Source organism: Ambystoma mexicanum, chromosome 4q, assembly GCF_040938575.1.
Source record: "Ambystoma mexicanum isolate Mex_15411 chromosome 4q, UKY_AmexF1_1, whole genome shotgun sequence".
NCBI lineage: Eukaryota > Metazoa > Chordata > Amphibia > Caudata > Ambystomatidae > Ambystoma > Ambystoma mexicanum.
In genome coordinates, this window is record NC_090928.1 from 56,218,756 (window position 1) to 56,362,934 (window position 144,179).

Sequence of the window (144,179 nt, forward strand, 5' to 3'; positions counted from 1 at the left end):
TGAAAAGATGATGGAATCGCCAAAGCAGCCCCCCAAAGAAAAAAACTGCAATACCTTGGTCTTCCCTGTGCATGGCGTGGCTTAGATCAAAGGAAGGAGCAGTGTGCTGATTCTGGTGGAATTCAACGTTGCAACCCATTAAGGGCGGTCTGCAGAATGTAGCTTCATTTCATGAAATGCATTGGCAAAGTCAATAGGTTTGGCATTGGAAATAAGGAAAGGATTTTATTACAGTCCCCAATAGAGCAAAACGTCTTGCAATCACAAATGCAAATACAGGCCTACTGGTTTTGACAACGGGGTGTATATATTAGCCTGACAAGTCACATTGCTGTGCACCAGGAGCTGCTTCTAAGAAATATAGGCCAGCATGTCCCTTGCCATTTGGGAGAGGCTTATCCAGCCTATATTTTTGATTTGCATTCTGGATTGTGAAGTCTTGATTTTCCCATGATGTTTGTGGAATACAAGTCCATCATGAACAGTCGGTGCCTGTGAGCCTCTTTGGTATGTCATTGGACTTATTGGCATTAATGCTGACAGTAGCTCATGTAATGCAATTTGCACAAAAGTGTTTTGTCTGCACATTTACATGGTTGATTACATTGTGTGTTCATTAATTTGGCAATGTTAGGAAAATGTGCTTACAAAGTTCATGTCAGCTCTGGTGAAACCTCCAAGACCAGTTGTTAGCTAGAGGCTATGGGAAGGTGTGTATTTGTCAGAGCACACTTTCTGGCAGAACGTCATTATCATGTGTCTTCCTAAAATCAAAAATACCCAGGAGTGCACCTTTGTATAAGGCATTATGCCACAGGATTTTCTAAAAATGTTAGAGATGGATATTTTCTAATGACTCCATCATCCTCCAAGAGCATTGCATTTTAAGAGATGATTCCAGAATAGGGCGCAGATTAGGATACAAAAGTAGATTGTCTCATTTATCAGATTAAGGGGACATGTAGCAGCGGACTATATGCTAGGAACTCTCTGCAGCCCAAAATAAAGGCCAACGAATGACAAGAACTAAAGAGGCAACTAATGATTTCTGAAAACCAGCCCAGATGTAAACGGCCAAAGTAAATGTTTTTAAAAAAAAGCAAATTGTAAATCAGGCCTATTGTCTCTTTAGAACACCTGGGGCTCTTCTGTGTGATTCTGCTGAAATAAAGAAAGTAAGAATAGAGTTGTAATCCCCACAGCAGCCCCTCAAAGAAAAGATAAACATGGAAACTATCTTACCTCCCACGACCATTGCCTCCCCCTCTTGAATGGTGTGGTGTAAATCAAAGAAATCAGGCGTGTGAATATTAGACATTATAAAAAGGTCACAGTTTGGAACATTCCATTTACTCTGGGAGGGGGCAGAACTATGCTGCGCAAGACCCAAAACTGAACCAAAGGAAACCACCAATTGGTGAATCATTACGGAAAGAGATGCTGGAGGCTTGGGTGAAGGCGATCTTGGTGAGCTGTATTCACTCGTTTGCACTTAGATGCAAGCTGACGTCTTGCTCATGGAAAACCAGTGATAACTATAACAAAGGAAACATAAAACCCGGAGGCCGCTCTTGTGGGGCCATCTGTAAGTTCCCTTTACAGAAGTATTTTGTAATGTATTGGCTGTCGAACGCTGCTCCATTTAAAGATAAAATAAGACGTGCATCAATAGCCTGCATCTTGTATGTAAGATAACACAAAGGAATGTTTATATGGATCTTGTACAAAAAAGGAAAGAAACTTCACGGATCTCTCTCTCCTCTCTCCTCCTCTCTCCTCCTCTCTCCTCCTCTCTCTCTCTCTCTCTTCTGTCTTTCCCTCTCTTCAGGGTCCCTTAAAGGCTGCTTGATTGCAGTTTGCCTGGAAGGAATTGTTTTCCCTAAGAAGGAAGACAGAAAGAGTCCCAAACGAGGTGTTCGCTGCCTGTGGGGGCGGGGTGGGTGGGTGGCGTGGGGGAGTTTGGGGGGCAGGCCTGGTGCTTCTACCTCCATGCTCTGGTGCAGAGATAACTAAGAGGCATCTCACATCCAGGGAGTGACAGGCCACGCCAAGGAACAGTTATAAATGCAGACTGATTTACATGTATAATAAGTTATTAGTTAGTTTCATGACTTACCAGAAACCTGCCTCTGACCAAATCACAAGAGCCAAAGCAGAGTTTGCAATTTTGAAGTCAGGTTTAAATAGTTTGGGAACAAATTGAATTGCTCACACCGATAAGCCTGTAAGAGAACAAGACATCTTTCACTACAGTGAATTCCATGAGTATGCTTCACTATTGTAAAATAAAAGGATCATTTATGATAAATGGTGAAACACTATTTCTTTACTGGAGCCCACACACCTAACAACGGCTTCAGTGGGGTCAAACTGCCTCAGACTCCAAAGAAAGAGGATTGAACTAAAAGCTGTAGAAGCATATCCTTCTCAAGTATCCACCTAAACACACAGCATCTTAAACAGCAAAGTTAACACTTTAGAACCACTTGAAACCATGAACTGCCTTGGATGCAGCTTCCCTGGAAGAAACTGTTTCTCCAAAGAAGTAAAACAGAAAGAAGCCCAAAGGAGGTAATCTCTGCCTGGGGGGCAGGCTTGGTACTTCTATCTCCATGCACTGGGACAAGAAGCATCTCACATCCTGGGAGGGACAGGCGATGTCCGATAACGTTTATAAATACATACTAATCTACATGTATAATAAGTTATTAGTAAGTTAGTTTCATGACTTACCAGAAACCTGCGTCTGACCAAATGGCAACAGCCAAAGCAGGGTTTGCAATTTTGAAGTCAGGGTTAAAGTAGTCACATAAAGCCCCTTTATGACATCATCGCTTTAGTCCAACATCTGTGTCATGTAAGCCCCGGTTTCCTGATGCCCACGATAGCAAGTTAGCCATAAAGAAAACACTATTAACAGAATAACTTATTTCTGTTTTTCAGTGTTTATGTTTTGTTAATAGAGGTATTTTCACAAAATTGGAAAACCTGTGTATATCAGTGCTTGGCAGAAATTATTGGAGAGCAACAGTGTTTTTCAGTGTGCACGAAAAAAGTTGTTTATTAACATACTTTTTCGGGTAGAAATATGATGGGATATATCATGTTTTCAATGGACAGGATTTTGAGGGAACAATCTCTCAAAAGGGGTAGCCAGCACACTTCTGTGGAGAAAGCTGGCAACAGATGTCAGCAAAGTGCTGCCCCTGGCAAGGGTGTAGGCAATGTTTGTGATCAGAATGATGTCCTTTATCAATTTGCAGGACAGGTTCTATGATGTGTGAGGGCCTGTGTGACAAAGGAAGTGCAGGGTTTCCTAATTTGCATATGTATTGACATTTCTTTCTTTAGGTTTATAGTGCAAAATAACTTTTACATAGTTGAAATACAGCAAAAAAAACAAATATGCGAATACAAACAGAATAAACAAATATATATAAATATACATTTCAGAAATGTCGAATCTAAACATGTTTAAAATGAAACATATCATGTTTAAATGTAAATGTAATGTATACGATTTGTGACATCAGTTGAACATTCTGAGTTATTTAGGTTAATTCTGTATCACAAAGACACAATCTCAATTCAGTCTATCTACAGATTAAAACAACACAAAAGCCGTGATTAATTACAGTACTATTTTCCCCATAGCCAAAATAGCTTTTCCATATGTTGTAAAGTGAAATGTGCATAGATTTATCCAAAGTATTCAGACAAGATAACCAAAAACGATCACTCTTAATTGTATCGACATTATGTATGCATGAGCCCAGGAATCTCATATAAACTTCTCTGTATTCATGGCATTCTGTTAGACCGTGTTGAGCAGATTCCGCTACACCAGCCAATCCACATAGTCGGCATAGCCTATCAGCTTTGTCAATTCCCAATTCGGGGCCGATGGCTGCAAGTAAGGGTAGTTTATTCATACGAAGAAGTAGGAGAAATCTTCGTAGGAGAAATCTTCGTAAGTTCGGAGATAGGCATACCTTCAGATGGCTGATCTTATAGCTTCGTACAATATCTATAACTCCATAATGATGACATATGTGAGGAGTTAGAAATCTGTAGTATGGGGATTGACATATGAATGCTACAAGGGATAGGTTAATAAATAAACCGGATGTTTATTATAATTACATAAGTATACAAACAAGTATTAATGTATGGGAAAGAAAGGAGGGAGATAGCCCAGGTCACAAGAAGCTGTCAACTGTTGTTATTCAGACGGGGTTCCAAATTCCATGCCATACAAAGGCTCGTGTACTTCTCCACCAATAGGATGGTACTGCGGCAACCATGGTAGAGTCAGGTAAGTCTCACTGACGCCAGGCAGGGTGCCTTTGGCTTAGTTGAGATATTACACATCTCCCTTCCTTTAACTTGCTCATGGACAAAAGTCAGGAGAAAAAAACAGAACATTGTGTTGAATACCACACAAAAAATATAAACAAAAGTCGCACAAAAATCTCCATCCGGCGAAATTCACAAAAGCCACACATAGTCCTCCATCCGCTTGGGTAGTCGATATGATCTTCCCCATCTGGACTTGTAACCGGTATCTCTGGGAGGAACTGACAAGGAAACAACTTTTTTTGCTTATTTTCAACCCTACTCACTCTCTTACTCTTCCTCACGTCAGACTTATCACCAACACTCTGATCTCCTTCTCTCGCATCCATACAGATAATCTCTCTGCCATTTTTATTAAGTTTTCTGTCCTCACATACACAAATCCTCTCAACATTCCAAACCCTTCTATCTTCCATTCTAAGAGCATGTCTAAATGCCTCTATTACCCTGATTGGCCTAGACCACTTACATGGGCCCACTCTACGAGCGGAAGGAAGTAAAATTCTGACCAACTTGCCCACAATGGAGGCTTTATCATATTTAACACTACCACCTTTCTTGTCATAAACCATTTTGTTCTTTTCTTGTACTCCTCTGATCTTATTGCATACTGTACCAAGATCCTTCTCCACCCCATTACCTTTATTGTCTAACCACACAGGAGCCAATTTGGTGTTAGCCTTCCTTCCTCTACTGAGTTCAAAAGGTGAAAGACCTGTGCTTGAATGTGGAGTGAAGGGATGAGCAATCACCCTTTCTTTAACCGCTTCCTCCCAATTCATACCATTAGACCAGGACATTCTGATTGTCTCTTTCAATACCTTGTTGAAGCGTTCGACCATCCCATTTGTCTGGAGGTGATATATCGAACTCGTCTTTTGTTCGATGGAATACCTTTTGCAAAAATCTGCTACTTCTTTGGACTTAAATTGTGTACCATTATCAGAAAGAATGCTCCCTGGATATCCTTCCCTCTCACAAGTGGCAGATAGAAAATCAGTTACAGTTTTCCCCGTAATACTAGATGCAATCAACACTTCCACCCACCTAGTGAGGAGATCTATAATCACTAAACAGTATTTTTGCACACCATTGCTACTCACTGGACCTAAGATATCCATGCCCACATCCTTCCATACCTTGCTGGGAATATCAGTAATGACCATAGGTTGTTTCACACCCACACAATTTTTTTCACTATTGCAACAAAGGATACAGTCCCTGATGTAGTGTTCGATCTGTAAGTCACATCCCAGCCACCAGAAATCGTTCCTTATCATTTGCTTGGTCTTTATGATGCCCTGAAGGCCTTCATGTTCAAGTTCAATGACCCTCTGGCGTAGACTTGAAGGAGGAATTATCTTATCTCCTCTCATAATGAATTTGTCATGTACATGCAGCTCATCTACAACAGGCCAGAAGCGATCAAATTTGCATTTTCAAATTTTGGCTTGTTCCATGAACTTTGACACTTGAACAGTTCCTTCAAACGTTTGAAACTTTCATCATCTCGTTCAGCATCATCCCATTCAGACTTCGAACTAGATGCTGCCTCAATACTTAGAACAACCTCCATGTCGTCTTCTTCATCATCATTTTCTGAAACATTTGTTAACCGATACAGACAATCAGCCATGACATTCTTAGCTCCAGGCACATATACAACTGTATAGTTGAATTCTTGTAAGATCATCACCCATCTCCTGATCCTATTGGAAACTTTGTCCAGACCTTTCAACATAAACACATAAGTTAATGGTTTGTGATCTGCCCGGAATTCAACTTAATTTCCCCATATAAAACTCCTGAACTTTTCTGCTGACCACTTTATCGCCAAGGCTTCTTTTTCAATTGCAGCATGCCAGCTCTGCCCCTTTAAGTAACCTTGAAGCGAAAGCAATTAGAACTTCACGCCCTTTATCCTCTTGGGTAACAACAACTCCTAGCCCAACATTACTAGCATTAGTTGTTATGATTATTTTCTTGTTGGTGCAGAAATTCTTCAAAGCAGGAGCTGAACCTATAGCAGCTTTAATGAAATTAAATTCTTCCTCACACTCATTGTTCCACTCAAAATTCTTCCTCTTGAGTAATTCCCGTAATGGAACCGTGTGAATGGCAAAATCTTTGACGAATTTGGAATAGTACTCCACCATTCCAATAAAAGTACGACCTTCTTCCTTATTGCACGGCCTTGGCATTTTATTGATCGTATCAACTAATTGTGGTCTTGGAGAAATTCCTTCAGCAGAGATCTTGTGTCCCAAATACTCTATTTCAGAACAGTTAATTTTGCATTTGTCCTTTCTTAGAGTCATACCTGCTCTGTATAACTTCTCATATACATATTGCAGCCTACTTTCTGGAACACCGAAGCTGCAGACACCAACCCAAATGGCATCCTCTTGAACTGCTAGAGCCCATCAGGCGTAATAAATGCAGTAAGATTACGGGTATGTTTATGTAATTTAATCTGGTGGTATGCAGGCAATGCGATAACAGCGACTTCCTTTTTTTTGTGCTGCAATTAGGGCCACAAAAAACTCTGGCATAATGTTCAAATGACTTTATCCATCTCTTCCACGGAATACTAGGTTCATCAGTACTTGGCATAAAAAACGCAGGCGGGGGAACACTGCTGAAAGCCATGTTACACTACAGTGATTAATGATAGAAACACTGATACTATGTTGTAAGATGTTGTGAAAAGAGTCTCCTTTGATGCGTATTGAAGCTATCACTGTGACACTCAATATGTTCACCCTTGGGTTGGTATTGATATTTCCTTGCAATATTTGCAATTCACTATGAAAACTGCTGTGGCAGTACACTGTGGTTTGAGTGTCACGTATCCTTGTACACATAAAATTCATGAAATGTCTCCGTTTAATCTTGCCAGCTTGCAACACATAGTCAGCTTGATGAGGTCAATTGTGCATGTTGTTTTCACAAGTATTGTGTCAGTGAATAGGAAATGCGCGCTTGTGCCTTTAAATATAGTTCAGTATATGCTTCGATGCTGTGTAAAATCATCGGTTGGATGCTCACATTATATTATAGCATAATGCAGTCCATCATACCTTTTACACATCAAATGCAGGCAATCCAAAAATGTGCGTGTATCCTTTTAAATATCCACAACTTGCACACCGGAGCAGACGATCAGTGCGTATGCGCGCTGGGCAAGGCAGGAAGACAAAACCAAGTAAGCTGTGCAAAGCAAAGCGGCGATAGTGCTAAATGTTAATGGCACAAGCAGAGCATATAACAGCACGAAGCACAACGCGTTACCTTCAGGACACACTGGGGCCGTCGCAACGCTCGGGCATGAGCGGAGCAGCTCCGTATGAATTAGCTGATCGGCAATTACCAAGAAATCCTCGTCGCCAATTGTAGTATGGGGATTGACATATGAATGCTACAAGGGATAGGTTAATAAATAAACTGGATGTTTATTATAATTACATAAGTATACAAACAAGTATTAATGTATGGGAAAGAAAGGAGGGAGACAACCCAGGTCACAAGAAGCTGTCAACTGTTGTTATTCAGACCGGGTTCCACATTCCATGCCATAGAAAGGCTTGTGTACTTCTCCACCAATAGGATGGTACTGCGGCAACCATGGTAGAGTCAGGCAAGTCTCTCTGACGCCAGGCAGGGTGCCTTTGGCTTAGTTGAGATATTACACAATCCAATCACATTGATGCAGTTTGCATATCAGCTTTAATTTAATATTTGAGAAACTATCGTCCCACTCAGGCCACCACCCAATTGTGGTAAAGATGTTAATTACCAATTTAAACATAGTTTGGTCATAAGATGGGTCAGATTGTTTACCCACCAATTCGAGTAGTAGACAGATGGGAGACTTCTGGGATTTCAAGTACAACAGTTTCCTTTTTCGGGCCGTCGTAGCCAACACTACCAGGCCCAGTTCCAAACAAATGATTTCGACTGGGACACTGGGGCCCAAGCCTAGCATTTTGCGCCAGAATTTGTCCTCTAGTACATTCAACCAAGTGAAATCGTCTGTACAGAAACTCTGCTTATATAGGGCCATGATCCCACTAAAGCTATATCCAGAGGCCACCTTAACAGATTTATGCATCATGTTTTTCATAGCAGATGCTTTTCTTTGTGTCAATTAGTGTTTTATAACTTCCCTTAGATGTGATCTCAATGCCCAGATATTTAAAGCTCGTCACTCGTTCAATATGTCGTCCCTCTATGTAAATGCTGGGGGCACAGATGTATTTATGTGAAAGCTGCATTATTTTGGTTTTTAATAAATGAAGAACTAAATTGTGCTCACTAGCATATTTATATAGTTCCAACAATGCTTGTTCTAGCCCAGAAAAGGTATGGTCACAAAGGACCAAATCTATTCACATCAGTGTAAAATCACAGAAAATCATGTTACAGGAAGTGACATGAGGCTTTGATACTTGATGGTATCATGTAAAGCAACATTAGAAGAAATTGTCATGAGTAAATCAAAAAAGCAAAACAATTTAATGTGCAATACATTCTATGTTATGTTGATTTAGACAGTGTTCCGCTCCCATTTTTATAGTCTCCAGGCCCTTTATGAATGGTCCCTAGTATTATTAATGGCGCAAAAAAGTTAATGGGACATTTTGTTTCTGGAGTACAATGTGGACAAATCAGTTCTAAGGACTTCTACTTTTCAAAGAGATGTCATAGTGGGATAACATGATTTGCCTAAGATCACACACTTCAGATAAGTCATGATGCAGGGATTTGATCCCAATCTGAAATGTAGAATTTTGACCACATATATCTTCCGTGCTCTAGTTGGTAGAAAGATGTGTTTTTGTCTTTCATTAACCACTACCACAAGCATATACATCCTTGTAATAAGAGGTTAATTATAGCTTTGTTTCCCTCATGTTGAACAGAAGCCTGAATGGATCAGTGAAAGACCAAAATGAGGCTTACTACAAAGAAATGGAAATACTCCAGTCACAAGGTCAAAGAACAGCGTTTATTACAGTCACGTGAAAGGGGTCTCAGCACCCCACGATGCATGCGCACAGACACTGTTGAGGGAGAGAGCCCGGAGTCCCAGAAAACAGCAGCATATATACATTTAGGAATAACATTCGATGCGCTTGTCCTGCCCCTTCATGTGATAGGGACCATAGGGTTTGTGGCCTTCCCACATAAATGGTATTACCATGACAACATACTTGTATATTCCCCCGTCTTCCTGCAGAGAATTTACTGTCTGGAAGCCGGGCAAAGTGGTGCGTGGGGGCATATTGTGTTCTCTAGTACAAGGTAACATTCTCTGTGCAGCTTATCTATGTTGCTCCTAGAGCCTAAGGTCAGTCTGCTCCAAAGCCTGAAAATAAGGTTTCTCTTGAAGGAGCAAGTTTCAGATGCAGATTATTATAATTACCAGTTCAGAGGGAAAATGGCTGAGGCAGGAGGGCACCTAACTTGCAGATTAGCTAGGCTTCTGCAAGGACTTCAGGGTTCTTCAGTGTAAGACAAAACACGCTCAGCAGAATGTGCAATCCTGTCTTTAAGTGTCAGAAAGTTTGTGCTGCGTTCAGAGTATTCAGAGTGTAAATGCAGAATGAGCAAGGATTTAAATAATGCAGCCAAGATGGCAGATAAAACAAAATGGCAACGTAGCCATTGTTATTGCGGCAATTGTGATGTGATGTGAATGTGCTTAGGCCAACATGCATGCATTATGAGGCACCAAACTGAATATATTTTCACATCAGAATGCCAAAAGTAACATGAGTCTAAAAAATGACTTGAATTTTGTAAATGTACTTTCAAGAATTAGGTGCAACAAAATATGTTGATGAGGTCACCAGGTTTAGTCAAAGTTTCAAACAGGCATTCAAAGGGAGTCTACAGGGAGTTGGCAGGGCCTTAATGCACTGCAGTACGAAGGGCCTTAAAAGTGTAACACTGGGCAGCAATATTCTCAGTGGCATAACACAAAACGTGGTGGCCCCCCTGCAAGCCCTGCTGATTGGGGCCCCCTCCAAGCTTCTTAAAGAAGCACATGTTGTGCCACAAACCCTTGTGTCAGGCCTGGATCACAAAACATGCACAAAGCACAGATGACCATGCTATTAACAAGAGGCATTCAATACAGCACTGGTTGAAATTTGTAGGTGTTTTAAGCAAACTAGTAATCTTTTCCCTTGCGAAGAATCCAGGGGCAGTAGCAACTGTCCCCTGGCGCACAAACGTATGAACCACCACTGTGTGTGAACCAGTACAATTATTGTACACATCCTCATGGTAGAGACAGCTTTTTGATGCCAGGAGATTAATATCCCCGCAAAAATATCGCCATACAAAAATATTGTCACATTTTTGCGGTGATATTAATGCATGGAACCTACGTGGGACATCCCCGCATTATTTTTAAAGGAGCGGAGGACATCCCTGCAACCCCCGCTCCCAAAACCCCCACAAATTATCCCCCCCAAAAATATCACCTATGGCTGTTCCAGACAACCATATATACAGCGATATTTCTGGTGGGGATAATATGTAGTGATACCGAGGTTGGGCAGGTCTTGAGAGGGCACTGGTAATGTAAACTATTTAAGGTCATTGGTGGCAGGTGAACATTTTTAGTAAAGGGGCATTAACATCTCCCACAAATGAGTGAGCAATCGAGCATAGTGAGGGAGCCCAGTAATGTAAGCGGTATGGGTGAGGTTCTCGTCGAGAAAAGGTTTAAAATGGTGTTTTGAAATTGTCCATTTTATGGCAAAACCTTTTGAGAAAACTAGGGTAAAAAAAACCATGCAATTTACAATTGTTTCTCTAGGGTAACATGAAAAAAATCCAGTAGATGCTATTTCAATATAATTCAAGTTTATTTGGGAAAGTAGATGCTATTTCACCAACAGTAGATTGGAGTATTTTACAACATTTTCGTGATGACTGTGACCACAACATACACTAGCATTGTCACTGTAGGTCACGTATATGAAGCTGCAGCCACAATCTAGCTATGCCAGTAATTGCCACAGTAAATAACTTTCATAAAGCTGGAGACAAAATATATGCTAGTATTGGTTACTCTAACAAACATTAATGAAGATGTGGGCACAATCTATGCCAATATGGGGACTGCCAAATCACCTTTTTGAACAGGTGGACACAATATATGCCAGTATGGTGACTCTAAGTCTCTCAGGAAGCTGCAAACCCAATCTATGCTAGTAACAGTCAATAAATATCACTTATTATTTTCACCCTCCATCAAAAAACATAGGTTAATCTCTCCTATATACAGGGTGTCAGGAACTTTCAACCTTCATAGGTGAAACAAGCCCTGGGTTTCAGGTGGGCCACAAGCAGCATCCCCATGTTGGCAGTCTTCTGACAAAACAACATCCACCTTTAATTCAGGACATTAAATGTGCCCTTTACAGTGCACACACTACAGGCTGCCTTTGCTGGCCCCCTCAGGCAATTTCCTGCTTCGGGACTCTGGTAGTATCCGGCAGCCTTTGTTTCTCTCTAGATTCATCTACATTAGCATATTTCTGTCAAAGAACAATAGCTTTTCAGTGAACATTTAGTATGTCAGCTTGTTGCTAGCTGCCTGTCCTGTTATACTGTGCAGCTATTTTCCCCTGGCTGTATTATTTTGATTCCATTAAAACCTAAGCACCCCACTGGTGTTACCCATAGGCCACTAAAATTCCAACCAAGACAGAATGATAATTGGGCCAAACAAAGCTGTTTCCTGATTCGCGGACCTGACTGGGGAAAAAGAAGACACTTCAATATGAGCCCATCAAATCTTTCGCGAAGAGGCAACCCCACTGATCAATTATTCAAGGCTGGACAGTCTTAATTTAACACTGGGGCGCGTTCTAATGTATCAAGAAAAACCTTATAGCTCCAGACACATTTTGTTTTGCTCATGTTGATTTAGCTGCTAATTGATGACATACATTGTCAAATAGGTGGCAGCTAGAGACTGTAAGAGCTTCCAGCCAGGAAGGTGGGAACAGTCTCTGCACAATCAAGTGCTGCATTAAGAATTAATGGTAAATCCCTCCCGCCCTGTATTTATGACACACATTAAAAAGCTACGCAGACACACCAAGCAAAAAAAGGGAGGGGCCGGTATTTCAGATGTCCATTACTTTTTTTAATGTTATTATTTAGATATGGTGACTAGATTTTCTAAATACAAAACTGGGACCGGCCACAAACATAAAAGTAGGACTACCCAAAGAACCCCCTGCTCCCACATCCTCAGTAATTAATCTCCATTTCCAGCAATGCTCCTAGATTCACACACTGTAATTTGGCTGTGACTGTAAACCTGTTAACAACAAAGCTGCGTTTACAGTGATTCCTATGATAGGCCTTTCTAAAATTTTCTTGACTCGACCCGAAATAATGAACAATCAAAATGTGTGTGAAATAAAATGACTTCATTAGCTGAGCTAACCTACGTATCCGTATTTGTACCACATGTTTAGAATAGGACAATGATGTCGAGGGGATATTGGGAGGAGGTTTGTCTGGCATTGGATGGGATGGCAGATCAACCAGTGGAATGGACCCCACGGATGTGCCTGTTGGGGGTAGTCGAGAAAATGAACCTGATATGGGGGAAACTATTGAACTTAAGTCTGCTCCTAGCCAAGAGGGCGATTCTGCTCAAATGGAAAAGTGCAAATCCCCCAACCAAAGTGGACTGGGACAGAGACATGGTATAGGCAAACGACATGGAGGAACTATATATAGACTCGGTACACCCTGTTTCCCGGCCAAAGAATATATGGGAAAGATACAAACTGTACCTATTTGAAAAGACCGAGCAAGAACACTCTGACTCTGAACAGTAATTGAAATTGTACAATGTATGAACATATCAATATTACAGCTAAGTGTTTGTATTAACTGTGTGCAACAAAAATAAAGAATTAAAAAAAAAAGAATAGGACAATGAAAATGCATACTAAATGGAATCATGCATATTGTTACTCACGGTGTCCAGTTAAAGTTACGAAATCAAAAGGATTGAATGCAAAAGATCGAGTGCATTCGACCGAAAACAAAAGGATCGATTTTTTTTAAAAATGTATATATATTTTTTTTGAGTTAGTATAGGTAAAAAAAGGTGTTTTTACACCAAAAACAGGGGCCCCCCCCCAAAAAAACATTCAATCCTTTTTTCGGTCTAATTGACTCGACCCTTTTGTCATTTGAACCTTTTGAGTCGAAACTTTAACCTATAACCGTTACTCACACTAGCAAATCATGAAGAAGAAGTTGTATACATCTGCTGCTTTTTGCTTTCTGTAAATCTCAATATAAGCATGTACTCACACAACTACAAATTGAATGTGGATATTTCCCTGCCTAGGCAGTTTGCAATACATTTTGGATTTTTCTTGTATCCTGTGCATTGCATTTTATGGCTCTTGGAGTACCCTTATTGGCAGAAGAAGTCGCCTGCCTACATTTGCCTCGTCAGAGTACAGCGAATTCCAGTGCTCCCGGAACATCTGCTAGCACTTCTGCTGTACCTTGGGGACAAGTGAATTCTTCCTGTAGTGGACAGAAGATGGTACTGCACCTCAGAGGGAGACAGCAGACGCCCAGGGTTACCAGAAGGCCTACCTGGACCACTGCAGGTCCAAGGGACACCGCCCAGAGGGAAGGCTTTTGTGAGGAGAGCAGTCCGGGAGACTTCCGATGACCCCAGTAAGCTCCTGCTCCAGATACAAGAACTCCAGAGAGAGAGAGTATAAATGGGGAGAAGAGCGGACGCTGAGGTGTGTGATGTGATTTGTTTTGGCCAAGTTTTTCTTTCTTTTTATTTTAAGCAGAAGAATAAGAGGAGGGCTCCTGTAGCGAGTGAGCTGTGGCGCCATGATAAATAACTGGTAAGTGAGGTGTACACATCGCTTGGTAAAGAAAAGGGAGGGGAAGCACTGCTTTAGAAATAAGTGGGAGGTCCTGCATTAGTGAGCAAGGGCCATACCAGCCATCTAGAGTTAATGGGTGTGAGGCAGATAGTAACAAAAGTGAGAGGTCCTGCTGTAGCGCGCAAGGATAATACCCTCCACCTGTGGTAAAAAGTGTGAGATAGGCAGCAAGGGCCATACCAGCCATCTAGAGTTAATGGGTGTGAGGCAGATAGTAACAAAAGTGAGAGGTCCTGCTGTAGCGCGCAAGGATAATACCCTCCACCTGTGGTAAAAAGTGTGAGATAGGCAGCAGTAGAACATTTTTAGAACTAGGATTTTGTATTCATTCATTGTGCATTGTGTATTCTGTAAATAGTGTTGAAAACAGATTGACAATTGGTGTAGAAAACCTTTAATGTGGGATCAGATTGGGGTGGAGCTGAATTTTGTGAAGTGTGTGTGTGTCTTGGTAATTCTGTAGCCTTGCGCAAGAGTGCATTGTGGTTAAGAATCTTAATATTGGTTTTGCATTAGAGTTTGCATTTTGAGTTTTTTACAACGAGTCAAGAGTGTGCCATATTAAGTGTAAGATATGATTGTGTTTTATGAATTCTTATTGATTCTAAGATAAAAGACTTATGATGTTTGCACTGTGTTATAAAAGGAGCACTGTTTAGTGGGTTTATTTATTGCATTAAGAGACAAAAAGATGAGTACTCCCTTAGAACACCTGTGTAGACAATTACCCTTTAAAGCCAGCTGTAGGATTCGCAAATCTTAAATACAAGCCCCCTGCATATTCAGAAGCAAGCCCTATAAAAAGGGGCAATGCACACAGTCACAACCAAGCTTTTAGTCATAGTGAAACCAGAAAACAAAGCATGTAAAGATGCATAAAGCGAAGGAGGAATTGCGCTGGCCAACCCAGATAAAGGGGGTGGGGGGAGTGCTATGTCCAATCAGGAACGCTGAGACTTGGGCAGCATGATAAGTACTATTGCTGCAGGGTACAGATTATAGGACAGATGAAACAGGAAATGAGAAAGAGCCAGAGGGAAGTGAAGGTGATTTGGGAAACAGAAGAGGACTGGAAAGAAAGAACTCCCTGGGGGAGGCGACTGAAACCACATCCTGGAACAGTGGCAGTAGCTAGAGGGAAAAAAGAAGGGAAGAGCACATCATAGCCAAAATCAGGGAACGCTGTTCCCATTGATACAAATGGAAGTAGGTAGATCACAATATGTACCAATGCCACATATGGACAATAATATTTGATCAAGATGTTACCACCTCTTACTGGAGGTGCTGATAAATGGATTAGTGCAATAGAAAAGCATACAGCAGGGGCTACCTTAGCAATTGGGGACATGAAATACTTACTAGTTACTATCATAGGAAATTACACATGTACAATTTGGGAGCAAGCAGGTTACTGAGGTGTCGAGTTAAAGAGTAATGGCACATGATGGTGCTCTATTTAACACTTGTCAAGCCGTGTATGGGATGCATTGGGGAGGGCGTACTCTGACAGATCTGATGTAGGCGTTATAAAGGCATGGACAATGAAGCAAAATGAAGACCCTGCATTATACAGCCCATTCAGGAAATGTAGCGACAGGGAAACATAGGAACAGGATATATCATTCTTTTACCAAGTATTAAGGTAGGGTCTACCCACTGAAGTGCAAACAGATCTAGGCAGAATTGTGGGCATGGAAGCAAAGGCGTAGGGATAAACACAAGTGCGTATAATGCATTTTTGTAAGCAGAATTATGACAGTGAAAGCACAGTTGAAGAAAAGCACAGTAAATGGAAGATAAACTGGTAAAGAAGAAGCTAGCAACAGCTAGTATGGAGGGCGCAGTAGTTACAAATGCCACAGACACACAGCAGCAGTTAGGACCAGCACAAGACTGGGGACATTCACATGACAACAACAGACAATATAGGGGAGGGGAGGGTTTCAGGGAGCACAAAACAACTCATAGAACGGGCAGGATTTGGAGGATTAATAACACAATTTGGGGGCACATTTTGGACATGCAGCGAGATGGGACACCTGTCTAGAGATTGTCATATGCAATGTCATCCTGGAGCACCCCCAGCCGATATTGCATATAAGGAACATCACAGGGATTATATGCCCTGCGCCAGGCTCCAGAACCCTGCCAATGTATGTGCCTGGGTCTGCCCAACCCCAGAAGGTAGGACATATACACATGATTGCTCCCACACATGGACAATCCATACAGTACCACACACCTAATGCAATTCAGGACATTATACGGCCAACTCTGGGCCAGGCAACATCAGTACTAGAGAAACAGAATGTCCTACCACAAGGAACACTTGCACACTGCACTAGAGCCAATGTTGTAAGCAGCAATACTTTCCCTCCTTTAAGGAACAATACCTATACACAATAGGACAGCTCATGGCAAGCATTGATGTTTCTCAGTTCTGAGGAAATTGTAAGGGTTCCTTTCACAGAAGATGTACATCTCAGTATAAGAAATAAGGAACTAGCTGTACAATTATTGTACAGTACTGATAGACCAGTGAATATATTAAGGAGGCATCTCCTTAAAAAACTCAATTGATACCATTTTCATTTACTGACAAAGGAATTGTGCTTCAACACAAGGCATGCATTACAAGAGAGAAGCCAGAGTGCTTCAGGCAGTTTGCAGCACTAATACAATTAGAGCACTACCATTGCATGAGGCACTATTTGCATATGCGGTTACCATTTTGATTGGTTAGTTACCAGGAATGCAGAACGTGATATTTTGCTTGCCATTAGAATTGATATTTAGACCAGCAGTATCACATGAGGAAGCCCCAGGAACAATTTACACAATGAAGTAGTAATAAGTGGAAAGACACAACCATTGTAACAGGCACAGATGAGTAAGGGATGGAGTGGAGAGGTGTACTATGCACAGATCTTACACTACCACTGAAAGAAATTGCTGATGAACAGCTATGTGCAAATGTAGTTTTTGAAATTGGAATACCGTGTCATTTGGTAATACAAACCCAGGGGTAGTCCCACCAACAGGAATGCCAGAAACCATTATACCCTTCCATCACCACAAGCACATGAACACTTAGCACAAGTGCTTAGTAGACTGACAACAAGCAATCCACATGACATAGGGAAACTGACCAGCATAGGGGCATGACAATAAAAGCCTAATAACAGGTACCATACGCCCTAGAGTAAAGCAATACCCATTATACAAAAAAACAGATGATGGAATGTATGACACAATCAATGCAATACTTGACCAAGTCAGTGACTTCATATTAACCTTATAGCACAGTTATATACTGTAAGGAACTCATGGTGGCAACAGTAAAGACAGACACAAGTGATCACAGTTAAAGGGTGTTTATTGAACTTTATAATGGGTGAGATAAACACCTAATCTAAACCTAAATCTAAGATGGGAGCAAGCTACGACCATCAAATAATAATAAGGCAGTCCTAGTGGAGTCTTGTCAAATAAAAAGGGCCTATGCTAAAAAATGTATTGCCAATCCTTACCACTAAGTTACAAAAAGAGTGTGGAATAATGTTCACCAGAAAAGAAAGAAGTGTTAAAAAAAAGTCAGGGTGGTATGGCTGGGTCTTCCTTCCCCATGTTTTTAGCACGGGACAAGGCGGGACTTCTGAGCACAGCGCACTCCTCGGCCTCTCCAGCATGAGTTTCGCAATTCCAGTTCAATGTTACTGGAACCTTCTAATTTCTACAAAGTCTCTTGCCTTAGAAGGCCCGATAGATCAAAACAACAAGCAAACAAAAGTTCCTTTGGTAATCTTGCACCTTGGGTGATTGCCCTTCGCCCCTGGGATCTCCCTCCACCGGACTCGGATCCTCTTTGCAACTTGGGCCTTCCTCTGTCAGGTTCACTACTGCCTTTCAAATGCAGCTTGCAATATTCAAGAGTCTTAATGTCTTTTTAAACAACTCCCCACTGCAGACAAACCCTCGACCGGGTTCACTCTTGTCATCACAATTTTCACGGGTGTATTACTCTTCACCCCAACTCGCAGGCATCCCTCTGTCGGGTTCACATCTGCCGCTCTCACAGTTCATTTGACTTAATCACGATACAGGATTTACTTCCCTTGGCAACGGGTCAGAGACTTTCCAGTGTACAAGGGATTTGACGTGACTCCTGTAGGACCACTCCGACACTGCACGCTGCCCTTTTATAGGACCTTCTGGTACTTGCAGTTTCAATACACGAGGGCCAGCAAGAGTCCTTTGACTGAGCACTCCACCATTGCCTGACTGGGGGCTGAGACCTAGATTTAGGTAAAGGGAAGAACCTAAGGGGTCTATCATTACTTTTTGTTCAAATGTTAACTGTGGCAAATGTGAACACAGCGTAGGGATGCCAAGAGAAAGCTACGGGAAAGGAACCCCCATTTTCTGGTGAGATTTAGAAAGTGTGAACCCCAATTGAGGGAATTGGGAAACTGGCGATTGCGCCCGGCTGAGGGGAACGCTGTGTGAACTGGGATATTGTGAAGCACGCACATGCTATAGAATAACAGTGACCCAGCGAGACGTGATCGCCCTTCGAAAGCCTCTGTTTAAATTGGCAAGTGCTTTGAGAGGCTAACGCTGAAAGAAGGATCTGAGTCCGGCTGAGGGGAATCCTAGGGTGAAGAGTAATCACCCGACGTGAAGGTTACCAGAAGGAACTGTTTGTTTTGTTGTTTTTGGCATATAAGGCCATCTGAAGCAAGATACTTCGCATGAGAAGAGACTTGGGCACAAAAGGTCCTGATATAGAGAAAAGGAACTGTAAACTCATACTGGAGAAGCCCAGGTGTGTGCTGTGCTCAAGAGTGCAGCCTTGTCACATGCTAAAAATGTGGGTAAGGTAGACCCCGGCGATAACATCCTCACATATCATTTTGTGAACACTTCTTTCTTTTCTTGTGAAGATTAACATTACCCCACACTATCCTGTAGCATAGCGGTAAGGATTGGCAATAGGCATTTTTTAGTATAGGCCCTTTTTATTTGATACAACTCCACTTGGACTGAATTATTATTATTTGATGGTCGTAGCTTGCTCCCATCTTAGATTTAGGTTTAGATTAGGTGTTTATCTCAACTGTTTTTACAGTTTAATAAACACCCTTGAATTGTGATCACTTGTGTCTGTCTTGCTTTTATACCATGCCTTCCTTACAAAGGACACCTTCCAAGTGAACAAGCATTAACAGCTACAGCATTTACAGTACAGAAATCTGCCACAATTGTCATGTGATGTTCACTAATTTTTGTACATAAAGCATACAGTATTTCCCAACCTTAACAGAGACAAAGCCACACTCACCACACAGAGTAAAAGCCGACATGAAGTTCTATTACCAAATACAGCTATCACCATAGTGAGGTGCCACACAGGTAACCCAGCAACTTCTATTGTCAAGCCATTAGGACCAGATGACAAAGGTCAAGTATATGAGAGCAAACCAGATGAATTCAGCAGGATTAGTGAAGACAAACTTGATACAGGAGAAGCACTCTATATAAATGGGTCATCGAGCAAAAACAAGGAAAGTGGACAAAGAAACACAGGCGCAGTAGTAGGGAAATATGTGAACGACAAGGCGGAAGGAGTTCAGATACCCATACAGTTGAATTGCTCTCACATTATTCAGCACAAAGATAACTCATTTTACTCATTAAAGCATTAGAAATGTCAGCATATGAAGATGTTACCATGTATAGTGATTATTCATACATTAAATGTACACTACATTCAGGTTTATCCGGAGAGAAAGAGAAGGGGATATATAAGAGCAGATGGGTCCCAGGTTCGGAATGCAATTTTGTATTACCAAGATTAATCGAAGCACTAAAAGGGCCCTTCTCATGTAACAATCATAAAAATGCTCAGCTCACTCCAAAAGAAAATGCTTAGTGTCACACAGAAATGCAGCTGTATACACATGCCCTTTCTGAAAGAAAATCCCACAAGAATGACCTGGGACTTCCCTACCCAGGGGATCCTCCCGCACTTGTCCACCCCCAGGGTTGGGACCTAAAAACAACAGCCCTCTCCTGGTCACCCGAATAGAGTATTCTCGAGGTCCTATAGGGAGAATACCCCTAGGTTACTCACAAAGTCCACATTACCTTGCTCTCTGCGTTTCCGGTGGGGAATAGGAGTGAGAATACCCTCAGGTTTCTTACAGTATGTCAAGGGATTGTCAATCTGGGCAAACTTATTCTCTTTTCGGATAAAGAGTACTTGGAGGAAGGGCCCTGATGAATCAGCAAAGCAGGATGCATGCACCTCTTCAACTTCAACACAGCGACAAGGAAAAGACCAGCACAGCACCTCAACTTTGATGAACAACCGACCCCAACATCGAAATAAGCAACAAAAGTTGAGTACAGACAAAATATTACAGGATTAAAGTGAGACTCTTTGGACTTAACAGAGCAAGTGTTACTGTTAACTTGGAGAAAGCTCAAGGAAATAGTCGTAGAAATATGAAAAATATGTTGATAGGTATATGTTATTTATTATTCTCTCTTCAATCCTTTTAACAGATCTATTGAGATTAGGGCATAGAGGCACTAAGAAAACTGATACACAAGTAGAAAATGTATTTGCAGTTTGTAATAATGTTATTTTTAGACGTAGAAGACAAGTAAACACAGAACCAAGTGAAATGGTAGATGATCACCACTCAGATGGAGTAAATACATGGTATAATTAGATGAGAGTTTAGCAGAACTCAAGTAAATGAGTCATGTTATATTTGTGGATTAATCCCACATGCGGTTGGCATCCCTAGACTATTCTAATCACAGGAAGCGTCCCCTTCAGAAGCCCAGTGTTTAGCACATTTAGTAACCTGCAAAGATTCAGGGCAGTTTTAGGTACACGCAGTGTATTTAAGAATGGAGAAAAGATCGGAAAAGTGTGAAAGTTGAAAAAGCAAGAAAGCAACCAGTGTCCAGGAAAACCATTAGTAGTAATAGAAGGTTCTACATTGTGGAACAAAAAGTGGATTAAAGGGCACGCAGTATTGAATGTTGTGGGACCGACGGGATTTACATAAGCAGAAATAAAACTAACCGATGAACTTTGTAGAAACATATGGGCATCACATGTGAACAGATTGACAAGTTTACATCAACATGTGCAACCTGTTAAAGTACAGAAACTCCCTCGATCTTCATTCTGTTTAAGAGACAAAGGCCCTGTGTGCCTGTTGGCACCAAGAGTGAGAGTGACAGAAACTGCATGTCTGTGTAGCACACTTCCCAAGCGCCCGTAGAACACTAATAATTGGATATAGTAGGGACAGTTAGTAAGTCCCTGAAGGAGTTTAGCTAGAGAATACATGTCTGCCTTTAGAGTGCCATCTTTAGCACAAGACAGAAATTAGCAGGGTTCAACACTCTGTATATAATGACCTGTGTCAGGGACGCCTGGGTTAGGGAGAAAGAGCTAAATAGGATGAAAGTTAGGGACAGCTCTAGGGCCAACCAAACAATAAAGCCCTTCAGATGCCTCTGTGAGGGGGAGTGATTCTTGTGCCAACTGTGACAATGTCCAATGTCCTTTAAGAGAAAGGTGTAGAAGAGGGGCTATGGCAGCAAAAGCTGACCAGAGGGCAACAGCCTCTTCAAAGTACCTTACTTCTTTGTCATGGGTTCTCGACAGCATTGAGCTGGGCGTCTGTGCTCTTATCTATGAGAGAATGTATCGATATGGAGCAATTTGTGTTGATCCATTTTAGTTTTATAAGACCTTAGTGCAACTCTTCTACTCTGTCTTCTTTGGACCTTTCAGTACTGGATCGTCTGTGGTTTTATCCTCATCTTTCTTGTCATTCCTTTGTAGTGCCCGGGATACATTCTTCATCCAGTTCTATTCCTTTTTCTTAAGATGTACCCCATGGTGCTGTCCTTGGTTCCCTTCTTTTTACCATTCATACTTCTCCTCTGGCTTCTTTGATTTCTTCTAATGGGTTTTAGGCACACTTTTATGCTGAATGACACCAACATTTTTCTTTCCTTAACTATCCTCCAGCATTTATCTCATTGTCTTCTGGATGTGACAAAATGGATGACCTGGTGTTTTTTATGTTTTAAACCGAAGCAAACAGAGATTCTTTTTCTCCTGCTTCTTCCTCTATTATCTCAACTTCTTCTATAATAATTTGCCACCTCTAAGTCTTTCAGTCACTCTTTATGCCCATAACTTGGGTTTTATTTTTGATTCTGCCTTCCTCTTCAAAATCATATTTCTACCATTAGACAGTGTTCCCGGTTCTAGCTTTATAACATTAAGAAAATTCAACATTTTCTGACTTTTTTCTCCACTAAATTATTACTATATACAAATGTGCATTCTCTCTTCTCAACTACTGCATTCTTTGTAAATCGGTCTTCCAAACTATGATCTTTTTCTGCTCCGTTCCAATCTTCATTCAAAAGTTATACTATTATTTGGATTGCAGTATTCCTCAAATATATCTCCTTTTTTGATCCAACTTCGTTGGCTTCCTATTAGATCTAGATTTGAATTCCATTTTCTTTGTTTTGTTTTGAAATATGTTCATGCTTTGGCTCCTGACTACTTGTCTTCTTTAATGTCCTTATATCAGCCTCCAAGGTTTCTTCCTTCTTCAACTCAATTTCTTCTTGAATTCCTTGCCCTGCCTACGCTTCTTTTCATTTTCGTTCCTCCAACTGCTTGCTCCTAAACTATGGAATTCTCTTCCCCAAGATATTCGATCTTGTTCTATTTTTGTTCTTTTAAAAAAAAAAAAAACTTGAAATTCATCTTTTGCAAACTTCCTTTCCTTATCATTATCACTACTAATAGATAGTATTCTGGAGGAGTACTCATGTAGCTTCACAAACGCTGCATATCTACGGATTCCACTTGAAGAATAAGGTATGTCTCCCTCGAGTCACAAAAGAGACCAATGATTGGGCTCTTAGTGATCGGAGGGCGGCATCCACGGGAAACCCTCAGGGGAAGAAAACCCGCCGTTAGATGCCGCATCTGGTCTTCCTGGGTCCGCTCTACGTGAAGCTGAGGTAAAGATGGAAATCCTTCCGTGAGTAGATTCCTTGACGAGAGGTTGAAAACAGCTAAGAGGGAAAAGCGGCAGACTGAAGAGGAACAGGAAGGCACCGAACTTCAGGTCGAGACAGAGAGGCAGAAGACAAGGTAAGCCCAAGCAGGGGCTGGACTGCGAAGAGAAAGATAGGAAGAAAACTGCAAAGGAAAAGGTTGGAAAGGATTAGGAGGCAATAAAGGGAGCGTAGCGTAGTGGGACACAAGGAGCAAAGTAGCGACGCACCTACCCATGTTCAAGGAGTACTATATAGATTCGGGTAGGTGGTGGCCGCCATCTTGGAAAGAGCTAGAGCGATGCAATGGTACGTAACTGGAGGGACTGCTCAAAGAAAGTGGTAGGACTTTAGAGCTGTAAAGTTTTGAAACAAAGAGGTGGCGTCCTGCCACATATATTTATATCAATTACCCTTTACATTTTTATTTGCTGCAAAGATTATAACATTTTGCATGCTATAACTCCGGTTCACTAATTACAGTTTCACGTTATATGTGTTTCTTTGTACATAATTGCTGCAAAATTACTCTGCTTCTATGTACATATTTTTGCAAATTCATGACCATGTTTTGAGAATTTGAATTGTGGCTTCAGTTTGCTTTCTATTTGTTCTCTTTTCAATATGTCTGCCAACTTTTAGGCAAGTGTTGTTCAAAAAAACTATTAAACACTATGGGAAACTAAACCCATATCCTTTGTGACATCAGCTGAATAAATAAGCTAATAGTCACCTCTGATATTCCTTTTTGTATTCTTACACCTACTAACCATGAGTATACAGCTCCTTTGATACTTAGCATGCGAAATGTTATAATCTTTGCAGCAAATAAAAATGTAAAGAGCAATTGATATAAATATATGTGGCAGGACGCCACCTCTTTGTTTTAAAAGACTGATGCAATGGAACTGATAATACAGAACAAAAAAGCTGCCATCTTGGTTTGTTTCGAGTGTAGCTAGGATGGTGTCTTTTCCATTGCATCTATAAGTATCTTTGTGTGGCTCTGACAGTATGCCCTCCCCGTGGGGTATCAGGTCCCAGTTTCCATGGATGCGTGCGGTGGAATTTACAAAGGAGATCTGGAGCATGTACAGATGAGGCGCATTCCCAAGAGCGGTCGAATGGCGTATAACCTTTACAGTCTACAAGGTATTGCAAAGAGCCCCTGTAGTACCTCGAGTCACATATGGCTGCAACTTCATATTCCAGCCCTTCAGATGTTAATACAGGAGGAGGATGGGTATTTTGTCTTCTGTGAAATTTGTCTTTTATATCTTCATTAAGCTGAAAAATGTGTAATACGTTGTGTATCCGATGCCAGGTCTTAGGTAGTTGAATTTTATAGGCGACTGGTCCTATTGCCTTAATCACTAAAAAAGCACCAAAATACCTTGGTGAAAGTTTAGTAGGTACAAGGTGTTTGGGCAGGTATTTAGCAGAAAGCCAGACTTGATCCCCTGTTTTGAAGACGATTTCCTGGGAATGTTTCCTATCGGCTTGTTGCTTAACTTTAGCCCTTGTGTCTTTGAGCGTAGTGATAGCCTTCACATGGTTTTCTTGGATTTCCTTGACCAGGGAGTCCACAGAAGGGATCTTTGTTGAAGAAGGAGTGGTAGTGGGGAAGACTGAAGGCTGGAAGCAATAGGTACAATAGAATGGAGACATTCGAGTTGCTGAATGTAGTGCATTATTATATGCGAATTTGACGTATGGTAGTGGGGTGCGCCAATTGTCTTGGGAAGCCAAGATGAAACAGCAGAGGAATTGTTCCAGGGACTGGTTGAGTCTTTCTGTCTGTCCATTCGATTAGGGGTGCTATCCGGATGAAAGGTCTCACTGTATTCCTAAGGAACGACAGAGAAGATTCCAGAAGGCTGAGACGTATTGAGGTCCACGATCTGATATAATGCTCTTTGGTAATCCATGTAATCGAAAAAAGGTTTGTAGAAAGCAGAAAGCCATTTGAGCAGCGGAAGGTATTTTAGTTAAGGGAATGAAATGACCAACTTGGTAATGGAATCTATTGTCACCATTATGGTAGTGTATTGTGAAGAAGGAGGTAAGTCAGTTATGAAATCCGTAGGTATCTTCTCCCATGGTTGTGAAGGCAAGGAGGGTTGTATCAGTTTTCCCATAGGCAGTCTATGAGGATTTTTTGATTGAATACAGATAGTACAGGAAGCTACGTAGTCCTTGACATCTCTTTGCATATGAGGCCACCAAAAAAAGCGATGTATCAATTCATAAGTGGTGGCTTTACCACAATGTCCTGCTGTTTTGTGGTCATGACAGAGATGTAGTATCGATTTCCGTAAAATCTTTGAAGGTATGTACAATTGACCTGAGTGGTAACAGAGTTCTTTTTCTTGAACCAGTCGATACTGTTGTATTTCCTCAAGAGTGACGTTTCTACTGTGTTTCTTGACTTCTTGTAATAGGGAGGAAACAAAATATATGAAAGTGGTTTGAGGCAACATCTTTTCGTGTTTAACAGGAAATCGGTCTTCGTATGCACTACGTGATAATGCATCTGCAATCCGATTGTTGGTTCCTGGTATGAAAGTAATAATCATGTCATAAGAGGAAAAAAAATGTGCCCACCGAGCCTGACGTGAATTCTGGCATTCAAAGTTTTGGAGAGATTTTAAGTTCCGGTGGTCTGTTCTGACTAAAATGGGATGTTGTGCCCCTAACAGATGTCTCTACTCTAGACAAGCTCTTTTCATGGCCAAAAGCTCTTTCTCTTATACAGTGCAATTACATTCAGCTGGAGTGAGGGTTTTTGACATATAAGCGACAAGGTGTTCAGTAGTGTTGGAAGACGTCTGTTTAAGTACTACTCCTATCGCAGAAAATGAAGCATCTGTCTCCAGTATGAACGGTCGGTTTTGGTCTGGTAATCTCAGAATAGGAGCCGTTGAAAAGGCAATTTTGAGCGTCTCAAATGCCTGTTGTGTGGTTTGGTTCCAACAGAATTTCTGGCCTTTGTGTAGTAATGTTGTTAAAGGTTTGATCACTGAAGAAAATTTTGGAATGAATTTACGAAAACAATTCGAAATTCCCAGAAATCTTTGCATTTCTTTGATGTTATGAGGAGGTTTCCAATTAACGATAGCCTTAACTTTTCTGGGATCCATCGCGGCTCCTTCAGCAGACAGGATATAACCCAGGTAAGGTATAATGGGCTGATGGAAAGAGCACTTTTCAAATTTGGCAAAGAGATGGTTCTTTTGCAGTCTTCTCATGAACTCTGCCACATGTTTAACATGTTCTTGTGGATCTTTGGAAAATATGAGTATATCATCAAGATATACTATCAGGGAATGTAACAGAAAATCAGAGAATATATGGTCAACGAAGCGTTGAAAGACAGAAGGAGCATTTGCTTGTCCGAATGGCATTACACGATACTCGTAATGTCCAAATGGTGTACGAAAGGCGGTTTTCCATTCGTCTCCATGTTTGATTCTGATTTGGTGATATGCTCCTCTTAAGTCTAATTTGGTGAATATATTAGCACCCCGTACTGCTTCCAGAATGTCCTGGATTAAAGGAAGAGGGTAACGGTCTTTGCAAGTCACCTTATTCAGCCCCCTGTAATCGATACAAGGCCTTAATTCCTTGCTATCCTTCTTTGGGATAAAAAACAAGGACGCTCCTGTCGGGCTCTTGGATTCCGTGATAAGTCAAAGATTGGCTTGGAGGTGTTCCTTGAGTGCCTCCTTTTCTGGTCCTGAGAGGGTATACATCCTTCCAAAGGGCACTTGTGCCTCAGGGAGTAAGTCGATGGAACAATCCTCTTGTCGGTGGGGTGGTAGTTCTTTAAATTCTTTGTTGGAAAAGACATCTTGGAATTCCAGATAACATTCCGGTAGCAGGTTGAGGTTGGATACCAAGGACGTATTAGCTGGAGTACTTTCTTGTGAGGAGGAAGTGAACAGGCCAATGGCACCTTCGGAGAGGCAGTTTGTCAAACAATGTTCCGAACCCAGGAAAAGGGTACCTGCAGTCCAGTTTATCAAGGAATTATGTTTGACTAACCAGGGAAGCCCGAACCCAGGAAAAGGGTACCTGCAGTCCAGTTTATGAAGGAATTATGTTTGACTAACCAGGGAAGCCCCAGGATCAGTGGATAATGTGCTGCCTTGATCAGGTCAAAAATGATATTTTCTTGATGAGAATTGACTTTCAAGAGGATTTCCTCAGTGTTTTCTTTTATAGGGCTGATAGAAGTGGGGTTCCATCTACTCCTTCGACTGGGACTGCCACGTCTTTGGTTCTTCTGGGAATCAGATTGTGTGTAGCCCATTCAGAGTCCATAAAAACTCTGCAGCTCAGCAGTCTATAAGGGCTGAAATACCTGGAAGGCTCTGGCCAGGCAGAACTAAAGTGACAGGGAGTACCACCATGCTTTGTGATGTGGGAAGACAATCTAGGGAACTCCTAGCTCGGCACCCGTTCATGGTCCCTTTCATGGACAGGGATCAGCGTTTCCCGAACGTCTTGGGGGAACCAGCGTGCACTAAGTTAAGACATGCTTATCTGATCCGCATTACATGCAAAGACCTAGTGTCCTACGCCTAAGTCTTTCTTCAGGAGTCAGTGGTCCTCTCGTTGTTCCTAATTGCATGGGTTCTCCTTCGTTTAGACCTCGAGAAGGTCTGTCAGGACAGCTTGGAGGAGGTATTGGATGATTCCGTGATTTTCGTTTCTCATGTTTTCTCTCCTGTATGCGGTAATCCATCTGGAGTACAAGTGAAATCATTTCAGCAAGGTTAGGTGGTCGCGGAACGCGGGATATTTCATCTTTGAGCTCATCACATAAATTTCTCTGAAATATGGTAACATGGGCATCATCCGACCATGCAGTTTCTGCAGCTAATTGTTTGAATTGGATTATGTTAGAGAGGATCTCTGTTACCTTGATGTAGATCTAACAACTGTTCTTGAGCAGTGACCACTAACTCTCGTCTACAAAACATAGCTTGTACGCTATTGGTGAACCCAGCTACAGAATCCATCAACTGGTTGTTTGTGGTAACAATGGGCGTTGCCCAGGCTAAAGCATTGCCAGACATATCGGAGATCATGAAACTGACATTAGCCATGTCTGTAGGAAAGAAGGTGGGTTTTAGAGTAAACTGAACCGTACAAGAGTCTAAATATTCCTTAAGTTTCTTAGGAGTTCCATCAAATTTCCCCATGGGTAAGGGTCCAGGAGGTAATTCGGTTTGTGAGGTAACCAGTTGCCTTAACAGTTGGTTTTCATTTTTTAATGTCTGCATCTCGGTATTCAAGGTTTGGACAGTGGAAATCAACTGCTGTACTTGCTGTTCCATCTTTTTTCCGGCCGTCGCTATCTATCACCACTAATGGATAGTATTCTGGAGGAGTACTCATGTAGCTTCACAAACACTGGATGTCTACGGATTCCACTTGAAGAATAAGGTATGTCTCCCTCAAGTCACAAAGAGACCAATGATTGGGCTCTTAGTGACCGGAGGGCAGCATCCACGGGAAACCCTCAGGGGAAGAAAACCCACTGTTAGATGCCGCAGCTGTTCTTCCTGGGTCCGCTCTCCGTGAAGCTGAAGGTAAAGATGGAAATCCTTCTGTGAGAAGATTCCTTGACGAGAGGTTGAAAACAGCTAAGAGGGGAAAGCTCCAGACTGAATAGGAACAGGAAGCCACCAAACTTCAGGTCGAGTCAGGAGGCAGAAGACAAGGTAAGCCCAAGCGCGGGCAGGACCGCGTAGAGAAAGATAGGAAGAAAACTGAGAAAAGGTTGGAAAGAATTAGGGGGCAATAAAGGGAGCGTAGCTTAGTAGCACACAAGGAGCAAAGTAGCGACACACCTCCCCGTAGTTCGAGGACTACTATATTGTAGTGTCCTAACGTTAAGATATTGTATTGTCTGCATGCACCGCGTGAGCGAGAGAATTCACGAGTGTTCCTCGTGTCGGGAGAATGAGGAATGACAACAGAGCTCGAGAGAGAGGGAACGTGAGGAGATGACAGTTGGAGAGAAGATGGAGAAGGAGCAGCGTGCAATTTCATGTCCCCTATGATAGTTACTAGTTAATATATCACATTATAAGTTGTTATTTAGTCACATAAATAAACACACATTTATTTACTTCCTTTCGTGTCCACCCTCACTTCAATGGCGACGAGGATGTTCGAACCTTGCGGCCGTTGAGAAGGATCTCCGGCTGCTGAAAAGGTAGGAGCGGCACCGCCCTCATCCCGGCTCGCCTCGCTTCAATCACCCGAGGTCTGCATTACATTTCATTTCTTTCCGAAGCCCCGCTGTTACCGCGCTACCATTGGCCACGCGAGCTACGTAAGGGGTTGTGTCTATCTCGCTGGAGACGCCTATTGGCCTCCCGAAACAAGCAGGAAGAAGCTGGGGGCGTTACTGGAAGACTAGAGGGCACTCCCCTTTCACCACCCTTTCCCTGCCGTGTAGGCAGCACTGATGCTGTATGTGACGACGTCAGATAAATAAAACAGGGATACGAGCAACAGCTGTTGTTTGTGGGCGTGTCAACGCTCGAGGGGAGGAGGCAACACCTCACTACGAAGTATATGTATCTGCATTCCAACTGTGCAAGGAATGTAAACAATGATACGAACGGGCAGCCATTCCTCCATTGTGAACACTGTTTAGTCTACGAGAAGTTGTGAAACCGTTATCTGCAGCAAATCAGCACATTTACAGTCAGGCCGTGTATGCGCTGCAAATGAAAACACATCTCTACGTATTTCAGCTGCCCTCAATCATACATATATCAAGTTCATAAGTCTAGCACTCCGCATTTACGGTCCAACATTTAAACTTACCTGGCTCTCAAGTGCCATAGCTACAACAGTGTTTCAGTTTGAGAGCCAACAAAATAAAATACTACCTCTCCTCAACTAGCTGCGTTAATCAGGTCACCCAACTCTGTTTTCTTTAACATGGCAATGCAAGGGGTTCATTCCCCAAATATGTTCCTTCCAGAAGTGGGAGAGCCAATTCTGCCCTGGAAGCGTTGGCTCAAATCTTTTGAGCACTACGCGCATGTGGTGTGTGGAGCCACTTACAGTATTGAAAGGAAGAAGTCCTTACTTTTACATTGTCTGGGACCGGCGGGTCAAGAAAAATATGAGGATCTTCCAGACTTAACAGAAGATGAGATAGGGGACATGAATTAATATGACATTGCAATCTTCAAACTGAATAAGCATTATGAAAAGAAGATCAGTACCATATTGGAGAGGTACAAGTTTGGGAAGAGAGTCCAAGAAAAGGACGAGACAATAGAGGAGTACATCACTGCTTTGAGAAAATTGGCCCGGAATTGCAAGTTCAACCAACAATTAGAGGAGAGAATCAGAGACCAATTTATGCTCGAATGCAGAAGTAGTAAAGTCAGAGAAAAACTCTGGAGCGAGGATGATCCCTCACTTGATGTGGTCTTAAGACTAGCCAAAGAAGTTGAACACATGGAGACTTGTGTACTCGCTTTGGAAAACAGAGTGAGAGAAGTTACGATCAAACCCTCTATCAGCTCAATACAATCTGACCAAGATGAGGAAGTAGGTGAAATAAGCGGCAGTAACAAGGCAATGGCCCCCAGGTATAATAAACCTCAGCCGAAATCCTTGAAAGGAAGACCCACACAGAACTTTTGAAGATACAAATCAGACAGAGATGACGCCAGAATGTCTACCCAAGGGGGAGAGAACCAACATAAGGGGCAAAGTTCCCAATGAAGAAGGAGTAGAACCAAACAGAGGTCATTTTATAGATGTGGTAGTCCCTCCCACTGGGCGAACAGCAACACTTGCCCCGCCCTGAAGTTGATTTGTAGGAAGTGCGGTGGCAAAGGTCATTTGGCTAAGTGCTGCAGGAGCTCGTACCGTGAAAATCCAACACTCAATTGGATCGAGGATGGTGATGCAGAAGAAGAATGTGTATTTTTAGTCTCTGATGAAGGTGTACAGATTGAAAGCCCTAGGGCAGAGGTGAAGGTGAATAGTTGCCCTATTGAGATGATGATAGACTCGGGGGCCAAATATACTCTCATACCCGAGAATGTCTGGAGAGCCTGTGGCCCAGAATATTTGTGCGAAGTCGATGCAAAGCCCAAAGGCTATGGCGGAGCTAGAATAGACCTGATTAGTTGGTTCATGGCCACCATAGAGTTCAAGGACAGACGAGCAAATGGTTACATCTATGTTTCAAGAAATGGAGAAACTTCTTTACTCAGTTGGACCCATCAAAAGCTCCTGAGGGTGCGTCTGGATCCCGATGCTAATGATACGGTGTACCAAATTGATGGTGAAGCTGGGGATAACCTCCAGAAAATAAAAGACGAAGTATTCCGAGAAAATATAATAGGATGTCTAAAAGGGTTTTCACATCGTATCCTGCTTAAATCAGGTTCAAAGCCAATTGCTCAGAAGCTACGAAAAGTGTCTCTGACTCTCAGAGATGAAGTGAAGAAAGAATTGCAAAATCTGGAGAATCAAGGTGTGATCGAGAGGATCGATGCGGCCGAGTGGGTGTCACCTATGGTGATTGTAAGGAAAAGTTCTGGTAAGGTGAGGCTGTGTATTGACATGCGAGAACTTAATAAGTGTGTGATTCCGGATCGGCACCCGCTACCGAACATTCAAGAACTCATTTTGACTTTAGGCCTAGCAAAAGCTTTTTCTACATTGGATCTCACAGCCGCCCATCACCAAGTTTGACTGCATGATCACTCCAAACAATTTGACAGCTTTCATAACGCCGGAAGGTCTATACCAGTATTGTAGAATGCCTTTTGGCCTAATCTCGGCGGCATCAGCATTTCAGAAGGTGATGTACAAGATCTTAGGTGGAGAAGAAGGTGTTGCAGTCTTTCAAGATGATGTCCTGATTTATGGTACTGACCAAACTGAGCACGACATGTGGTTGAACAGAGTGCTCAAGAAATTGCACCAGGCGGACCTCGTGCTCAGTAAAGACAAGTCCAAACTGAATAGAAAGGAGATCGAATACTTGGGACATGTGATCTCAGGCGACGGCATTGCACCAAAGAAAGACCTAGCCGATTCCAATAAGCTAATGGTCACACCGTGTACCAAAGATCAGCTCAGAACATTTTTAGGCATGGCAGAGTACTATGCAAAATTTATTGAGAATTTCTACGATCATACAGTGGAATTAAGGAGTCTTCTGAAAATAAACAAGAAGTTCATCTGGAATGACAAGTGCGACAAGGAATTTCATTTCATCAAGGAAGCACTCTCCAAAGCTCCCTCCCTCAAAAGTTTTGTAAGGGGAAGAAATACAGTAATTACTACAGATGCAAGTGAGGTTGGTTTCGGAGCGTCTTTATGCCAGTTTCATGATGGGCGAGAATCTGTAATTGCTTTTGCTTCTAGACTTCTCAAAGGGGCAGAAAAAAATTATTCGACGATCGAAAAGGAGGCATAAAGTGGGCCACAGAGAAGTTTAGGAGTTTTGTATGGGGTTTATGATTTAGCATTCACACTGATCACAAGCCATTGGTGGAAACGTTCAACTCGAAAGGTCTTGATAAGGTTTCCAGTAGGATCAGGAAGTGGGTTTCCAGACTCCAGGAATTTGACTTCAAAGTGGTACACATCCCAGGGTCAAAGAATTATACAGCAGATTGTCTATCACGGTTGTCTGGGGTTGATGCGGAAGAGGATAATCCAGAAGAGGAGGAAGTTGTTTGTGAGGTGTCTGAGTGTTCAATATCTAAAGAAGAATGGGATGAGGAAATGAGAAAATATAGTATTTTAATGGAAGTAATGAAACATGTTGAAGAAGGAAGATGGAGCAAAAATAAAATGTGTCATGATGGGGCCGAGACTTTCTGGGAGGGCCGAGGTGAATTATACCTGCAAAGTGGATATCTGATGAGAAATGATAAACTGGTACCTCCGAGTGGCCTCAGAGAAAGAATATTGCAGATGGGTCACGAAAGCCACCAAGAGATTGTCAAAACTAAGAGGAGAGTCAGGAATACATACTGGTGGCCCGCAGTGGACCGTCAAGTTGAAGATCTAATCAAGAACTGTATCCTTTGCATGAGAAGTGAAAAAGTGTGTATGGGGGCAAAATATCCCATGGTGTTGGGAGATATTCCTGAAACACCTTGGAGTAAGATTGCCATGGATGTTATTGGTCCGATATGGAGTGGTGGTTGTGCTACGTTTTGTCTGGTCGTCATTGACATGCTGACAAGATGGGTAGAGATAGCTTTTATGCCACAGGTGACCACACAAAAGATTATTGAGTTCATGGAAGAGGTGTGTGAACGAGAGGGTTATCCTGAGGAAGTTCTGACAGACAATGGTTCTCAGTTTAAATCAAAAATGATGGAAGAATATTTCACGGAAAGATCCACTGAGCATCAATGTTGTGCAATATATCACCCTCAGTCCAATGGGATTGTTGAGCAGTATAATCGTGTAATCAAGGATGCTGTGAAATTAGCTTGGGCCAATGGGAAAGATTGGCAGACCTTTGTGAAACAAACATCGTTGGCGCACAGATTCACCCCTCACGTCACCACGGGGGTATCTCCCTTTGAATTGAGCAGAGGCAGACGTGCCAACACCAAGCTTTTCCCTGGGTTGATGAATGTGATGGTTGGAACAGCTGTGAATCTAGAAGGGGTGAGAGACAACATAAGGAAAACTCAAATGTCCAACAAGGTTTTACATGATATAAAGAAATTCAAGCGAGGGATTGCACCACAGGTGGGTTGTTCAGTGAGAGTCAAGCTTCCAGTACCTTTAAGGAAGAATGACTGTCACTGGTCTAAACCTGTTAGAGTGGTGGAAGTATACTCTCATGCTGTAAAAACCAATGATGGCAGAGTCTGGAACAACGAAAGAGTGATGGTTTTAGGTGAGAAAGATGTCGATGAATGGACTAGGTTGGAGAAGAGGAGAGGAGAAGAGAATGGAAAAACTAAGGTGTGTGGTGAACCCCACAGAGGAAATGGTGAATGTCACATGGGACACAGGGATTTGGTTCATGACTCTGCAAGCACTTTGTCCTTGGCAAACATTCCAGATGAGCGGTCGCCGATGGCCAGAAGAAAATCCAGAGCAGGAAGACGCTACAGACAACCAAACCATTTCTCGGACTATGTGAACTTTTAGTGTTTTTTTCCATAAGGAAAGGGGATGTGTAGTGTCCTAACATTAAGATATTGCATTGTCTGCATGCGCCGCGTGAGCGAGAGCATTCACGAGCGTTCCTCGTGTCGGGAGAACGAGAAATGACAACGGAGCTCGAGAGGGAAACAGCGTGAAGAGATGACGGTTGGAGAGAAGACGGAGAAGGAGCAGCATGCGATTTCATGTCCCCTATGATAGTTACTAGTTAATATATCACATTATAAGTTGTTAATTAGTCACATAAATAAACACACGTTTATTTACTTCCTTTTGTGTCCACCCTCACTTCATATATAGATTTGGGAAGGTGGCGGCTGCCATCTTGGAAAGAGCTAGACCGATGTAATGGAACTGATAATACAGAACAAAAAAGCCACCATCTTGGTTTGTTTCGAGTATAGCTAGGATGGTGTCTTTTCCATTGCATCCATAAGGATCTTTGGGTGGCTTCGACAATCATGAGTTGTCTTGATTTTGGCTGTCTCATGTTTTTTTCATTCCTCTTAATGCTTTAACTGTCACTTTATAGTTTTGTACTAATTGTGTATAGTGTCTTGAATAAAGGTGCTGTATTAATACTATAAATAAATAGGATCCAGTTGTGAGTCAGCGTTGAGAAGTATTTGAGATGGAGCTCAGTATGGAACGAGTTGGAGTTCAAGACAATGCAAGTCAATGGCGCACAGCCGAGTTGGGGCAAAACAATGGTTCCGCTGTGTCAAGCCGGCATGTGAAACAATGGCTTCCAGCAGGTCAAGCTGGTGGTTGAATCAGGTTGAGTTTATGTTCTGTTAGGTCAAGATTGCACTCAGAATGCGGCAATTTGGATACTTCCACTATGGCGATCCAGTGCTAAAGTCCCAACAGCGGTACTCTTCACTGGTGAAAGACAGCATGGTGACAGCTCGAAAAAGCAGGCAAGTAACTTGGTTGATAGAGTGCAAAAGGCAGCACTGTGAGTCCTGTGTCAGTTTGAAGGTGAAGATTCCAGCTGCTCATGGACTTTTAGATTTCTGGGAGTCCCAATCCAGTGGCTCTATGACAAAGTGAGTATTTCTGTTGCACTCCCACTCCATGGAGATTGGCTGGCACCTACAGGTAATCCTTCACCTCCAACAACAGTCTCCTAGCCTAGTTAAAATGCAGCCATCAGTGAGACCTTGGGCCAATAGCAGTCACCCCAACTGCTTCCTGAGGACGGTTTGGGGATAGCGCGCTCCTCTGCCTTGGATGCCTTGTGTCATCACCTCTATGGCAGAGTGCTTTGGAATGGACTACACTTCCAACAGAGATCCAAAAATGTAACCTGCCATGTTTCTTGGTGGTCCACAAATGAATCAAAGAATGTGGGGTGCCACTCTCCTTTTAAAGGCAAAATGCCTTCGGGGATTGGTCCAAAGAAAGCCTGCTGTGACGGGTGCAATCACTGTTTTTGCAACAAGTGCCTTTTGCCTTATGACAGCACACCCCGAGTATCTTGCTGTTAGGAATTCAGGTCATATCCATGCAAACAGGGGACATGCCCCACTCCTACTGGGCCAAAACCGAAGATATGATCTTACCACAGGATGCTGCTAGATGTAATCCTTGTCGGTTACAAGGGATGGCCACCAGGATTCCCAAAGAGCCCATTCCAAGATGTCCGATGTGCACGCCTTGACTCAATATGTCGGATGGAATTCATTGCTCTTCCGTTCTCTCTCTCAGCCTTCAAAGGGAGACCCGCGAGCATTGGGAACTCATCTCCGAACCTTCCTCATGGACCGTGAGAAGCAGCCTGTCGAAATCACTAAGCTCTAGGTATTTAGTTTACTATATAAGTTATTTTGGTTTTGTTATTGCCAGATCATTTAAGACTTTCCTGTTCTTGAACTAGGGGAATCGCTAATAATTCTTATTAAATAAACCTACCCTCAGAAATTACATCAGCCCCTGAGCAGCCAGGATTCAGAAGATACAGGCCCTCATTACGACCCTTGCGGAATACGAAAAACGATGGCGGAAATGTAATACCGCCATCGAATACCGCCCGTTGCGATCATGACCCGTCACCGTAAAGTACGATGCCATTAGCGACACCGTAGTGAACGCCAACGCTAACTGCACCAAGTACGCGCATGCGCGCCGTGCAAAACCGCAAAATCCGCCATGGCGCAACGGTACGCGAATGCTGACCCCAGCGGACATTCACTCAACGCCATCAAGCATGGCGGAAAGTACCATTCCGCCATGGCGAGAACTACGGCATCGCGAAACAACCGTAAATGGCCCCACTGAGTGCCTGTACTCCACTCCTTGGCCACATTGCACAACTCCCCGTAGGCGCAATGTAGTCACACCATGCAACCAGTGAAATGTACAAGTCACCCATGCATGCCAACGAACAAATGCATGCAGGGGCCCCAAGTGCCCTGTGAGTGGCCATCCACATTTGGCAACACACCATTGCCGTACTGATGCAGCACAGGCATCTGAAGGTGCAAGCACACCAAAATGAACTGAAAATCCCATGAGACAAAACAACAACAGTCCCCCATCGCTTGCCACCAGTGTAAATTACCATTCAAAGCAGTAACCTGAGGGAGACTGCACTAGCCCTGTACACTTGCCAGTAGTCAAACCAACCATCAGCACAAGCACGTACCACACAACTGTACCCAGAAGCCGGAACCCAATGCAGATCACCTCACAATACATCGCGCCACAAATCGGAATATGCCACATTACTAGCAAAGAATAACGCTACACGGTTAAAATCTGAATATAAACTTTATGCACATCAAAATCACCAAGCCCATACAGCCATTTGAACATAAACTCCCAAATGATCATCATTACTGTGGGCTGCATCCGCAATAAATGACCAGCTTCCCCTTGTGTGACGCCCTGTACCTTCATGGTACACAGGGGCTACATCAACGTCCAAAAAGGCAACATGGAAGCGCCTAGGACCGCAGGGCCGTCCCATGAAGTAGGCACTAGTCCAGCTGGAAGCTAGGTATGCTGCACCTAGCCACTAGTACTGCGTAAGGGCATGTGGGCCATTGGCGATCGTCCCATAAGATCGTAATGGTGCTCCACTGATTAACTCGAAGCTGCAGGTGTCGACTGTAGAAGCCATCTGCAGGAGTGGCGTACAGATGGCAGCGGCAGAAGGGGAGGAGATACCTGTCACACAAATGAAAAGAATAATAGTATGGGCATCCGAACTTCATATGTATTACTCACTTCATTCAACACACCAAACCTACAACCATATGCATGCTAGCCCACTCATAAGGATCAATTGCACCCAAAAATCACTTGCGAATCATAACGACACAAATCGAGGTGAATACACTATTACAAACGAGTGTCTGTGTGCATGCGCCTGTCAGAACAGGATCCATCAGATGGGATCATCAACGTGCATAGACACAAGTGATTGAAGGCGCGTCGAGACAGGGAGGGTTCAACAAGGGCAGACAGACGATGGTCCCACTATGGCAGCCGTGCATCACATAGCGCAGGGGAAGGGGATAGATTCCAAATAGCCATGTACATGGCAGACTCCCAATTAAATCATCTGTCCATGCATCCATTCATCATTCCCTCATCCCGGTATGAAAACGCCTGAATATTTACTCACATAACATTCGAAATTTCCATTGAGTCTGTGCGTAATGCAGTCTTCAAAATCCACTGTGCTCCTGCCCGGATCCCTTGTGTAGTGAAGTTACATGTATTTGGGAACGTCCTGCCTTATCGACCACTACGCTATAGCGCATCCCATTCAAATCATATCAATCATTGCATTCTCGTCATGGGCCCTGTCCCAAGGACATCCAACAATAGAACGTTACATTTCCAGTCAGACCTGTGGGCGTCTCCACGCCGCTAGTTGAAAACCGAAAGCGCTGTCCTTCGAATTCCTCATTTGCAACATCACGTCGAAAAGGCATCTGTGAACGCTTGTATTCACAAATACATCTATGTAGTGCGGCTGTGTGTGAAAATGGTAACTGGCCTCAATCACTGATGGGACTCCCCGCCCGTCGATGAACGTCGGTACAGTGCTGCATGAGGGTCCACCGTTGATCGAGCACTACAGTCCACTGACCCTTCACAAGTCTGCTCGCGAATGCAAATATAGTATGTGCAACAATGGGACCATAGCAGAATTAACATATAGACCAACATTTCACTGCCATCGGGATCAAGGACATGAATGCAAATGCAAGATGCCATGCGTCGAATTGCAGCGCCGTGTGCGGGACGTGTTCGCACGAAAGGCATTGCAGCTGACACAGGTGGAATGAATCACCACAGGTGAAGGCTATACAGCCTGAAAACACATAAATTGCACACCCAACCCCCTCCCCCAACCACACCCACTCCAGAATGCTACCGGCAGGACTAGCGATGTTGGGCCTGGGGGACCTGATTGCGCTGCAGGTACTCCAACTTCAAGAAGAAGATGAACGCCAACTACTACAACAACCGGCCGCACAGAGGAGACGCAGGAGGAGGAGGAGGAGGGCAAGGCATGGCCAGCAAGCCCCACCAGCACAGCCACTACCACCACGCAGGCAGCCCGCAATCCCACGCCTCCGAGCTAATCCGTTCAACCTCACAGCTGAGCAGATCCACACCCTCTACCGTTTGGACCGGGACACCATAACCGCCATTGTCGACATGACACACGCTGACCTTGTCAGCATGATAGATAGCCCAACCGCCATCCCACCCCTACTGAAGGTGGTGTCTGTACTCCACTTCCTGGCCACAGGCACCTACCAGCACACAGTCGGACAGTTGCATGGCATTTCACAGCCACTATTCTCACGGACACTATTCCAAGTGCTTGATGCCCTCCTGAAGCACTCAGACGACTACATCACTTTACCACGCTCGGAGCAGGAGATTACAAACACCAAAGTGGGATTCCATGCACTTGGCGGCATACCGGGTTGCATTGGTGCCATCGACTGCACCCATGTGGAATTGGTTGTCCCACATGCCATGGAGGCCCAGTACCGCAACCGGAAACAATATCATTCTATCAATGTACAAATGGTGTGTGACTCCAACAGGATCGTTACACATTGTTGTGCCCGGTTTCCAGGATCAACCCATGATTCTATGGTCTTGCGGAACTCTAGAATCCCACGCTACATGGAGCGACACGCAGGGCGCCGATCCTGGCTACTCGGTGAGTCTCATTTAATGCATGAGTATGTGGGGTAGGTGATGCGTGAATGACCTGGCAGGAAGGGGGGGGATGCGTACGTAGCAATGACATTCCACAAACATCCTTTGTTGTCCACATACAGGTGATGCCGGGTATCCACTGAAGAGATGGCTCCTTACACCAATCCGGAACCCACAGGACCAGCATGAGGAGGACTACAACCATGCCCACTCACGTACCCGTGTGGTCATAGAACAGGCATTCGGCCTACTGAAGGCTCGTTTCCGCTGCCTCAGCAGGTCTGGCGGGGCACTCCTGTACCGCCATGAGAAGGTTGCAAAGATGGTCATGGCATGTGTCATGCTACACAACATGTGCGTACGTAGGAATGTGGCCATGCCCCCCGACGCAGAACTGCAAGCACCTGAAGATGGTCATGATGAGGGTGGGGATGTGGCAGCACCTCAAGGGGTCCGCGAGGCACAGGAGGCCCGTGAATTACGTCAGAATATCATAGATGCATGCTTCTAGCACTCACGCCTGGTGGCTGTTACATGGACACGGGACTTGTGGCACTGTGTGTGTCTGGGACATGCACAATGTGGACTGTACGACAAGATAGGCCTCGTACGCAGAGATCAATGTCCACACATCTCATTGGATGAATATGAAGAATTGTATTGCAGATGTGAAATGACAATACACACCCAATCGACCCGCCACCCAATGAAGCACAACACACCCCCTCCACCCTCCTACCTCCCCCCGAACACCAGTGTCCAAAGACGCTCATTGTCAGTGGGCAGACGCTATTGCAAGCCCCCTCTCCGGGTATCAGGGGCACCCCTGCCTGTGGAGCGCCGGTTCCTCCCAGATCTACGTTGGGGGCTGCCCTGGACGGAACTTGCAACGGATGATGTCTCTGCCTGCTCACGTCCATGCATGTCCCTAAGGGTTTGTGAGAGCTCAGTGAGCACACGGCACACAGCGGCAAGTTCACCACATACGTCTTTGGACGTCGCATGCAGTTCCCCCCTCAGGCTCTCGGTACTTCGCTCCATTTCTGCCCTGAGTGTCTCGGTACTTCGCTCCATTTCTGCCCTGAGTGTCTCAGTAGATGTTTCAATGGCTGCCTTAGAACCCCCACATTCAGCAGCATGCTCCTTGAGGAGCGTGGCCAGTTGCTGCTGTTGCACAATCATCTGCTCGAGGGACTGTTGCCTCTGCTGGGCCATGCCCATTTGCGGTGGTGTCACAGAGGGGCTGGACGCCTCATGTTGCCTTGCCACAGGCCTTGTGGGGGTTGGCCAGTCGTCGTCTTGTGGGTGCCCCTGCGTGGTTTCCTCATGGTGTACGGGATGTTACAAACAGGGGGATTGAGACAGGTCATGGATGGGTCCTACTTCGACAGCACCGTTTTCTGTGTCGGAGCATGCTGGCATGAATGCAGTGTCACCTAGGGTGCTGCTGCCACCAGAAGCAGTGCCTTCTGTGGCATCCATTGGGGGGACCTGTGGTGCTGCTGTTGTGGACATGCTGGCTGCTGGGGTGCCTGTTGGAGTCCGCTCCAGTGTGCTGCCACTCGATTTGTGCTGCTGCCGTGTCTTGATCCGTGCAGCTGAGGTGGAGGGTCTTTGGCCGTTGGTCTTGGCCCTCTTTGCAGGTGTGCTGGTAGGGGTGTCCTGAAGCTCGTCGTTGGAATCGGACCCTGTGGTGGAGTAAAGGAGGGCGAGCGTTATTTATGGGTCTGTGTTAATTGTAATGGCAATTGTATCACATGCATTGGGGTGGTACCTGGGGGTGATTTGGGTCAGGGCCTTGGAGGTGGTCTCATTTTTGTGTGGATTGGGGATGCAGTTATTTTGCAGTCTGCAGTTAGGGTGTGCATGCTGCACATGTAGAGTGTGTTTTTGGGATTTTCAAATATTAATTTATTTAATCTGACTTTTAAGGGGCGCTGTCATGGAAATGTATGTGGTCGTTCTCCTGGACATGTGTTTCTATTGCACTATGGGGACACATGGTACTTCACATGGTTGGTAATTGTGGATTTGGCATAGTTTTATTTGGGCCACCTACCTGATTCTTCGGATGTCTGCACTCCTTTCTCCATCCCTCCGACTCCCTCTATGCTCTCCATTCCAATGGTGGAGGCACAGATTTCTTCCCAAGGGGTCAACTTGATGGGTGATTCCGATCCTCCCCCGGTAGCTGTGGCAATGTTCCGGTTGGCAGAGAGTATGCTCCGGACGCGTATCCGTAGGTCGTCCCATCGCTTTCTGCATTGCTGTGGGTTGCGGGGTGCGGTCCCCACCGCACTTACCCGCTGTGCCACCAGGGCCCATATGGCCTTCTTGTTCGCAAGTGCCGTCCTCGTCATTTGCGTCGAGAAGACGACGGCAGCATTCTCCTGGAGGGTCTCTGTGAGCACGGTGAGTTCCTCATGGGAGAAGTGGACCTGCCGCTTGCGATCGCACGCTTTTTTGCGACTTTTCCCATATTTATTTTTTTAATTGGGGTGGCTGGCGGGTTGGGATGTGTCTCAGGGTCGGATTTGTAATGATTGTGTTGGGATTCTGATTTTATAGGTGTACGGCGTGCTGTTTCCCGTTCCGGCCCCATGTTTTTACTTCCGTTTCCGTATATTTACGGTGGCCGTAATTTGCGCTGACCGCTCATTACGGTGACCGCTAAGATGGGTGGCGGAATTGCACCTAGGGCGGCGTACGACGGCGGTAAGGGGCGTTTTGGGGTCATTTCCGCCATCGCGGACTTTGCACTTCCGCCATGGCGTAATGCTCGTGCCCGATGGGTCGGAATTAGCCGCACTTTACTCCATCGTGCAGTGGCGGAAACGCTATTTACGCTATGGCGGTCATGTCAGTTACTTTCCGCAAGGGTCGTAATGAGGGCCAAAGTGTTTTAGCGACAGCCATAGGATTCCAATGTAGGGCGTATGTTCCTTATTTTTTAAACTCAGGAAAGAAGTGGGTCTCAAGTATCTACTCTCCCCTAATCTCTCAGACTTGCTCACCCAATATAGCTCCTGAACCTCGTCTTCTGATTAGCTGAGGGGGTGCATCAAATAGGTTGTTCCTGAATTAAGAAAGAGGACTGTTCCTTCCTCTGAATAGCCAAAATACAGGGAAGGCAACACGCTTCCTTTTGTAGTTGTCCGAATTCCTGGGAGACACCTTTCGTAGTCCCTCAAGGTCTGACACTTGCCTGCAGGAAATAGCAGGGATGAAAAAGTAAGAGGGGCCTTACAGAAACCAAGATGGTGAGACCCTCCTTCAGGCCTACCTCTGCTCTCTGGATACTCTAACTCGGCCCTCTTCCTATGCCTCCTGACTTCAAAGAGATTGCTGTGGAGAGCACCTTGGAGTGAGTGTGGCTTTGTTATTTCAGTGCTGTCTTTGATGTACTGGTTCCCAGGAGACATCATTGGGGGACTTTCTATGGCCTAAAGAAAGGTGTTATACTTTCTGTAGAAGAGTGAAAGGGACAAGAGCCTGGCTGTAGTGGAGAAAGCCAGACCAGACATTAACTCACATCAGTCGTCTCATAGCAGCAGTCCTGCTCCTACAGCTAATACTATTGTGAAATCAAATTGCTGTGGCTGTACAACTGTGTGCTCTTACTAGTCACCCTGCCACGGCTTACATTTAAAGATTTGCATGCCACCAGACGACTAAGGGAAACCAATATTACCATTTAGATTGGAGGTGCAGAAAATTAAAAAGTGACCTCTTCCTGCAGGGACTCTGTGTCCTATCATCTTTCAGGGATGCACAGGTGTCCTTTGAATCTGCTCTGTGCCATTGCAGATCTGGGGCTATAGATGTCAGAAGACTGGTTACAGCGAAGGCACATGTGTTCGCTATACTTTTGGCATGGAGCATTTATTAAAGAGGCAATTATTAGATGACCTCCCTTTCAGAAACAGAATTACATGCATAATTTTATGTTACTACAAATCCCAAATGTTCAGGCTATTCCACCCTCACCAGATGGCAATCTGCCACAATGTGATAGCATGCACATGAATATTTCCTCAAGTTTCTGTATACATATAATATAAATTAGGCTGTTCTAACTCATCCTTGCAAAGATTATGTCATTTGGCCTGCAAGTGTGAAAAATCTCTTCAACTAACCTTAAACAATTTGGATCGATAAAACGTTTTAATACTATGAATTTCTTTGTGCAGCCAGGTTGAAACAGGTACTTTACCTCCACAATCTCCATGACAGTCGCAAGGCCTGCTGATTCCTCTGTCAACAGGAAGATTAGCCCACCACGAAGCCTTTCTTATTTTCTCTCATTAGCCAAACACAGAAACACAAGAAAGCAAGAGATGCAGAGCAAACTTGCAGCCGCTTATTGCAACTAACCATATGGAACTACAGGGTTGTATAAGGAACCTGGATGGACCAAGTACCACTAACCCAAGAGAAAAATACTACAATATAGACGTATGGAAATCATAGCATAACTATAGTAGAATTAAATGAAGCCACAGGCCTCTGAATATGGGACGAAGGAAAACAGTGTGTTTTGCTGCACACTGTCCAGTGCTGGTGCTCACAGCCAAGGTCAGAGATGAGCAGCACATTCTCGGCTTCAGGGACATGGAGCCAACTGCAAAATAGCAGAATAAATCCTCACTAATTGCAGACCAGAAAGCTCCGTTTTGCGGTCCTAACCCACGTAGTGCGGCCGAGCTGAATAGCCATTTACCCGTGGTGGGAAGAGGAGCAGATACATGTGTTGTTTTACAATGTTGCAACCCTGCAGGCACTCTGAGACAAAGTGGTTATACCAGAAGCAACAATGGGGACACATAACCTTTCTCATTACCTTGAGAAGGTACACAGAGCACTGAGAACAGAGCTGGGTCCCAGGCCTGAGGAGGCCACTCTAGCCAATCAAGAAACAAGAATCCAGGGGTGGATGGCAAAGGGCAAGGGCCAATGGTAATCCTCTGACCCTGCAGACCACCACATGAGAGGACCAGTCAGCTAACCTCTATAAGTGCAGTCTATAGGTACTACCACCCCAGCCACCCAATCGAGTAAGCTCGTTGGTTTTTGTGACGCCACATCCCAACAAAAGACCCTGACATGGGCTCAGGAGCTGTGATTGTTTGAGATGTTCTTATTTCCTGTATGATCCCTGTCTGTTATGGAAAATAAAGGACAGTTATAACTTGCCCTTGGCTGAGTCCTCCGCCTGTATACAGGGGGAGGGTTTGTTGGGCCCTGGGTGCTCCGAACACTGATTTGTAGCATGAACCCAATTCCTCTGGTATACCTAAACACCTTCAATTTCTGCTCCATCCAACAGCACTGTCTGAAGTTCCCCAAAAAACCGAAATGTACTTCATTTTGACATATCAGTTAAAATCATACCGTTGTACAAATTAGTGTACAGAATTTAATTTACAGTGTTGTCTAATCTGATATGAAGCCCATTTTTTTGGTTTGGTATACAAAGTGCAATTTCAATCAGCAAATGGCTTTACCTGAACTCAAGCTTTTGAGTGAAGAGCAAGCAGAAATTGTCTCTCCCTTCCCTTTCAGAAGCCCTACAGCACCAAAAAAGCTGGGCCAGCGGGCTCCCAGAAGATGCAACCAACAGACCAAAACCCTTCCTGGGAAGAAAAAGCCTCTTGGACTTAGAGAAAGCTGGATGTTCGTTTGAGCACATTATGTTCAGACTGGATATGCAGAGAAATAAAGGCAGGAAAACAGGTAGTATAGAGCATGACTACCAGGGAACAAGACCAAGGTGAGTGGAGCAAGCTGATGAAAGAGAAGTGGAAGACAAGGTTCAAAAGTTAGGGAGAACTGGAAAGTCCAAAGGACATAGGATTGTGAACAGAAAACCAGTAAAAACACCAAGAAACATCACGCAGAGATGGCAGAATACTTGCAGTTGCGGTGCACGTCTCCTCTCCTCCGGTTGTAGACATTGTGGGCAGATGGAGGTGATGTAACTAAGATGCAGGAACCATCTTGGTGAAGGGACTGCAATCGCATGTTCCACAGGCATCATCTGTGGAATCAGTGTTAGCGGTCCAGTCTTTCCACACACCAGCTTTTCCAAACGGGCCAGGAACACCAGGTCTTTGTTGTCGTGTAGGTGTCATAATTTCGTGCCAGTTTATTGGCACTCCTGATGTTGAAACCTACATAGAAATGTGGCTAGTGTCACTAACTACAGTATATATCCTTGAATGAGAAAATCACTACTATTATTAGACTCATGTCTTATACAATATCACTATGTTTTCAATAAAATACAAATTCTGAAGACTATCAGTCTTTGTTCAGATTCCAAGACATCAGTTTCTCATTATATTGGCTAATATTATCACCTATTCCCATAAGGTGTGTACTAATTTCAAACAGCACCTCAAAATCTATTTACAACAGTCTGTGGGGGGTACACTTCTGACTATGGTTTGCCAAACCGACAATAAAAACTTACCATTCAGCTACACCTGCCCAAGCAAACAAACGGGAGAGAGACAAAAGAGAAATAGAGCAACTGTCACAAATAGTGTCAATACCTCCCAGAGGCTCAGGGATGATAAGGGTTTTTATTAAACAGACCAAATAATCAGATCTGCAGGGAATTGATTTGGATTATGAAACATTAGTAGCCATCCTTCTCCTGTTACCTATGGGCTCCTAACCCAGGAGTCCCAAAACCCAGAATGGTTAGCTGGTGATTGGTAACCCGTACTATCAAAAAGCTAGCTAGTGTGGGGACCCAAAGGCCGTAGCTTTATCTATGTTTCTCCCTCCAGGACTGCCTAAGAGTGCCCTAATTCTAAAGGGTATTTATTCCCCAAAGCTTCTTAATATGAATATCAAGGTTCTGATCTTTGCCATCAACAGATACCCTTGCTCATTGTACTTGCTCACTCGCTCCCTCTCGCTCCTATTCCTGATTTTACACTACCTTGTTCACTACTTTTCTCTCCATCTCCCCTGCCAGGTTCCCTCTATCCACTCTCTCCAGCTGTCTCCTCTCACTTGCTACTTCCATCTGCTTGCTTACCTCTCACACTTCTCTCCACCAGCCTTTCACTACTTGCACCTCTCCTCTCACCAATATCCCTTCTCTTTCTCTTTCTCTTTCTCCTTCTGTCTCTCAGATGTCCGCTCTTTCTCTTCTCCTCTCCAGCTTTCCTCTCTCCTCACCTCTTTCCACACCCTTCTCTACAACCCTCTCCTCACCCCTCTCCTGTATCTACACCCCTCTTCTTCTCTCCTCAACCCTCTTCTCTGTGTACAGTTCCTACACATAATCCCTTTGCTAAACCTCTGTGTCCTGATCTCAACACAATCTCTCTGCATATCTCTTCCAACTGCCTCACCCCTCCTGATTCACTTCACCCACTTCTACATTGTACTCTCTCCACACCCTCCCATCATACACTTGCTTTATCACTCACTCCAATTCCCCCTACACTTCTTCCCATTTGATTGATCCACCCAACTCTGCCACCAACTCTTCAGCACTCCATCTCTTTCCTCTGCCTGGTCTCTTGGACCACCACCACACCTCCTGACTTCACCCCTATAGCCCACACTCTATCTCTCAATCACTCTGTTTATACTGTACTCCTAGTAGCTTCTTTTTGTCTTTCTTGTCTCACATCTACAGCCACAGATAAACCTTCCAAGTGTGTCATTTTACACCCTTAGCAGGAATTATCAACTAATGTTATATGTATTTAGAACATATTCTGCCTGAGATTGTTTTTTGCTGTTTTTTACTGTAACCATTTAGATACAGTGACACTACTACTGAAGAAAGTTCCAAGAACTATCAGAGAACTGAAACATGTTGAGTCTTTCCTAACTAGTTCAACATCTTCTGGTTAGCAGAATATAATTACCCCCTAATAGGGTTATTAGATCAAAGCAAGGTAGCATAAGACTCCTGCAGAGATCATAAAATCCACGTTCAGCCTGCAAGATATTTGCTATCAGTTTGTATTATAATCTATGGGCCTCATTACACGGAAGGCGGTGGTCCAGGGTGCTATTAGCACCCTGGACCATGCCGGTAAATTACCGGCACCGCCTTGGCGGAAAGGGGATTTACCGCCCCATTCCAAGGTTGGTGGGGCGGTAAATCCCCCTTCCGCCATTGCCCTTCCCCATTCCCATTTCTGCCCCATAGGGCTCTATGGGAATGGGGAAGGCGCTAATTACGCCACCGCAATTTTGTGGTGCCGTAATTAGCTCCGAGGTCCCTTAGCGGGTTGGTTTTTAACGCCTGCAAAAAGCAGGCATTAAAACACCAACCCGCTAAGGGACCTCGTAGTAAGGCGGTAATGGTTAACGGCCACCGTTACCATTAACGGTGGCCGTTAACCATTACCGCCTTCCGTGTAATGAGGCCCTATGTGTCACAAACTAAATTGTCTGTTTTTAGATGTGTGTAACTGTTTCACTACGTGAACTGGATGGGTTTTTCCCATCAGAAATCTTTTATAAAATTTAACTTGTATTTTTCTAAGAATTTGAAAACTATTGAATATTAATAAATGAAGAATTTTGTACTAACTACAGCATTGATTTAATGTATATTGACTGTAACATGTGTGATATGAGCTAACTACCTCCAACGTCTATAATTCTAGCTAACCCAATAAAAGGTAGAGCTACTACTTTAGTAGTAACATTGGGGTTCCCCCCTTTTCTGTATATTGGTGGTAGTGGATATCGGCAAAGGTCCTACTGGACCTTTGCCAGGTCCCACATTTAGTCCTCAATGTAGTGAACCAGAGAAAATGAAGCTTGAATTGGAGTTTAAGAGACTTAATGCTCAAGCAGAACACAGGCACCAAGAACTAAACCAAGAACTAAGGCTCAGAGAAATAGAGCTCAAGCATGAGCTAGAGATGAAGAAATTGTCTGTTGAAAATGCTTCTCTCTCCGGATCCTCTAGTAGTTCCAGTCCCAAAAGACCCCGGATGCCTAAAGAGATTGTGGGCATGTATGAACCTAAGTTGGATGTGTTAGATTGGTTGGCTATGTTTGAGTATAATCATGGGCTCCGGGACATCTCAGGGAATGAGTTACTTCCTTGGTTGTTCTCTAGGCTCCCCCCTGTTGCATCTGATGTGGTAATGGGGTTGGGGGAGGTGGATAAGAAGGATTATGAATGTGTGAAGCTAGCTTTAATAGCTAGATTTGGGAAGACCCCTTCCCAGTACCTTAAGAGGTTTAGGACCCTCAAAAAGCATGATGGTACCCCTTGGGCTACCTGGGTGAGTGAAAGTTTGAAGAACTTAGAGGGATGGATTAAGGGTTAGAGGGTGAACACTTATGAGGGAATGAAGAATCTCGTGATGTTGGAGTCAATTTATGATGCCTGCTCTCCTGAGCTCAGACAGCACTTGGCTGATTCAAAGGAATTCGATTCCAGGAAGCTAGCTAAGGCTGCTGACTTGTGGGTTGCCAACAGGGCTACTCACAAGGACTCTGGGGCAACTCAGAAAAAGGATGAGGGGAAACAACCTAAAAAGGACTCCTAAAATAATTCTAATAATTCTTATCCCAAAGAGGGCCCCAAACAAAACAATAAGGGTAAGCCACAAGGGAGACCAAACCAGGCTAGTGTACCTTCTGGTGCCAAACCAGAAGAAGGTCAGAACAAGCCACCATTCCAAAAAGCATTTGGTAAATGCTATGTTTGTAGCTCTACTGACCATGTGAAAGGGGATCCCAGATGTAAGGGTAAACCTTCAGGGGTCCACACTGTCTCCTTAGCCTTCGCTCCAGAGGAGGAAGTACAAATGGCCAGTGGAAACTTTCTACTACTGGCTGATGATCCCATTGGAGTCTCAGCCAGTGTTTCTTTAGTGTCCCTGGGGCTGTGGGAACAACAGAATTTAGATGTGTATAATTCTATCCCAGATAATACTAAAGAGTATTATAAGGACAGTGTCCAGGTGAATGGTCAGGAGACTCCTGCCATTAGGGACACTCGGGCCAGCATAACTGTGGTGGATGAATCATTTTTCAAGGCAGAGGATGTTGCTAAGGTACCCAAACGCCTCACCAAGTTAGCTGGAGTGCCTGTGCAGATGCTTCCCCAATTTCCAGTTCTCATCCAGTGCAATGATATGACTGTGAAGATACCTGTCAGTGTACAATGTGAGGTACCAGGAAGGGTTCTGTTGGGAAATGACCTGAAAACTCTTGGAGTAGTGTCACACACCCCTAGACCTCCTAGTAAAAGGTTACAGGAGCTAACCAGACCTGCAAGAGAGAAAACCATGAGAGGTTCTTCTCTGGAGATGATGAAGAAAGATATCACTCCTTCTCCACTGGAGCTACTTACTGCAGTCTCTAAACAAACAGAAGCAAATGGGCAACCCAAGACTTCTAAGCAGAAGCCAGCAGCAAGCACTCCAGTGCTTCCAACAAGGACTTCCCCTAGGTTTTCCAAAGTTACACCTGTAACTCCACCTCCAGTTGAGGCTGAGAGGGCGGTACAACCCTGTGTGGTTGATGTCAGACGCGCTCTTGCCCTCGTAGTGTAGCCGAGGAATTCTTCTAGCCAATCTACCAAACTGGTTGATGAACTGAACAACCAGAACAGCGGATTGGCGAAAAGATGGAGTACCAATGACGAACCCGGAACAACAGGGAACAGGATACTGCAACAAGATGTATCCCAGGAGCACAGGTGAAGACCCCAGGCAACTGCAAGAAGAGCAATGATAAGAACAATGCAATTCGTAGAAGTACTTGATTAACAAGAACAAAACCAATCACTAACCTGTTCAGTATCGCGAAACACCGGAAGGCTGTAGAAACCGGATAAGTAACTTCGAGGCAGTCCAGACACAAACAGTGTACACCAGATGAATAAACAGGAAGAACAAGAGGAAATCCAAAAGGTTCTTAAAAGGTCCAAAATCCACAAACCTAACCCGCGGACGCCTAAATGGTACACCAAGGCAGTCTCTAGTCCGTGTACCGGAGTGTACAAGAACACTCTAGCAATCCAAAGTCATGAAGTATTCCAAAACAGGCAGCAAATTCCATAAAAGTATGCGTGCAACGGCAGAGCCGGAGGTTCGTGAGGGTTCCGCTGTAAACAGGGCAAGTGATTTAGCAATCCAAAAACGTTCCGTTGTCGAGCAGCAATGCGGGCAGCAAAAGTACAAGGGGCAAGGCGAGGCAATTCCAATAGCGGTCCATGGTCGAGCAGCAATGCGGGCAGCAAAAGTACAAGGGGCAAGGCGAGGCAAGTCCAATAGCGGTCCATGGTCGACAAGGCCAGAAAGATCAACAGAATGACGGGATTCCAAAAGCAAGCCGTAGAGCAGTCCAGGTCAACAATGGGAGAGCCAAAGAAACAGGGGAAACAAGGGACAGAAGCAAGAATACTAGGGACAAAGGCAACGACGTCAGAATACAAGATTCAGAAGCGCCGGTATGATGTAAAGGCGGGGCTTAAATAAGCGGTCACATGATGTGTGCAATGCTCCTCAGCGTGCTAGGCGAAACTAGGAAGTACCGGCAGGACGCCAACATTTCCATGCCAACCTCCAAGCTCCCGGAAGCCGAAGTCTTAAAGGAACAGTAACCACAAATCCTTTGCATACACGAGAGTCAGTACACACACGTTTAGTAACAGCTTTATCCTTATTGCGGCCCAACACGGTTGAATGTTGCCAATACCCGACAGTTGAACTAGACTCTGAAGAAGAGCTAGTAGAAGGCCAAGAAATTATTGGAGATCTGGATCCTGTTGACCATCCTGAGCTGCAGGCTTTACTGGCAGAAGGTGGACCCAACAGGGCAGACTTCAGTAAGGGACAAAGAGAATGTCCAACTCTGGAAGGTCTTTGCCACCAGGCAGCTTCTCAGGCTGATGGGAAAGAGCCTGGGAAGTATAGGTTGCTCTGGGAAGATGGCCTCTTCTACAGTGAACTGACTGAGTCTGCACCTGGAGACTACAAGCGACTTGTAATGCCTCAAGAAAACAGACAACAGTTCTTGCAACTAGCCCATGAGATTCCTTTGGCTGGTCACTTGAGTTTCAAGAAGACCAAGGAAAGGCTCTCACTCTACTTTTATTGGTCAAAAATGGGGGCTGAGGTAGATAAGTTTTGCAAGAGCTGCCACACCTGCCAAACTTCTGGTAAGGTTGCTTCCAAGAATGTGACACCTTTAGTGCCTCTCCCAGTAGTGGGAGTCCCATTTGAGAGGGTAGGGATTGACAATGTTGGTCCCCTTGATCCTCCAACCTCCTCAGGCAACAGGTTTATCCTTGTTGTAGTAGACAATGCTACTAGATACCCTGAGGCAATTCCTATGAGGACTATTACAGCTCAGGCTGTGGCTAAGGCCCTCCTTGGTATTTTTTACCAGGGTTGGGTTTCCTAAGGTAGTAATCTCTGACAGGGGGTCAAATTGTATGTCCCACTACATGAAAGCCATGTGGAAAACCTGTGGAGTTACTTACAAGTTCTCAACCGCATACCACCCTCAGACAAATGGATTGGTAGAAAGGTTCAACAGAACCATGAAGAGCATGATAGTTGCTTTAGAAGAACCTCTTAAGAAAAAGTGGGACCTTCTACTGCCGTGCCTTCTCTTTGCTTATAGAGAAGTCCCTCAGGAGGGAGTAGGTTATTCTCCCTTTGAACTTCTTTATGGCCATCCAGTCAGAGGTCCATTGGCCCTGATTAAGGAGGGGTTAGAGAGTGCTCCTTCCCCCAAGCCAGTCAGAGTGACTGACTATGTGATAGGTCTCCGGAGGAGAATGTCACACATGATGGCAGAAGCTAGTGATAACCTGAAAGCTGGACAAGCTTTGGTCAAGCATTGGTATGATCAAAAGGCTAACATGGTTGAGTTCACTCAAGACCAGCTAGTTCTAGTTATGATTCCAACAAGGCAGAGGGCCTTGCAAGACAAATGGATGGGACCCTTCAAGGTTGTGGGCAAACTTGGAGAGGTGAACTATCTAGTGGACTTGGGCAATCCCAAGGAGGCTCCCAGAGTCTTCCACACCAACAGTCTAAAAGCGTATGTCTCTAGGCCTGAAGTAGGAGCCTTGCTCCTAGCTTCATCAGAAGAGGAAGAAGAGAGTGAAGCTCTCCCTGATCTCCTCAGAGGCTTACCCTTGGATGAAAAGATTGAAGGAGTGAATCTCTCTTCAAATCTGACACCTGAGCAACAAGAGGAGTGCAAATCTATGTTAAATCAGTTTGCCTCCCTGTTCTCACTTTCACCAGGCTTGACCCCTTGGGGCCAGCATGATATACCCACTGGTGACTGTCTGCCAGTCAAAACCAGAAGATACAGAATGTCAGAGAATGTAAGGACCCACATCAAAGGGGAGGTCAGCAAGATGCTTGACCTCGAGGTAATAGAGCCCTCTACTAGTCGATGGTCTAACCCAGTTGTGTTAGTACCAAATGCAGGATCCAAAGAATTGAGATTCTGTGTGGACTATAGAGCTCTTAATGCAGTCACCAGGACTGATGCCCACCCTTTGCCAAGGACAGATGAGTTGGTGGATAGACTTGGTTCAGCCAAGTTCCTCAGCACATTTGATCTGACGTCAGGCTATTGGCAAATAGCCCTGACAGACCATGCCAAGGAGAAAACTGCATTTTCCACCCCAGTCGGCTTATACCAATTTAAGGTTATGCCTTTTGGACTGAAGCATGCACCTGCTACATTCCAAAGGATGGTAAATCAGGTTCTAGCTGGGATGGAGGACTTCTGCATGGCATACTTGGATGACATTGCAGTGTTCAGCCACTCCTGGGAAGAACATGTGAACCACCTAGGACATGTTTTGCAGGCTCTTGAGAAGGCCAATCTGACCATAAAGGCAAGTAAATGCCAGATTGGACAGAGTAAAGTGGTTGACCTTGGGCATGAGGTAGGAGGTGGAGAAATAAGGCCTTTGCTCAGTAAGATTGAAGCTGTGCCAAATTGGACAACACCTACTACTCAAACCCAGGTGAGAGCCTTCTTAGGCCTCACTGGGTACTACACGAATTTCATTGAGAACTATGGGACCATAGCTTCTCCACTGAATGTGATCTCCTCTCCAAAATTCCCTAAGAAGGTAAGATGGAATAAGGAGTGCAATCAGGCCTTTGAAAACCTGAAGAAAGCTCTTTGCCAAGGTCCAGTATTGAGAGCTTCTGACTACCACCAAACTTTCATTGTACAGACAGATGCTTCAAATGTAGGTATAGGTGCAGTCCTTGGCCAACTGGATGGGAAAGGTAGGGAGCACCCCATTTGCTTCATCAGTAGAAAGCTGAAGGAACTTGAGACAAGGTGGGCAACAATTGAAAGAGAGTGTTTTGCCATTGTGTGGGCTCTGAAGAAGTTTAGGCCATACTTGTATGGTTCTACTTTTGTCATTCAGACTGACCACCAACGCTTCAGATGGTTGATGCAAATGAAGGGGGAAAATCCAAAACTATTGAGATGGTCAATCTGCCTTCAAGGGTTTGATTTCACCATTTAGCACAGATCAGGGTGTCACCACCAAAATGCTGATGGTCTCTCTAGGATGTATGTCATCGACTAGAGGTATGAGATTCATCCAGGAGTGGATTAAATCCTCCTGTCCCTTAGTCTGGGGAGGGGGGCGAGTGCTAGGGAGAATTCTCTGTTAAGGCTAATTTCCCAAACCTAGTGAGTCCCCCAGCAGCTTTGCTGGATTTTTGGGTTTTATTTTTTTTCTCCTGCTAAGAGTGAGACTCTTTTTCTCCCACTCTTAGGCATGATTCGAGAATGTCCTTTGACTGTAAATTTAAATGTGTTTTATGGGCTATGGGGTCTTTTACTCCATAGGGCTTCATGTGTTTTTGGTATATGTGTTACACAGCACCCTCAGTGCAGTAACACAGGGGTGTCATAGTGACCCCCAAACATAGACTGACTACTGTCTCCCAGGGCATGTAAAGTCACCATTGGCTTTACTAGTCTCAAATTGTGAACAGAACCAGTACAAACCATCATATTGTGGAAGTACTGGTAGGGGTAATTCGATTGCCCCTGGGTCTGTTTTCCAAGGGGGCACTGTCCAGTCCCCCCTTGTCGAGTTTCTGGCTGGTGGCAGTGCATACCACGCGAAATATTCCACCGGAATATTTCCTATGGGATTTTCCCATTGATTTTAAACGCACCACTTTTTGGTGCAATGTTAAAGATACCGCTGGGATATTTATTTAATATTTATTCTCCGGTTGGGTCTTTTTGCCAGGACTCGGTTTTAAAATGGCGTTTGTGTTCGCCTCTGAAACTCTAACCCAAGTCGAGCCCTTTATTCCACTTTTTGGCGGCCTTCTGCACAGAAGCCCTCCAAATGGTGCCACTCTGTCTGGGGTCTACAGGATGTGTGGGAGGGGGATTAGGCACCCTGGACCGAGTTGCCTTGGCAACTCAAGTCGCACTCTTGTGTGATTGGCCCACCACTTAGCATGTTTGAGTGACAGCTAGGCTGTTGAATGGGGGTTTTTCTGCATAAAAGCAGGGCTTTGGGGACTGGAACTTCAGAGGTCGCCACAGGACCTAAAGAATCCGAAGAGGGGAGAAGCTGAGCCATCTACAATGACGACACCACCGGTGGAGCCCTGCTGTACGAACTCACCACTTCCCCGACGACAGAGGAGATCTTCTTCCAGGAGAGTCTTCTTCCCTTTGAGCTAGTGGGACCAACCAGTTCACCTTTTTCGCCTTCCTGGACGTCTCGTGGTCGAATCGCCCGTGCCAAGCACCCCGGCGGCCGGATAGCCCAGCTTCACCACTACCGCGAATAACACGGTCGTACCTTTTAATCGGGAACTCTGCGGCTGGTTTCTTCCCTGGCAGTGCAACGCCCTCCAGCTTTCTTCCTCATCGAGATCATCTCTTCCTCTGGTTGAAGCCACGACTTGCACCCGCTGCCAGGAACAACTGCCACCGCTGGAGCTTTCTCACCATTTCAGGTACTGTGTCCCGCCTGGTCTCCCTTGCAACAGATTGTCCAAGGTGTCCCGTAAATCCTTGACTTTCTAACTGGGTTGACCTCAGACCTGCTAACTTTGCCTTTCTGAACTGATCCAAACTCTTTCTGACTTTTCTGCAAAGACTTTGAGTGCATTTCCACTGTGTGATCTTGGGCACATTCCGCCTTGCTCTCTCTAAGGGTGGGCCTGGCCTATGAACGTTTGGCTCTACAGTAGACCCTGCCTTTCTTGACTTGCTGTGGTTTCTTAAAAGTGTTGGTACTGTGTTATTTCCATACTCTGGGCCTCATCACGACTTGGAAGAGTATAACTATCAAAGAAGCCAATAAAGGCGGCAATATTGTCATTCTAAATACACAGGACTACATTGCCATGGGGAAAGAACATCTGGCTACACCTAATTGTTATCGCAAGCTCAAATCGAATCCAACTAAGAGAATTGTAATGGATTTGGGTATTCTGATACAGGAATGGTATGCCAAAGGCTTTATAACTGATGATGAGAAAAAATGTCTGTATATTTCTCAACCTACCATGCCGACATTGTACTTTCTGCCGAAAGTGCATAAGGCTTTTGAGAAACCTCCGCAAATTAGACCCATAATGAGTGGCATTAATTGGGCGACTGAGGGTTTATCCAAATACCTAGATGAAGCACTTAAACCATTTGTACTCACTACTTTGTTTTACATCAGAGACAGTACTCATATTCTCCAGTCTCTGAAAAATGTCACATGGGAATCTGACTACTTATTAGCCACTATTGATGTGGTTTCACTGTATACGAGTATCGATCATGAGTCAGCAGTGAAAACTATTGACTATACTTTTCGGAAACTCATCTGCTTCATACTTACAACATGTCGAGCTTTTCGAGCTTTTGAAGAGTTTTTTGAGATTTGCTTTATGTAATAATGTTTTCATATTTGCCAATGAATACTATGCACAGCAAAAGGGGGTTGCTATGGGTGCAAAATTCGCTGCATCGCTTGCCAATCTTTTCATGGCACAATATGAAGAGCAACATGTTCTAAAGAATGCTGTATTTGGTCCAAATTTAATCTCGTGGCGACGCTTTATAGATGATGTTTTAATCATCTGGAAGGGAACATCTGAATCCTTCCAGTTTTTCCTTGATTACCTCAATAATAACTCATTTGGAATCAAACTCACAGGGAACTGTAGTCCTCTAGAAATTGACTTTTTTTTTGGATTTACACATTTTCATTGAGAACAGTGTAATTCATATTAAAACCTTTCGCAAACCCACTGAGGTCAATTCAGTGCTGCTGGCTCAGAGCAGCCATGAAAGGGCTACACTAGATAACATACCGAGTGGGGAATTTCATAGAGCGAGAAGGAATTGTAGCAAGACCTCTGACTATGTTAAGGAATGTGACATTTTAACTCAGAGATTTGTGAATAGGGGGTACAAAATACGAACTATCAACAAAGCGGTATCCAGATTTGCAAATACTAATCAAGTTGATCTTTTGGTGGAACGAGAATCTGCAAAAGTAACACCATTTCACATCTCCATTATAACCAGGTATTCAAAGGATTCTGCAACATTGTACAAATTGGTTGAAAAACATTGGCACATCCTTTGATTGGATAAGGATTTGTTGCCTTTTCTAACGGAGAAACCTAAATTCACGTTTACCAGGGCCGTTACAATCAAACAAAAGCTAAGCCTGTCCTTTTTGGACACTGCTGTTGAGGGTCCTGTAGGAGGCTGGCTTAAAGCAGTTAATGGTTTTTTTCAAATGTGGGAACTGCAACCAATGCTCCTATGCTTATGACAACTGTCAATCATTTACTGACATGTATGGAACAATGGTTAAAATCAACAGTTTCATTAATTGTAAGTCGTGCTATATTGTTTATGCAATTGTTTGCGTGTGTGGTAAATTGTACATAGGTAGCACCATTCGTCAACTGAGATATAGGATCAGGGAACACCTAGCCAGTCTCTGAGCTCCGGAGGCTAAATCACCTTTAGCCCTGCATTGGCAACAGGAACATCAAATGAGTGACAAAGCTAATCTCAGGTTTGTGGGATTAATGCAAGCAAATAGGAGCAAAAGAGGGGGTAATATTCAACTCCGACTCAGACAGATTGAGTCTAAACTTATTTGTTTTCTGAGATGTACTGAAAGGGGCCTCAACACTGATCATGAGATGCATGTGTTTCTCTAACTCATCTAGATCTTCAAATTGTCTAATATCTAATCTTATTTCCAAACTTATGTTATCAGTTATCAATTTGCAGTGAGAGGGGGGAATTGCACATTTGATCTGTAAATGGGACCTTGTGTGATATTTCTTCCAAAATGTATTATTTGAGATTAGTGATTTCCAGTATCATGGTCATAGATATATACTGATGAGTATTAGGGGACAAATGTGTATTTCGGGTAGGCAATCTACCTTGTATAAATCACGTTTTCACCATGAGCATAATGATTAATGGGGTATTTTTCCCATGGACATGACTGGGAGAAACACAACTCACATGATCATTGCCTGTGACCTTTGAGGCTTTAGCCTCATTCTTTGACTGTGAAATTAGCTACCAACATATATTTTTTTATATGGTTCATATTCTATCCGTGGGACACTGGGATTTGCCACCCGTTCCGTGCTCTTGGTGGACAATAGATGGGTCAGTGGACACACCAAGGGCCTCATTACGACCCTGGCGCTAAGTGAAAAACGATGGCGGTAAATGGTTATCGCCATCGTTTTCCGCCAGGTCCGATCATGACCTGTGACCGTTAACTACGATGCCATTAGCGGCATCGTAGTTAACGCTGCCGCTAACTGCGCTAAGGGTGCACGCACGCGACCGCCCACACCGTACTTAGCGCCATGGCGGAAAGGTACGCAAATGCCGACCCAAGCGGACATGCACCTAACGCCATCACCCAGCCCGTTATGTACCTTACCGCCATGGTGCTAATAACGCTATCGCGAACCAACCGTAAAGGGCCATGTAAAGTGAATGCAGCTGCCACAGGTGCACAGAAACAGCACAGGTGAAGGCAATACAGACTCAGGAAGTACAAAAAGAGCACACCCCACCCCTTCCCACACCCAGTCACACTCCACAATGATACCAATACGACTAGCAATGTTGGGGCTGGAGGACCTGATAGCAACGCATGTGCTACAACAGCAACAACAACAACAGGCAGCACAGAGGAGACGCAGGAGGAGAAGGAGGGCAAGGCAGGCCCAGCAAGCCCCACCAGCACAGCCAGTGCCACCACGCAGGCAGCCCCCAATCCCACGCATCAGAGCCAATCCATTCAACCTCACTGCTGAGCAGATCCACACCCTGTACCGTTTGGACCGGGACACCATCACCGCCATCGTAGACATGACACACAACGACATCGTCAGCATGATAGAAACTCCAACCGCCACCCCCCCCCTACTGAAGGTAGTGTCTGTACTCCACTTCCTGGCCACAGGCACCTACCAGCACACAGTGGGGCACTTGCATGGCATTTCACAACCATTATTCTCACGAACACTCATCCAAGTGCTCGATGCCCTCCTCAAGCACACAGACGACCACATCTCATTACCACGGACTGCCCAGGAGATTGCAAACACCAAAGTGGGTTTCCATGCACTAGCTGGCATACCCGGTTGCATTGGTGCCATCGACTGCACCCATGTGGAATTGGTGGTTCCACGTGCCATGGAGGTACCGTACCGCAACCGGAAACAGTTCCACTCAATCAACGTGCAAATGGTCTGTGACTCCAACAAGATCATCACACATTGTTGTGCCCGATTCCCCGGATCAACCCATGATTCTATGGTCCTGAGGAACTCCACAATACCATGCTACATGGAGCGACATGCAGGCCCAAGATCCTGGCTACTTGGTGAGTCCAATGTCATGGAAGTGGGCAGGTGAATGACGTACCGATGCATACTCCACCTGGCTGAAAGGGGGGGGGGAATGATGCATACGCCACCTGGCTGAAAGGGGGGGGAATGATGTATACACCACCTGGCTGAAAGGGGGGGGGGAATGATGCATATGCCACCTGGCTGTGAGTAACACAGAGAACGGAGACAGAGGATGGGCACTCACAATGCACTCAACCCCTCTGCATACATTGGGTGATGGCATGCAAAACAGGCTATGGGAGCCATGAGCACATACTGGTTGCATTGTGTGAATCAATTAGTGCATGTAGAAGTGAGCCAAAGTAACAGTTGGATGCAAGCCATGGTGGCACATCATGTTCTTGATCAGACGACATGACTGACACATACATTCTCGCCTACATACAGGTGATGCAGGCTATCCCCTGAAGAGATGGCTCCTTACACCAGTCCGGAACCCGCAGAACCAGCATGAGGAGGACTTCAACCGTGCACATACACGTACTCGTGTGGTCATAGAGCAGACATTCGGCCTATTGAAGGCACGGTTTCGAAGCCTCAGCAGGTCTGGTGGGCACTCCTGTACCACCATGAGAAGGTGGCAAAGATCGTCATGGCATGTGTCATGCTACACAATATGTGCGTCAGACGGAATGTGCCCCTGACGCAGAACTGCAACCACCTGACGATGAGGATGAGGAGGGTGCAGATGGGCGGCACCCCATGGAGGAGGCGATGCACAGGAGGGGCATGCAATGCGCCAAAGTATCATCGACCACTGCTTCTAGCACACACGGCTGGTGTGTATCACATGGAGACTGCACTTGGGGCACTGTGTGTCTCTGGGACATGCACACTGTGGACTGTACACCAATAAAGCACACATACGCAATGAAAATGTCCACACATTTCTTTTTGGGAAAGAAAAAAGTGTATTTAAACTATAAAACGTCGTGTCACACCCCCTCCCACCTCCCCCCTGCACACCCCAACACACCCCCTCCCACCTCCCCCCTGCACACCCCAACACACCCCCTCCCACCTCCCCCCTGCACACCCCAACACACCCCATGTAGGTGTCAACAGTTGCCTGTGACAGTGGCCACAGGCTGTTACAAGCCCCCTCTCCCGGCCCCCGGGGCACCCCTGGCTGTGGAGCGCAGGTTACGTCCGGAACGTCAGACGGGGCTGCTCTGTGCAGAACTGGCAGTGGAGGATGTCCCTGCCTGCCCCCGTGCATGCACGTCCTGTAGGGTGTGGGTGAGCTCAGTGAGCGCACAACGCAAGCCGGCAAGTTCAGCACAGATGTCCCTGGACATGGCCTGCATGGCATCCCTCAGGGTGGCAGTGCTCTGCACTACTTCGGCCCTTAGGGTCTCCGTGGCCTGTTCAATGGTTGCCCTAGCCCCCACACATTCCGTGGCATGCTCGGTCAGCATCGTGGACAGTTGTTGCTGCCGTTCTGTGATGTCCTCGAGGGACTGCTGCCCCTGCTGGCCCATGGCCAGTGCTGGTGGTGTGATGGAGGGGCTGCTCCCCTCCTGTGGACTGAGGACTGGGCATGGGGTAGAAGGCCACTCCTCTACCTCTGTGTGCCCCTGTGTGTGATCCTCATGGGGGCTGGCGTCTGACAAACAGGGGGAATGTAGTAGGTCAGTGGGGCTTCTGACTTCGTGCTCCTCAATGTCTGAGTCTGAACATGCAGCTATTGCAGCTGTCTCACCCATGTTGCTGCTGGCCGCTGACCCGGTGCCTTCTGTGGCAGGCAATGTTGGCAGAGGTGGAGCAGCTGCTGCTGGCCTGCTGCCTACAGGGGTGCTTGCCGGTGGGACGTCCGGTATGCTTGCAGTGGGTCCTGCTTGTTGTGGGGTCTGCCTCACTGCAGCTGAGGTTGAGGGTGCGGGGACGGTATTATTGGCCTTCTTGGCTCTCTTCGTCGCAGGGGTGTCCTGGTCCTCGGGGTGTGAATCTGTGCCTGTGGTGGAGCAAAGGAGGGAGGGCTTTATTGATGGGTCTGCGGACTTTGGAATGACAATGATTGACATTATTCTGGTCAGTAGATGAGGCAGATTTCAGGCAGGGCCATGCAGGTTGTCTCCTTTTAGTGTGGAATGTGGATGCAGGTATGCGGGTGCCAGCAGTGTATACAGGGTGGTGCTCGCATGTGGCTAAGGGCAGTGTGGAAATGTGTTGCATTTACACTCTAGGGCAACCCTGTGCTACACATGAATGGACTGCAGTGACTATGGCATGTCTTGTTTGAGGCACCTACCTTCATCGCCTGATGTCGGAGCTCCCCTTTCCATCCCTCCGACGCCTTCAATGGATTCCTTGCCAATCGTGGTTGCACAAATCTCCTCCCATGGTTGGAGTTTTAGTGGGGATTCCGACCCTCCACCGGGACCCAGGGCAAGGTTGCGGTTCGCAGAGATGACGGCTCTGACCCGTATGCGTAGGTCATCCCAGTGCTTCCTGCACTGCTGTGGGGTGCGGGGTACGGTCCCCACCGCGCTGACGCGCTCGGCCACCAGGGCCCAGATGGCCTTCTTTTTCACTATCGCTGTCCTGGTCATTTCCGGGGAGAAAACGACAGCTGCGTTGTCTTGCAGGGTCTCCGCAAGCATGCAGAGTTCCTCCCGGCTGAATCTTTCCTGGCGCTGGCGGTCACATGCCTTCTTAACAACTTTAGGCATTTTTGGGTAGTTGGATGGGTGGGTGATTGGTTGGGAGAGGTGTCAGGGTTGGATCTGGTGTTGTTCGGTAGGATGGCAATGGATTGTGTTTTTAAAGATGGCCGACGTGCTGTTTCCCATTCCGGCGCGATGACGATATTTCCGGTTCCGCTTTTTACGGCCACCGCAAATTACGGCCGCCGCTAATTACGGTGGCCGCTAATTACGGTGGCCGCTACTTACGGTGGCGGAAGTGCACCTTGCTCGCTTTACGATGCCGGTAGGGGCCTTTTCCGCCATGGCGTTAATTGCATTACCGCCATGGCGTAATGCTTGTGCGCGATGGGTCTTAATGTGGCGCTCTTTACGCCATCGGACCACGGCGTAAACGCTCATTACGCCATGGCGGTAATGAAGGAGGATTACCGCCTGGGTCGTAATGAGGCCCCAAGTCTCTTATTGTTTACATTTTTTCTACCTTTTCTACCTTTTTTGTTGTACCTTTTTATTGAACATTTCTGGGGAAGATAACTTTCTTCCTTTTTATTTTCAGTGTGCCAGACATGAGGAATGGCAAGAACGCTACAGTAATAATGTCGTGTGTACGGGAGTGCCAAAATATATATTCTCTTACGCTACATCTTTGTTTATTTTCATGACGTCAGATGCGGTTTGCGCATGACGTCATTACGTTACGCACGTCACTAACATGACGTAGTGGCCGTTTATTTTTACTTTAACAATGGCGGACAGAGCTTCTTTCTAAATTGTTGCGGGGATTTGGCCCATTGATTACTGGTTTCTATCCGGACTGATAGGTAAGTGAAATATCCTTTGTGTTCTTCATTCCTGGATGATTACACCACGACATTCTCTGATGATCGTATGGTGGCAGGAATGTTTGGACATGATTCATTCTAATTATGTGTGTTTATCTTGTTTATAGTTGATTTTCAGAAAACCATTATTGGTTTGTCTCCCTCTTTGTTACTAGGTTCTATATATATAATTTTGAGACTGATTTACTGATGTCCGGAGCTCATTGAAGGGATTGTTATTTTGCAAGGCAATGGATGCCATGTTTTCTATTGAATGATGGTTCGGCAACATATTTGCAGGTATGCTGCGTCATCGCTATAATTTTTGGATCCTTTACATGGTCTGTGGCCCTTTATATTTTCTCCGAGTATGCACATGATGTGATGTGTTTTTATTATTTATTTTTAGTACTTGAACTGGAATGACATATGCGGTAAGAGAGCTTTTTACTCACAGATAATTGGTAACTTAAGTAGGGCTATAGTCAGCACAGGTCTTTTATCATGCACTAACATGACCCACGCTATCTGGTCCATTAAGCCTAGCACTTCGGGTGGCATTTTCCATATGTTTCACTTTGCTGCTTTCCCTGTTTTCACTGCACAGGCCCTTTTTCATAATCTATAACAAAGGAATGGATACTATTAATTCATATCATTGTATAATTGGTTCTCGTGTATCACACACTTACAACCACAGAGCCGGCCTAATTGGGATTTTGAGAATTTTGTGTTTGATTCATTCATGTTCATATTTTATGTACAAAACGTTTCTTACAATGATTTCTTTTTTTGAAACCTTCTATGGCTTTGACCTACGATCTTTTGAACCTGCCTCTCCACCAACTGGTATGTGGTATTTGCTCTACTTTGTTGTTATTGAACACTAATATTTATGCAATTTCATTATTTATTTATTCTTTCATTTTTTCATTTTACTTCTTCTTTGAATTTGACAACGACTAATCTTCCTCTATACTGGTTATGTCCATTTGTGTTTTGTCATAATGTTATAATACATTTGTATTGTGGGACTTATACAGCCTTGAGAACGAAACACGTGTCGGCTGTCCAAACTATGAATAAAATCCACTCTTCTTTAATACATGTTATTTGAAGAGATCTTTCAATCAAGACATACACATCCATAATAATTCTTTGATTTAACGTATTGTGTTAACAAGAGCGCATGGTCCCCACCCACAACCCAAAATGTTGTTTGTTCCAATTATACCAGCTCTTAGTGGATGAGCTGGGGGTGAGGTGATACTGCTGCCAGTTACATTGAATCTTTTTCTTTAGCACTCACAGATTCAAGAAGTGGTCAACAGCGCACAGCTTAACTTTATCGAATCCACATTTTCTAATCCCTACCACTATTTATATGGGTTAATAGGCTGGGTGCCTCACCTCTCTTTGGCATGAAATATCCGAGTCCATTCAATATCTGTTCTTGATTTCATTCCCCTGGTGCTGATCTGAGTTTTCTTGGAGGCTCCCAGGGGCATTCTGGGAGTCGATGTCCTAAAACACAAAAGAGAAAACAATGGCTAGGGCTAGAAACAGTAGTGGGAGGCATTGTGTGACGCAGGGTGGCAATCATATTCATGGCACATGAGGGCGGGCGGGGGGGGTCAAGGACTGTGTACCCAAGTCCTCCTGCTTGACACCGGAGGAGGGTTTGCTCAGATGTATGCTTATCTAGGCCACATACCCCAGGTCCGTAGGGCTCACTGTCTCCCCCTGACAGGGTCAAGTGTTCACAAACACCATATGTGAACAATGCCCCAAGCTGCCTGGGCATTCACCTTTGCATCTACTTAAATCTGGCAGGCTTTGCAGATGGCTGTGTTCTCTTCAATTACCAACTTTCCTTTTTATATTCCTGTAATCCTGAACAGGTTATAAACAAACAGTGCAACATACCAACTTTAATGCCAATATATACTGCAAAAAGAAAAAAGGGCTGCTTTCAAGGTACGTTATACAACACTTCCTTTTAGTTGGGAGAAGTTAGTTGCGATAGCTGGTATCAGCACACATGGAAATAGTGGGTAATAAGACCAGTAACTACATGGGTGGGTAACTATACATCTAAATGTTCTCTTCAAATTAAACTCTGCCTGAAGGCAATAATTCACAATACATTGCTGAATATAGAAAAATGGTCATTCATTCTACATGCATACATGCCACGCTTTCGTTAAATCACAATCCACTGAAAAACAGTCCCATACCGTAAAACACATTATTTCAACCATCTACAATAGTCCCTGAATACCGAAGTCTCATCTGAAAATATCATTAGTACATCTTGAAACAAATAATAGATAGGTCCAAAAGAACAAAACATTTAAAAGAAAAGAAAAGAACATAGAACAAACTGTAAAACAAAGAATAGGGAAAGAGAAATGAAGGGGAAAAATAATAGCTTAATAAATATAAAAAAATGCTAGGACGGTTTCGGAAAGATTGTTGAAGAGACTGCACGGGTAAGAGCTATTCAAGGCTCTTTATTAGAGCCCGCAGAGCACAGAACCTGCTCGTCTGCTGCAGAGCTCAACAGTAAAAACTCTCGAATCAAAACAATTGCAGAACAAAACATACGTCCCACGACAAAGAAGGGAATTACATCATGCCAAGAACACAACATATCTTCCCCTCTAAAGCAATAAACAAGAGTTAACCTAATGGAACACAATTCAAATAAAACAAAACAGATACAGCAAACCAAACAATTGCATATAACATCATGAACATGGGTATACAAGAACAAATAAAAAAAAAACATAATTGAACAGAATCTTTCAGATGACTCAGAACCCTCCTTTCTCTACAACTCACTCTAATCCTGTCCAGAATCCCATCAAGAACACCTTTGTCTAGGACATTGCATTTGACATTGACATTGATACTCTCATCACTCCCTATACCTCCACTTCCACCAGCAACAGTTTCCCCCATCGCCTCATTATAGGGAGCCAACCTACCCTTAGACCACACCTCACCACCTTCTACAATCACCACTCCCTCTCTCACAGCAGTTATCTTTTTTGGTCCCAATAATTTACTCTCAAGACATTTAAGTCCCAAACAGGAATTTTGTATCCAGTCCAAATCTCCAACAGACCACACACGATCCTTCACCCCATGACTAGCATCAAAGATACTTTTGTAATGCTCCTGACCTTTCTCTACTACCCTCATAAGCCTCTCACAGTCCACCCAGACTGGGGTAGCTACTCACAACCAACTGGGGCACAATTCTGTCCCTGGCTCACAGCCTTTTAACGAGAGAAAAGGAGATATTTTTTCACTGAGTGCAGGGTGGTGCAGCAGCCCCAACCCATCTGTCTCAGCGCTGCCCGCTACGGTAAGGCAGCTTGCAAAGCCAATTGGATTCCACCTTTGATAAACCTATTCACCCGCTCTACTAGCCATTCGCCCTGGGGTGATACAAAGCCGTATGCAGATGTGCTATAGAATACTCAGTAAGGAATTTCTTCATCATCTCAGAAGTGAATTTAAATCCGTTATCTGTTACTAAAGTACTAGGAAAGCCCTCTCTGAAAAGCACATTCTCTAGAAACCTGATCAACTCAATCTTGGTGGGCTCCCTCGCACCTACCCACTCCACCCATTTGGAGTGGTAATACACAATCACAAACTAAAATTTGAAATCATCTCCTAAACCTTGAATTGGGCCCATCACGTCCACAGCCACCTTCTGCCAATGTTGAGGTGGTACTTTCACAGCAATCAAAGGAGTCTCACGCACCATCTTAGTCTTGTTGCTCAAAGCACACTCCACACAATCGTCCACCTGCTTTTCCACCGAACTATCCATGGCAGGTGGGAGCAACCTGAGGGTATTCTCCCAAGCAGACCTTGAGGATCCCTTATTCAGGTGGCCAGGGAAGGGCTGGCTCTCTCACCTCCTGGGCGTGGATGAGCGAGGGAGGATCACCTGGGTAGGGGAGCAGGGGTTGTGCTCGGGGAAATACTCCAGGTGAGATGCAGCATTATACTGAAGAAGAAGGTGAGGAGGATGAAATCCCTGAGGCTCTTTTTGGTTATTCCACATCTAGCTCCCTTTGACCCAAAGAAACTCCCTTAATAAAATCCAACCACCCCTACACCTCTGTTAAACCAACTAGGAGCCCAAACCCTGTGACACTCAAAAACCACAACTCCCAGTATCCTTGTTTTCCTGTTTTCCAGCAAAATACTCCCCATCCTTCGTCTCCACGTCCCTCCGATTATTGTTCCCCGAATACCAAGTCTACTCTGACAAAACACTACCGTTCATTTCACAATAATAATCCTGGAAATTCCTGTTTGTTTCACAAACTCTACAAATCTCACCCTTCTGAATCTACTAACCCTCCTAGCACGAAGGTTATAATTCCATATAACACTTGCTTCCCATCATGCCCAGCGGAATATTTGGAAACTCTACCCCCCCCTTTTTCAGCATAAACACTTTCCCATACCATGGAAGACAACAAACTAACTCTAGGGCTGTTTAGCTGACATGTACTGACTCAAAGGTCAGGCAGTCAGGCAATTAAACAGAATCACACACCCAACATGCTTTCCTTTCCCCACAGGGATAAAAGGTGGAGAACGAGAGCACACTACGAGTAAGGCAAACCTCACAACGAGAGAGCTAACCCAGCACAGCAGTTCAAGAGGAGGAGAAAGGTGGCCGCAACCGAAGGGGTGACAAGGAGAGATGCGACTTTGCCCTTTCCAACACAGGCCTGTGCAACCTCCGTGGAAGGAATCGTAAGACCACCAACAATAACCGACGTGTGTTGTGGCAGAGGTTAACGGTACACAGGGCCCTCCTCCGCTGATAACCAAGCCAGGGAGAGATGCTTGCCTCCGTGGTACCAACCGTAACTCCAGAGAGAAGAAAAGCCAATCAGCAGTTCATCACAGCTGGTGAGTCGAGGGGAGAGACGATAAGATACCAAGCTGAGTTGAACGAAAGTAGCAAATGGCTAATTGAACTGTGAAAGTACAAAGAACTGTTGATACGAGAGGGTAAATCCAGCTACAGAGAAGTCAGGTACCACGTGGGTGCTCACTCTATAAATTCTTTGCGAATACCCGATTGTTGCAACTAATGTTACCAGAAGGCCTTGAGAGAGGCGCCAGAAGGGGTCAAAGTGGGCATATAAAGGGTTCTAGTAAAATCCTCTGTACAATCGAAAGCCTTTGGCCGGCAGATGATTGAAAAGCTAAGGGCAGTGAATCATGCATCTTAAAAACTGTTGAAGGAATGGTGTGATGATCAAAAGTTGACAAGAGTGACCCCGACGGAGGGATGTTGATGAAAAGAGGGCGATGTCTGAAGTCCCAATGAATAGTAAGTTGACAAGAGTGAACCCGGCAGAGGGATGTTCACAGTGAACTGTTCAAAAAGACATTGAGATTTGCGAATGCCAAGAGTGAAGTTGATTGAGGAAAGCCATAGCGAACCCGGCGGAGGGAGGCTAACATTGAAGAGCTGTCTCAGTCTGAAAGAGGTGGATCCACAGGTGAAAAGCCATCACCCACCAGAAAAGGCCATAGTGAACCCAACAGAGGGAAGCAAATATTAGAGAAGGGTCTGAGTCCGGAAGAGGGAGACACAAGGGTGAAAAAACATCACCCCAACGAGATGTGATTGCAATCAGAAAATAAATGTTTTGTTATGATTTTTGCAGAAAGGAACTGTTTGTGGAGCTGAGCCCGGAAAAAGGGGATCCAGGGGTGAAGAAGCATCACCCGCCCTACAGAAGAAAAGGAACTCTTTTGTTTATTATTTTGAATGCAGCAGGTCTTCAGAGGCCAGAGACTTTTTATAGAAAAGAGACTCAACCACCTATACCTGAGAATGGAACTGTAAGCTTGTGCTGGGAAAAGCTGGAGTGTGTGCTGTGTTTCAAAGTCCCACCTTGTCCCGTGCAGAAAACGTGGGGGAGGGGGACTCCCTGCTACCACATCCTGAGTTATCATTTATGAACACTTCTTTCTTTCATGTGAAGCCCATCCCACACTCTTTGTATTTAGTTGTAAGGATTGGCAATATTTTTTTAGTATAGGCCTTTTTATTTGACAAAACGCCACTAGGACTGCCTTATTATTATTTGATGGTCGTAGCTTGCTCCCTACTTAGATTTAGGTTTAGTTTAGGTGTTTTTCTCCAGCCCATGTATACAGTTTAATAAACACCCTTGATCACTTGTGTCTGTTTTTACTGTTGCCACCACGAGTTCCTTACACAGGCCACCAATAGCTCTGGTGCAACCTCCTTTTTGTGCCATTTACACCCAAGTGACCTTGGTGAGCCAACTCTATTAATTTCTTTACAATCTTTTGCAGCGGCACAAACTTCACTCCCCTCCTCACTCATAGCTCATCCTTAACTTCAAAATAGGGCTCGAACTTCCCATCCAAAATATTCCTTTCAGGCCATCCAATGACTGTCCACTCCACAACAGTCTTCAAAATGACATCTTCCTTAACCACACATACCCATTCATCCTCACCAATGGCACCTTGCTCAATACTCGCTACTACCAACTCGTCAGCAGGCTCAGATTCCTCCCGTTCAGATGAGCCCACTGGCAGTCGAGAGACAGTCTGCTATGTAGTTCTTTTTTACCACGTAGGTAACAAATGCAAAAGTCATACCCTTGAAGACCAAGTAACCGTTTTGAAATCCTTGGGTAACCCTTGCTCCACCCCACACTAGCCATCATCTGCACTAACGGCTTGTGGTCCTACCTTGCCACAAAACGTTGACCGCAGAGAAAAAATGTAAAATTGCCCAATACACCGCCAATGCATCTCTCTCAGTAATTGCCTTCCGTACCCCTCAAAGGCCGAGAGGAAAATGCCACTACATGTTCCTCCCCCTTTCCATAGCTCTGGGTCAACGAAGCCCCTAGAGCTAAGATGGTGGCATCTACAGTGAGAAATGTTTTGCTGTAGATGAACATTTCCCAAGTGAGGGGGCATTGGCAATGCTTTCTTTAATCTTATCAAAAGCAATCCCACACTCCTCAGACCATATGTACGTTATACCCTTTTTAGGCAACAACATGAGAGGTGTCGACAAAATTGCAAAATGTTCCACAAACTTATGATAATATTACATAGATCCAGAAAGGAGCATAATTGTTCTTTGTCCTTGGGCTCAGCGCCAACCAAATCAGCTTCAACTAAACTATGTTTTGGAACAATCGCATTAGTGGAAATAAAATGCCCTAAGTACTCCACAGTTTGTACAGAAATTCTGCATTTGCTCCTTTGAACTGTGAGTCCAGCCTCCTTCTACTTGCATTAAACCTCCCTTAGAATCTTATGTTCTGCAACTGAGCTAGCATGTATCCACACGTCGTCCTGAAATATGATAATGTTCCTCACACCCTCAAGAACTTTCTCCATAACCCGCTAAAAAAAAATATAGGACATCCTGCAGTATTTGAATGTTCCTTCTAGAGTGATGAAAGATGTGAAAGCTCCTGACAGTCTTGTGCCAATGGTACTTGATGGTAAGCCACAGAATGTTCAATAACTGTAAACTGCTTGGCATCCTCAAAAAGAGCCAACACATCTGAAATTACTGGCAAGGAATACGGGTCTACTCAAATGTTATTGTCAAGAGCCCCGAGATCTAAAGACAATCTCAGTCTTCTGTTTGCCTTTTGTCACCAACGCCCCCTAGAAACAGCCACTCTGTCCCTCCAACTCTTTCGTTAACACCCTTTTGCAACAGCATATCTAGCTCCTCCCTCAACCGTTCTTGTAAACGGGCCGCACCTCATATACAACAGGTACAGCATTATTTTTCAACCTAATAAGATTCTCCTAGCTTGTCTGAGAAAACTTCTGTAAACACACTAACCTACCTGCATTGAACGCACATATCTAATTTCCTGCTTGCTTCAATTTTACGTCCTTCATGTAGTGAGCAGTCTGTTCTGTGCTGCAAGTTAGTTCTACTGCATGCTCAAGAGAAAGATCCTTTGCTAATAATTGTTCTCTCCCCAGGGTCATGAGAAGTGTCTCTCTGCGGGCTCTGCACACCCTTCACATTATCAACATTGAAGAGACTGCATGGGTAAGAGCTAGTTAAGACTCTTTATTAGAGCCCGCAGTCCGCTGGGCAGCTCAACAGAAAAAACTATCGAACCAAAACAATTCCAGAACACAACATACATCCCCCCACAAAGAAGGGAATTGCATCATGCCAAGAACACAACAGTTGTCAGCCTTTTGTTCAGTGTGGGTGTGCACATATAATCTACAAGAAAGAGATGAACTTTCATTCTATATTCACCATCCATGTGCGCACTTGCCATTACACCAACACTTCCACACATGCAGTAAAGGATATATTCATATTTCGAATGGATTGTGTCCTCCCACGTATTCCTCATTTATGATATTCGTATCTCGACAGCTTCGTTGTTTCAGAAAAAAAAATCAGCAGAGGGCACTGTGCACGAGGTCATGGCGTCAATGTTGGCTTCAGTTCTGTTTTTCCGGGCTTCGCTTTGAGAACAATGGCACGCTTCGGTTTTTCCTCGACAAGAAATGTCCTCTTCTTCTCATTCGACCCCTAAAACGGGTTTCAAAAAGTGTTATGACTGTGGGGCAGAAATGTCCATCACAGACCCGCACCACGTTTGCCTTTGGTGTCTGGGTAAAGACCATCGAGTCGACAACTGCGGCTCCTGTCAGTCTATGACTGAAAAAGCTCTTCATGAACGAAAATGTAAATTAGCAGTGTGGTGGGATGCTTTGCAGGGCTCTTCAAAGAAATACAAATAGACCGGGGAGTCCAGAGACTCCACTAGGCATAAACACCCAAACAGGTTGCAAACAAGGAGTCGGTCAAGACAATCTTCGACTTCTTCTTCTAAGAAGTTGAAGAAGAGACATCACAGGTCTCCATCTTCGTCAGACACCTCTGCTGAGGTGATACGATGCCCGACTAGGTCGGATTGCCCCAGCAAGTGGAATGCTTTCAGGGTGGAAATGATGCAAATCTTTGAGAACGCAGCCTCGACCCCCTCAAAGGAGCCTTGCAAGAGTCAGACCCCGGTCGCTTCCTTGGACGACGCAGGCAGGTCAAAATCTACTTCAGCAAGTAGTAAGTCAGAGTATCCACATTCTCGACCCGCCAATGAGAAGTTGAAGACTTTGACCTAGGAATCGAGTTGCTCCCCGGGTCCGTCAAAGAAACTTAAAACGCTGAGTCTTTCGACGACTTCATCGACGCCATCGGCCCTGATCACTTCGACGCCGAAGTCAAAACCATTTTCATCGAAGAAACTGTCAACGCCTTAGACGGTTCCTTCGAATCCCTCAAGGCCATTTCCAGTACAGGAAAAAACCTATAAACCAGTACCGAGGTCTGACTTTTTTAAGTCAATGTCCTCTATTTTTGAAGATGAAAGTGTCTCTGAGGAGGATGTTTCTCTGTTAGGAGTCAAATTTGGCTCTAGGGAAGTTTCTGAGGAACTAATTGACCCTGAGTGAAGGTTGAAAGACCTCTGCGACTCCTTCCACTCTGCCAGTGGCCTAGATACGTCACCAGAGTTGGAGTTTATAAAACCTGACCCTTCAGAGCATGCTGATTCGGGGTACAGGAACCTTATGAACAAGGTGACTGAATGTATGGGTTGGAGCAGAGCTTCACCAACCTTCGAACAGGACAATATGACAGACATCCTGAATCAGGGTCCGCAAAAAGACCCAGTTCTACCCTTCCATGGGGCTCTACAAAGGAAGGTAGAAACTAACTGGAAGACTCCTGAGTCTGGTTAAGCTATTGATAGGAGCCTTACCAGAAAATATAGACCATCTTCCAGCGACCCTGATTATCTCAGGAAACACTCTACACCTGAGAGCCTGGTGATCCAGGCTGCGACTTCTTACAGACAGACAGCCTATCCATCTATTCCCCCAGATAGAGAGGATAAGAAAATTGACGCTTGGGCCGCAAGGTGTTTACCTCGGGCAGTATGGCCCTAAAGTCCACGAATGTCACCTGTGCCCTGCCAGGTTTACCCCTACCCTTTGGGACTATATTAAAGGGGGGGCTGAACATATTCCAGAAGGCGAAGAAAGGGAAGGCTTTCTGAATATAATTAAGGATGGCAAGGAGGCGATGGGAGTGTCTCCAAGCAGGGCTGGATACTGCTGACAGCATCAGCAGATCCATGGCTGGAAGCACGGTACTGCACAGATTTGCCTGGTTGGAAAAGTCAGGGTTTGCACTGACGTGCAGGCCAGGCTTCTCAACATGCCTTTCAATGGCTCGAGGTGACTAAGTCCCTTAGTGCCTCCATTCGACAACCTCAGCAACCTTATTCGGGCTCATCTTCCTGGAGAGGTTGTTCTTTTCATTACTACTCCTCCTTTGGTAGAGGAAAAGGACAGTTTGTACATAAATGACACGGAAAGTTCCCTCGTGGTAGACGAGTTAAGAGTGCTAAATCAACCTAAGCAGCTGCATCTTTGCCCTCACCCGCTGCTGCAGCTGCCTATAAACCGCTCTGAGGCCTTAGCCCACAAGACCCTGGTGGGAGGCAGGGTCTCTCAGCATCTGAACGAATGGTGCGGCATTACTTCAGATGCTTTGGCGCTGGGAACAGTTTCCAAAGTTACTGCCTTCCTTTCCTAAAGAGGCCTTGGGATCATCCACCGGGAACCAGCTCTGTCAAAATTCCAGATCTGCTCCTTGTGCAGGAAATATTAACCCTGCTAGAGACAGGTGTAATAGAACAGTGGGGTATTGATTGCCCTCTCTTTTGCACTCCGCTCATTAATGGTACAGTGGTAGCAGATATCAATCAGTATACTTTGGCACTTCGCCCGATTGAGTGTGTTTTTGTGTTTACTTTCACAGGTGAGCTCCTGTTGTTGTCTACATGTCCAAATCTTCTCACATTTTCCCTTGAATACGCTGGACCTACTTGCCCCTAAAGAATTTCTGCATAGCGATATGAGTACAGAAAGAAACAAGTTGGGTTGGGGAATCTGATGCTGTCATCGGCAGCACTGTTAATCACAGTATATTGCGCTAGTAGTATTATACCACACATTGGGTGGTCGCTTTTCTGTGAAGATCTTACTGTTCCTATTTGTCTTGAACAGAGATTGCATTTTATTGTGTTGTTTTATATTCGACATGTAAATGGTTTATATTTGAGATGTTAATGTTATAATTGATTGAATTGATCTGTGACGTTTGGTTGTCTGATTGAGTATGAACGAAGCATGTCTGGTGTATGTATTCTGGGATAATATGATAATGCTGTGCTACATCAGATGGTCATTGATTTGTCTGACTGGTTTAGAATTGTACTGATAGTGGCACCGCTGATGATTTTTATATAATTAAGATCATTTTAGTGTGATGACTTTTCTATACTTGAATAAAAATGTTAATGATTGTTATGTGTCCAGTGAATTGAATTGAATGTTTCCATTTCACTTACTTGTTATATATGGACACTCTATCTTTCATAGTGTTTAGCTATGAGATAATGTTGTTTTATAGATGTATGTATTGGGTTTGAGCTCTCCACACAGAAATTCACTTGTTCTATGATCTTCGATGTTGAAGTAATAAAACATGTACCTGTAGCGGAGCGGAACAAGGGTTGGTACTCCCCTTGTTTTCTCATCCCCAAGAAGGACAGAGGACTGAGACCCATCTTTGACTTAAGAAGCTTGAACAAGTTCCTCAGGAAGGACAAGTTCAAGATGGTCACACTTTCTCAGATCAGGCTCTCCAACTTCAAGACTGGTTGGTATCATTGGACCTTCAGGATGCTTACTTTCATGTGCCAGTACATCTCAAGCACAGAAAGTACCTGAGGTTCGCGGTTGGCAGCTCTCATTATCAGTTTTGGGTTGTGCCATTCAGGCTGACCTCCACCGGAGGGTTTTCACCAAGCTGATGGCACTAGTGGCAGCAAGTCTCAGGAGAGGGGGGGATTTGCATCTACCTCTACCTGGATGATTGGTTAATCAGGGCTTGTTCACCCAAACAGGCCCAAGAACATCTGAGGATCACCTGCCACTTCCTCTGTGAAGCCATCCAACTGCCAGGGTGATGATTGCCATGCCCAAGTAATCAAAGATGACGCAAGAGACTTAGCGTCTTTCATCGCAAAACTAATCAATGCCTACTTTAAGCCCAACACTGTCCCAAGGAGCTGGGTTCTACCTCTCCTCAAGAAACAGACTCTAGACCCATCTGTCCCCAAAACTACAGACCTGTCACCACGGTTCCCTTTCGCCTTAAAATAATTGACAGGGTAGTGCATTTGCAAATTCAGAACCACCTGGAAGCAAGCCACCTAATAGGCCCCGCCAATCTGGTTTCAGACCACAACACGGCACGGAAACAGCGGTAATTGACCTAAAAACTCAAATCGACAAGCTCAAGGACAAAGGCAAAACTGCCATGCTACTCCTCCTCGATTTGTCAGCAGCCTTCGATTTGGTGGACCACGCAGTCTTGTGCAAAACACCTAGCATCGGCTGCCCACTTCTTGAGTGATGCAATAGCCTGGGCCCAGTCATTCTTAGAAAACAGAACTATAAGAGTCTTCTCCCCCTCTGCATCGGCAGACCCAAATCAGACCACCTGTGGTGTTCCACAAGGATCTTGTGTCTCGCCTACTATATATAACATAGTTACCAAGCCCCTATTCGATAAATTGGACAGACTGGGTGTCAACTACCCTAATTATGCTGACGACACCCAGATCCTCATTCCCCTTTCGGGCAATTTTGACAAAGATACGGCCTTGGTAAATAAAATATACCTCCTCATTCAGGCATGGATGGCATCCCATGGCCTCTGCCTGAATGACGATAAAACAGAGATCCTGATCCTGAGTTCTGAAGCTAACCTAAAAAAACTAAGCAGAAACTATGCCACTTTCAATATAGACAGCAACACAATCAAAGTAGTGAACGAGGTTAAAAACCCTAGGCTTTTACCTCGACTCCACACTATCATTAAGGAAACAGGTTAACTCTTTGGCACCTTCTACCGCCTACATGTCAGGTTTCTTATTAGTTTTGAGGTTTGTAGGTGTGTTTGGTGTGATTGAGAAGTTTTCTACTTTTGGATGGTGTGGCCTTAACTTTGTAATACAGTCTACAGGCAAGGCAAGATGGAGTTTCTCAATAGGAGCTCTGATTGGCTAGAGAGGACAGCAAGACTAACAATGAACATTCTAAACTGCCTTTCTCTGCCTTTCATCGTGGTACCCCAGCTGAGAGGACATGTCTTGAAGCTGCTCCTGTTAAATCTTGGGCCTTGTGGATCTGAGCGGTCAGGTCTCTAGCAGTCGAGCAGCTATTCTGTGGGGGGCTTTCAGGAGAGGTGTCAGGACTGTCAGGAGACAACTCAGGAGATTGGAAATCCTGGAGCAGCAATTGAGGACCATACGGAAGACAAATGACTTTGCCTTTGGTCGTAAATGCATTTGTCAATGATTACCTTGAATCGTCACACTAAGAAACTCAAGAGTTTGGCATGTAAATAGTTTTTTCTTGATGTGAGGGAATGATTTATCCGCACTGTTTCCTGGAGCGTGTGTCCGTTCGATTTTACTGGTTAAGTGCGCATGAGGGCGGTGTTCGTTTGCTCAAGGTACTGTGCGTGTGCGCTGTCTCGCTGCGATGTGATGTGATTTCTACGATGCTTGTGTACAGACTACTCTGCTGCGTGTAAACTCCTATGCGCATGCATGAACTCTTTAACGCGTGTGCGTGGACTTTTAGCTATGTAGTTTCTATAACGCATGTGCGCTGTCTTCAAAACTACGAGTTTCTTTCATTGCATGTGCATGGACTTTTCTGCTGCATGGTTTCTACAACACGAGTGCGCGGTCTGCAAAAAACTACGTGTAGTCTTCAGCATGTTTGCGCGGTCTTCACAGCTACGTGTTTTCTTCAGCCTGTGTGCGCAGTATTTACTGCTACGTGTTCTTTTCCTTCAACACGTGTGCGCGATTTGCATTTCTACGTGTTTTCTTCATCGCGTGTGCGTGTTTGGTATTCCAAGTATAGAAGCAAAATACTTTAAAGCTGAACATTAACTGGAAGAATGTACAGATCTAAAAGCAAGAGTCAAGGTTCATAAGGAGTGCTGGAAAGTCAGAGTTAAGGTGTTGGTGAGAATTTCAAGAGACTCAAGAAAGAGGTAGAAAGAGTTCAGTAACCTGTTCCCAGCAAGTTGTTACAGACTTAGGAGAAGAACCAGGTACGGTTTTTAATTCTTTAAGTTAAGGATAAAAGTTTCTAAGCTCTTATATCAAAGTGAGTAATAAGGGAACTTGTGTTTGTTTATGTATTTTCTACAGGTTCAGCATCAGCTAGTCTAGACGTCGGCAACCTGGTGTTTTTATTTTATCCACTTCCCCCTTTCCCTTAGGGGTGTAGTAAGCAGAGCTGTATTATATCTAGTTTTGAGTCTTACACTTCAGGGGGTTTGTCAGGGGTTCAGCAGCTTCCACGGACGCAAGAATAACTCTCAGCCTGACACTACACCACTTCTAACTAAAGCTAGTTGCATCACCCTCGCCAATGCCTTAATATTATCAAAACTGGATTATTGTAACGCCATCTATCTAGGAGCTAGCAAACATATCCTCAACAAAATAAAAATTGTACAAAATAATGCCCTGAGAACTGCCCTAAACATACCCAGCAGAGAGCACATTTCCAATATTTGAAGAGACCACCAGTGGCTAAAGATAAGTGACAGGATTCTACTAAAAACTGTCTCACTCACCTTCAAATGCCTTAACAATGCAGCCCCCACATACCTCACAGAGAGAATGATTAGAAGAACCTCGACTCGCCCTTCCAGAGGGGCCAACTCCCATTGCTTAGAGATACCCAGATTTAAGCTAACCAAATCGGTTGGAAGCAGCTTCCCGGTGAAAGCCGTGCAATCTTGGAACGCATTACCGCCTCCCCTCAGAACTGACCAGTCTTACTTCAGCTTCAGACGAATACCCTAATCTGGCTTTGTTCTAATGACATATGATCCCTTGGATATTCTGCAATATATACTTATGTACCTGACTTATGTATGTTTGTAACTTACTGTGTACTGTACTTACCTCCACTTCTGCTGTCTTCATTGTATTTATTCCATGTTGTAACTAAGCTTCAAGTATCCTTGTATTTGCTGCGCCCAGTTACCTAAGGGTTTGGCGCGCATTACCAAATAAACAAACAAACAAACAAAACCTCCTGAATTCTTACTGCTTTGGGAGAGTTTCATAAATGAGGAATACGTGAGAGGACACAATCCATTCGAAGAACAAGTTATTTACAAACTCGCAACGTTCTTTCGACTGGATGTTCCTCCCACTTATTCCTCATTGCCCCTCCCAACCTACCCCGCTGTACAATTTACATCATTTACACTTTGCGTTTGTGAAGAGCTTACAGTCTGGGGCATGCCTGGATGGTTCCTCAATTTATTTAACAAAAAAAAAAACAGAACTGAAGCCAACAGGCGCGGCACAAGCTATTTGTACTATGGGTGATGTCGACACGCCATGGCGGCCCTCAAGGCACATCTACGCCACGACTTCGCACACTGCGCCCTCTGCTGAATTTTTTTTCCCAAAATAGCGACGCTGGCGAGATACAACTATCACAGATGAGGAATACGTGGGAGGAACATCCAGTCGAAAGAATGTTACCAGTTGGTAAGTAACTTTTTCATCTCACCTAAGTAATGTCAAAACATTGCCACAAAGTACAGTTTAGCTCAAAATTAACAATGAACTTATAAAACATTTACTAGTTCCAACATTTATGTCAAGTCAAAACACAAAGATTCACCTTCAATAACATTTAAAGCAAAGCACTGAGTCTGTTCATTCAACACCCAAATATGAATGACTTATTTCTGAACATTTTATCTTCATAGATTCATCATTCCTAAGCTTAATGCAAATAATTAACTGCAACTCTGTCGTTCCTCCACATTTCTCACGCTCTGTCCAGTTTGTTCGATTTCTTTTGCCCTGACAAGCCGCCTTTGCCAAGCGGCAGCATTTCAGAAATGAGCACCTGTACTTATTGCACATACAGAAGGATGGACCAGGAAGTGGGGTGGGACCAGGAAGTGGAGCCATCAAGATCACAGGTAAGGAGGGATATGGGTGTGGGAGGTAGGGGAGCGGCAGTGGGGGAATGGGTGGAGTGACAGACAAAAGGGAGGGGTCCAGTTGGGCAAAAAAGGGTTGTGGGGTGCCCTCCGCACAACTCGTGGCAAAAGGTGTAGGAGGAGAGGAGAGAGAATCAGGGTTGTGGAGGTATCCCTACATTGCAGGATATTCAGGAGGAGGAATGGACAGAAATGCTGTTTTCCTGCAGTGATGAAGCCGGGACCTGGAAATCAGGCCTCAGCGCAAGTAGCATGCAGGAAAACGTTTTAGATGCCTTTACTCATAGTCTCCATTTGATTGGACCAACTGAATCAACTGGATCAACTGAAACTGCGTCACAAAACAAGTGTTTTGGGGGGAAATAGGAGAGGGCAGAGGAGGTTAGGAAGCCATCAGGAGAGTGGGGTAGCAGGCACACATAAGGGGGGCACTTGATGAGGGGGGCATGAGGTGAAGGTCTGGGAGGGCAGGAAAGCATTTTGTTCCACTGTTTTTCACGATGACTATGGATATAATGACTACAAATAACTAAGGGTATCTGTAGGTCATTGTAATGGGCCTGCGGTTATAGAAAAAAATATATAATTATAAAACATATTATGTATTTTTACAGCCACAGTGACATTGTGGGTGAAAAATCATTGGCCACACAGTGACTTGTTAGCAGTTTAAATGGCTGAAGGACTGGCATTGTTGTAAAATATGCAGAGGGCATGGCGGAAGGCCATGGCCACTGGCCACTGCCAAAGGCCCTGGCCGGGGGACTGTTAGTGTTAAAAAAAATACAGACATATAGTGTATATAGTGGCTGTGCGTTGTGTGGTGATTGTGCAAGCCTGTGTTAAGGCAATGAGTTCAGCAACTTGTGCTGATCGTACAGATGGGAGCTGAAAAACTTCTAATACTTCAAAGGAGGAGCAAATTGCAAAACCTGCCTGTATACTCCCTGTAGGATCTCTAAGACAAGACCTGTTGACAAAGAGAATGAGGTCTGCATTGGGGAGGGGGATATCCTTGAGGTCAGTTCTTGGTGATGATACCACGTCAACTGCTGCAAGGCAGTCGTGCGGGTGACCATCATCAGGTGTAGGCAAGAGGGAGGCAGGGTTGAGTGGTGCGCATCTCATGAGAGTGATGTCGGTGGCAGAGAGGTGCAGTTTTTCATATTTGGTGAGACATGCAGCCGATAGGTGTTGTGCTTTACCCCTGAGGAGGAGTGCTAATATAGAGTGTTTTACTGCTACCTTCATGTAATGTGCTCGGGTGATGTTGTCAACTGTTGTAAGGAGAAGGGCAGTGATAGCTACAGCTCTGAGACATTTGGGAAAGGCCGGGGCTATAGGGCCCAAATCTAAGCTAAAATAGGCTACAGGGCATTGTAGGTCCCTGTGCTTATGTGTGAATACGCCTAAGGCATACCCCTCTTTCTCATCAAAGAACAGGGTGAATGATTCAGAGTAGTCAGGAAGGGCGAGGGCCAGAGCAATCGAGAGGTCAGTCTTGTTCTTGACAAAGGATGTGGAAGCGTTAGTAGACCATGTGAGCTTGTCAGGCTGGGAGTCAAGCAGCATCACCTCCCTAGGTGCAACCGTGCAAGCATAATCAAGGACTCAGGGGCGACAAACATTGGTCTTCCCTAAAAAGGAGCGAAGCTGCCTTTTAGTGTCAGGCATGGGACATTGTAAGATGCAGGACATTCAAGAGGGGACAAGGCACCTAGCGCTGTGGGAAATGTTGTGTCCTAGGTAGTGGACTGTAGGTAGGCAGAGCTGCAACTTTGCTTTGTTCACTTTGTAACCTTTTTTTGCCAGGGCAGTGAGGAGCACTTGAGACCTAAAAGGAAGGTGATGCTAAAAGTAGGTCATCCATGTATTGCATCGTATTATAGCCTCCTGGAAAGGTGACTTCCTGGCGGTCTTCCTACAGAATCTGGGAGAAGAGAGATAGTGAGTCAATAAAGCCCATTGTAAGGGACCTGTAGGTGAGCTGGCGTCTGGTGTAAGTAAATGCAAAGAGATACTGAGAGTCTTGGTAAATGGGGACAGAGAAGAAGGCAGAGGCAAGATCAATGCAAGAAAAAAATTGGGCGTGGGGCGAGATACAGGGGAGAATGATCAGGGGGTCTGTGACCACCGGATGTGAAGGTATTACTGCCTTAAGTGCTTTTACATCGTGAGCAAAACGGAATTTACCTGTATCCTTTTTCTCAATTGGGAGCACTGAAGTATTGCAAGGGATCTTGGTGTAGTAGAGGATGCCCTGCTCAATAAGAGAAGATATGATTGACTCAGACATGGATGTGCTCAGACATGGTTGAATGTGATAATTGAATATCTTGCCTGGTAAGTTGTCCTGGCCGGGAGTTAAAAGCGTAGGAGTCGGACAGTACCTGCAAGTCATCCAGGTATTTCTGGCAGATTGAGTCAGACATGCACCTGTAGGACTGCATGCGGGGGCATGAGAGGCAAGGGAGGGCGGTGAAAGAATGTGACAGTTGGCAGTGCCGTGGGCAGAAATGTAGGTGTGCAGGCCCTCGGGTGAGGCGAGTATTGTGTTAATTCATCTAAGTGGTCCACAGGTAGTGCTGCTGGTGCTCCTGAATGGGAATATTTAATGGTGTCTGCAGAAACATTTGGTTAGAGGCCTGTTTTGCGAGGGTTTACTGTTTTGCCGGCCAGGCTTTGAGCGATGCTTGTACTGCTCTAATTCTTTCTGAAGCCTAGCCTGGGAGTTCCTAAGCAAACTAGTTTGACTGTCGCGCAATCTGTCTGGACCAAAGGAACCGCTTCAGGGTGCCTTAGCAATAACACTTAACACTTAACTATCAAATGGCTGAATTATATCAGCATCGCTTTTATGGCAGAAATTAGGTCACAAATATAGACTGCAAGGTTTTGAGTGTTGTGGTAGGTAAAGCAATGAAGGTGCAAGGCCAATCACGCAAATGTAGTTATGCAGCAAACATGTTCTTGTCAATCAAGGCCTCCCCGTGCATTGAAGAAAAGCATGTAGGTATTTCTGTAGAACTAAGTTGTCTGTAACATGGACAGGGCGTCAGTGAAAAATAGCAAACTACATTTTGACAGTGCCAACAATAAATCAAGAAAACAAACACGAAGGCAACTCATCAACCCAAAAAAAAACAAGAAACCTCAAGGGAATACAGCAATTCCCTACACATGGCAGGCTGGCAGGCCTCCAGGCAGCATTTTTTTTTTTTACACAAGTGTTTTTATTAGATTTTCCAGTGTGTAAAACAAAGACCAACAGGGGTAAACAGACCGGTAAGGTGCCACATGAATTCATTTGACAGTAATAAGCAGAACAATAGGTCACATTATGAATTGGTTAAACGATAATCGACCCTCCCCCGCTTCATTTGCAACCCCATTTCATAGTCCAGCTTAAGTACCCGTAAACATCATATGAGGGTACGATCGGGAAGTACTTTGCCTGTAGCAGTACGTTCTATCTTAAGTTTCTCATTGTACAACTTTACAATTCATTGCTTTCCCCAATTCTTCTCCCCGTCAATATTTGCTGTAGCATTAATAAACCCTTGACTTCTTCCGAAGACAGAGTAAGTGACAACACTGTTCATCTCAACACCTTGTTTCCAGAACTTAGTTCGATATTGACCACGCTTCATTAGCTATAGTGCATTAAATACCTTTCGTGAGGGAGTAGATTCAACCTTTGTCACTATAGGTGCTACAGCGTTTGATCTCTATATCCCGCAACACTGTTTCCTTTGGCCTTTTATACCTTTCAGGTTTCTAAGTATCTTAAGTACTCTCAGGGAGGAAGTTGGAGTAGCCTAAACTCTGGTACCTCTATACTTTGACTGGGGGGGTAAGTAGGTGAAGAAAAAAGGAGTGTAGAAAGGAAGGAAGAGAAAGAGAGAAAAAAAAAGGGAATTCATAAACGGTCATTATCTGGACCAGTGGCATACTTTAGTGCGAGTAGATTATTACGGTCACATATCAACCTTATTCCTTACCATCTTAGCATTGTTTCAGAAAGTAACTGAACTTTTAACCAACTTTATACATTCAAAAACAATTTCACATACAGCTGTTATAGAGACACCCATTATATCTTAGTGCAAGTCGTTTTGGGGCCCCTCTATCAGTCTTTGGCATTACCGTTTTGGTATAGCTTCCAGTAATATCTTAGTTTTAACTGCAACTGTACAACAAGTGAGTTCCAGTTCATATAACGTGAATACTCCGAAGTAGGCGTGGCTTGAAGTAGTAGGCTTCTCTGTCTTTCACGAGGTCATGAAAGGGTGACCATATGGTGAGGAACCGTTGCTATCTCCCTGAGTTGAGGGCGCATATCTTTTCCATGGCCATTACTCCCCAGATCTTTACCCACCACCAGGCTGTTTGTGGACCTGCCTCGTTCTTCCAGTTCTGGGCTAGGGTTATTTGTGATGCTGATAGCAGAAGAGTGATTAGGGTAGCATCCAGGCAGCAATTTTAAAGACATTTGGCACAGGGCAAGGATATATGTGGTAGTGGCATACCACAACGATCCTGATTGCGTGGCATGGCAAGCCACAGCTGAATAACACAGCGGTGGAGAAAAACCACATGACAAAATTTACTCTGAGAAAACACCCTTAATACACACCAAGTGGCAAACCTCACAGAACTAGTATCCAAGCCTGGGGGCCATGCGACAACACACCTGGACCCCCTAGTTATGACCTATGTCTATGTGGCAGCACACATAAACCATGGTCGCAGTGACTCTGAACTCACACAGTGGCCCTATGCCTAAATCACAAAGAAAATGCAATTAGGGTCTAAACCTCTTCTTTAACCAGTGCAGGAAACAAATGAACATTAACCCAAACTGTTAAACTTAACCTGACCAATTGAGAATCCAAACATCCAATACAACAAGCGAAACAACATTTTACAGTAGTAGAGACAAAAGCCGTTTTTTCCTAATCAGAACATGACAAATAGACTGTAATGATATTGCACGATAGATCAATTTGCCAGAAAGGCCCTTTCAAATAGAACTACACACCTCCTGCATTCTGTAGTTCAGAGCTCTTCTTTATAATTATTTTGAGTTTTTGGAGAACATGTGCAGAAACATTGAACATTAAAAATTCAGCTTCGATGTTGAGCTGTGGCCGCCTGCCAGTGCTTTACGCATTTGGATCGTGCTGCACTGATACAGGGAAGAGGAGGTCATTGGCGAATGCAGGGGCCCTGCTCTGCTATACTATGGAACACTATAGGATATCATGGGTCTCATTATGAGCCTGCTGGTCCGGACAGAACGGTGCCGGTAGCAACGTACCGGCACCCTTTCCAGACTGGCAGATTACAACTCTGCTTTCCTGGGCCTTTGTGCCTGCCAGGTCTGGCCTGCCGGGTGCAATGGCCCCGGGAAGCAGAATTGTCATGGAAGCACTGGCACCATTAGCAACAGTGCCAGTGCTTCCAAGTCCCCATTCATGTGGAGTCCTATGGTATTCCACGGGAATGTGGACTAACATTTTCTGCCACCTGATATCTCGGGCTGCTGGGACCGGAATATCAGGTAGCAGAAACGCTGTTTCAGTCCGGCAGACCACGGGGCGTATAATGAGGCCCTATATGTTTCTCTATTTGCTTGCCACGAACTATACACTGACTTATAATACTATTTATCCCTCAGTAGATGGCAAAAAAATACCACTGAGTCACTGCACCATAAATATTTCATTGTTCAACAGTATGCAAGACGCTGTCCAAGCGAGAAGCACTCCACGCAAGATTTTCCAAAATAAGGATCATGGGCAAAAAACAACAGGCACTGCTAAAAGGTTGCATATTATTAAACAACCTTTATTTTCCTGGTAAGCAGTTTAAAAATCAATTCATCCCAGTAAGAGTCTCTTGCCAGACGGCAGCCTGATGCGTTTCGCCACAACCTAGTGGCTTGTTTACAGTTACTTCTCCCCTGCAGGAAGTTTGTTTAAAAAAAAAAAAAAAAAACACACCACAGTGAAAAACATAGAAGAGATGACTGCCATACTAACACCATGACTAGTGGCCATTTTGGCTTGGGCTACAAAATGTAGTTGTAAATCTCGTAATATTGTACCCAATTTGAGTCTATTCGTTTTGATCATGTATATAAATGTATGTTTTCTTGTTATAATGAACACACTCTCACGGTCAGGAAAACAGAGGAAACAAACCTTTAAAAAAGTACAAAAGCACAATTTACAATGCTTATAGTGTAACATGTACATTCTAACCAATAGTGTGTCACTGAGTCCATAGAATTTAGAACGGAGCATCAATGTGCATGCTTTGATTGCGCCTACACCGTACTATGTGCATGATTTAAGATGTCACATTTCTACAAATCGAAAGATAAAAGATATTCATAAAATCTTTTTCAATAATACAAAGTCCATTGCCAGTGATCATTTTTAAAGTGCAAAGTGCAGCAAGATGGAAAGAATATATGTATTCCCAAACCATAGTCTGTAATTGCACATGCATGTCGCCATCATAAAAAGGGGGGTATTAGTAAATATTTCAATGTGCAAAAATGCATTCCTACGATTTAAATTCATTACGCATTTTTAAAGCAGAATTGTCATAATGTTAAGTGCATATTGCATTCCTATTACGTTCTTTGGACAGTGTTGACATGATATAAAGTGCATCGTGCATTCGTATCCACCAATATGTCATAGGGAAAGTAAATATAAATACAAAGTGCAAAAACATATTCCCATGATCGGGATACAGATACAACAGTGCAAAAATGCATTCCTATGGTTAATGTGTCATACATAATATGGAAAGGACGTATGTGTAAGAAATGTGATATAAAGTGCCATGTGCAAATTTAGAATAAGAGATAAAAATCTAGGCGCTTACAAAGTAACATTGCACTTTTTTTAGATATTCTAATGTCAAAAAGTTATGTCAAGATAGTTCCGCTACTCAGATATCACACTAGCTATAAATTACCATGAGTAAGTATCACCACATATATACACTGATTTGCAGTAAATTGAGGTGCAAATAGTATTGCAAGTTACCAAGAAAGAGTGAGAAGTAAAAATACATATATACAAATAACCAAGATAAAAGGATAGCAATATAAGGTCATTCAAATTGATGATTATTACTTCCTGGCCTTTCTATACTGCAATTAATAGAATCCTTATGTCACCAAGAATGTATAAAGCTCCTCATCAATGTTATGGCCAACCGGGACCTTGCTCTCATAATCGAGAATACATTTAGTCTATTCCTGTCGAAGTGTTCTCTCATTATCTCCTCCCCTGGGGCCAGGAATTACCTTGTGTATACCAAAAAATGTTAGGCTTGCTGGATCTCCATTGTGAATTTCAGAGAAATGCTTCACCATCGGATAAGTACAATCTTTATTAGTGATGGCTCTGACGTGTTGTAGGATAAGTACCTTTAACTTACATTTGGTACTTCCAACGTACCACTTAAGACATGGGCACATCAAGACATACACCACCAACTCTGATTCACATGTAATTTTGCTTTTTATATGTACCAGATGTTTCAATATAGGATGGATATAACTTTTGCAATTTCTTGCATATTTACAAATTTTACACCTTGTACATTTGAAGAAGCCGACTCCTGTTGTGGAAAGCCAGTTGGTGCTTGTATCATTTTTTTCCACAGCCATATAGCTGTTCACTAGTAGATTTTGAATAGTTATGCTCTTGCGAAAAGTAATGTCAGGATGGTCATTTAATAAGCTACCTATATCTTTGTCCGCTTTCAACACTTTCCAATATTTATTTATTACCCGTTTGATAATCCTGGAGTGGCTTCCGAATGTCAGAATGAGTCTGGTGGTGTTTTCTTCTTCTTGTTTTGCTAGGTCCGTTTTTGATGTTATTCATATTTTTTGTCTGTTCATTTCTCTGACCTTCAGATATGCCCTGTCAATGATCTTCTTAGGGTACTGTTGTTGTAGGATGTTTTGGGTAGTTACTTTGCTTGCTAAATCAAAATCCATAATGTTGCTACAATTGCGTCTAATACGAATAAATTCACCATGTGGGATACTCCATAATAGAGTCTTGGGGTGAGCACTATTTCCATGCAGCGGTATGTTGGCTCCTGTAATCTTTCTGTGTAGATTGGACTTGATTTTATGTGCCTCTGTTTTAACCTGCACATCCAGAAACACAATTGATTGGCGGCTGTGGTGTTCAGTGAACTTGAGATTCACGTTATTGATGTTCAGCAATTTGACAAACACACACCACAGCTCGGTGGTGCCATCCCAAATGATGAATAATTTGTCAATGTAGCGAAGCCACAATACAATTTTCTCTGTATATTTTTTATTAGCTTCTGCCCACACTGTGGTTTTCTCCCAGTGTCCCATCATTAGATTTGCGTATGATGGTGCGTAAGTTATGCCCATCACGGTTCCCTGGATTTGGCGAAAGGTTTCATTGTTGAATATATAAATGTTGTTGTCCAAGCACATTTTAATCATTTTGAGGATCATCTGTGAATGTTGTAGATGATTAAGAGATCTGGTGTTGAGAATGTTTTGACAGCCGAATATCCCATCATTGTGTTTGATAGATGTGTATAAGGACACCACGTCAGAGGTTGCCAATAAATAGGTGGGTTCCCAAGGAAGTTCGTGTTACACCATCCACTGGTCACCTTACCACATGAATACCCGTGCAGTCACTAAGCCCTCCATCTCAGGTCCTGTTCTTCCTTCCCCTTCTGACCTCATGTCCTCACTCCCTCAAGCAGCACGGCAGTGGCGCACACGACGGCATCTAACGTGCTATGGTCATATTCACCCATTGCAACGTTGGCAGCTGCCCTGGCGTCTTGGAGAGAGTCGACGGAGACGCTGGCTTTTTCCTTTGCTTCGTCACGCCTTCAGGAAGACCCGGCAGCGTTTTGAAAACTTGGGTCATGTTACAAGGAAACGTGCTACATCATCGGTCACGTGATGGGTCATGTGACACTCCTAGGCCCCTTTAAAACCGGAGAGGGAACGCTCATTCAGTGCTTCACAGCTGACCCAATCAGGCACTGTTCGGCGTCTTCCTGTCTCCACACCTTGAACCTGGACTACGGACTGTTCTTGGATTCCTCTGTCAAGCCCTTGGATACTGTTTTGCTCTGCTGTTTCAGGACCTTTGAACTGTATTTTTGGATTCCTTTGGATTACCCCCTGGTTACGACGAACTTGGCTGGCTTTTGACCTTGGAACTCTTAACGGACTGTTTTCGGATTTCCTCTTCTGTTAACTTTTGGGGTACCCTTTCCATTCAGGTCTTGCAGTGCCTATTTCTACAACAATCTACGCCTACCCGCTGCCGCTTGCTACACTCTGCAGCCACACGGAACACCTCCATTCTCATCTTTGTTTTTCCTGTCCCCAGACTCTTGGTAAGCCCCTTGATATGTGTTACCTCGCTATTCAGTGTATTGTTTGCCATTGTACTGACCCATTGCTTGCTTTACAGCAGTCGAGGGGTCACCGGTGTTCCTGGTTCCTGGCGTTCTTCGGCACTCAAACAACCTGTGGCCTCAAGGATTGCTCAGGAAGTTATTTGTATCTTTCTGAGTGGAATTTGTGGACAGAGGACCCATAATCTTCACGACCATCAAGTCATAACAGTTCGTCGATTTTCAATAAGAAATCCGTGGTGTCCCTCACATATAATGGTAATGTGGATACGAAGACGCAGAGGACCTCATCTATGAATTTAGACATATTTTCCAGTAGTTATCCACACAGTGTCACGATCGGTCTCCCAGGTGGTTTAAGGGGATTCTTATGGACTTTGGGGAGGAAGCAAATGGTAGGGTTGACAGAGTTCTTAGAAAATAACAATTTCACCATTTATTCCTTTTTTATAAGCTTCAGCAATGTAGTTGCATTTATTCATAATGACTATATTGCAGCCTTTATCTGCCGGTTTTATTATGTATTTGTCCAGCTTTGCAATATCTGTTAACACTTTGTGTTGTTTTTTAGACAGATTGCTCTGGGGTTGCCTCTGAGTTTTTCTTCTTTCTTCTTTTAAGTCATCGATAACTACATTAGAAAAGGCTTCGATGTGGCTTTTCTGAGCACTTTGCGGATGAAATTTCGATTTGCACCTTAGTTTACTGGTTGATGGCCAGTCTGTACAGATGCCAAGTCTTTCCAAATTGGTAGCAAATTCGGTACTCTCTGTATGACTTTCCTGTTCTAGATCATCGATAGTTATTAAAGTGTCAGTCTCTGCAATTGTAATTTCCGTTTTACCTTCTAAAATGTCTTTTGGCTTCTTTTTGTATGTCGAGGTGGCAAAGAATTTCTTGGGTCTCAGTTTACGAATAAATCTGTCCAAATCTATCTTTGTTTTCACATAGTCGAAACTGGCCAGTGGACAGAAATTCAATCCCAGTTTTAGTATTTTCATCTCTTCTACAGTGAGAGTATGATCGGATTTATTGATGATCTGCTGTTTATTTGTAGCTTCTGTGACATATTTCCCACAGCGCAGCAATCTTAGTGGCTTGAATTTGTTGCCTCTCTGCCCCCTCCTCATTTTTTTCTCCCGCCTCTTCCTTGTCCTCTTGCATTGGAGAATCCTCCGCAGGTTTTTTTGTTGTTTGTACGCCCATCCTGACACAACAGTCTCATTTCCTCTACAAAATGGAGGCATATAGTAGGCTCTTCTTCGCCTTCAGTAACATCTGACTCAGAGGTAGGGGCTGTTGATTCCTGATGGTTTTCATTCTGGACTGCAGGGGCCATTTGCATTTCCTTAGCCTTTTGTCTTATATGATCAAATCGGTGCGCAACCTTGTTCATAGTCGCCTTTGTCTCTTCAAAACTTAAGTTGCTTTCTCAATTTGATTTCTTCCTCATATGTTTGTAATTATAATTACATTTGCTCTTTTTTCTCAATATCTATATTCTTATATACGTTGATCAGGCAAGGAAATAAAAACAGGACTCACCAAAGGTTCTGTTCCTCCTTGACTTGAGTGATGGGGAACCACAAGTAGAAAAGTGAATGCAAGAATCCCCCTAAACTCCTTCTCCTCCTCCCTAAGGGCAGAAAAAGCCTGGAAGAGGAGAAGGATCTCAGGGAAACCCTCTGGGGAATAAAGCCCTGTTCCGTCTTCAGGTCACCGTTTGCTTCGGATGGATTCAATGCAGCGGTCTAGTCTTGGAAGTTCTAGTCGAACACAGATGTCTAAGCAAAGGGGTAAGGAAACAAGGTAAATGATTTGGGAAAAGGTACAGTAGAAAGAGATATATAGGAAATGAATTTATTTACCCAATTAAGGACAGAGGTAAGTTCCGGCATGGAGCGCTAGTGAAATATGACCTGGGACGAATTCCCTGTCAGAGGAATAGTATGTTAGAACAGTGAAAGGGAATAGATAGTATGTGTACTCTATCTAATGGAATTGTACCTGAACACAGGAATATGATTGATGAAGTATTCCGAAATCAGTCTCGGAGATCGGGAGAGAAATCTTGCAGTGTCTGTAAGGCCGACACAGCGCTCTTGCACCCGATTGACTGCACAGTGTAGACTAGTACTGCCGCTCGGTAAAACCTTTCGAGGAAGGGACGGCAAGTAAATGAGAAGGCTGGGAGTTTGGGTAGGGGTTGAATTAATCTAAGAATTGAAAACAGAAGCCACGGTGGTAATGAGAAAAGTGAAAGATACATAGACAGTAAGACACAGCCTAGGTTCGTACTCGCGGAGCGTTGAAAGCACAGAGTAGCAATGCGTATACGCGTTGCGGCGAGTCTCTGATCTGCAGTGAGCTGTAGAGGGGGCGGAGTCCGCCAATCCTCCAAAGGCCAGAAAACTAGATCGTTACCGTTAGACAACAAAGCCTTCTTGGAAGGAAAAATGGAAGACACCTGTCTTTGGGACCATCTATGCCAAAGGGACCAACGCTTCCTGAGAGGCGTGACAGTATTCCCCCTCCAAATGGCCAGGGCACCAGGCTTCCCAGGATGATAACGATAGAATCGGCACACCAAAGTCGGAGCATGAACAGCCGATGCAGGTTCCCATGAACGTTCTGCCTGCGAATAGTCACGCCAATCGACCAGGTACTGAAGACGACCCCGGTAGTAACAAGAGTCGCAAATTCTGGCCACTTCATACTCAGGACCCGAATGAGTAGAGACTGGAGGAGGACGAGTGTTATGATGTCTATTGAATCGGTCCACCACATCTTTCTTGAGCTGAGAGATATGGAAAACTGGGTGTATCCGAGACCAAGAAGAAGGGAGTTTGAGCCGGAAGGCAGCTTCACCCAGGCGTTCAAGAATTGTGAAAGGCCCGAAGTACTTAGGAGACAATTTCGAAGGCACTAGATGTCAGGGTAAGAATCGGGATGCCAACCACACCTGGTCGCCGGGAGATAGTTTTGGAGCCGGAGTACGGTGTCTGTCCACGAACCGTTTGACACGTTTCTGTGCGGCTAAAAGAGAGGCTCGAGCCAATCGATGACCAGTATGGATGTCCAGGAGTAGACTGTTCACATCTGCAAATCACGACGGAGAGGTAAGTCCTGTAGGGAAACAGGTTGGGTGGAAGCCATAGGTGCAGAAGAAGGGACTGAAGTTTAAGGCGGAATGACGAGAGTTATTGTAGGCGAACTCCGCCAAAAGGAATAGCTCATACCAGTTATCTTGGGATGCTGAGATGTAACATTATTGGTACCCTTCTAATGTTTGATTGAGACGTTCAGTCTGTCTGTTGGTCTGGGGATGAAATCCTGATCTCAGAGCCCTGGAGATGTTGAGACTTTTACATACTAAACGCCAGTATTGAGATGTATATTGGGAGCTGCGGTCCGAGACAATGGTATCTGGGAGACCATGAAGTGTGAATATCCGTGAGATAAAGATCCTGGCCATCTAAGCTGCTGTGGGTACTTGCGAAAGAGGTACGAAATGGGCCATTTTGGTGAAGTAGTCTATTGTTACCATGATCGTTGTACAACCCTCCGAAACTGGCAATTCCACTACAAAATCGGTCAAAATCATCTGCCATGGACGAACCGGAATAGGCATAGCAAAGAGGAGACCCAGAGGAGCTTGTCATGGAGATTTTGTTTGCAAACAAACTGAGCATGCTGAGATTTACTCCTGAATGTCACAGATTATATCAGGCCACCAGAAATGCTGTTGGATTAAGTCCTTAGTGTTGGCCATTCCTCGATGTCCTGCTATCTGGGAATCATGACATAATTGTAATACGGATTTCTTGAGATTCTCTGATGGAATTAACAGTTGTTTACCATGATAAGCACACCCTCGGAAAAGAATAAGCCCCAAAGTATCCAATACTGAGGGATCCGCTGTTAGGAGTTGAGTTGTCTCTTCCAAAACCAATTGTAGAAAGATGGTTACCATCTGCAAAAACTTGGCTCTGGGGAACAATGATTCAGAACTGAAAGGAGTAGAAAAAGTGATGTATTTTCTCGACAAGGCAACCGCCTTGAGATTGACTCAACCGGGAATGAAAGAGAATATTATTTCATCAGGAGAGAAGAAATGTGCCCAGCGGGCCTGTCTGCTGTTTCGGGTCTGAGCGTACTGTAAAGCGTGAAGGTTGTGATGGTCTGTCCGAACTTCAATAGCATGATTAGCACCCAACAGAAGATGTCTCCATTCTTCGAAGGCACGTTTGATGGCAAGGAGCTCTTTCTCGAGGACAGTATAGTTGATATCGGAAGGGGAGAGCGTTTTAGAAATGTAAGCCACTGGACATTCTAAACCTTGATCATTTTCCTGGAGAAGAACTGCCCCTAAGGCGTGGTGGAAAGCATCCGACTCCACTATGAACCTTTTTGTTTGATCTGGAGTGATTAGAATCGGTTTTGACACAAAGCGTCTCTTGAGAGTTTCGAAAGCCAACTGAGCCGCTTCTGACCACTGGAACTTAACTCCTTTCTTGAGAAGAGCAGTCATGGGTAGTATGCCTTCCGAATAATTGGGAATAAATCTCCTATAAAAATTGGTGAACCCAAAAAATCTCTGTAGTTCCTTTACACAAACAGGAGGAGTCCACTCGATAATGGCAGAGACTTTTCTGGGGTCCATGGGTATACCTTCAGCTGACAGAATATAGCCCAGATATGCCACCCTCTCTTTGTGAAATTCACACTTTTCAAGTTTACAGTATAGATGGTTGTCGGACAATCTTTGAAGTACTGCCTTGACATGCCGAATGTGATCGGTTGTGGAAGAAGAAAATACCAGAATGTCGTCTAGGTAGACAATTACTGAATGAAGAAAAAGGTCTGAAAAAACGTGATCCATGAAACGCTGGAAGACAGCAGGGGCATTAGATAAGCCAAAAGGCATAACTCAATATTCATAATGCCCGAATGGTGTGCGAAAAGCCGTCTTCCATTCGTCTCCCGATCGGATGCGGATAAGGTGGTAAGCCCCTCGAAGATCCAATTTTGTGAAGATATTAGCCCCCTTAACTGCTTCAATAATGTCTGGGATTAATGGCATTGGGTAACAATCCGGAATTGTAATTTTGTTCAGACCGCGATAATCTATACAGGGTCGGAGTTCAGTAGTGTCTTTCTTAGAGACAAAAAATAATGATGCTCCTGCAGGAGAAGTAGATTCCGAAATTAGACCATTGCACAAGTTCTTTTGAAGGTGTTCTTTTGAAGGTATTCCTTTAGAACTTCCTTCTCTCGGGATGATAACACATGCATGCATCCGAAAGGTATGGGAGAGTCAGGAACTAGTTCTATGGCGCAATCATCCCTCTGGTGTAGTGGTAATTCCGCTTTTCTGCATTTGAGAACACCAATTGGAAGGATTGATAGATTTCTGGGATATCCTGAACATGATTAAGTATAGTGGTAACAGGAGGATTCTCCAGAATTGAAGATGCAGAATGAAATCCTAGTGCCCGACCTGAGAGACAGTGTGCGAGGCAATGTTCTGATCCCAGAAAAAGGGTTCCTGCCTTCCAGTTGATATAGGGACTATGAGTCCTGAGCCAAGGTAGGCCTAGAATCAGGTGATAATGAGCTGTTCGAATAACGTCAAAGGTGAGGGTCTCTTGATGAAAAGCAATCTTCATCTGAAGCAGCTGAGTTTGTTCTTTGATCGGACCCAAAACTAATGGCTACCATCCACGGATTCAACTGGGATGGCTATTAACTTAGATGAACAGGGTATGCCATGTTTAGTAGTCCAAAGATGATCAATAAAATTGCTGGCTGCTCCGCTATCAATCAAGGCGGGAACTACCACCAATTCAGAAGATCCCCATGAAAGAGTAACATGTAGAACCACTATAGGAAGGTCTGGGATCTCGGTTATTTGAGAGGATAAATGTAAGGGTCCCTAAACGTGGTTCCCCTGCCGGTAGGGTGCGTGCATTTCCCTGTCTTCTAATAGGGGCTATGGGACAATCTTGTACTACATGTTCTTTTTCCCCACAATACATGCACAATCCTAGCGAACGACGTCTATTGCGCTCTTTTGAGGTCAAAGGTCCTCGTGTCGTTCCTATTTGCATAAGCTCTTCCGCCTGGGCTTTAGCAGAAACCGAAGGGTAATTTGAAACATATCGGGTGTTTCTAGGTCGATGTCGTTCTCTATGTCTCTCCTGCAAACGATAGTCCATTTGCATTACCATTTTAATCAGTTCGGCTAGATTGGGGGGGACGAGGAACTCTGGAAACTTCGTCTTTTAGTTCCTCGTTTAAGCCACGACGGAATAAAGTGATCAAGGCATCATCTGCCCAGGACGTACCTGCAGCTAATTGTTTAAATGTGGTGATATATGTCAAAAAGGTGTGAGTCCCTTGCTTCAAGTCTAGGAGTTATTCTTGTGCTGATACTTTAATCTCCTGTCTACCAAACATAGTTCTAAGACTGTTGAGGAAGGCGGGATAGGAATCCAAGACAAGATTGTTAGTGTTGACTAAGGGTGTCGCCCAAGCTAAGGCAGGCCCCGTTAAATGGGATATCATGTGCTCCACCTTGTCTCAATCGTTATGAAAAAAGGCGGTCTTGAACGAAAACTGAACCGTACATGCCTCTATGAAGGCTTTCAATTTATGAGGGTTCCCATCGTACAATCCCCCAGGGCAGGGTCGGACTGGGACTAGAAATCGGCCCGGACACCCAAATAAAAGTGGCCCACACCTCGCCCCAAAAGGTGGCCCACCCCTCGCCTCAAAAAAGTGGCCCACCTCTCGCTCCAAAAAAGTGGCCCTCAAACCATCATCCGTGAATGGCGTCAATTCACAACTTTACAGAAAATGCTACTTATAGAGGGTTCATGTGTCTGTTACATTACAACACAACTCATAAAATAACATAGCTTTGCATACAGTTCTGTGACAGGGCCACAGCTCCCTGAGCCTCCATCCAGGGCCATAACAAAAGAAGACCCAGGGCTCCAGCCTCCCCAGATACCCCACCCACCAGCAACGCGCCAGCTCATGGGAACTCCCCGAGCTCACCCAATCAGGCCCCATCAACAAACCTTGCACGCAAAGTGCCCCCGCCAGCCAGTTCCTCAAAGCCATCCTCTGAGACCCAATAGCTCAATTGGAGTTGCAAACCGCTACTGGTACAATAAAAATGTCTTAACCAGGTCATCCCAGCGCCACTTGACCCATAGGCATTCTGTGTGACCTGCTCTGAAGTCCTGTCAAAAACAAACACTGGCAAAGCCAACAGCACTGACCTGTGCACAAGTGGCATTTCTCAGGCACTGCTATTATATGCCCAAGTACTCGCTCGCACCATTTTGCACCTGCTGCCATCAATGGGCAGGTAATACCACTACAACCGCGCCTGGCAAGTGCCTTGGCCATGCCTACACAAAAGCCCAAACTGTTGGCATTGCCAATGTCTTACACTTGCATACAGAATGCGGCCCAGGGCTACTCCCATCCTTCAAAAGGCCTTTGAACATTTCACTCAAATCCAAGACTTGTTACTTTACTGGCTGAAACCCTTATGAATGCGATTGGCAACCGCATAAAACAACTTTACAAATTCAAAGAAGCAACACCCCGTGGGCCACAGGAAAGGGAGAACCCTCCTGCCCCCTAGATCACAGAATCCGACCACATCTCCTTCAGAATATCACAAGGACAGAAGCTTTGCCTTTAAAATGACTATATTTGTCAATGGGGTCTGAGTAAGTATTTTTGTCCGATCCAACCACTTTATTCTCATGTTATCTTTTCACTGCTAGCACGTCCCAAGGCACCAATGGTAGCAACCACTGGCACCCAATGACCAACTTGGTGTCCCGTCATTTCCCCCCCATCACCTCCACTGTACAACGATCCATGCCACCTGCCTTTTGCCACAACTGCTGCACCCACCCTACCTCTGCACGTTCTCCACACAAGCGCGTCACCCCACACAACGCTCGTATAAATCTACAATAAACAAATACAGCGAGGGATTTTCAGCACACACAGCTGCACTTACTCCAGTGATACCAGGGTGACTACAAGCTGCATTCCCTCTATTGATAGTGAGTGGCTCACAACTGCACTCACTACAGTGGCACCCGAGTGACACACAGCTGCACTCACTCCAATGATACCAGAGTGACTCACAGCTGCATTCAGTCCATTAATACCCAAGTAACAAACAGCTGCACTCACTCGATTGATTCACAGCTGTACTCACTTCAGTGATACCTGAATTGCTCAGATCTGCACTCACCACAGTGGTACCCGAGTAACACACAGGTACACTCACTACAATGATACCAAAGTGACTAATAGCTGCATCCACACCATGATACAGGGGCGATTCACAGGCGCATTTACTCAGAGCGCTCAGGTTTTCCGTAGTCATGCGTGAGAAGGCAGTCCAGACCTGTTTTTACCTGGAATTCTGGGGATTGAAGTTTTCCATCTTTGAAATCAGAAATAAAAAACGAAAAGTTCCAGAACTCAATGGGGAAAAAATGGGACTGGATGGATAACTGCAAACTCACTGGCTGACTGAAGTCACAGCTGATCAAACCACTAAAACAGAAGTAACCCACAAATACTCACACTAGTGCCCCCTCCCTCACCTTCCACAGTAGTGCCAGAGTGCCTCATAGCTGCGCTCACTCGCCCCAGTGATTCTGAGGGGACTCGAAGCTTCCCACACTCTGCAGTGATTTACAGGAGCTAGGAATATACCAGCGGACCCCCGCCTTGAAGGCAGGCATCAGCTGAAGGCTGACTACTACCCCAGTGCTGCTCCAAGTTGGTTTGGTCAAAGTATGCAAAGAAGCTGCCTGTAAATTCAGCTCAAGCCACACTAGCACTCACCCTAGCGTCAGTTCCTTACAAAAATAAAAAGCACCTCTAAAAAATAATAAACAAACACACACACAATTTTCCTGCTCCGGTCTCCTCGACTCTTTGGAAGGCGGAGGGCATTGGTATTTGAGGCCCTTACCTTCTCCTGGCCGGTAGCCTACATTTCCAGGAAAGAAGCAGGCCCAGGAACAGCAGCTGAGGCCCCCAGCCCAGCCCAGGCAGGCATCAGCTGAAGGCTGACTCTCTGCACATGGGAAGGAGCGAGGCCAGACCCTGGGCTCCTGGGTCCAGGATCCCTGGGCTGAAGGCTCGACCAGCGCTCCATCAAGCGAGATGTAGCGGGCCCAGCTGGGAAGCCTTGGATCCTGGTCCACCACGCAGCTCACTGCTGCAACTTGTGGCGGGCACCAGTGTTGCCAGGTCGGAAGGAAAAAATAAGCTGAATGCCCTTCCAAAACAAGCCCAAAACAAGCTGACTCCCATCCAAATAAGCTGAAGAAACAAGCGTGCACCTAAAAAGTTATGTAAAGGTCTCAAAAGTAAGAAACATAACACAACAAGAAAAACATACATAGACAGAACACTACATAGTGTGTTAGAACAACAATATTTTATTGCCTGGAGACTAGAAGTCCCAGATTGCAAAATAATACGGCCCTGAAATACATTGTATTTGTATCTTGTATTTGTATTTATTGTTTTGTATAGCGCCTTAATCCAAGGCGCTATATAATATTGTAATGGCCAATTGGAAGCTGAAAAGAAACATCGCCTTCCTGAATACATCTGTCTGAGAAAATGTTGTATGTAGATTCCAATAATCCTCTAACCCAAAAAGTTTAAAAAAAATAAATAAATAAAGGATTTTAGTAGATAATGCGTCAGCACTAGGGATATCACCAAGATAATATTGCTATAGAGTGACGCTTGCTAAACTAAAACAATCCCCTTCTTTACATGTCAGTGTGTCTGTCTGCATGACAAAACTTTTAAAGGGCGCTTTCTTTTTGCATATGTTTAGGCATTTGGCATTGATGGGCCACCTGGTGGGCAAGTAACGATCCCATCAGTGCCAAACACCTAAGCATATGCAAAATACAGGACGCACCCGAGAGCAAGACAAAGCAGCAATTGCTGTCAAGTGCTGCCAGCAGCCCAGTGCAGGACGCTCTGTGCGACGTGTAATGGGCTTAACTGCAAATAAACAAGCCCAATTACACGTGCACAGACGGTCCAACAAGCAGACAAAAACCGCGACAAGCGACCTCCAAATATTATAAGCGACTTTGGGCAAAAACAAGCCCAAAGTCGCTTATAATAAGCGGACCTGGCAACACTGGTGGGCACTGGAGGCGGTCGCGGAGAGCAGAGTCTGTGTAATATAAAACACTGGGAGGGAGCAGGCCAGGCTGAGGCAGCCCCGCCCAGCCCTGCTGCTCCCTCCCAGTGTTTTATAACACTGACTGCTGCTGGCGCCAGGGTGTCGCGAGCCGCGGCAGTTGGCTGCCGGCCCGCCGCATTTATCAAAGAAAGGTAACACTTCAGTGTTACCTTTCTCTGCATCTGCGGTGCAGGGTCGGATTGGGGCGTCGGCCAATCGGCCCGTGGCCGATGTAAACTCATGGCGAGAGACCTGGGGGCCGGTTCCTGAAGCCCACGCGGGCCGGTTTCGGCCCAGGCGTGGGCTTCACACTTCAGGAACCAACCCCCAGGGCCTCTGCCTTGCCGCACAGATGCAAGTTGCAAAGGATCTGTAAGTAAGTAACTTACAGATCCTTTGCAATTGCAGCCCCGCGCCCGCCGCAGCCGGCCCACCGCAGATGCAGAGAAAGGCAACACTGAAGTGTTACCTTTCTTTGATAAATGCGGCGGGCCGGCAGCCAACTGCCGCGGCTCGCGACACCCTGGTGCCAGCAGCAGTCAGTGTTATAAAACACTGGGAGGGAGCAGCAGGGCTGGGCGGGGCTGCCTCAGCCTGGCCTGCTCCCTCCCAGTGTTTTATATTACACAGACTCTGCTCTCCGCGACCGCCTCCAGTGCCCGCCAGTGTTGCCAGGTCCGCTTATTATAAGCGACTTTGGGCTTGTTTTTGCCCAAAGTCACTTATAATATTTGGAGGTCGCTTGTCGCGGTTTTTGTCTGCTTGTTGGACCGTCTGTGCACGTGTAATTGGGCTTGTTTATTTGCAGTTAAGCCCATTACACGTCGCACAGAGCGTCCTGCACTGGGCTGCTGGCAGCACTTGACAGCAATTGCTGCTTTGTCTTGCTCTCGGGTGCGTCCTGTATTTTGCATATGCTTAGGTGTTTGCCACTGATGGGATCGTTACTTGCCCACCAGGTGGCCCATCAATGCCAAATGCCTAAACATATGCAAAAAGAAAGCGCCCTTTAAAAGTTTTGTCATGCAGACAGACACACTGACATGTAAAGAAGGGGATTGTTTTAGTTTAGCAAGCGTCACTCTATAGCAATATTATCTTGGTGATATCCCTAGTGCTGACGCATTATCTACTAAAATCCTTTATTTATTTATTTTTTTAAAACTTTTTGGGTTAGAGGATTATTGGAATCTACATACAACATTTTCTCAGACAGATGTATTCAGGAAGGCGATGTTTCTTTTCAGCTTCCAATTGGCCATTACAATATTATATAGCGCCTTGGATTAAGGCGATATACAAAACAATAAATACAAATACAAGATACAAATACAATGTATTTCAGGGCTGTATTATTTTGCAATCTGGGACTTCTAGTCTCCATGCAATAAAATATTGTTGTTCTAACACACTATGTAGTGTTCTGTCTATGTATGTTTTTCTTGTTGTGTTATGTTTCTTACTTTTGAGACCTTTCCATAACTTTTTAGGTGCACGCTTGTTTCTTCAGCTTATTTGGATGGGAGTCAGCTTGTTTTGGGCTTGTTTTGGAAGGGCATTCAGCTTATTTTTTCCTTCCGACCTGGCAACACTGGTGCCCGCCACAAGTTGCAGCAGTGAGCTGCGTGGTGGACCAGGATCCAAGGCTTCCCAGCTGGGCCCGCTACATCTCGCTTGATGGAGCGCTGGTCGAGCCTTCAGCCCAGGGATCCTGGACCCAGGAGCCCAGGGTCTGGCCTCGCTCCTTCCCATGTGCAGAGAGTCAGCCTTCAGCTGATGCCTGCCTGGGCTGGGCTGGGGGCCTCAGCTGCTGTTCCTGGGCCTGCTTCTTTCCTGGAAATGTAGGCTACCGGCCAGGAGAAGGTAAGGGCCTCAAATAACAATGCCCTCCGCCTTCCAAAGAGTCGAGGAGACCGGAGCAGGAAAATTGTGTGTGTGTTTGTTTATTATTTTTTAGAGGTGCTCTTTATTTTTGTAAGGAACTGACGCTAGGGTGAGTGCTAGTGTGGCTTGAGCTGAATTTACAGGCAGCTTCTTTGCATACTTTGACCAAACCAACTTGGAGCAGCACTGGGGTAGTAGTCAGCCTTCAGCTGATGCCTGCCTTCAAGGCGGGGGTCCGCTGGTATATTCCTAGCTCCTGTAAATCACTGCAGAGTGTGGGAAGCTTCGAGTCCCCTCAGAATCACTGGGATGAGTGAGCGCAGCTATGAGGCACTCTGGCACTACTGTGGAAGGTGAGGGAGGGGGCACTAGTGTGAGTATTTGTGGGTTACTTCTGTTTTAGTGGTTTGATCAGCTGTGACTTCAGTCAGCCAGTGAGTTTGCAGTTATCCATCCAGTCCCATTTTTTCCCCATTGAGTTCTGGAACTTTTCTTTTTTTATTTCTGATTTCAAAGATGGAAAACTTCAATCCCCAGAATTCCAAGTAAAAACAGGTCTGGACTGCCTTCTCACGCATGACTACGGAAAACCTGAGCGCTCTGAGTAAATGCGCCTGTGAATCGCCCCTGTATCATGGTGTGGATGCAGCTATTAGTCACTTTGGTATCATTGTAGTGAGTGTACCTGTGTGTTACTCGGGTACCACTGTGGTGAGTGCAGATCTGAGCAATTCAGGTATCACTGAAGTGAGTACAGCTGTGAATCAATCGAGTGAGTGCAGCTGTTTGTTACTTGGGTATTAATGGACTGAATGCAGCTGTGAGTCACTCTGGTATCATTGGAGTGAGTGCAGCTGTGTGTCACTCGGGTGCCACTGTAGTGAGTGCAGTTGTGAGCCACTCACTATCAATAGAGGGAATGCAGCTTGTAGTCACCCTGGTATCACTGGAGTAAGTGCAGCTGTGTGTGCTGAAAATCCCTCGCTGTATTTGTTTATTGTAGATTTATACGAGCGTTGTGTGGGGTGACGCGCTTGTGTGGAGAACGTGCAGAGGTAGGGTGGGTGCAGCAGTTGTGGCAAAAGGCAGGTGGCATGGATCGTTGTACAGTGGAGGTGATGGGGGGGAAATGACGGGACACCAAGTTGGTCATTGGGTGCCAGTGGTTGCTACCATTGGTGCCTTGGGACGTGCTAGCAGTGAAAAGATAACATGAGAATAAAGTGGTTGGATCGGACAAAAATACTTAATCAGACCCCATTGACAAATATAGTCATTTTAAAGGCAAAGCTTCTGTCCTTGTGATATTCTGAAGGAGATGTGGTCGGATTCTGTGACCTAGGGGGCAGGAGGGTTCTTCCTTTCCTGTGGCCCACGGGGTGTTGCTTCTTTGAATTTGTAAAGTTGTTTTATGCAGTTGCCAATCGCATTCATAAGGGTTTCAGCCAGTAAAGTAACAAGTCTTGGATTTGAGTGAAATGTTCAAAGGCCTTTTGAAGGATGGGAGTAGTCCTGGGCCGCATTCTGTATGCAAGTGTAAGACATTGGCAATGCCAACAGTTTGGGCTTTTGTGTAGGCATGGCCAAGGCACTTGCCAGGCGCGGTTGTAGTGGTATTACCTGCCCATTGATGGCAGCAGGTGCAAAATGGTGCGAGCGAGTACTTGGGCATATAATAGCAGTGCCTGAGAAATGCCACTTGTGCACAGGTCAGTGCTGTTGGCTTTGCCAGTGTTTGTTTTTGACAGGACTTCAGAGCAGGTCACACAGAATGCCTATGGGTCAAGTGGCGCTGGGATGACCTGGTTAAGACATTTTTATTGTACCAGTAGCGGTTTGCAACTCCAATTGAGCTATTGGGTCTCAGAGGATGGCTTTGAGGAACTGGCTGGCGGGGGCACTTTGCGTGCAAGGTTTGTTGATGGGGCCTGATTGGGTGAGCTCGGGGAGTTCCCATGAGCGGGCGCGTTGCTGGTGGGTGGGGTATCTGGGGAGGCTGTAGCCCTGGGTCTTCTTTTGTTATGGCCCTGGATGGAGGCTCAGGGAGCTGTGGCCCTGTCACAGAACTGTATGCAAAGCTATGTTATTTTATGAGTTGTGTTGTAATGTAACAGACACATGAACCCTCTATAAGTAGCATTTTCTGTAAAGTTGTGAATTGACGCCATTCACGGATGATGGTTTGAGGGCCACTTTTTTGGAGCGAGAGGTGGGCCACTTTTTTGAGGCGAGGGGTGGGCCACCTTTTGGGGCGAGGTGTGGGCCACTTTTATTTGGGTGTCCGGGCCGATTTCTACTCCCAGTCCGACCCTGCTGCGGTGGGCCGGCTGCGGCGGGCGCGGGGCTGCAATTGCAAAGGATCTGTAAGTTACTTACTTACAGATCCTTTGCAACTTGCATTTGTGCGGCAAGGCAGAGGCCCTGGGGGTTGGTTCCTGAAGTGTGAAGCCCACGCCTGGGCCGAAACCGGCCCGCGTGGGCTTCAGGAACCGGCCCCCAGGTCTCTCGCCATGAGTTTACATCGGCCACGGGCCGATTGGCCAACGCCCCAATCCGACCCTGCCCCAGGGATTGGTCCAGGGGTTAATTTAGAACAACTGGGAGCCTTTCCCACATGTTGTCGTAATATAGCATTTTTTTGTTTCAAAGACAGGACTTCGGCAGTCAGGGATTGGATGGCTGCCAGCAGCTGTTGCTGTTGAGCCGGATCCATGGCAAGAGATTACCCCGGCTGGTGCGTATAAGTCTATGGTAATTCCTATCCTCTCAACGTCGTATGAATATCTGTTTCTTTGGGCGTTGCTAACTATAATTACATTTGTTCTTTTTTCTCAATATCTATATTCTTATATACGTTGATCAGGCAAGGAATTAACAACAGGACTCACCAAAGGTTCTGGTCCTCCTTGACTTGAGTGATGAGGAACCACAAGGATAAAAGTGAATGCAAGAATCCCCCTAAACTCCTTCTCCTCCTCCTCCCTAATGGCAGAAAAAGCCCGGAAGAGAAGAATCTCAGGGAAACCCTCTGGGGAATAAAACCCTGTTCCGTCTTCAGGTCACCGTCTGCTTCGGATGGATTCAATGTGGCGGTCTAGTCTTGGAAGTTCTAGTCGAACACAGATGTCTAAGCAAAGGGGTAAGGAAACAAGGTACGTGATTTGGGTAAAGGTACAGTAGAAAGAGATATATAGGAAATGTATTTATTTACCCAATTAAGGACAGAGGTAAATTCCGGCATGGAGCGCTGGTGAAATATGACCTGGGACGAATTCCCTGTCAGAGGAATAGTATGTTAGAACAGTGAAAGGGAAAAGATAGTATGTGTACTCTATCTAACAGAATTGTACCTGGAAACAGGAATATGATTGATGAAGTATTACGAAATCAGTCTCAGAGATCGGAGAGAAATCTTGCAGTGTCTGTAAGGCCGACACAGCGCTCTTGCACCCGATTGACTGCACAGTGTAGACTAGTACTGCCGCTCGGTAAAACCTTTCGAGGAAGCGACGCCAAGTAAATGAGAAGGCTGGGAGTTTGGGTAGCGGTTGAATTAACCTGAGAATTGAAAACAGAAGTCACAGTGGTAATGAGAAAAGTGAAAAATACATAGACAGTAAGACACAGCCTAGGTTCGTACTCACGGAGCGTTGAAAGCGCAGGGTAGCAAAGTGTACACGCGTTGTGGCGAGTCTCTGATCTGCAGTGAGCTGTAGAGGGGGTGAAGTCTGCCAATCCTCCAAAGGCCAGAAAACTAGACCGTTACCGTCAGATAACAAAGCCTTCTTGGAAGGAAAAATGGAAGACATCCGTCTTCGGGACCATCTATGGCAAAAGGACCAGCGCCTCCTGAGAGGCGTGACAGTAATCCTGATTCAATGCTAGCTTGGAGTTTCTTTCCTTCTTCTGTTTCTTTTACAATTTTCCTTTTTTCTTCCAAATCCTCAATTTGTTGTAAGATTTTTATGCGATCGTTATCAGCATATTTCACCAATAACTGTAAAAATATTTTTGAACAGTGATTAGTTGCATCACCCCATTCTGGTAGCATTAAGGGAGCATGCTCCTCAAATGATGGTATTGTAAGAATTCTTAACCCACGCTGTATCCTACCCACGTCTAGGTAGTTTTGCAAAGAATGTTCTTCCCACCATTTGCTAATGTCTTTTTTCCGAGCCTTTTCCAAATCTTTTAACAATACAATTTCATTGTTGTCCTTTGATTTGTCTATTCTTGGTATATCCTTTTCTTTGATAATTGGTGCTTTTTCATTAAACAGGGAAATTGCCTGTTCCTTTCTTGCTGTCTCTCTGCTCGCCTCGGAAGCCATAATGGGGAGAGTTAGAAATCAACTTGCTGTTGTTCTAAGTGTCCGTGAAAAAATATTTAGATTTGGAACATTAGTAATCTCCAAGTAGGATCGGTGGTCGCTATGTAGCACTTTAAAAATAGTGTACTCAGACACGCTTCTTTTTATGGGGGAACTCGCCATTTTAACATTCAAAGAAATTGTTTTTCAGCATTCTAGCAAGTCAGCAGGGGTACTTACCGAAGCAGCCTTTGCTTCCTGCGCCATATGACACTTCAGTTAGTGCTGCATACAACGTTCCTCCTCCGATTGCCGCTGAAGATGAACATTAAGGCAATCCATTTTGGCGAGTTCCCAGCAGCTTTTGAAGCAAAATAAAACACCACATCTGAAATGCTTCCAAGCGCGTTTATTCCTGTATTGAAGCGCCGTTGCTGCTCCGCGCTGCAACATGGACAGCGTGAAAATATTTCAATGTTCAACAGCATGCAAGACGTTGTCCCAGCAAGCAGCACTCCACACGAGATTTTCCAAAATAAGGATCATGGGCAAAAAACAACAGGCACTGCTACACAGGTTGCAATATATATATGTATATAGTGACAAGGCCAGTGCTGTGGCCTTATCAAGAGGGGATGGAAACCCCTCAGCTAGAGCTGTGAGGAGTGCCAGGGCCACATCCAGATCCAGTCATATCCCTTAGGAGGACAGTGGAAGTTGTGGTGGCCCCAATTCCTATTCCCCCCCTTCTATATTTTTATTTTTGTATTTGTATTTTTATTAAATTTATAAAGCACCCTTCGCCAAAGACACTGAACAATAAAAGAATTCAAAAACAGTATAATCAAATGATACAACTGGATCCAGGTAAAATCAGCAGAGAAAAGGAGGATAGAATTTGATTTGTAGGAAGCAAGAGATGAAAGAAAATAGAGTTTAAGATTTGTTTGCAAAATGTGAGTGAGGAGTAGCGAAGTGAAAGAGCAAGGGCATTCCAATGTTTAGGAGCCAATAGAGGAAAAGAGCAGAAATGAGACGAAGCACAGGGAGGCTTTGGAACAGTTCGAAGAAATAGATTCTGAGATAGTAACAAACGTGAAGGGACATAAAAAGAAAGTAGGGAGGAAAGATAGGGCGGGCCACACCATGAGTGCATTTGAAAACAATTGAAAGAAAGTGTTACAAGAGACAAAATTCGAAGTAGAGTAGTGAGATTGAGAGCAGCAAAGCTGTAATAGAAGATCTAGGGGGTAAAGAAAAAAGAAGACGAACAGAAGAATCATAGATGGAACGAAGATGAAAAAGATGACAAGCAGGAAGACCAACCAGTAACAATGAGCAATAATCAATACAGGAAAAAACGAGAGAAAAAGGAGTTTAGTAGCATGAAAAGAGAGATAAGATTGAGTGTGGCGAATGTTACACAAGGCATAGCGACAGGAGTGAGCAATAGAATAGATATGAAGAGAGAAAGAAAGAGAAGGGTCAAAGATAACACTGAGGTTGCGCGCTGAAGGTGAGAATGGGAGAGATGATGGAGGAAAAGAAAGAGAAGTAAGAGGTAAAGTAGGAGAAATTGTAGAAGAGGGGAAAAAACAAGGATTAAGATGCAGAAAGTGGGACGATATCCAGTTCTGAACAGCTAAGAGGCAGTTTGAAACAGTAGAATGCAACACAGAATTGAAAGACAAGAAAGAGAGAAAGATCGGGTGTCAGCAGCATAAAGATGAAAAGAAAAATGGAAAGAGGAAATAAGGGTTTTAAGAGGAGCAGTATAAAGATAAAAAAAGAAGAGGACTGAGTACCGAGCATTTGGGGCCACCGTAAAGAAGAGGGACTGAAGAAGAGTGTTCAGCCCAGGGGACAGAAGGTTCATTGTGAAAGATAAGAACAAAACCACTCAAGAACAGACCCAGAAATATATAGTAGAAAGCGAGGAATTAAGAAGAGAGTGATCCACAGTGTCATACGCTGCAGACAGGTCATGAAGAATAAGAATAGAAGAAAACTTTGAGTGGCGAGCTCAAAGAAGAGAATTAGAAACATGAAGAAGGGCAGTTTGGGTGTAATGAGATGTGCGGAAGCCAGACTGCAAAGGTGGAAGAAGTGAGTGAAGATTCAAATAATGAGTTGCCTGAGTATAGGCGGCCCATTCAAGAATTTTAGAGAGAAAAGGTACAAGAGAAATAGGACGGAAAGTAGCTGGGGAGGACGTGTCAAGAGAAGGTTTTTTCAGAATAGAAAGAACAGATGCATGCTTGAAAGCCACAGGAAAACAAGAATGTAGTAGAGAAGATTTCATGAGAGAAGTAAGATAAGGAAGAAGATGGGGATATACTTCAGGAATAAGGGAAGAAGGAAGAGGGTCAGAAGGAGATGCAGAAGGATGAGCATGAGTCAGGAGAGCAAAAGTATCACGATCCGTAAGAGGAGAAAAAGATGTTAAGGAATAAGGTAGTGGAGAAAAAAGAAAAAGGAGCAGATGCAGAAGAAGAGGGAGTAAAAGCAAGATGAAGATTGGCTACTTTAGATGTAAAGTTGTTGGCAAAATCAGAAGACGAAAGGGATGAGAGCACAGACAGATCTGGGGATTTTGGAGAGAGGATATTGTGCAGAAGCTGATAAAGGCCGCAAGGGTGGTGAGATTGTCATGCATCATGTCCACACGCCCACTAGACGCCCCACAGCACGTCCAATCCCAACATCCGGTACACATGTAAGACGGGGGCCGCGTGAGCAGCTTGGGGTCCATAACTTACGTCACAGCAGAAGTCACATTCGGTCCCGGTTGTATCCATTTCTACATTGGCAACTGCCATGGCGCATTGGGTCAGGCAGAGTCAGGCAGTCACATTCACTTCCGGATTACGTGACAAGGAGATCCCGATCACGTGATTCTGTTTTGGGTCATGTGAATAGGAACCAAATGGTATAAAAGCAGAGTTTCCGCGACCACACATCACTTCACAGCTGTTCTTCACAACTCTGTTTGGCATTTGCTCTTCAATCTTGATTTTTGGATTACTTGAACTCGGACCTTGAACTACGGACTCCTTTTGGCTTTCCCTTTGGATTTGGCACTTTTTCTTGTAGATATCTGGCTGTTTCGACCTCAGGACTTTCATACCAGACTTATTTTGGATCTTTCCTGGATTGATTTTTACTTCTCACGAACTTACGTATAACCACGTCTTCCACGTCAACAACTGCAGGTGGGCTCAGCAACTGGTGACTACTCTGACCTTCATCCCAAGTCACCATTACCATCATCTGAAGGTGCTGCTCATGCGCCCCCAAGTAGCTGTATCTCAGGCCCCTGTGTGGTTAGCAGCAACCTTACTACTACACTTAGGTAAGCTTCTTCCTGGACAGTACTAGTCCGTTCTGTATACTGCAACTGTGATTGTTTGTACTAATAATTGCCTTACAGCGGCCTTGGGGTTTCCAGTGCTACGTGGTTCCGGCGTTCCAGCATCTCCCACCTGTGGCATCAAGGATCGTATAGAGAGTCATATTATCTTTCCTTGTGTGGTACTTGGGGGACAGAGGCCCCTCTAATCTTCACGACAATCAAGTCTCGACAGAGATAAAGAAAGTGTAAGTTCAGAGAAGTAAGATTTCTTTGCGGTAAGCAAGACTGAATCAAAAGAAGAGTGGTGCAGTGAAAGGGTAACAAGATGGGCAGGGGAGTGAGAGCTTTACCAGAGCCGCTCAGCTTTACACAAACTACGGCCAAGGGAAATGAGACTAGAAGTGAGTCATGGTTGTGAAGTTTTACAAGTCGGAGGAAAAAGAATGTAAAAGAAAGGTAAATCCAATACAGATTGTACAGAAGAGTGTAAGGAACTAGCAGCTAAATCAGGAAAAAGCGAGGAAAAGAGGGAAATTTGGGGACGAGAAGAACATAATGACGAGAGAAAAAATGGGGAGTCGAAGGAAGAAAGGGAGAAAGAAAGAAGCAAGTGATCTGAAGCATAAAAAGGAAGAGAGGAAACAAGAGGAAGAGGAGAAGAACAAGAGAAAATTAAGTCATGGTTGGAGTCAAAGAGATGAGATGAAGAAGAAAAGGAGTTAGAAGCAGGAAGATTAAAATCCCCAAGAAGAAAGAAAGTGGAAGAAGACGGAAGAATATGGGAAAGAAGAAGATCAAGATGATCTGAAGATGGACCAGTGGGACGATAAACAAGAAGAGAGATGGGAAAAGAATTAGAAAAGGAAGAAAAATGATAATCGAAGGAGGACAAATTAGAAATATTAGAATGGGGAGATGAAAGAGTCCAAGAAGAATTAAAGAGAATTCCAGTGCCGCCCGTGCCTATGTGGGGGTGGGTATAAGAGAAAGAAGCGGAAGGAGTGTGAGCAGGGATTACAGAATTATCAGGAGTGATCCAAATTTCAGTTAGACAAAGTAAATGGAAATTAGAGCGAAGAAAAAGATCAAGAATGGAATGTGATTTATTACAGATAGAATGAGCATTTAAGAGACCAAAGTGGAATTGCGGAAGAGCATCAGGCAAAATAAAAGGACAAGACAGATTAGAAGCATTACGTAGCCGAGCAGATGGTGACACTTAATAGGTGCGGTAGGTTGTCCTCGGTGGGATAGGACGAGACATAGAAATAGAAAAAAGAATAGAAAGGGAAGATGTGAACAAGTAAGTGACTAATCGGCACATGGTTTGCCACAAACAGGAATACATAATGAGAAACAAAGCCTTTCAAAAAGGAGTCACTCAGAAAATGGGGTGCCCAAGGCTAAAGATGTCCAAGGAGACTCCTAAAATAGCAGTCACATGGAAACATGTGACTTCCCCAGTCACCAAACACGGGAAGCGGGGAAAAATTATAAAACCTGCTACAGTGGTGATAAAATTGGCATAAAGAAGTCAGTTTTAGAGGTCCAGGACCAATGGCACAGAGTCAGCAACAGGTGGTAATAGGAAGACCTGATGAAGCGGTGGCGTAGTAGCAGTTGAAGGCAGTAAGTAATTCCAGTGCCATAGGCGAAAGTCCAGGCACAGACAACAAAGGGTGGCAAGCATACATTCGCTGAGTTTGAGAACATTAAGTCACAGTCATGGGAAAGACCGCCTCCAAAGAGATGGGCAGAAGAATGGAAAAATGACAAATCAGCAGTTGGCTCCAGGGAAAGGGGGGATGCCGGACCAGAAAACCTGAATCCACAAGGGGCTCAAGAGAAGTTGCTTGCAGTCACCCCTGGTGACCCACCTCCCCAATTGTAAGGGGAGGGGGAAAGTGAGTGCATGTAGGCAGTGGATGGAAAAATACATGGAGGGCAGCAGGGCACCAGAAAAGACTGAACTGAGCTGGACTAGAGGCCTACCCTACAGGGCCCCAGCAGACAGAGTAACTGAGGTCCTAATTGCACCAACAAAGTCAGTACTAAAATATGCTGCCCACAGCAGGATGCCACAACAAGATGCCACAACAGGATGCCTGACCCTGCCTGGCCCGGCTCACCTTGTCCTGTGGTACAAATGCAGTTTGAGCACAGGGCTCAGAGCCTGCCAACCCTGCGTTAGAAGGGCAGCGAGCTGAAACGGACTCACAGGAGATGGGGGGCTGCTCAGAGCACTCTGAGGGAGTGTTGAGGTTCTCTTAGTAGTCACAGAGTAGGGTCCACCTACACCCCAGGAGACATAACTTCCTTCCTCAGTTCAGATAGACCAGAAGAAGGAAAATCCCCATTAGGAAGGGGTGACTTATTAGTTACACCCCTTGATAATAGGCATCTCAGGCTACTGGCTCAGGAGCCACAGAGGATGAGAAAGGACAATACATTAACCATTCATATATGTTACCCTTATACCACTGTATTCAAATGCAGATATATTGCAGCCTGCCTGTTCTTCTTGTAAACCTTGCACAAACCACCTGGACATAAGCCTCCTCTGTTACATCACAAAGTGGGGCTTTAACCCCTGTACTCGTGGATTCCCTTGTTAGAGCAAAGGGAAGAACCTTTTGTTTATTGAGAAGAATACTAATATCATAGGGGCCTCTGTGCTCTGGAAAAACTGACCCAACATGGAAGTGCCTAAACTCTTGGGTTTTGTATGGACTTCGGGGGGTGAGGGTTATAAGGATGTAAGTAATAGCTTCCCAAAACAAACAGAATAATAGAACAGTGACCCCCCCACTTACCTTGCTAAATACCTGAATACTTGAGCCAGGAAAAACATTGATGATTGGTCCTGATCACCAGATCAGATTACGAGACGCTGAAGATGCCTTGCGTGCATCTTTTTATTGAAATGCTGTCCAGTTCATGAACGCCCATTCTGTATTGTCCAAGCGGCCATCTTGCTTTGGGGATCTCACCTATGACATCAGAAGGGCTGTACCTATCAGCCATCTTACTAAGCGCTAGGCCAGAGCAACGTTAGTGGCCCTCTTGGAAAGGGGAGCCAGTTGTGAGGTGCGATACCTACTTGTCTATGTAGATTGCTGCAGTCTGCCCGAGAAAAGGGGTGCAGTCTTGTTTAGACCCCTAACATTGTACCAATTTATATATGTGCAGTACTGCTTTGTCTCACACCATACCTCCGAAACAAAACGCTCTCAAGACCATCTCTGTTTTTTCTAGAGTCAGCATACCTATTATGAACAAAGACTAGCATAAGTAGAACAGCTCTCCTGTGCCAAATGCTTCCCGCGAGATCAGGAAAAGCCTGGACCACTGCCCAGTAAGAACAACTCTATGGTGTTCCCCACAAGCAAGCTTCCTCCACCAGAAAGAAAGAGAAAGAGGGACCCAGCATCAGAGAAGCTGCCGAACACTCCTCAGTAGCAGTGGCAAACTCATGCAACTGCCAACAGATAACCTAGATACCTAAACAAACATTATTTACCCTATGAGAGCCGGGATTGAAGCCCCATAACACAAACTTGAACATTAAGCCTTCCGGCTGCCATCTTTATTCCGAGAGTGCCCATGTGGAGAACAGTGGTGGAGCCAGGGGGCGAGCAGGAGGGGCGCTTGCCCCCCCCTTGCTTCAGCCTGGTGCCCCCCTTATGGCTCTCACTGGGCCTTGCTGTTTGCGGCCCGTGTGCCATTAATTCATCAGGCAGGCACGCACGCACGCACGCACGCACACAGACAGTATGTGTGTAATGATATCTCTCATCTGTGGCACACACACACACAGACTAGACAAACTGCTGACGGTCGACCATGTTCTGAGCCTGAGCTTTGTCCCAACTCATAACGCGTCACCAGTCAGTTACTGTGTGACTCTCAGGCAGTAGCGAATCCAGGCCAGGCCAGGCCAGCCCAGCCCACACACACTCACGCCTCTCTGATGTCTCGATCTCGCACACTGTCTTGCGACGCCGCTCGCATCTTGCAAATGCATGCATGCCAATGCCACCCATGGCATGCCATGCTTCAGGGAGAGTATCAACTTGAGTAGTTGATAGTAAATACATTTATAAATCGATCGATCTACATATTTCCATTTCCTGTGCCCTCCCATCCCTCTCTGTGTCTGCTTCAAATTCCTCATCAGGCATAATGGCTTGGGCCTCGAGTAGGGCTGCCTCGGACTGGAGAAGATGCACAGTGCACACACACACACACAGCACTTGATTATCTCAGGGGGTGCCGGGGGTGGTGAGTGTGTGTGGTGTGTCGGGCACTGGGCAGGGAAGGCCAGGGCACCGGACTTCAGCTCGAGACTGAGTCCAATAAAATTACCAGTAAAGGTAACAACAACACTCCTCGCTTTCCCCCGGCCCAGGCCCACCACTTAATTGGGCAATGTGTCCTCTTGACCATCACCGTCCTGACCGACCTTCGCCTGACCTCCCCTGTGTTCCTTTCCTTCTGCTGCTCTGATCTCTGCAGCCACCTGCCAGCCGGTGCCCGGCTGGCGGATGATTCATTTGCAAAACGGACGGTGGACGTGGTCGTGTCATTTCACGCAGCAGGGCAGGCAGCTGCAGGCTGCAGAAAGAGAACTGTTTGATGTGCGAGCAAACCGGGCCGGCGGCGCTCGCCTGGGAAGATGTGGGTGGAGCCGCGGTGGTAGAGGCTGCACTGCTAGCCTAGGTGGAGGTGCTCATGTATGAGGCTGCTGGAGAACTGCTCAGTGGCAGTGTGTTGTCATATTCGCACCATACGTTGCGTGATGAATGAAAATCACATTATGGTGCGATATGACACACTGCTGAGCAGTTTGAGTTGTTATTTCCATTTTCCAATTTGCTCCTGGCCAGGGACAGGGCCGGCAGTGGCCGGGCCCACCCAGGCCTGCCCTGCAGCTGCGAACCTGCCTGATTTGCTATAAATGTACTACTGGTGCGCCAACGACCCAGAAACAACAAGTGCCATGACAACGTCGACATGCATGCTTTTGCGATCCCGTCCAGTCCACGTGCAACCGTGTTCGTGCCAACCCAGCAATCAGTGTGCCAGCCTGCTGCCCCAGCCAGGCCACCACCACCAGCCAGCAGCCTGCCAGCCAGCAGCCTGCAAGCCAGGACTCATGTGGATCTCAAAAATTCGGGAGGGAGCGGAGCGGACGAGTCTGTCGTACAGTGTCGGAGTGGACTGTGTGAGAAGATCAGAATCATGTAAGTACTGTACTGATTGGTGTGTGATGCTGCGCTGGCCGCTGCACTTAGTTACCATAGGTACTGCTACTAGGTAGGTAACAACAAACGTACTTTTAGAAGATGCACAGCATGTCGAAATAAGCTCAGGGCAACTATGGACTTGCGCGTCGTACCCATGGGTTAAATATGTGGATGATATTTTTTTATGTTCACAAAAGTAAAACACATTTGGGACTCATTAAGAGTTTGGCGGTAGCCATGAAGCTAGCCGCCAAACCGGGCTCCTTTACTGGGTTCCCAGAATGGGGAATTACTGGGCCATTACGAGTACGGAGGGCCCGGTAATTCCTCCCTCTGGGAACCCTGGCCTTCCCCATTCCCATCTCAGCCCCCATAGGACTCAATGGGAATGGGAGAGGGAGCTAACAACGGGCCGATTACGAGCGGCCTGTTGTTTGCTCCCTCTTCCCCTCGCGGGACCCGGTAACGACGCCTGGTTTCGCCAGGCGTCCTTATCGGATCCCGCGAGGGGACCTCGTAATTTCGCAGGATGGGTTTAACGGGTCCGCCTCCATTAGCCTCGTAATCAGGCCCATTGTCTGGCGTATATGTATGGTGATCGCCAGTTAAAACCATGTGTTGTCCAACACTGTTGTGCTGTGTCCTCTGGGCCCCGGCAGGCGCGGTGCACCTTGGTCCACGCTGAATATTCTGGTGGAATTAATCTCATAAATGCTTCTGTGTGCCTGTCCTAGTGCGGCCTGCCTCCAGACAGTCCTAGGGAGCTTTTCTTGCACTACAGAATGCGGTACTAATTGATGTGTGCTGCTGTGCTGCCCGCTGCACTTGCCTGTTACTGTAGGTACTAGGCAGTGAACAATGTAGGTAACTTACATTGAGAAGATGCACAGCTTGTCGAAATTAGGTCAGGGCAACTATGGATTTGAGGGTCATATGGGTTAAGTATTTTGTGGATGATAGTTTGTTATGGTCACAAAGGTAAAGCACATTGTCTCTGGCATATATGTATGGTGATCAGGGTTAAAACCGTGTGGTGTTGTGTGTACTGTGTGGGCTCCGGCAGGGCGCTCCTCAGTCCACGCGGAGTATTCTGGCGGAATAAATCTCATAATCGCTACTGCTTCTGTGTGCCATTCCTAGTGCGGCCTGCCTCCAGACAGTCCTAGAGAGCTTTTCTTGCACTAAGCGGACAGTATTGAACTTGAAGATGGGTCAGGTCTCGGGTTGCCCATTTTCTGCTCATATAGTTAGGTCAGTCAGGTGGCAGGTGCCATTCCGGATGACTCAGACTCTTTGTTGTTAACAAATGTAAAGACTGCAGCAGCACTGCTATAATGTATTCCAATAACGTAGTGTGTGATGCTGCCCTACCCACTGCACTTACCAGTTACCATGTAGGCAGTTAACAAAATTGTAGGTAACTTATTTTTAGAAGATGCATGTCGAAATAAGCTCAGGGCAACTAGTAGATAGGAATCCTTCTTGGGTTTAGATGTACACATTGTGTTATCTAACCTGTTTTCTCCACTGAGTGTGCTAAGTATTTTCTCAAACCTTCCCTTCACCGTCACTGATGAACTTGTGTGTGTGGGGTGACATGGGTATTCGTTCCCGTTCATGTTAATTTTCTTAGGTTTCTCTCCCCACATGGACTTGTGGGTCATAGGATGGGTATTTGCGGATGATTTTGTTATGTTCACAAAAGTAAAACATGTCTGGTATATAGGCATTAGCAGCGACAGTGCCAGGCAAGCATGGATTCAGCTTGTTGCAAGGCCAGAGCTGGGGATTGGCGTGAGTGAGGCTCATGCTTGGCAGAGATTGGGGGACGAGCAGACAGAGTGCTATCATTTACCAGTGCATATGTTACTAGAGAGCGGCAAATGCCCTGGCGATTTCGTCATTGGGATGGTGGCTTTGCATTGTACGGGATGGTAAGGAATGAGCGGTTGGATGGCAAGGAAGGATGTGGAAGTCCATTATGAAATAGGTCCATCTTGCCCATTCGTGTGATTTGTGCACAGCAATAATCTCCTAAATCATTGCAACATGACATGAAAAGCTCATAAAATAGGTTGTAACGATGATTCGTTTCAGTTAGTGCATCTTAAAATGTCACTGGACTGTTCCAAGCAGACATAGTCCGCTCTATCTAGGGGAGGAGAAGTATGCAGATTATCCCATGGTAAATAATGATATAGTTATTATAGCTGTGCATTCAATTGCAAGCTGGGGTATTATCAAGAACAGGCTAGAGAAAAATTGATAATAAAAAGATAACAGCTGAAACACGTATGCCTTTCCTTTGTGATTGGCACAGGAGAGTTAAAATAAGCCAAAGGGAGGTTAAAGTAAAAACTGCCTCAAATCGCAACACAGCAAGCTAGCTCAGCCCTTCATCAAACTCTGTGCCATTAAACTTGGTCCTTCCCAGCTCCATGCTCTCTATTAATACATTCCCTCTCCCTCCTACAAACCTCTTGTTGAAGTTGAACTGGCTCTGTTCTCTGTTTTATTCTTTCCTTTTCTCGCCCTATGTCTGCCTTCCTCAGCAACTCTGTTTTCCTAGAATCTTCTACCTTTCATGTAACGTTTCCCCTCTGATCAGATCAAGGTTGGACTAGAGGGGCATAAAATTGTCTCGGGCACCAATGAAAAAGTGGGCCACGGTTGCAAATGTCAATTAATTCCTTTTGTGAAAGACTGTTTGAGTAGTACAGGCCAGGGGGGTGTGGGGGGGGGGGGGGGTGTTAAAAATATGTTGCAAATTGTGCACTTTAAAGAATATTTATTCAGTAATACTGGTCAAAACTACTCTCTAACTTATCAAACTGGCCCACAAATAAGTGCCTTTGCCCGACTTTGTCTCCAAAAACTGGCTCACACAGACAGTGCTTATTTGCTTTATTTTTGATCTATTTTCATTAAAGCATGCTGTCAGCTGAGCTTGCATGAAAACTAGTCTCTCACTGTCTCGCAACGCCACCTCGTTCCCAAGATTAATGCAATTGAAATCTCAGCTCCATCCAGGTTGCAAAAATTAGGGGACATTCAGATACTGTCTGTGTGGTAGCATAAGAGTTTTAAAAAAGCCTTTTCCTTGCATAGTTTAGCAGGGCTGGCATCCGCAAATTTGCTGTGAGCAAAAAAGTAGCTCCTGCTGCTTTCAATCAGCCTAGAAGAACTTGGTAAGCCTGGCGTCAAGACCTACCTACCACCACCAGTCATTATCTTTGATTCATCAAGCCAACCTGAAACAGCAACATACAAACATACCGACATAACATTACCTTTCGATTGAGAATGAGTACAGCAAGGCATAACTGCAAGGCATTTAAGCATAATAGGTCTATATAAGGGACAACAAAAATTGAAGTGTGTATACATTATATTTGTGTTTAGTTATAAGATCCCTATTCATAGAGGTTGCAACTGTACTGAGTTTCCACCACAAGGTCAAATGGATTGCTAATCTGTGTTGTTTTCCTTCTCTTTCTGCAGAAGTAGAGAATAGAGCAACATGAATATAGAGTCGTCATCAGCTGCTAAACCAAAAATGTCTGGTGCCACAAGAAGAAAAGTGATCAGCAAACAAACTTTCCGAAGCAGCAAAATCCTCTCAAGATATTCTGACTGCTTTCAAGATCCAGCCCAAATGTTCCGCTACCATGCAGGAGCAAAGGTACATTATTGGCCAGTCAAGTTATGAAAACATTTTAAACCAATGAATGATGTTATTGTAGTTAAAAGATTCTTTCAATACTTGTTTTCAGAACTCAGCAAGAAACCCCCCCCCCCCCATCTCTAATGCTTCTGGTGATTAACATCTGTCTACGGCTTCTCCTCCTATCACAATACATTCCACAGATCACCCATCATGCACTGACATTCCTGAGTGGCCACAATGCTCTACTGAATCTACTGAGGGTCTGACTCCTGATCACTCAACAGACACTGTTACCCAGCCTGATCACTCTACAGACACTGTTACCCAGCCTGAAGTTATGAAGTTATGCTTGGTCGCAAAACTGCTGATTGCACTGAAACTCTTGTAGATGCCAATGTTGGCAGACACGTAGCTCAACACATGGATATTGAGGAGATTGGGGAATGCAGTGGGAATGTACAACTGCAAGTAACACTTGACATGCAACATAATTACCCAACAGATCCATACCTCTTTCAGAGCAAGGCACTGTCCACACCTTCAATCTGAGAACTTCTTGCAGCTGGTCCATGTCAGCCTGGATTAAAAGATGTCTATAAAGCATTTCCATATGACTCTAATCTTCGAAGATTTAGCCCAGAGTTGTATAACAAAAAGGTTGCAGGTGGATCCTCTGTAGTAAGGCAGTGGTTAGTGTATTCTCCTAGAAGTAACTGTCTTTTTTGCTTTGCATGTTGGCTATTTGCTGATAAAAACAATGAGCACTTTTCAAAGGTTTGGTCTGAACCTACCTGTGGTTTTTCCAATTTTAAAAAAGGAACAGAAACAATTATAATGCATGAAAATTCCAAGATACACAATGAAGCTGAAAAAAAATACAAATAGCCAAATTTAGAATCAGCCAACATATAACTATTGTTGCTGAGCTAATAAAAGCTGAAAGGGAACAGACAGAGAAAAACCATGGTATTCTAAGACAACTGCTTGAAACTATACTGTATCTCACCAAGCAAGGGATGCCTCTCCATGGGCACAGAGAACATGCGGGATTGGGACGTACGTCCAATGATGGAAATGTTTGGGCGTTACTCAAGATGATGTGCAAGTATGACAATGGTTTAGCACAGCATATTGCTCATGCTAAGCGGAATGAAACCTACTTGAGCCATGACATCCAGAATTATTGCATTAGTGCACTAGTGAAAGAGACAAAACACGCCATCCTTGAAGAAGTTAAAATGGCCAAATTCTATAGTGTCATTGTTGACCCTACAATAGATGTCAACAGAGTTGATCAATTTTCTTTATCTCTTAGATATGTTACATCGTCTGGTCATGCTGCTGAACATTTTGTAACATTTGTTGAACTCCCTGGAGCAGGATCAGCAGACTTTTATGAACTATTGGCATTGACTTTAGAGTCCCTGGAACTAGATGTTTCCTTTATCCATGGGCGGGGGTATGATGGTCCGGATGTATTGCTGGACTGCATGCAAGCACTTGTGAAAGAAGTCTCGCCCAGAGCTATATGTGTTCACTGTTGTGCACACAATTTAAACCTTTTGCTGATTGATGCTGCACAGTCATTTATAAAAGGAAAGTTATTTTTTGGTACACTTGAGGCACTGTACTCTTTCCTTAATCGCAGTCATCCTCGCTTGAAAGTTCTTCAGTAAGAGCAACAGGAGCATGATCTACAGGAAACAGCCCTGACATTAAAAAACTATCTGACACTAGATGAGCAAGCCGAAAAAGGGATTCTGTGAAACAAAACATTGTGCCAATTAACCCAGCCTTTCACTGAATCTCCCCTGGATGCAACCTAAATGCAAATGGAAAAGGACTTTGGGATGCACAGGGGCTCTGGAACACAATTGAAACCATAGAGTTTAAATTCTGAATATGTCTTTGGCACAAAGTGTTGCAAACTGTGCATAAACTGTCAACATATTTGCAAAAATTGACTTAGTAACTGCAGAACGCATGGTTGTGACATGCTGTAAGGAACTAGAGAAGCTTTGGTCAGATGATATATTTGATCGGTTTGAAACAGGTGCAAGAAATTTGGCTGAAGAATGTGGGACATCAACACACTTTCAAGAAAAAAGGAAGAGGGCTAAGAAAGTTTTCATGATGAAGCAGCTGATGATAATCCTTTAGCAAGTGGGAGGTCAGCATTCAAAGTAGAAACCTTCTATGTTCTTGTTGATAACTTCGTTGCTCAGATCACAGTGAGGTAGGTTTCAAGATTTTAAAGTACTCTGCTTAGATTCTCAACAATGGATCCTAAACATTTTGCTAGGTCAGATCATTCTGATGCATTTAAAGAGTTAGATACATTTAATGCAGGTGATGTCTCTGTGCCCGATGCTGTGGAAGAGTATTCTTTTTGTGCACTGAATGGGGAAATATTCTCTGACAACAAGCAGTTAATAAAAAACGATGTGCTGCCTTCCTTGATAGCCAATGATATGCAGGGTGTTTACCCAAACCTTTCTAATTTGTACAGAATATTTCTCACTTTGCCTGTAAGTAGTGCCACCACAGAGCAAAGTTTTAGCAGGCTAAAGTTGATCAAAAGTTACCTAGGGTCAACAATGGGTGATGAGAGACTTTCAAATTTAGCCTTCCTAAGTATTGAAAGAGACCTGACTTAATCTGTGGCCTTTGATAAAATAATTCAGACATTTGCTTCAATGAAACCACGAACAAAGGCTTTGTAGCACACAAGATGCCCCGTAGGATTTCTAGCTGCGGCAGCAGGCTTCTTGGTCCTAATCTGTCATATCAAATACATCTTGAAGCACTTTATTCTTACAGAGCCTGCCAGAGCATGGGACACATTCTCACCTTGCATTTGAAGGAACAGTTTCATCCTCATTAAATGTATTGGGCCTCATTACGACCCTGGCGCTAAGGTGTTAACGGCACCGTAAAAGGCTGCGGCGCCATTAACCCCTTAGCGCCTAATTACGAGGTCCCTTTGCAGCTTTCGACCTTAACGGCTGGTCTGGACCAGCCGTTAAAGTAGGGACCCGCAAAGGGACCTTAAGGGTAATTACGGTACCGCAATTTGCGGTACCGTAATTACCACCTTCCCCATTCCCATTGAGCCCTATGGGCAAAAATGGGAATGGGGAAGGGCCAATGGTGCCTGGGGAATTACCGCCCCGCCAACCTTGGAATGGGGTGGCAATTCCCAATTGCACAATGGCGGACTCGTTACAATACCGGCAGCAACCATGGTGTTAATAGCGCCATTGGTTACCACCGGTGTTGTAATGAGGGCCAATGTGTATGTGTGTATTTATTGAGTCCTTGTTATGCAGCAAACATTTGATATTCAGTATATTTATTTTCAGCTCAAATGTTTGCCACATGTTGGCTTTTTGCTACTAAGAAATGTTTGCAAAAGATATTGGGCCTCATTACACGGTTGGCCGTGGACCAAGGTGCTAATAGCACCTTGGTCCATGCCGGTAAAATACCGGCACCGCCTTGGAGGAAAGGGGAATTACCGCCCTATTCCAAGGTTGGCAGGGCAGTAATTTCCCCCTTCCCCCATTGCCCTTCCCCATTCCCATTTTTGCCCCATAGGGCATAATGTTGATGGGGAAGGTGCTAATTACGGTACCGCAAATTGCGGTACCGTAATTAGCACCCTGGTCCCTTTGCGGTGTTGGTTTTTAACGCCTGCTAAAAAGCAGGCGTTAAAGTACCAACCCGCAAAGGGACCTCGTAGTAAGGCGGTAAGGGTTAATGGTCACCGGTACCATTACCGTGACCGTTAACCCTTACCGCCTTCCGTGTAATGAGGCCCATTGTATTGTATATTTATATAGAGCCCATACACAGGCAAGTGTTTCGAAGTGCGCAAGGAGGGTGGGAACATGAGAAAAAAAACAGTCAATCAGAGCCCTTAAATTCTGAGATGATAATAGTCTGCAGAGGCAGAGTAAGTGCTTAACAAATATATTTAACAGTATGGGATACAGCAAATAGCCCAACAGCCTATTTTGCACTGATGCACTCATGGAATAATGACAATTACATTGAAAGATGTATACAATTGTACTTAAGTTGTTTGTTAATGCTTAACTTGGTTTCAGGAGCATCCACATGTCTGTTGCTGGGACAAAAGGTTATTTTTGGTCTAACTCCCAATCTGGTATTATATTGTTATTTACATTATCAGGGTAGTTATATTATCAGGGTATTTATTTTAAACTGAAATGTCAGGACAAATGGCTTGTTTGTGTCAGGCAGACAACCTTGTGTAATATGTCAAAGAATCTTGGAAAAACTTTAAACATTTTTCCTTTGCAGTCTGTGATTTTGTATTGCTTGGCCTGGTTACCACCAGCACGGTATGGTATATTGCTTGCTTGCAAATGTTTATTGAATTGTTCTTTTTTGCCTTGCTGATGGATAGATCTGATTCAGATCTATAGATTTCATTGTCGCAATTGAAATTAAATATTAATTGGACGTTCTGTCCATAGCAAATGTGTGATGTGTAACTGATAATAGGTGTGCTTATAGTGTAAGGTTTTATAAATGAAATATATATCTGGTAAAAAAGCCTGCCAGTTTTTCCTTGAATATTAAGCGTCAACAGTCTAGTTAATATTACACCCACAGAATTAAGTAAATGGTAGTGACCCTGACCCCCGGCCCAACCATGACCCCTCTCGGACCCTACTGGCGCGCTGTGTGGCAGTGCCACGGTGCCCCCAAGCTGCACTTTGGCCCCAAGCAGTACTTCGCCCGCCTGACACCAAAACCTGGCTCCGCCAGTGGTGGAGAAAGTGGGTGGGGCTTAACTATTTGTAAACTTTGCTGATTCTAATACCTCCAGGGTGGGGAATGTCTGGTCATGGAAAGGGGCCCAAAAGCAGGAAGACGGGAATGCTTGGTCAGGGAGAGGGGCCCAATGGCAGGAGGAGACAAAGTATAAAGAATTTATTGAGTACATCCATCCATCACCATTGTTAAGTTTGCTCAATTATGTAGTTATTGCATCAGGTTGGGTGAAAGTCATGGCCATAGAGTCGGCTAACCAAGATGTATTCGTATTAGCTAATCTGACACTTTATTAATCTCACAAATGTAGTGGGGCAGTTGTTGACTAGAGAGCATGTGCCCCCCTGCCTTCCGCCGAAAAAAACTGAATTACAAAATCAGAAAGGACACATTTGAAACTGCACTTTGAATCCTCCTGGAAATGCAGCTGGCACAAATAATAGTTAGTTTTGCTAGACAAGTAGGGACAGATGAGGCATTAGCTTGCACAATTAGTGTCCTTCTAAATAGAATAGACTAGGTGACAGGAAGGTGTGTACCAAGATAGGGTCTCACTACACAAGTAGGGCGCAGCATGGCTAATAGGTATGATGAGGTTGCAGCTTACCCATATGTGGAAATATCAATGTGCCAGGCATGCACCAGGCCTCGGTAGGTAGCAAATAAATGCAGAACAAAGGTTTCTTGCAGAGGAACAGAACGTGACAAGCAACTGCCATTTTAAAACCAACAGAGAATTCAGCTTTGCAGCTTTAAGAAAAAGCCCAGTCAGGCATGCTTGAACAAATACAGTTAATTCAGGGAAAATGCTAGATGGGAACTGTCCCCAAGGAATGTGGAGGCCCAAAGACTTCATAGGGAGGGTTGCATGGCGTAACAAGATATTATTGTGTGCGTTCAGCTGGCGAGATTAATTGCGTTACAAGGACATGACAGACTTTTTCAAGTTTATGGGACGAAATGGGCTTCCCACAAAGTCAGAAGGAGTTGGCAGATTAATGTTTCTGCAATCGGCTAGACGTGACAGAAGGACGCAAAATGCGACTAGAAAAACAACTAATTGCAGCAATGAGATCTTAGCAGGGTAAAAGTAGGATGACTCACAAAATAATTATTCATAAATGTGTCAAGAGCAGGATGGCAATGGTGACTCATGGCAGAGGAGGTAACATGGGCTATTTGATTTAATTAAAACAAGGCGATTAACTTGCTCTTTCTCATCTACATAAACATGTCATCATGCAGCTTCATAGTGTGACCGCATTCTAACCGATGAGCACATGTCGTTTTCACCACAGAAGTAATTTAGGGCCTACCACTGATATTCGAATGTGATGACTGACACACTTTTTTAGGGGAAGGTTCATGGGTGGGATCTTAGGTAGCGATTGTCCAATCCCTAGTTGTGCACATATAGGATTCCATACGCAGCTTAGTGGAGGGAGCCATTGCCCAGGAGAGATAGGTTTTCATAACTCAGTGATCATGATGACATCAAAATGACTCATTCATATTATAAACTCCTGTTGTCTGTTCAAACGTTGGAGAGTGCTGGAGTGAGAGCTTGGCTTTTAATCTTGCCTTTTGCCCAGTCTATTGCAATAAAATGGGTTGCCTTGCATTTGGCATACCACAATCACTCTGTGTTGTCTCTTTTTGACAAATACCAGTTAGAGGTTATTTGGCTTTGTGACCCTCTGGTTTTCATCTGGTATCAGAGTACGGTTAATGGCTGTGGATTTTGGGGTGCCCGGCCTCCCTCCTTTTGAGCAGTGGATCAGTCGGGGGAGCAGATTTTCTGTTGTGCACAACTTAACAGGAAGGACAGCAGAGCCGACTTCGGAGTGGAACTCTGCCTGATCTTCCACCGCCCGCTGGAAGCAACAGGAGGAGCTGGCAACTGAGGGTACCCCGGAGCCACAAACCTCAAAGGTCCACTGAAAAACATGAGTGTGCTATGTGCAGGTTAACAGAGGGTGGGAAATGTATTGTATGGTAATTAAGAAACCGTGAAAAAGGTTAGCCCTAGACAAAGGGCCTCATTACAACTCAGGCGTTAAGGGTTAACGCCACCGTTAACCCTTAACGCCTGATTCCGATTTTAACGCCTGCTTTTAGCAGGCGTTAAAATCCATGGCGCTAACCTGCCATGGTGCTAATTACGCCGCCGTAATTTACGGCGGCGTAATTAGCGCCTTCCCCACTCCCATAATGCCCTATGGGGCAAAAATGGGAATGGGGAAGGGAAAATGGGAAATGGGGATTTACCGCCCCACTCACCTTGGAATGGGGCGGTAAATCCGCCATCCACCATGGTGTAAACGGAGTTTACACCATGGTGGTAAAGTTGGTGCACTTAGCACCAAGGTTGTAATGAGGCCCAAAGTCTTGGAAGACTGTGCAGTAGAGCCACTAATGGCCCAACCTTCTTTTGAGGGTAGAGTTAAAGAGACAGAGATAAGGATACTCCGGGGCTAAAGGCAGAAACCGGAAGACAGCTGTATTTTATTGTGTTGTGTTGTGGTTTTGTTCATTAAATTGTTGTTTGCCGGCATTGTGTTGTGAGACAGGTCCTTTAGAGGGGATTTTTCTTTTGTGTGTTGTGGGAGTAGCAGATAGTATTGTTTGATAGAGGTTGATTGGGTAAGTATGAACATTTAGATTGTGAGCAGATTTTGTTGTGATCCAGAGGTAGGATTTGGATATTGGGGCGTGGCCCTAAGGGAAAAGTGTGAGAACAATGTCAAAAACTATTTCTGTTCTAAATTTTCGGTAAGCTGACCACTTTTTTAAATTGTTTATTCTGTGTAACTGCCTAGCTGCATGATGCGTAAAAGTTGTCACCATGTCAGATACCCTAATAATTCACCCATGTAAAGCATTCCCTAGATATAGTGCCAAAATCACTAAGTATCATGCTGAGTGGGTGTAAGGGACTGCTGGGAAGATGTACCTGTCACTGCCACAAAAGGGCACTCACTGTAAAAATGTACTTCAACACATGTGCACATACTTACCTGCCACACAGTAGGGCAGGAAGCTCAACAGGCTAGGGGTATTAGAACTGTGGAAGGTATTTGAGGAAGAAACAGAGGGGCCTAAGAAGGAATGGATGTGCAATATGCGTCAGGGCTGCCACCTCTTCCCTCTGAGGAAAGCGCTTGCAGTTAAGGGATGAGGAAGAATGTAGAGGGCTAAATAGCTTAGAAAAGCAGCTAAGGGCAGCCAGGGAAGAGCTCCAGAGAGTGAGAGGCATGCAGATAGATGGTCACAAGGCAAGAAGCATATCCATAGGTAGTGGAGATAGTGGAGATAGTGGAGAGACTATGGTGGAACCAGAGAAATGGGTGGGAGGAAGAATCTTGTTGAAAATCGATGGGAAATGCACATAAAATATTTATGTGAAGGTAGTGGAGTATGAAGAAATGAAGGAAGCAGCCAGGGAAGCAGTCAGGAGGGAGACACAGGAAGAGACAGAGCAAAATGCACAAAGGGAGAAATGAAGAAAGAGAGGGAACAGAGAGACACAGCAGAGAAGATGCGGAGAGAGGAACAGGAAAGACAAAGAAGGAAGAGGCAGGTAGGAGAAAGGGATTAGTGTGTAAAGAGGCTAAATGAGAAGAACAGGAGAATGGCAAGGGAAAAGGAAGAAATTGAAAAAATGAGGAAGGAGATGAGCCAAAATCTGAGCAGAAGTTTGATGCCAGAGATGTGGGGAGAAGGGAGTGGGACAATAAACCCAGAGACCAGGGGCAGATATGTGTTGCCAGAGATAATGAGTGGAACATATGTAAAGGAGCCTGCTAAGGGAGTGAGTTTCGATCTCATTGTCCCAGGAGGATAGCTCAGCGGCAGCGTGCTCGACTTGGAAACAAGTCGACACAGAGCAACACAGGTTCGATCCCTGGGTCCGCGCTTAGAAACCTCTGGGTATTAAGCACATTATAAATAACCTATCATATCATATCATACATGAGGAAAACGAGAGTGGAGAAAGTGACAGGGAGACAGATTGGGTAGACATGGATGGTGAAGCGGGGGGAGAAGAGGCCGCGCAAGCTCCACAAATGGATACAACAGGACCAGGCGTAGGAGAGATAGTGGATTTACTGGGGCCAAAATTAAGCCTGTATCCACCCCTCACATCAGTACTGCCCATAAATGAAGACAATAAATCACCATATTTCTTAAGAAACTTGCCAGAATGCCAGTGACACCATGTAGCTGAGACATTGGATAGGAGAACTTGTGCAGCATCACCTTTGCGCAAGAAAGGGATAACACAATTCCCACTGCTCCACAAGGGATCAGGGCAACCCCACTATACTTCATGGAATCAGACAGACAAAAATAACTTGATGAATAAGTTGCCGTCACTGACAGCAGGGGCGGGCCGTTGGATCTACAAGCTAGAATGAGTGACAGCTGGGATAGCTTTAGCAATAGGTGACAGAAAAGCCGATTTGCATCCCTATTAAGTGACCATGCAGAGGACATGTGGAAGCGAGCAAGCTATTCTGCAGTGACAGAACATAACACCACTAAATATGATGGGTCACCATTTAATAGTTGCAGAGCCAATGTTGGAAGGCTCTGAGGGTGCTATTTCCAGATCAATCTTACATGAGTGCTATAATGACTAGAAATATGGGGCCTACAGAGGACCCTGCTGCCTATATACAAGACATTAAAGAACGTTGGTGTTTGGAAACTAAAGACCTTTTTTGATAAAAATATACCAGTGTTTTATCATATTCTACGTCTGAGCTTACCTGAAGAAGTACAGAGACAGTTAAAAAAGATTGTGGGGATTGAAATGAGACTATGGCCAGCAATACAATTACCTATTATCCATCACTCTAGGCTGAAGCAGGAGAAGGATCAAAAGAAAGTAGAGGAAAGGCAAAAGGAAGAGGCAAAATTGGTACAGAAGAAATGATCCAAAATGGCGATAGAAGGAGCGGTATTGATAAATACAGGAGACGGGAATAAGGGACAGGGAGTTGTAATGCCACAGTAGGGTATGGGTGGTTATTTTGCAGCAAGAGGGGAGAGTAGGTTTTACCCCAGAGGAGGAAGAGGATTTGTTCACAGAGGGAGAGGATTTGGGTTTGCTGAGGGGTAGGGAGGACCTGGGGGAACTGGAGCAGTATGTGGGACATGTGGGACATGTGGGAAAGTAGGATACATTTTACGGGTATGTAGAAGTAGAGGAGCAAAGCAGCAAGGTGCTATAGAGAATGGGCCAAGAGGGGGATGGCATACCAGCACCATATGGTGCACCATAGCAAAACTATGAGTACTATGACTAAACTTAATATTCACCCGATCAGGCACAAGCACAGCAGGTGCAGCAACCTCAAGGGCCACAGATAATGCCACAATAACCACAGCAGACATTGACATAGCAACCACAGAGTGCAGTGCAATCACAGCAAGCAGTGACAGAGTGGATACCAATATTCTGCCACAGACACCACAAATAGGAGGAGTGACAGTGGTTGGTCGAACCTTTTTACAAGGACAGGACTGAACATGTAACCCCAATAGGACAGATATCTATTAATAACGGTAGGCTCCCTAGTTTTTTGATATAGTGAGATCAATTCTCAAATGGGAGTGGGAGTAGGACAGCCCACAGAATAGCTTGATGTGCCCTATCCTATCCTATCAGTAACCACAGACACTGAGCAGGAACAGAGGGTGGAGGTATTTATAGGCGACCAGACTCTTTCTTTCTTAGTTGACACTGGAACAGCAACATCCTGTGACAGTAGAAGAGCAGACGGTAGCTATCCGATTCCTGTATTCCAGGAAGACACTTGTTAATATACTGGGAAAAGATTGTATGGCCAAATTCAATATGTCAATATCAGTCACAGAGGACTGCATAATATTCTCTACACCAGGCATATATTTCCAGACAGCAAAAGAACAAAAGAATACATAGAAGTCTTAAATTGAAAATAGAGTGTACAGAGGTGCCACAACAAGTAATGCTAGCTAAAATGGTACCATCATTTATGGAAGAAGATTTGGCAAGGGTACCCGGCACACTATGGATGACAAGTCCATATGCCAGGTGGTTGTTAAAAGGAATTGGAGCAGTACAAAATAAAATTTAAAAAAAGGTCAGTTTTACCTCGGGTAAAACAGTATCCAATGTCCAAGAAGCAGATTAGGATATATATGAAGCAATAAATGTTCTTATTAAGCGGGAGGCGTGTTAGTGCCATCAGAATCCCTTTGCAACACTGCTGTATACAAAAAGGAAGGGAGTGTAGGGGTGCACTGACTATTCAAATTCCAAAGTTAACTAACTTGTGTCACTTCTATAGACTTTTAGGATGCTGGCGTTAAATGTAACCCAACATGTGTACTGTATACAGAATCCTCTTCAGGTGCAAATAGGCTATAGTCACAAGGCCACTTGGGAAAACGAATAAGACAGAAACAGAACTATGTATCACTACACTACAACAATTGTTTCCCAAGCTCCCAACCTTTGCCTATCGAAACAGTAGATCACTGCGCAAGAGCCTAGTTAAGGCTGAAGTGTCACCACCACCAGCCTTGATGCAATACAAAAGGACGATACCATGCCATAACTGCCAACACTGTGGGAATGTCATCAAGGGGAACAGTATCACCCACCACCATTCAGGGAAACCAATTCAATTGAAGCATTCTTGCACATGTGATGCACAGACTGTGGTCTATGCATTGAAGTGCCCATGTTGGGATGACCACCTGGAAGGCTAAGATAAGATGGACAGAACATAAGTCCAACATATGTACCAAAAACCAAAAATCACCAGTAGCTATGCACTCCCTGGAAGCACGACATACCAATTAAAGTGTGTTATTCTCTAACCAGTATCAATAGGCATCAGAGGGGGTGACATACAACGGAAGTTACTGCAACTTAGAAATTTCGTGGGTTGATTTGTTGGACTCCTTAAGCCCGAGGGGTATGAATACTGATTTTGATCTAATGTGTTTTGTTTAAATTTGAGGCCTTCTGATACACTGTTTACCAAAATTGTTTCTAACAATATTTTTTCCTTTGTCTCCATTGCATTCTCCTGGGAACTGCAGTCATAAGTCATAAGGTTGTGTATTTTGTCATGAATGTACCCAAATTACATCCTACTGCAATCCATTCTTTTGTCTCCACTGCACTTACCTCGTTACTGAGGTTAAAATGGTTTTATCATGAATGGGGTTTATTGTTCTGTTTGTGATGTCCCACTGTTTTTGACATCACTGTACACCCTACTACGATTTATTCATTGGCTCCATTGTATTCATTTGGAAATTGTGGTTTAAAAATGCTTTATCATGAATGAAGTTATTTTACAGATATCGATGACCCTTGCTTGTGGCATCATTGAAGTCCATTGAGCGTTTTTTTTAACCGAGCAGGGGGATGCAGAGTGAACAGTCAGGTCTCCCCACCTTGAGACCGCACCTCGACTTGCACGGTATCCCCACAGGACTCGCTCTGAGGACTGGGTGAGTCTCTCTCTGCCTTTCACTATTAGTACATGTCAGAGAGTAGTTAAGCACTAACACCACTTGACTTTATTTATTTACATTTACCCTTACAGGTTTTGAAGTTGGTTCTGTTGAAAGAATTGTAGATGTTAGTGTGACCTTACTTTGGTTAGGTTTAAGTTTTTTGGAATATGACCTTACTGTTTTTGAAACTGAGTGTTGTTTTTGGATTACCCTGTAAGGCCACTTCAATGGAACGCATAATGACCAGGAACAAGTAGCTCACACCATGAGGATGGATCTATGATACAAAACGCGTTGGTAAAACATAACACCATAATTGAGCTAGTTTGGAAGTTAAAAGATACATTGACTGTATGCTATAATGTGGAAAACTTATGGGTGAATATCTATACACACCCGGACCTGCATATTTTTTAATGGGATTGTTTTTCCAGATTGTTTCCTATCACAAATGAGGAAATTCGTGAAACACTGTATACGTACAAACGTACAAGGAATTTTGTGATAACTCTGTATATGGTGGACAATGTATGACTGTTATTGTCATTAGCTTCAATTGGATTTTTCAGTTGGGGTTATTGACATCTAAAAACTTTGTGTGACCAACAATAAACACTGCTGTCAACACTGTAATGCTGACAGTGATTTGTTTTTGAATTGTCCTTTGAATGTTTCTAGAGAAATGTAGATTGAAACTTAATCCTGTGTACAATTTAAACTACACTATTACTACTGTGAAGTATTTTCCTCACTGTATGGGAGGTATTCTGCTCTTGCTTTTACCTAATCATAATTGGGACTACGGTCCCCCTAAGAGTGCATTTGGGCCTACTATGTAGTGTACATGGTGAAGAAGTCTTGTAACTCATCCGGTGGGCCAGTCCAGATCCCAAAGATATCATCTATGTACCTAACATAGATGGAGAGGTGTTGCATCCATCTAGGAGATGATAGTACATGTTCATGTTCCAGGTAGTACATGTAGGTATTTGCATAGCATGGTGCCATTGCGGCCCCCATGCTTGTCCCTGATATCTGTAGGAAAAGCGGTCTTGAAACTTGAAGAAGTTATTAATAAGGACTAACTTCAAAAGAGTAAGTACAAAGCATCTATACCCTTGGCAGTTCTCTGATTTTAATTGGAGCCATCCAACTGCATCAATGCCGGCTTCATGCATGATGTTAGTGTAAAGCGATGTCACATCCATAGTAAAAAGTTGGTCCATTTCTTTCACAAATTGCACACTGTTAAGTTTTTGTAGGAAGTGCATCATATCTCTGATGTATGTTGACGTCTCTCGAATCAAGGGCTGTATGATCTTATTGAGATATTGAGCAAGGGTTTCAAGAAGACTCTCGGTGGCCGCGTAGATTGGGCGTCCTGGTGGTTTCAATAGCCTTTTATGTATTTGTAATGTAATACACTCTTCGTCCTTTCATCACGAGGCGCTGCGCGAGCTCACCTCGTGATGGAAGGACGAATGGAATGTTATGACGCGACAAGAACGAGCGTTTCAAATGCAGCTGTCAGTTGCTGCCCATGGTCGGTGGGGCCCGTCCACATATACTTTAATTCTAGTAGATGAATAAACATTCATGTTTACCTCATATATATTTCCTGGTCTTTCCTCCGGTACTTCAAGTGGCGACGAGGATAAACTTCAGGCCCCAACGCCCTGCACATTTCCTCCAGATTCTCCCTCCGGCGATGACGACTTCCAGAGACACATCTTTGAGCGTGTAGCAGGCCGCGCAGTTGTCAGAAACTGTGGCCGCTCCGCTCGGGTTGTCAGCTGTGCATTGGGTGTGTAGCAGGCCCTGCAGCTGTACAAAAAGCTGTGGCCGCTCCGCCCCATCGGTTTCCTGTTCCGTGATCCTGAGCACGGGAACGTTACCGCAGTGAGTGCCTTCCTGGCCCCAAATTGTTTTCATTGTGCTGCGTATGTTTATTCAAGTTCATGTCGTCCGGATGTGTTGCATGCTGCATTGAATCCTTACCATATTATGCAGTACACGAGGACAGGCAGTTTTATAATTCAAGACGGTTCTTACCGTATAATACTGTATATAAGGGAAAGTGCATTTGAATCCTTACCATATTACGCGGTACACGAGGACATGCAGTTTTATAATTCAAGACGTTTCTTACAGTATAATACTGCATATAAGGACAAGTGAATTTACAAATACAGCTGTATTTGACTTTGTGAAGACAATAATGCAGATGGCAATTGTTTTGTGCTAAACCAAGCACAATTGCTGGACATATATAATTTTTTGTCAGCATATTGGCAGTACAGCTGCTGAATTTTGTTAATAAATTCTGCAGAAATCCATTTTCTACAGCCACACATATAATTTTCCCAACACCCTGTATGACTAATCTCTTACAACATGGCTTTCAGTAGTGTGCCACCGCCCATGTTTTTTATGTCAGATGTTGGCGAACCGGCAATTCCATGGAAGAGATGGATTAAATCGTTTGAACATTACGCTGGTGTTGTGTGTGGCCAAAACTGCAGCGTGGAAAAGAGGAAGTCCCTTTTGATGCATTGTTTGGGCCCAGCAGGGCAGGAGAAGTTTGAAGACCTGCCGGATCTACTTCCCAATGAAGATATCGACCTGAATGAATACGAACGATCAGTGAAGAAAATGGGCAAGCATTATGAAAAGAAACTGAGCACAATCCTAGAACGTTATAAGTTTGGGAAGAGGACTCAAGGAGAAGGTGAAAGTATAGAACAATACATTACAAATTTGAGGAAATTGGCTAAAACATGTAATTTTAATGCCCAACTGGATGAGAGATTAAGGGATCAATTCATGTTGGAGTGTAGGAGCAGTAAAGTAAGAGAAAGGTTGTGGGCTGAGGACGACCCCACTTTGGACACAGTTTTACGCGTGGCCAAGGAGGTGAAACACACCGAAAAATGTGTCAAGGAGTTGGAGAACAGACTACAAAATACTGAAATTAAACATGAAATCTCCAAGGATAAGACTACTATACCCACAGCGATCAAGAATAATGCGTCTATTGCTCAAGTGACAGAAAATCCCGGTAAAAGATACAAGTCAGAAAGGAGTGGAAGACTGCCTTGGAATGACGATAAAAGAAAAAAACCTAGCCTAAAAGTCAGTAATGGAGATGGGAGGAAGAAAAGTCCACGCAGACGAGGAGATGAACCTAGAAAGAGGAATACAAGGAGATGTTTTAGATGTGATAGCATAGATCATTGGGCAGATAATCCAGAATGCCCTGCCCTGAAAATTATATGTGGGAAATGTAAAGGTAAAGGGCATTATGCTCGATGTTGCAAAATGCAGAACACTTCCACTAATTGGATAGGAAACGACGAGTGTAGTGATGAAGATGGGGATGAATGTGTATTTGTTGTAACAGATGAAGAAAATGAGCAAGAGAAGGAAAGTCCCAAGGCTGTAGTGTGTGTTGATGGTACTGACATGCACATGATGATCGACTCAGGAGCTAAATACACTCTGATACCACAAAATCTATGGGACAGAAAGAGACATGAGTATTTACATGAACCAGACATAAGACCCAGAGCATATGGGGAAGTTAAAATAGATGTCATTGGTTGGTTCTGGGGAGCACTCAAGTTCAAAGAGAGGAGAGCCAACGGAAAAATATACATAACAAAGAAGGGGAGAACACCTTTGTTAAGCTGGACTCACCAGAGCAAATTAAAAGTGAAGTTAGATGCTGCATCTGACGAAGCAGTTTATTCTATTGAAAGTGGTACTGGAAGAATTCGAAGTGTTAAAGAGACCACAGATAATGTTAACATAATGAAGGAAATTTTCAGGGAGGAAATTGGATGCTTATGTGGGTTTGTTCATGAGATTAAAATGAAGACAAACCTTGTACCTGTAGTGCAGAAGTTGCGCAGCATCCCACTCTCTATGAGAGAAGAAGTAAAAAAGGAAATTAAATTATTGGAAGATCAGAAGATAATTGAAAAAATAGAAGCCAGTGAATGGGTCTCACCATTAGTAGTTTTGAGAAAAAAATCCGGAAAACTGAGGATATGTGTGGACATGAGGGAATTAAATAAAAATGTGATCCCAGACAGACATCCACTTCCTAACATACAGGAAATTGTGTCCACCATTGGACCTTCGAAGTACTTTTCTGCTCTTGATCTGAGGTCAGCATACCACCAAGTTAAGCTGCATAAAGAATCTAAGAAGATGACAGCGTTTATCACACCGGATGGATTGTACCAATACAGGAGACTACCTTTTGGGTTAGTATCAGCTGCTTCAGTATTTCAAAGGATCATGCACCAGCTGTTTGAAGGTGATGAAGGAATTATTTGTTTCCAAGACAATATTTTAGTGCATGCCATTGACCAAAAGGTACATAATGAAAGACTACAACACGTTTTTAAAAAATTAAATGAAGCAGGAATGACCCTCAGTAGAGACAAATGTAACATCAATCGCAGTGAAATTGAATATTTAGGGCATAACATTTCTGCTGGAGGCATAAGGCCAAAGAAGCAATTGGCTGATGCCATAGTAAATATGCCAAGACCAAAAACAAAAGAAGAGGTGCGGACGTTCATTGGGATGGCGGAGTACTATTCTAAATTTATAACGGACTTTGCAGGGCACACAGTTCCACTCCGTGAACTTTTAAAAAGAAAGATATTTGAATGGAACATAGAATGTGAGGAGGAATTTGAAAATATCAAATTGGAATTAAATAGGGCACCATCGTTGAAGAATTTCAAGAGTGGGAGGAAGACCATAATTACAACAGATGCAAGCAACTTGGGATTAGGTGCTGTTGTCACCCAAGAAGTTGATGGAAAAGAAGTTTTAATTGCTTTTGCATCAAGATTATTAAAAGGTGCAGAAAGGTCATACGCTGCAATAGAGAAAGAAATTTTAGCCATCAAGTGGGCGACAGAAAAATTCAGAAACTTCATCTGGGGAGTGGAAGTAGAGATTCGCACTGACCACAAACCATTAATACATGTCATTATGAATAAGGGTTTGGACAATGTATCTAACAGAATCAAAAGATGGGTTGTACTGTTGCAAGAATACAATTGTAAAGTAAGATATGTACCAGGAGTGAAGAATCGTGCTGCTGACTGTCTGTCGAGACTTACCAATACTTCTGAAGCAGATGACGAAGGTGAAAATAATTCAGAAGTGGTTTTGAATATAGAACATTATCTATATCTCAAACTGAGTGGGAGGAAGCAGAGAGGCAAGATGATAATATGACCAATTTGAAACAGATTATACAAAACGGTGAAAACCTGAGGAAAGTCAAATTCGAGGAATCCAATCTCATGGAATACTGGAGAGTAGCAGATGAACTCAATGTGACGAATGACAGAATCATGAGAGGAGATCGAATTATTCCACCTGTGGGCCTACGACAAAGAATCGTTGAATTAGGTCACGAAGGTCATCAAGGGATAGTGAAGACTAAACAGAGAATACGTGATGATTTCTGGTGGCCAGGATGCGATCTGCAAATTGAGAGAATCATCAGAGAATGTATCCTTTGTAATCAGAGTGACAGAACATGTATGAGTGTGAAGTACCCGATGGTAATAACTAACATTCCAGGAAAGGTATGGGATGAGATAGGCATGGATATACTGGGACCTATTCATTGTGATGGTAAGCAACAATTTTGCTTAGTGGTCATAGACCTTCTAACCAGATGGGTGGAAGTTTTAATTAGGCCTAACATGAATGCAAAGGTAGTTATAGAATTTCTGTCAGAAATATGTGACAGAGAAGGTTTCCCAAAAAGCATTTTAACGGACAATGGTGTCCAGTTCAGGTCAAGAGAAATGGAGAAATTCTGTACCAACAATTCTATTGTACAAAAAACAAGCGCAATATACCATCCACAAACGAATGGAGTAGTTGAGAGATTCAACAAAGTTCTCAAAGACGCCATTCGCTGGGCGTGGGCTAATGGGCTTAGCTGGGAAGAAGCAGTAAGAAGAAAAATAATTGCTCATCGCTTCACGCCACATAGTACAACAAGTTTATCACCTTTTGAATTGAGTAGGGGACGCAAAGCAAATACCAAATTGACCCCATTCTGGTTGGGGAGGGAAACTGTGGTGAGGAAAGATTTTGGAGAAGCAATAGAAAACATCAGGGATACACAGATTAAGAACAAAGTTGCTCATGACAGTCATGTAAAGAAAGGAAAAGAGAATGAGGTCCCAAGAGTGGGTGGTTTGGTAAGAATTAAATTGCCTCCAGTACTAAGAGATGGACCTTGCAAATGGTCCAAACCAGTGAGTGTGATTGAAGTTTTCAAACACGCGGTGAGGGTGCAAGATGGCAGAGTTTGGAATATGGAAAGGGTGTGTGTGATGAAATCGTGCAGAAGTGGGATGAATGAAGAAACTATGTGCAGAGAACAACCAAGTCATAGTAGTAGTGAAGACATGAAAGAGAATGGTGAACATGTGAGACCAATGTTGAATAGAAAGGCAATGTCACTAATTTCCTTGCCAAAAGTAAAATCAGATTCTTCACGTGTATCAAGAACAGGAAGGATAATGCGCAAACCAGACCACATGAAGGACTTTGTCTAAGAATACGGAGTATGCAGAACGAAGAAGAGATCTTATCAAACTATTGTTCAAATAATAGCAAGAAATTAAGGAGGGGAGATGTGTAATGTAATACACTCTTCGTCCTTTCATCACGAGGCGCTGCGTGAGCTCACCTCGTGATGGAAGGACGAATGGAATGTTATGACGCGACAAGAACGAGCGTTTCAAATGCAGCTGTCAGTTGCTGCCCATGGTCGGTGGGGCCTGTCCACATATACTTTAATTCTAGTAGATGAATAAACATTCATGTTTACCTCATATATATTTCCTGGTCTTTCCTCCGGTACTTCAGTATTTTAGCCAATATGTACATCACTGGCATGATAGGATGTTTATTCGCTAGAAATCTGCAAGTTTTTTCCAAAATGACTTAATTCTCTTCTGCCTCATCCAACACTACTTTGATGAGTGCCCGTACCTTTTCAGTCGGATTGAAGGATACTTCCCTGTAGGTTTCCCCATCTTCTAGCTGATGCACAATTTTGTCAACATAATCTTGTTTGTCCATAAGGACTAGTGCACCACCCTTATCAGCTGGTTTAAAAATGATTCCTGTGTTGTCCAGCAAGTTTTTGAGTGTCTGCCGTTCCCTTGTTGTAAAGTTCCCTTGGGTATTTGTCTTAAACTGTATCTTCTTAAAGTCCTGTAGCACTGTTCTCTCAAACACCGTAAGTACATGGTTTTGGACTGGCAGATTGAACATACTTTTTGGATTCAGCTCAAGAAACCTATGGGGTTCATTTGTCATAGTATCTTCATCAAGGGAATCGAAAAAGACCTTGAGTCACAGTTTCCTCATGAGTCTGAAGAAGTCCATTTTCTCACGGAGAAGCGTGGAACAAAGGAAGACCTTTCTTCAGTACTTGTAGTTCCATCTTGGATAGACGGTAAGATGAGATATTCACTATTAGGCTTTCATTGTCGTATTCTTCCTCTGAGGATTTTTTCTTCTTTCCTCTTCGATTGGTTTTTGTCTAGAAAAATCCGCTTTGGCTGCCGTTTGGTCACTGGCTTCTGGTACGGATGCTCTTTCCGCAGTCAGGCCTGGAATCACTTAAAGTTCAGTATTCGATGCGTCTGAGGATGCACTATCGGATGTTGTCGGTCCTGGTTTCGGCATGCGGGCATGATAGGATTTATTAGGGTGGTGTCTGTAATATTCCTGCCAGCTATATACAATGTCCAGCTTATAATCTTGGGTATCACGTCTGAATTTTCTGATTTTATTACGCTTCCAGCTGCTGTTTATAGCTGGCTAGTTTCAGATTTGTTTCCTCTAAGATTTGTTTAAGCTGGTCTTGGGTAAATTCTTTACTGGGTGATGTCTTGATGCCCTCAATATCCTCATGCAAAGTTGTGAAATGGCAAAATATGTAATATGTATTCCATCTTGTTTGTTCCTTTGTTAAAACCAATAAAACTAAATTTAAAAATAATTTTAAAAAAGTATAAGGTCAAGGGAACACTTATTCAGAATTAGGCGCCATCTTTTCACAAAAGTTGGGTTCTCCTTACAAACTGCGCTGTAGTAGTGTAGTATTGAGCAAGGGTGGAGGCATGAAGTTTCAGGTTAATCTCCCTGCATATCTTCCATTCTAGTTGTTTTATCAGTGTCTCTGGTTTATCCGATGATGTCAATTCAGCTCCCGTGGTTTTAAATAGTCCCAGTATCCTTTCGGCTTCCTCCTCACTGAAGGCTAGTGTCTCTGCTCTATTATTCGCTGTCTGATCAATTTTAGTGAATGACATATTCAGATGTAAACTATAGTATTGTTGTTAGAACACTGGTAAAACCAATGTGTAGTCAATGAGTGTGTGCTACCCCTGGTTGTATGGGCAGAAAAAGGGTAAACAAAAAGGAAGGAAGTGTAGGGGTGCACTGACTATTCAAATTCCAAAGTTAACTAACTTGTGTCACTTTTATAGACGTTTAGGATGCTGGCGTTAAGTGTAACCCCACATGTGTACTGTATACAGAATCCTCTTCAGGTGCAAACAGGCTATAGTCACAAGGCCAATTGGGAGAACGACTAAGACAGAAACAGAACTATGTATCACTACATAGTAGGCCCAAATGCACTATTAGGGGGACTGTAGACCCTATTATGATTAGGTAAAAGTAAAAGCAGAATACCTCACATACAGTGAGGAAAATACTTAATGGTAGTAATAATGTAGTTTCATTTGTAAACAGGATTAATGTTCAATCTACATTTCTCTAGAAAAATTCAAAGAACAATTCAAAACAAATCACTGTCAGCATTACAGTGTTGACAGCAGTATTTATTGTTGGTCACACAAAGTTTTTAGATGTCAATAACTCCAACTGAAAAATCCAATTGAAGTTAATGGCAATAACATAGTCATACATTCTCCACCATATACAGAGTTATCACAAAATTCCTTGTTCGTATACAGTGTTTCACGAATTTCCTCATTCATGATAGGAAACAATCTGGAAAAACAATCCCATCAAATAATATGCAGGTTCGGGTGTGTATAGGTATTCACCCATCAGTTTTCCACATTATATCATACAGTCAATGTATCTTGTAACTTCCAAACTTGTACAGTGATAAAATCTCAGGGAGGGTTGTGGAGATTTATTTATCTATTTAGTTTACATTTATAAAAAACAGAAAACTCTCGGGCATCACGGTTTAGCCAGATTGTGTGACACACTGCATAAGTACTGTATGTATTGCCTTCCACTGTTTCTTTTGCCCTGCGCAATCAGCAAGGATCAGACGATCACCTGACTCCTAATGAGTTGTTGACAGGTTGAAGGATGCATGTGCCCATTACCTCGCCCATGCACGCGCAGACAGATGCCCAAAAGCACTACAACTGTGTTTGTAAATGTGTTACAGGACTATTTGATGTCCATGACTAAATACCTCTCTCTTTCGGTTCTTCACAGGAAAGGAAAGGCGGGGAGGTATCGCAAAAGGCACAGAAAAAGACGAAATAGAATTGAATATCACTGTAGTTGTCAACATTTTTTTTTCCTGTGGGTCAACATAGCCAACATAAGATGATAAAAGAGTGCTGCCTCCCTGCCCAGCGAGCAGGATCCCGAGGGAGAAGAGAACGAAACCAGACCCAGGACAAGAGCTGAAGTGCATGCTGAGAAAGAAGATAAAAGGAATAAGGAACTTGACAGTAAAGAAGATATAAATAACATTGTACCACTTGAGGCACACTGATGCTGAACTCTGACGTTCAACTATCACTTGAACAGTAAGAATGGAGCTGATGCTTGGACTTGATTTAATCTGAGCTAAGATTTCTAACGCGCATATCCCAAAGGAACCAAGCGGCAAGCAACATCTAGATGCAGATTTAAATTACAGTATGCTGAGGACCTTTTCAATACGTCAACAACACAGCATTTCTGTTGATGCTGAGGACTATTTTTCGCAAGAACAATCATCTATAACAGACTATTATTTCTACTTCCACGTCTCGACATTGTATTGGAATTATTTTCTATATTATTTTTCACAAGAGCATATATGTAAAACTGACTATTTTTTCTACTTTTTTATCTTTACATTTTTATTGGGACTATTTGTATCTTCCACATTTTTATATTTTTATGTTTTTATTAGCACTATTTTTATATTTTCCAATGAACCACATAATAGTGGAAGTGGTTTGAAAATCATCAATCAAATATTTTATTATTGCCATTGGATGCAAAATGTTTTGAAAAAACGTATATGCAGCTCGCCTCACTCACTTGAAAAAATACGAACTCACTGTTGCACAGTACTAACAAAACTGTACGAATGTTTTCATATCCCTATGTACCTGATCTCTTCATAATACCCCGATCAATACGCCGCAGAACATATCTGAACACAACAGACATCATGACTATTGCAGTGCTTCTGTTTTCCTTTCTCTATTGTTGTTTTTATTTCTTATTTTATCTCATACTACATTTAACTAATCATGATAAAATAAATGAGTCCCTATGGCATAATGTTAGTGAAGTTAAAAAAGCAAGTAGATTTCCAGTTAGAGCAGGAAAAGGTATTCTGCCCAGTTGTGGAGACATTAAGGGTTAGGAGAAGTATTGCAGATGATGAGTATTTCAAGAGGATGAATTTTGATAATTTCATAAATATTGAACCAAACTCATGGTATAGGTCAATGGAGAAGGTGGGGAGAGAGATCAAGGGAAAGCTGATTTGTTTGTTTACTTATCCCCTATGCCATGACAGCCTCTCGGGTATTTATACCTTAAGAAGCACCTGAGTACAGAGCACACTGCTTGGTACGTCTCGCAGTATGCCAGACCAGAGGACAATTTCAGGGACAATCGCCCAAGGTAAAGTATGTCACAGGATCAGCATTCCCATACGTAAACAACTATGTAAATGAAGCACACATGATGGAGGATCTAAGAATGAAAAGTAAGGTACTCAAGTACATACTATCAGGTCCAAAAAGAGGAGATGTTGAAGTAGTGGATCACCAAATATTAAGGTGTAAAGATGCCTAGTTTAATTTGATACCCCATTGTGCCGACAGACCACAATTACAAATAAAAGGGAAAGTATGTTCCTCAGGAGGATGGGTTGACCGAAAAATGTGATGCAAATCAGAGGCAGTATGGACTGCACCAATAGAAGTGATCAGAAACGTGGACAGAGTGTGTCGTGAGGAATGGAAAGAACCTGCAAAATGTTTAACATGGTTGGAAGATGAAGCAGGACCACTACCCATAATCAAGCACCAACATTATGCTTTAGAAATAATGGTTCAGTAAAGCTTGGTGACAATGAAGGGTGCAAACTCATTATGGATTTGCCAGGTATGAAAGTTGCCACAGCTGTACTAATGGACCATTACTGGGCTTGTGGTATGAGAGCTTATATGCAGCTTCTACTCAACTGGGGTGGCATATGTATCTGCACATGATGAGGAGAATGGGACCTTGACAGAGGACATCTGCTCCGTGAAAGAGCTGCATGATAAAATGGAGGAGGAAGTAAATGACATTGTGGACAATAGCTGGTTCAGTTATCTATTCTCCTGGATACCTACCTGGCTGACAGATGCATTCCAATTTCTGTTGGCAATTTTGGTACTGGTCATAATGGCTTTTTGCATCTGGAGAATAGCAATAAGCCAATATAAAAAGACTGGCAAGAAGGCACTAATAATGGCAGTAATAGTTAATGTGGCTGACACCGAACATCAGTGCACTCAAATTTATGAAGTTTACTGTCCCATGTACCCATTGGGGCCGCCAGTTAGACAACCTGGAGCAGTGTTCACATGCCCGAAAAGCTGCCCATAACTACAATGAGCACTGGATGAAATGTGATGACAATGGCAAGGGCTGGTTTATGACATGCAGTCGAGCAGAATACGTAGCACAAGGAGGTAACTTGAGAGGGGTCACCAGGGTGTGGCTGCCCAAGGATGGCTATAATATAATGAGACAAAATGGAGATGTGGTTGATGACTCGACCAGAGGGGGGAAGGTAGTGGGGCAGTTGTTGACTAGAGAGCATGTGCTCCCCTGACTTCCTCAGAAAAAACAGAATTACAAAATCAGAAAGGACACATCTGAAACTGCACTTTAAATCCTCCTGGAAATGTAGCTGGCACAAAGAATAATTTGTTTTGCTACGCAAGTAGGGACAGATGAGGCATTAGCTTGCACAATTAATGTGCTTCTAAATAGAATAGACTAGGTGACAGGAAGGCGTGTACCAAGATAGGGTCTCACTACACAAGTAGGGCACAGCATGGCTAATAGGTAGGATAAGGTTGCAGCTTACCCATATGTAGAAATATCAATGTGCCAGGCATGCACCACTTCTCGGTAGGTAGCAAATAAATGCAGAGGAACAGAACGTGACAAGCAAAAACCAAAGGAGAATTCAGCTTTGCAGCTTTAAGAAAAAGCCCAGTTAAGCACGCTTGAACAAATACAGTTAATTCAGGGAAAATGCTATAGCCAGCTAGATGGAACTGCCCCCAAGCAATGTAAAGGCCCAAAGACTTCACAGGCAGGGTTGCATGGCGTAACAAGATATTATTGTTTGCTTTCAGTTGGCGAGATAAATTGAGTTACAAGGACACGACAGACTGTTTCAAGTTTATGGGATGAAATGGGCATCCCAGGAAGTCAGAAGGAGTTGGCAGATTAATGGAGGAAAAATGTGACTACAAAAACAACTAATTGCAGCGATGAGATCTTAGCAGGGTAAAAGCAGAATGACTCACAAAATAATCATTCATAAATGTGTCAAGAGCACGATGGCAATGGCGAATCATGGCAGAGGAGGTAACATGGGCTATTTGATTGAACTAAACCAAGGCAATACACTTGCTCTCTCTCTCTCATCTACATAAACATGTCATCATACAGCTTCATGGATAGTGTGACTTCATTCTAACCAATGTGCACATGTCGTTTTCACCACAGAAGTAATTTAGTGCCTACCACTGATATTCAAACGTGATGACTGACACTTCTTTATGGGAAAGCTCATAGGTGGGATCTTAGGTAGCAATTTTCCAATCCTTAGTTGTGCACTTATAGGATACCATATGTAGCTTAGTAGAGGGAGCCAATGATCAGGAGCGATAGGTTTTCATAACTCAGTGATCATGATGACATCAGAATGACTCAGTCAGATTATAAACTCCTGTTGTCTGTTCAAACGTTAGAGAATGCTGGAGTGAGAGCTTGGCTTTTAATCTTGTGTTCTGCCTCAGTCTATTGCAATAAACTGGGTTCACTTGCATTTGGCATACCACAATCACTCTGGGTTGTCTCTTTTTGACAAATACCAGTTAGAGGCTATTTGGCTTTGTGACCCTCTGGTTTTCATCTGGTAGCAGAGTACGGTTAAGGGCTGTGGATTTTGGGGTGCCTGGCCACCCTCCTTTTGAGCAGTGGATCAGTCAGGGGAGAAGATTTTCTGTTGTGCACAACTTAACAGGAAGGACAGCAGAGCTGACTTTTAAGTGGAACTCTGCCTGATCTTCCACCGCCCGCTGGAAGCAACAGGAGGAGCTGGCAACCTAGGGTACCCCGGAGCCATAACCCTCAAAGGTCCACTGAAAAACATGAGTGTGCTATGTGCAGGGTAACTGCCCCCAAGCAATGTAAAGGCCCAAAGATTTCACAGGTAGGGTTGCATGGCGTAACAAGATATTGTTTGCTTTCAGTTGGCGAGATAAATTGAGTTACAAGGACACGACAGACTGTTTCAAGTTTGTGGGATGAAATGGGCATCCCAGGAAGTCAGAAGGAGTTGGCAGATTAATGGACAAAAAATGTGACTAGAAAAACAACTAATTGCAGCGATGAGATCTTAGCAGGGTAAAAGCAGAATGACTCACAAAATAATCATTCATAAATGTGTCAAGAGCACGATGGCAATGGCGACTGACAAACCCAATCCAGGCTTCCTCATTATTTTGTTTTGTGTCAGTTAAATTGGTGTCCTCTTTCCACATTACAACCTCGCACAATACCCCCCTTATTGGTTGCAGCAATCTGTTCATCCAAACCATCATTTTTCTTTTTTTTCTCTTTTGATTTTCAAAGTTTATCATCTTTCAATAACATGCTGAGCACAGCATGTTATTGCAAGATGC

General features: G+C 44.3%; 1 protein-coding gene across 1 annotated transcript in view; it reads right to left on the reverse strand.

Annotated features, from left to right (window-relative positions):
* Positions 1 to 2,755, reverse strand: part of LOC138467193 (tropomyosin alpha-1 chain-like) — a 996,954-nt gene extending 994,199 nt beyond the window's left edge. Inside the window, exons 1-2 of the mRNA XM_069607248.1 lie at positions 2,734 to 2,755; positions 2,117 to 2,222 (exon numbers count right to left, since the gene is read on the reverse strand). The gene's annotated coding sequence lies outside the window, so the exon portion shown is untranslated. The remainder of the gene's footprint in view (positions 1 to 2,116; positions 2,223 to 2,733) is intronic.
* Positions 2,756 to 144,179: the final 141,424 nt, after the last annotated feature.